This window comes from Anastrepha obliqua, chromosome 5, assembly GCF_027943255.1.
Source record: "Anastrepha obliqua isolate idAnaObli1 chromosome 5, idAnaObli1_1.0, whole genome shotgun sequence".
Taxonomy (NCBI): domain Eukaryota; kingdom Metazoa; phylum Arthropoda; class Insecta; order Diptera; family Tephritidae; genus Anastrepha; species Anastrepha obliqua.
The window spans coordinates 54,925,307-55,069,485 of NC_072896.1; the positions used below are offsets into that span (position 1 = coordinate 54,925,307).

General features: G+C 36.5%; 1 protein-coding gene across 2 annotated transcripts; it reads right to left on the reverse strand.

The window, feature by feature from the left end:
• Positions 1 to 3,982: 3,982 nt before the first annotated feature.
• LOC129248354 (uncharacterized) lies at positions 3,983 to 104,894 on the reverse strand. 2 transcript variants are annotated; one of them, XM_054887878.1, is made up of 3 exons: positions 104,550 to 104,894; positions 100,534 to 103,355; positions 3,983 to 4,827 (listed from the first exon to the last, which is right to left on the reverse strand). In XM_054887878.1, exons 2-3 carry the CDS (start codon positions 102,542 to 102,544, stop codon positions 4,076 to 4,078), a joined length of 2,763 nt encoding a protein of 920 aa, XP_054743853.1. In that variant the 5' UTR covers positions 102,545 to 103,355; positions 104,550 to 104,894; the 3' UTR covers positions 3,983 to 4,075. The 2 variants fall into 2 exon arrangements, with proteins under 2 accessions (XP_054743853.1, XP_054743855.1); XM_054887880.1 differs by lacking the exon at positions 104,550 to 104,894 and having other exon boundaries at positions 100,534 to 103,393.
• Between the last annotated feature and the right edge of the window lie 39,285 nt (positions 104,895 to 144,179).

The following is a 144,179-nucleotide window of genomic DNA, read 5'->3' on the forward strand; positions in this document are numbered from 1 at the left end:
ATTCTAACGAATCTTCTTTAATCACCAAAACCCGAAATAATATCTTACTAAATAAAAATTCCATAAGGTTGATGTGGGTTCCGGGTCATGCAGGAATACAAGGCAATGAGTGCGCTTATACCAGAGCCAAAGAAACCGCCCAGAAATCCCTTTACTACAGTGCACATTTTACTATCAACGATTTTGGGAAAAATATACTAAAATCTCTTCAGGAAACGTACAGTCGTCAATGGATTAATTACCAACCCATATACTCGTATGCTACACACATGTCTTCTCAGAACCTGAAGATATTTACACGCCTTCAAATCGGTCACACTATAGCCACCCGTGTTCACATCCTAAACGGCACAGTCACCATATTTAAAATTATTAAAATTAAAAAAAAAAATCATTTTTGTATGTAAAAGAAGCTAAATAAAAAGCCTAAAAATTTTAATATCGTTTTTCATTATTTTTTTTGTAAAAACAAATTCATGAAAATTCCCAAAGTTTTCAAGCCCTAGACCACCGGGACCCCTTAAAACGTCTTGAAAATCAAGTATTTTCTTATATCCTCGTTTATATTTTTAAATTTTAAATTTTTCCCCCCTTTTGCTTCACCTTTAATTGGAAACAAGTTTTATTGGAACTACAAGGCATTCAAAATTAAGTGAAATAAATCATCCTCGCATACGTAGAAGCGTACATTTTCTTATTAACTTACTGCTACTCATTTTTCTACTTCTCAATCATTTCAAATTTAGTGGAGAATATCGAAATGTTGAAAACTCGAAACTTTTACACAGCAATTCATGTGAAGAAGGTGTACGTGTGTATGTGTGTGCGTGTGTTGCTAAGCACTTAGTCCAGGGCATTTGTTATGCGGAATGCATGTGCCTACTTTCAGGCGCTGTAAGTCCCACAGCTAGTAATTACTGCAACTGCACTTTGGAAAATGCAATTACTTTGCGCTTCGGTAGGAGACTTGTATGTCAAGAAAAAAATGGAAAAAAAAATTATTTTAACTAAGAGGCAGAATTTGAGGAGCTCAACACGTGAAGCTCAAACTTAAACTTTCTTTCCAAATACATACACATGCATGCATATACATTTGTATGTATGTGTGTATGTACATACACGCATATGTGTGTATGTATTTCCATGCATGGCTGTCGCTTCTTGTAAAGTTTCCTTGCAATTTGCTCCTTGCAATGTTCTTCTTCTTCTTGCTAACGGCATAACACTTGCTACTCATTTTTCATATAAATTTCTGCAAAATAAATGAGTTTTAATTGCTCTATACACTTTTGAAAGTTTTATGGCGCAATTATGTGTTTTTGTTGCCACTTACAACTACATATGCGCCCCATTTCTGTCTATCTGTCTGTCCTTCCATGGCACATTTTGCTCATTAGGCACTCGTTTAGCCCGTTTTCAGCGTTCGCTTACGAGTAATGGCTACAATGACATGCATGTGTGTGTGTGTGTGTGTGCCTGTGTTTGAAAATCACCTAAATTTCACTTTATGCCAGTCACGATTTTGCAATAAATGCAGCCACCACATTTTTGACAGCAATTATCTGACTTTATGAACTGTTAGATGCGCATAGATGCACACACATACATAGACGCATACCGATGTTACTATAAACATATATAATTTCTTGTCCTGTTTTTTTTTTAAATAGGCGATTTCGCTAAGCTTTGTTACTCGTCATTGAAGTAATTTGCGCCGGAAATGCGGCAATTAGGTGTTGTGACATGAAGAAGATGAAGCAAATGAATTATATTTTTTATGAGATTTTAATATGAATAATATCTTTGAAATAACTTTTTAACGAATCGATAATTTTGCGAATTTACAAACCATAAATCAACAGTTTAAGGATATGACTTTCGGCTCGTAAAGTTATTATCTAAATTATTGATATTATTAATATTAATATTATAATATAGTTGATCTTATTTGGAGGCAGATTCCGTGTATAGAAGTCCTCGACGACTTCCTGGGGAAAGTCTCTGATTGCTATGCACAACTTCAGGGCTTCGCCCAAGCATCCTCCGGGTAGCTCCCGAGCATCCGTTTTGCGAGCGAGCTAATGTGAGAAGGCGAAGCATCTCAGGATAGCTGGTAGTGCGCTGAATTTGGGACCCAACACTTAAAAATTGTTTGTAGTGTGTAAGCGAGAGACTGCTCTTAGTCTAAAAATTCCGTAGGACGTAAAAAATGTGGTAAAAGCTGAAAAAGTTCATTGAAATTGTGGAATACTTTATATAAATTTCATAAAAATTATTGGGTATGGGAATAAGTTTCCGCCCTCGCAAAAGAGGTGTAGCTTTGGTGCCCTCTTTTCTTTGACGTCAAAAATGCTTACGTTCGTCCCAAAAAAACAGCATTTGCGGGAAGTCAATCGTCATTATTACCTTTTGAAGAAAAGTGCAGCTGAAACGTGTCTCATATTGATCAATATTTACAGTAATCACGCTCCATCAAATACAACTTGTAAAGAGTGAAATTTGAAAATACTCAACGACAACAATTATTGGATGAAGTCACATGCCGAACCCTTGATGATATGTCTAAAGAGTTGGATGTTGACAGGTCAACCGTCATTAAACGTTTGCACGCGATGGGAATGGTCTAGATAGCAAGTAACAAGTAACTGGACGCCACATCAATTGAAGGAGAGGGATATCGAGAGACGTTTGGTGACGTGTGAGATGCTTCTTGAACGGCAGACAAAAAGGTTTTCTGCATCGCATCGTCGCTGGCGATGAAAAATGGATCTATTATGACAGCCCTAAGTGTCGAAAATGTTGGAGCCTGCCACATGAACCAGGTCCATCAACAGCGAAAACAATTTGGATGCTTCAAAGGTTATGTTGTGCAGCTAGTGGGATCAGAAGTATGCCCACTATTATGAACTCCTTAAACCATCTGAAACCATCACTACCGAACGTTACCGACAGCAGCTAATGCGTTTGAATCGAGCTCTCAAAGAAAAGCGGCCGGAATGGGACGGTAGACATGACAAACTGATTTTGCTGCATGACAACGTCAGGCCACACGTTGCAAATCGGTTCAGAAATATTTAGAGGGACAGAATTGGGAAATCTTGCACAATCTTTGCACCTTCGCGTTACCAACTGTTCCGCTCAATACGGTCGCCCTTATTGGAGAGCGAATCAAATCAAAAGAACTCGAACTTCGTGTCAGAGGCATCCGTATGCTGCCTGAAAGATGGAGTAAAGTTGTAGCTTCCAATGACACATACCTCACAGTATATCATTTTTATTTGATTGAAGAAAGAACGGAACTTATTCCCATACCCAATACAAAAAATGAAATTTTTTTGCTTGAAACCCCCCGTTTTTCAACTTGTCATTTAAGAGAAAATGCGCTTAGCGAAATCATACCAATTTTTCTTATGTGTATTGCGTGCGTGAAAGAAAATTTTTCTAAGAAACAAGTTTTTAATGCTGCCAAGTTTAGCTTCTACATTTTTGTGCTAATTGCAATAATAACTTGAAATAAAAATGGATTTTAAGTACATATGTGCTAACACACATGCGGTATATATTGCGGTGTAAATTCATGACATACATACATATATATGTGGAAATAAAAAATTAAAAAATTTAACAAAAAAATTTACCAATGTTTGGAAAAAAAAATAAAATTTTTTAGTTGCGAAAACAAAAAAATGCAAAACTATAATTTGTGATTAGATTGTCACCAACAAAAGAAAATTATATATATTTCATTAAAATTAAGAATCACTAAAATATTTCAATTAATAAAATTAATTTTTTTTCTAAGCAAAAATTTTTTTTCTAGCACATTTGGAAGGCATGCGCATTTGTGCTTAGCTAAATTGCTTTTGTTTTGAAATACAAATCGAAAATAAAATACACAACTGAAAATTCAAAATACTACAAAAGTTAAACATTTAAGTTACTGTCAAAAAAAATAAGCAGTGTTTATGTACTGTTTGTTCGATTTAATGTTAAGTTTGACTTCTTTTTTTTTCTGTATTGACATATAGCTTTTCATTCATAAGCGAATAAGCCAAATGCTGTGTTCGTATCGAAGTTACTGTGTGTTGTTGCATCTGTTGTCTCTCAAATTTATTAATCGAATTAAAATTTGTTCATTGTTCAAATGTTTCTTCTTCTCAAATTTTGTTGTTAATTTTCTTTTTTTTTTTTGCAAAAAAACTTCCCAACTACTTACTGCTGGCATAAGCTGATCTGTACTTCTGACGCGAGTCACCTTATTTTTCGTTACGAGCCTCTTCACGAATCTCTCCACTTGGACGTTCCACTTCATGAAGGCCACATATGCTATGTAGATGCTGAAAAGTATGAGCGCTTCCCACCAAAAGATGAAATTATCGCGAAAAAAGTAAATGAGCACCAACAAACTGAGACTGTAGAAGGAGCAATCCCGAAAGAGTGGCCACCATGTCAGCGACAATATCGATTTGGAGAATAGCGCGCACATACCGATCACGAAGAGTATGTTGAAGACAGCTGAGCCGACAATTGTACCAATGCCCACATCATCGAACGAGATGAATACGCCAATGACACTGGTAAAGAGTTCGGGCGCACTACCGCCGGCTGCCATGAACGTAGCGCCGGCTACATCGTCCGTGATGTCCAATTTCTCGATGATCACATCCAGGGAAGGCACGAAGAATTCATCGCACACAATGGCGAGCGCTACAAACATATAAATTACGCCGATTATGTGAAAGATAACAGCACCATTTTCCAGCTGCTCTTTTGTGAAGAGATCCTTGGGGAAGAGCGGCGCTTTCGTCACATTCGGATGGATGGTTTCTGTAATAAAAGAAGGAAAAAAGATATAATTAATTAGACTTTCTATAAAAATTTTTGCCAAACTTATAAATATAATATATAAAATCGTGAGTAAAAGCTCAAGTTCTTATACTAAATTGATACAGAAGCCAAGGTTGTGAAATTTCTTCAAGTACAGAAAAAATTTAAGAATTAGCGCTCCTCTTTTTCATATCAAGTTGAGCCGCATATAAAGAATTGCATTGAGCTCGGAATAAAAATTTTACATTAGGCCGTAGCCGAATGGATTGGTGCGTGACTACCACCCGAGATTTCGAAACAAATAGTTTTAAGCATCAGTTTGTTGGGTCATTCTGTGCCACGAAAATGTCTTATGGACCACTTCAAATCTTATTTTTGTGCAACTCGATTTCTGGAACAACATCAAGACGCACACCAGGAATAAATAGAGCGGAAGAGGAGCTCGGCCAAACACCTAACAGAAGTGTACGCACCAATTATTTATTTATTTATTTTTTCTGTGAATCCCCAAGCAAAGAAATTTTTTTCCTTCTTAAAGTCGGCTGACCTGAGAGTCGAGTTTGCAAAATTTCATAGCATTTTTTTAGATGCAACTTTTTTTGTAAAAATTACTAGTTTCATTCTTCTTCCTCTGCTCATGTAGCGCTGCAACCGTGTGTCGGTTTGGGTCGAATCTAAAATAAAGCTCCGGCTGTTTTTGTTCTGCGCTCGCTGCTGCCAGTTTGAAATCTCGAGAGTTGACGGACCTTACAGCACTTGGTCTTTTTAATGGATATGTAGTCATCCTATTCTTCGTCTTTCTTTTTGTGGTACCGTGTCGTAGATTCGCCTTGCTGGAGCATCTTCGTGCAAACGGGTCCAAGCCATGTCCAAGCCAGCGTAGTCGCTATGTTTTCACATGCTAACTATGGCCATGGCCCTATTTAGCTCCCCCAGCTCGCTGTTCCACTGCAAACGATACTCGTCACCAAGGGGGAGGCGACCAAAGATCTTTTCGAGAATTTTTCTATCGAAGGCTTTTTCATCTGCTGTTGACATCGTCCATGCTTCTACGCCATATAGCAGAACAGGAATGATAAGCCTTTAGTAGAGTGTCAGTTTGGTGCTTCGAGAGAGAACTCAACTTCTCAATTGTCTACTGAGCTCAAATTAACACCTGTTGGCAAGAGTTATTCTCCGTTTGATCTCCAGGCTAACGTCATTTTTGTTGGACCAGCATCCTAAGGTAGCCACAGTCCTTCAAAACCTCGAAGTGTTGGTTGTCCACGAAGTAAAAGAATAGTTGATCAATAACCGATAGCTGGCCGAGTACTTGAACTTTGCTTAAAGATCCGATCAGGATTTTGTAGTTAATGATTTGAGTTTGCGCCGTGTTGCTGCAAAGATAATGCCAAAGCACTTGGATTTCAAGCAAAAAGGCGACCGCATTGACATATCGTCCAAAGATATGTCCAAAGACTCCGACTCCACATTCATCAAACGCATTGCTACCGGAGACGAGGCGTAGGTTTATGAGTATGACACGCAAGCCAGACATCAGGTGAGTGAGTGGATAGCTTCGAATGAGCCAAAATCAAAAAAATCACGCCATTTTCAGTCAAAAGAGCGATCAAAGCGATGCTCAAGGTTTTCATGGATTACAACTGTATTGTGGGCAATGAATTATTACCAGAAGGTCAGAGAGTTAACAAAAACTATTATTTGGGCGTTATGATACGTTTAAATGAAGCAATTCGCCAAAAAAAGAAAGGATTGTGGGAAAACAGCTCCTGGATTTTGCGCAATGATAACGCACCGTCGCACAATTCCATCATTATAAGTGAATTTGGCTCAAAGTTCAAGTGCAGAGTGGGCGGAGGTGTATATTCTGAACATCTGAGGATCTACAGCAAACAACCTGAAAGGTAGGCATGAAATGCGGCGCATCTCCTAACGAGATGGCTGAGTCATTTCATCTACTGATAACATGGGTTCCTGGCCATAGCGACATTGAGGGTAACTACAGAGCCGTTGAACTAGCGAAAATCGGTACCAAATTGTCTCATAAGTACATGATATAGGTATAGCCTTGCACACATGTAAACTACGTATCCTCGAAGAAAGTATAAGAGTAGCGACTGAAAGATGACGTAATCAAGCCACTGGCAAAATCGCGCGACAGCTGTGGCCGACTCTCAATGCTAAACGCACGGAACTTCTACTAAGAAGAGATAACCACAGTCTTAACACACTGATTTCAGTTATTACGGGGCACTGTCTAATCGGTAGGCATGCCCAGAGAATGGGTGTGCAAGCACATGACTTCTGCAGAAGTTGTCTAGACGACGAAGAGGAAGAGACGATCCCGCACCTTCTGTGTCACTGTGCTGATCTAGCTTGGATAGATAATCCTTTAATGAGATAATGAATTAAACAATGGGCCATGAGCTTGACCTAACCTAACCTACGTGAATTTTTGACTCGAAATGACTCGCTGTGATTTTTTTTTTTATTTATTTCTGCTTAATCGAGGCAAAAACCCACTTTGGCGAGCTCATTTTAACAGACGCAAGGAAGTAATGAAACATTTGAAGACGGCTCTGACTGCTTTGGCCGAAAATAGAGTTCCAGAAATGTTTCGAGAGCTGGATCAAATGCAGACATAAATGCTTTGCAGTTGATGGGGAGTACTTTGAAGGCGATAATATCACTTTTGAGAAATAAACTTTTATTTTGAATTTTCTGAATATATTCCGGGAACTTTTTGATCAAGATGGTACATAGAAGAAATTCTTTCTTTTAGTAAATTATAATTTTTTTTGTTAATCGTCGATTGAACTCTCTTTCAAGCAAAAACAGGAAAAGCTATCAATTTTAATTAATCGTATTTGTCGAATAATCTCATTTTATAAAAAACTTATATGGAGCTCAATGCCAGTTATTGATTATTGCAAGGAATATTTATCATACACAGAAATAATAAAAAAATACCTTGAAAGCATTTAAGTGAGAAAAAATATTATGAAAAAAAAATCGTTTACATACATCTTTCTGTAAATGGTAGGCATAAGTATGTACATTAGGGTGTAGTGATTTTTTTAACCACTTTTGGCAGACCTGCAGGAAGTTGGCTATCTATCTCCGAAGTAAACGTGCAAAAAACTTTTGGCCTTTTCGTAGTTAAGCGGTGCCCTTGTTATCATTAGTTTTTGAAAAAAAAACATGGAAATCAAATTTTTCATTTTCACTTTGTAAAATTATGTGCTCATACCTACAGTTGTATTCAATATAATATATGAGACCAAAGAGTACAGCCTGATTATCAACCTAGACGCCAGAAATGCATTTAACTCTGCAAACTGGGCGAAAATCTTAGACGCCCAAGAGCAGGTTGGGCTCTCCACGTGCCTGAGGAGAATATTGCGCAAGTTACTTTGATGGCCGAATTCTATGGTACAGTACATCAAAGGAACGAAAGAAGGTTGAAAGTGGCTTTTCCCAGGGCTCGGTTCTCGGGTCATTGCTGTGGCATATAATGTACGGCGGAATCCTGCGTGTCAGTATTCCAGAGGAAACTAATATCATTGGCTTCGCCTACGAAATTACGGTTGTGGTAACGGCTAAAACTTTAGACGACATCCGCCATAACGCGATCAATGCAGTCCGAAGCGTGCAATCTTTGCTGGCACAAAATAATCTAGAATTGGCGCAACAAAAAACCCAAGGCGTCCTCATAGAGGACTCTCTTAGAATCGGAGACTTTAACATATAGACCATTCCCGCAATCTAATACTTGGGAATAATGATAGATAAAAGGCTGTATTTTAAAGAACACCATGCTAACGAAAAAGCACCCTCCCACTACAACGGCGCTATCGAGGCTGATGTTAAACGTACGAGGACCAAAACAAAATCGCCGTCAGCTCTTAGCTAATGTCGTGAAAAGTCAAATTTTGTATGGAACACCATTTTGGGCGAACAAAACGCATATATACATCATAGCTTCGAGGTCTACGGTCTACCTACCGGTTGTGGGGACTACGCATATGTAAGGCATTTAAAATGGTGGCCGACGATGCACCCTTAGTAATATCTGACATGTACCCGCTAGACATATAAGCAAAGGAAGCTGTCCAAATAATGAGAACACGAGGTCTATAAGCTCGTCTACTCGTGTGCAGTTACGAGAAATCTGTTCGTAGAGTAGCAAACGAGATGGGATAACTCCATAAAACGGCGTTGGACGCACAAATGCATTCCCAACCTAAAACTTTGGCTAACGAGGCCACATGGAGAGTGAACTTTTACTTGACTCAGTTTTTGAGTGGGTATGGATGCTTCAAAGCATAAGTATGAACCACGACACAATTTCTATTGCAACTACTGCGATTAAACCGTTTTAGAGGCCGTTCACCACCTAATCTTCACATGCTCCCGCTTCCGTTCTGCAAAAGAAAAACTTCTTACAACTTTTGGAGAGCCTTCTTCGCCGGAAACATTCGTGCATCATATGTGGAGCTCGAAGGAAAAGTTTAGATTATTGGCCGAGATTATGAAAGAGATAAGGCATCTAGAAAGACTGCGACACAGTAGCGTTGGCAATCGCCTTCCCTGTCCTGAAGTATCACTTGACGGTAGTCCCGCGGCAAGAGGTGATGAAAATGAACCAGGTTTTAGGAGGCCACGTGAGGGTAACGTCTATGAAAAAAACAACAAAAACCGTGTATTCACTTTAAGTTGTTGTTAAAGCTGACTTTGATTTCAAAGCGTTTTGATGGTCTTCTGAGGTAATTTATGACGCTATTTAATGTTATTGAGATAACTGGAGACATCAAATGACTTTCAGTGAGGAAAATTTGGTATAAGGAAAGAAGTCTTCTGGAATGAGATTTAATGGAAATGATGCTGACTGATGAATATACAAGGTGGAGCCCAAAATAAACAAAACTAAGCTAAATAAGTAACGACAGGAGCTTTGTTCTGATAACTTCGAATTAAGTTATTCAAAATAGTCCCCTCTGACCACGATACATTGTTTTACGCGATCTATGTAAAAGCTTTTCGAAAGAGTGTTTCAGGTCATTAACTGGAATGTCCTTCAGGATGTCGGTACAAGCCTTTTGGATGGCCTCTACGGGCGCAAAACCTTTTGCTTTCATAGCCAAATCCAATTTTCTGAATAGGTAGAGGTCAGAGGGAGCTATATAAGGCGAATACGATGAGTGATTGATGGTTAAACTGCGATTTGTAGTCAAAAAATCAGTCACAAGAGTGGATCGATGAGATGGTGCATTATCATGCAATAAGCACCAGCATACTCCTACGCGGTATTCAGGGCGAATGCGATGCAACAAACGCTTCAAAACGTCAAGATAGAAAATTGAATTGACGGTTGGCCTGTTGGCACGAACTCCTTGTGGACAATTTCCTTGGCATTGTAAAAACAAATGAGCATCGACTTGATTTTTAACTTCTCCAGACGCGATTTTTTGGGTGGTGGCTTATTTGGGGCCTTCCATTCGGCACTTTGACGCTTAGTTTCAACATTTTATTGACACACCCGCCACAATAAATAAAACATCCGCATGCAAACGCTCCACCTTAATGTATACATACATATAAGTATATAAAAACACACTGCATATCAATTCGTGCCGATATTTCCACTTATAAATGAATGTCCATAATATGGCTTTCTGGCCAAATTTGTAAAAAACGAAATAAATAAAATTTTCAACACTAAATTAAAATTATTTATGCCGCCATATTTGCGTTGATGATAATGAACTTTTTTATTTCTTAAATATGGTAACTGAGGCCACCCACGCGCCGTCAAAAGCGCGCGCTTATGTAGCACAAAGTAGGTAAAATTATTTCGCCTTTTTATTATAATCACTTTCAGGTGGAAATAAAGCTCTGCCTATGTTTTTTACAGACTGAAAATTATAATTTTGGATTGTATATATTTTTAATGTAATTTGCACATAAAAATATTATATTCAAATCTTTCACGACGAATGCATATTTTCATATTGAATGAGAAATAACGAATTGTAGGCTAGGCTTCCAAGTATTTTCTCAATATTAAATTGGTTTTATTATCTACTTATACTAGCTAATACCCGGCATGCGTTGCTATGCCTCAATAAATAAAAAAAAAATATGTATGTATAAAAATTAAATTAAAATTAAAAAAAAAATAAAATAAAACAAATATATAAAAATATATAATAGAAAAAATATAATTATTAAAAATATTAAGCAAAAGTATTTTTATTAACTTTTTATTTCAATCCAGCGCTAAAGAACATTTTTGGCCTCCCCTTTGGGGCATAGATGAACAATTTTTATGGGGTAACAAGTCTATAGTAACCTGTGAATGTTTAGGTGGACAGAGGAAACATTTTTTATTATTTAAAGAATTTCGTGCTGCATTCCATTTGCTTTCGCATTCCGTGTTTAGCCGAGCTCATCCTCCTATTTGTGGCGTGCGCATTGATATTTTTCCACAAATGGAGGGACCCACATTTGTATACCACCCCCAAACGACAGATGGTTTTTTATTAAGAAATTTTTCATGGCAGAAATACACTCGGAGATTTACCATTGCCTGCCGAACGGCTACCGCTATTAGAAAAAACTGTTTCTATCATTTTTTGTTTCGTACCCAGATTTCGTACCTGTGCACTTCTAACCCATTCGCGTACTGCTGCCGCCTTAATTCCTGAATTAAATTATGCTAAATATCTTAACCATCGGTGACTGCAAGTCAAGGGTTTAATTTAGTGATACTAATTCGGGGGTCTATCGCCAAAATACCCTCACTTGACATAGCTCTCGATGTTTTAGCTGTTTTCGACAAATTTTCGTTTTCCTGCTATACTTAAATTCAAGAAATGCAACACTGGCTCGCATATTAAAATATTTTTGTTGTTTGATATCCGGAGTTTAAAAAACATAAATATAAAGTTAGCGTCACAAGAAAGGCTATACTACCTATTGACCAGTTTTGACTAAAAACATGTCGAACACTTATTATATGGAGGGAAACGCCTAATGCCGTCAGCAGAAAAAATGATCAAAAATCAACGCGATTTTTGAGTCACTTGAAACTTGTATTTTATTGTCTAAAGTTTAATGAACTATAAAACTGCATATTCAAAATTTTTGCGGAAGTTCTGATTAAAAGGTTTGGAATTCTGATTAAAAGTTTTGAAATATTAAAGAAAATCTGCCAAATTTTCATCAATTTTTGCGCAACGTTTGAAAGGAAAATTGTTATATGGTTATTGTTGTTGGGTAGGTAGGTATATTTCACCTAGAAGTTCCAGTCTGGCATTCTCCAAGTAGTGCTAAAGTATCATTCTGATACCATTATGACACCTCCAACAGGCAGATATTTACAACCAACCAGAGCTGTTCATGTACTGGGGAAGATTGATGGGATTTAAGATGGCGAACTGTCCGTGACTGTTGAAAAAAGAAGCACCAAGTGACATTAATTGTCTAGCTGCCCGAACATTTAAAGGGAAACCGCTCAACAGCCTCATTCTCTGAATTGTCCCCACAGCTTCTAAAATGGGCAGTAAATAGTAAACCTAGTTTTTCTGCACGTGTACCGATCGTCCAATGAGCGGTAAACACAGCTAAGAGTTTGGAAATTGAATGTCGAGAGGTCTAAAGGACATTCTTAGCCCTCCGTCTATTGTCCTGGGGCCAAAGACTTTTCGAAATACCACACGGCAATTTTAAGGAAACAGAATTGGCTGATAGATAGAAAGAGATAACCCGTGCTCCGACTCCCGATACCGTCTTGAAGCCGAAGCCGTCAGTGAAGTCAAAGGTACGGTATGAACTGTATTTATAAAAAAAATATTAGTTAAAAAAATTATTCTAACTAAAAAATAAATAGTCAAAACTTGTGTTGGTACACATTCTTTTGACGCGGACTGTAAGTTTGAAGTGTTTAGAATATCAGCAAAATTTGAGCTCTACATATATGGAAAAAAGTTTCCTTCCGGGCATACATACAAGTATATTATAATTTATTACTTTGCTTATTATGAAATATGACGATTTGGTAATTGCTCTCAATACATTGCTGCACTTTTTTTTACCAAATAAAACCAAATTTCTTAGTTGTTTTAGGGACCACCGATTAGTATTCATCAGTATGCTCCTTTTACTGAATATAAGGCGACTTCGATTCACCACTATACCTCATGAAACTGGTGTGAGTTACTATTTCAATGCTGCCAACACTTTTTTTCTGATATTTGCAAAGTTTCATAAGACCGTGTTCATACAGAGCAAATTTTGTTGCTTCAACTTTGGTAATTCTTTTTGGAGTTGCCTATCGCATTCGCATATCTTGGAATTATTAATTTTTAGTCAACAACAGTATTGAGAAAAACGAGGACACAGACTGGGTGGTCCGAGCACGATGCTACGAGTTGAAACAAAAAATGTTTCCTTGTATGAACGCAGTCTTACTAATACGCATTGAGTGATTCCAAGCAAATGTAAGTTTTGGTACCTCTTTTCCATGTTTATTTAATACAGTGGCTTCTTCTATTCACCACTTGCTAATACTTGGGGAATTGAAACCGCCTTTGGTTTTTTAACAGGTGGCAGCTCCAATCAAAAATTTATCAAAAAAAATTGTTTTTATATACTTTGTTTGTAACTCATATATTACTATTCTACTTAATTTATTTATTACATTGAATTCAAAACCCTTTAAAACAGGTGAAAATTATCTCCAAAAATGTTTTCTAAAATAAAGTTTCATTTGGCCCCCATATTTTAATGCAATAATTCTATATTATTAATAATTTAATCTATTGAATTTAGTTTTTAACTGCTAGCAACTCCACTTAAAAAAATTTTCATACATTTTTTGCTTGGCAATATTTTTATACTTTAGTTATTTATAGCTAATTATTTTCTATGAATTTAGTTTTTAAACTGTTTAAAGGGGCATATACCTGTAAAATTTCGAAAAAAAAAAAATTTTTTCCATAAAATGTTAATATAATCCTTTAAGAATGTGTCAAAAAAATTTTAGAACGTAAATTTAAGCATTTCTTATATTATAGATCGTCAACCGTGACGACTCTATTCTTTGCGTTCGAGCGCTGGGAGAGGAATTTTCATGTATTCAAACTTTAGATGCGTTTTTCTCAAAACTATATTTTTCGAATCGGCGTACACGATTACTCGAAAAGTTATTGACCGATCTCCCTGAAATTTTGCACACATCTTTCTTATGATATTACTTTCTATGTGAATTTACAAGTTTACGAAAATTTTTCGAAAAAATTATTCTTTCGAAGCAAAAATAGTGAGAAAATTCGGCCCAAAACCCATTTTTTTCAAGCATTTTATTTCGCGAATTTTTTTTTTTCTATTTTTTTTTTTAAATTCATATAGAAATTATGACATTAACAAACAAAAATTTCTGGTTTTTTGTATTCAGGTCACTGACGTCGATGCTACAATGCCCGCCGATTAAGAAGCCCCGCTGCGACGTTCCTGGAAGAATTGAATGTGCATGAATGTGCATCCACAATTTTAAATTATTAAAATAAAAAAAATTTATATTATTTTAATATATAAATAAACTGGATGCCAATTTTGAAAAAAATATATTGACTTCTTCATTTTAAATAATTTTAATGAATATCAGGGAAAATATGGCCATTTACAGGTATCTGTCCCCTTAAAGTATATTTCATTCATTTTATTATTTTTACTTCAACTTAATTTTTCTAACAGGTGGTAACTCTCTTATAAATTCCCTATTTTTTAGTCCAAGTCATAAGCTATCCGTCCAGTCGCTTTGTCGTGATTGAGTCGCAAATTATCAAACACCCAAACATTCAAACTCTCAAACCCACAAGCATATCAACTTACAAACTTACACATGTACTATACAATACCAATAGAATTATTAAGCAAAGTATGATTTTTTTTTCTTTGTTTGTTTTGAATTTTATTTGCTTGTTCAAATTTGTTTGCACATTTGCATTTGGCTTTTACTTTGCGGCCGCAGCACAACAAAGATCAGTCATCAAAATACATACCACAAATACATACATATACACACGTATACATGTAAATAACAACTATTGTACTTAAGTATTATGATTCTAAGAAACAACAAAAGAGTTCAAAATAAGAATGGAGTGCTGATAAGACCTCTGAAAATGATAAAAGATGTGCACAATTCCTGCAGTCTATGGCTCACTGCAATCACAAGAGGTGTTGTTGTAATATTATAAATATGCTTAAATGTACTTATATATGTATGTACTTGTGTAAGACTGTACATGCTCCGTAGGAAAAAAATGAGATAGCTAGTTGCAAATTTTATATTTTCTGAAAACAAGAGCCGTGCAAAATGCGCAAAACTCGCAAATTTTAAAGTGAACCTTTTGAAATTTTTCACTTAAAAAAGAGGTTGTCTGTAAAGTCGGTTTACTGACGATAGCTTAACGTGATAACGTCATAAGAAAATACTGATTGAATGGTTGCATTTTCAAAAGAAAATTTTAATTTTATTTGTTTGATAGATATTTTGTATGGATATAGAGAATGAGTTAACATTAACATAACATAATATACTTTAACACAACACAACACAACACAACACAACATAACATAACATAACATAACATAACATAACATAACATAACATAACATAACATAACATAACATAACATAACATAACATAACATAACATAACATAACATAACATAACATAACATAACATAACATAACATAACATAACATAACATAACATAACATAACATAACATAACATAACATAACATAACATAACATAACATAACATAACATAACATAACATAACATAACATAACATAACATAACATAACATAACATAACATAACATAACATAACATAACATAACATAACATAACATAACATAACATAACATAACATAACATAACATAACATAACATAACATAACATAACATAACATAACATAACATAACATAACATAACATAACATAACATAACATAACATAACATAACATAACATAACATAACATAACATAACATAACATAACATAACATAACATAACATAACATAACATAACATAACATAACATAACATAACATAACATAACATAACATAACATAACATAACATAACATAACATAACATAACATAACATAACATAACATAACATAACATAACATAACATAACATAACATAACATAACATAACATAACATAACATAACATAACATAACATAACATAACATAACATAACATAACATAACATAACATAACATAACATAACATAACATAACATAACATAACATAACATAACATAACATAACATAACATAACATAACATAACATAACATAACATAACATAACATAACATAACATAACATAACATAACATAACATAACATACCATAACATACCATAACATAACATTACATTACATTACATAACATAACAAATTACCCCGTATTAAAGCACTTATCAACAGCTTTCATTTGATATCCATATTGTACAAACACATTCTAGGGTCCACGTTTTGGTCTCTATCTCGAGACCCTAGTCACGGAGCAGATGGAAATACTCTGAACTAAAGCATTCACCAACAGCTTCCATTTGATACCCATATTGTACATACACATCCGAAGGTTACCCGGGTCAACGTTTTGACCTATATCTCGAGATCCTATCTACCAATAGGTATTCAAACTATACGGAAATCATCTTCAATACCTACTTAACAATGTGTGTAAGTTTGGTTTAATTCGGTTCAAAGACACGGCGGGTCCACGTTTTGGCATATATTTCGAGACCCTAGTCATCAATAGGTATGAAAATTACCCCGTATTAAAACACTTATCAACAGCTTTCATTTGATATCCATATTGTACAAACACATTCTAGGGTCCACGTTTTGGTCTCTATCTCGAGACCCTAGTCACGGAACGGATGGAAATACTCTGAACTAAAGCATTCACCAACAGCTTCCATTTGATACCCATATTGTACATACACATCCGAAGGTTACCCGGGTCAACGTTTTGACCTATATCTCGAGACCCTATCTACCAATAGGTATTCAAACTATACGGAAATCATCTTCAATATCTACTTAACAATGTGTGTAAGTTTGGTTTAATTCGGTTCAAAGACACGGCGGGTCCACGTTTTGGCATATATTTCGAGACCCTAGTCATCAATAGGTATGAAAATTACCCCGTATTAAAACACTTATCAACAGCTTTCATTTGATACCCATATTGTACATACACATCCGAAGGTTACCCGGGTCCACGTTTTGACCTATATCTCGAGCCCTATTTCCAAAATAAAATATAATCCTTGTTACTCGTGATGTAGCTTTCGAATGGTGAAAGAATTTTTAAAATCGGTCCAGTAGTTTTTGAGCCTATTCATTACAACCAAACAAACAAAGTTTTCCTCTTTATAATATTAGTATAGATATGGTAAATATTACCATACATTTTTTCCTTCAGATATAATAAAAAAATAATAATAATAACATTAAAACAACAGGTATTATTAACAAACTTGGTTTTATTTTAAATTCTTCAAGTGAATCAAATTAATAATAATCAATAAGAAGGCATATGCAAATACAAATACGTGAATTTACCATATATATGTACATATGCGCATATACATACATATATACGCTCACTTAAGTAGGGGAGAGCAAGATGTCGAACGTTGCCGTTCGTTTGCTTTGTTTGCTTTGTCGTTCCTTCCGCTCTTTCGCTTGCAGTTCATTCAATGCAAAGAGCAAGGTAACTACATATGAACAGTAATGAGCAAGGTAACACTAATATGAGCAAGGTAACTACATATGAACAGTAATGAGCAAGGTAACACTAATATGAGCAAGGTAACTACATATGAACAGTAATGAGCAAGGTAACGACACATTTTTTCGTGCGTGCAGCCTGTTAAATCGAATTATAAGACGTTATCACGTCAAAATCAAGAACGTTGATTTGGACTGCCCCCCCGTATAAAATTCTTGCCGTAAAAATGCTATTTTGTTTGAGAATACTCAATGTTTCCCCATTGAATTTGAGAAGTGCTTTATCTCTCAATCTAATCTCAGGTTGAAGTGATGATGGAAAGAATAATGAGTTGCTTTGCTCTCAGCGAATTTTACAATGAGTTACGTCGTTTTGGTACCAGTATGGCCAGATTAGCATTTTCGTTACTTGATTTAGTATTTTTTTTTTTTTTTTGATTATTTAGTCTCAGAGTTTTGTTCATTCTTCTTGACATTTTCTAGCCTGTTCTAATTAAATTTTTATGTTTATAATTATGTAAAATATATAATTTTTAAAAATTAGGTCAATAATTCACTCCACTTTATTTAGCTTTACTTTTTTTAACATCTGGTCTCATTGCCCCCTATTGCAGTTGTTGTTGGTGATCCTCTGATTTCAGCAGTCAAATCTCTCTCTCGCTTACTGCAATGTTGCCTAGCTTTGGTTATAAAAACGGAATAAACTGCCCATTTAAAGAAAATAAAATACCAAATTTTATTTGAATTACTTAAAGAACTTTTGATGCGGGACAAATTGTTTTTAAAATTTGCGTTTTTTTTTTTAAATAAAAGTGTTATGGTCAATTTAATTTATGAGTTCTTTGTTAAGAGAACGACATTTTTGCTATATTCGTTTTGGTACTCGTTTTGTAAAAATGTCGTTATGGTTTCTTCAGTATTATCTGGTATTTTTTTGCTTATTTTTACTATGAATTTTCCTCTTGATGTCCCATGTCCCACTAAGGATTTAGGACCGGAAGAACCGATTACACCTCTATGGATTTAATTCGTATTCAATAAATTCAAACGCTTTTTAAAATGTTTCTTTGTTTCTAGTTTCTAATGTTAGGAAGAGTTGAGAGAAGAAGATTTAATATTCTAATACAACCTTAAAAGTAACAAAAAATTTAAATTAATTTTCACTTTCAAAATATCAACTTTTATAAGAACCAACAAATTTTCATTAACATTAAAATCTTCTCAGAGTGACCTTTTTTAACATTCTTTTTTTAATTTTATATTGTAGTTTTTTTTTAACTTACAGTTTCGGGAGATTTAAATTACAAAAAAAATTTATTGCGAAGAGCAAATGGTTGGCAACACTGCTGTTTTTATCATTATTGTGACTGACCTCTTCATTACGAACTGTGCCTGCTCTCAAAATTTAACCTGCTCAAAAAATATAATCTTCTGGTGACCTCTCTGCAATTGAAGAAAGCATTAGAATTGAGTTCCACAAAATGCGCAAAAGCCGCACTCTTAAGATCTACTGCTGTTGGCAAAGACAGAAAAGACGAAGAGGGCGATCAACTCACGGCTCTCTTGGCATTTCTTAAATTAGAAGTCCCAGCTTTACAGCAAGCGGAACTTTCTGAAGGAGATAGTGAGAAGCAGAAAATAAAGAAATGGGAAAGAGTAAAGAGTAAAGGAACAATGATTGATCTATTGATTATACAAGTTTGCCACAGTGCAAGCGAGTCCAAGCCATGTATATTTTGTCAAAAACAAAATTGTTATTTAAAAGACTGTCGAGGAGAAATGACTGTCAGCGAACTAACGAACGAAGTAAACGAAATGCTATAAAGCGAAGGCGGGAAGCGGAACCACACAACCAGAAACAGCTAAAGGTGGACCTAGTGCAATAATTGTAGTCGAAGACGTATAACTGCCGTGTGAGTAAAAGAGGGGCAAACACGAAAAGCTAAAACTACCACCAGCGATTTTAATGCTTACTTAAAAAATACGAGCATCTTCCTAAAATGAATATTTTGCATACAGCTGCATATTGCTTTTACAGACTGCCACATGTAAGCGTGACTGGCAAATTTCAAAATTAGAGCTCCGTTATAAAAAAATGCAAATGCTGCTTAATTGGTGTATCCTTTTCGCAATACGCGTTGTGCCATTTGTTAGTTTTGTGAGAAATTTAGAAAGCGTACTTTGTTTTTAGGAAATGAGTTCCGCGCATGAAAAACGATTTGAAGCAGTTTTCCTATGTACTCACCCTATAGGTCCAAAACTGTCACGTGCAAGTCGAAGAAATTAATAAATAAATGGGTGCAACGGTATACCGAAATTAAAAACATCGGGCGAGGTACAGATAAATAGAAATACCTCTCCAAAGCAAGATCAGACGACCATTGATTTGTTTGTGACAAAGCCGAAGTTTTCCTTTGCGTGAAGCTGAGTTAGTTTTATGGAAAAGTGTGTTTAAGTATCCGAAGACACGAGTCGGGGATATTTACGTACAGAAGTCCTCAAATTCCGGAACAAACACCGCTGCTTTCATTATCACACTTGGAAAAAGGACTTGGTGTTCTGCTGATAATCAACAACTTCAACGAACTGTTAAACGTCCAGTTAAGGTTCATGTTTGGCGCTACTCCGTCGAAAAAGTCAGTTTATTTGTGTTTACCACCAATTTGAATGCAGATTTGGTGAAGAAAATTTACCGAAAAGCATCATTGGCATCAGATGCGAAGATATTTTTGGATCTTACAAGAAGACAACGTTCCCAAGTATAGAGAAGTGGAAGATGTATGAAATGGAAACAGCAAAATTTTATTAATATGTTGGATTGACCTTCACAGTTGTCTGATGGCAACGCTGTTGTAAATGTTTAGGCGAGAGTTCAGCAAAAACTCAAAGGAAAACAAATATGAGCGCTCAAACAGTTATAAAAGCAAGTTCGGCTGATTTGGACCAGAGTACTTCCACAACTTGCGCGGAAATTAACACGAAGTATGGCTCAAAGATGTGCAGCCATTAGAGCTAATGGTGGTGACCATGCATTTTATTGAATATATTGCGTATTACATGTATTATAAGCTATATTCGATAGGTTAAAAAGTTGCCTAGTCATGGGAGTCTATACTGGATCTCATCTACCGAATTTCGTAATACCTCAAAAATATTAAACATTTTTTACTCATACAGCGGAAGGTGATTGACCCTTTCAAACTAGTAAACTGACATTAAAAAGCTTATTTTTAAGGGATTATGCCCAAAAAAATGGACGTTTGTCAAATGGTTTTAAATATGTTTTAGAACTTTTATTCAAATGAGGCATATATCATACTGAAGGGTAACTCTCAAAGAATACATCTAGGTGTTTTTATTTTAAAAAATGCTACTATATATTGTTGAAATCGCCCCTCCCCCGAAACAGCGTTTTTTAGAAGAGGCTTGCGGTGATCACGGTAGCGTTTGAGCAGCTCAACTGAAATCAAAAAAATTAAATGATTATTGTAGAAAAATGTTTTTTAGTGAATCTGAACGGAGTATTTACCCAAAAAACATTTGTCTCGATATAAAAACCGCTTCGCCCCAAAAAAACGATTTTTGAGGGGTTGAAAAATTAAAAAAAATTAATTCCAGCGAACTACGCAAATATTTATAAAAAGTGAACCGTTCAGATTCACAAGGTTTTAACTTTGAATAATTAAAAACCAGTATATGCAAATCGGTCAAATAGTTTTTGATAAATAATGATCACCGCGACGGTAATTTTCAAAAAACAGGACTTCGAGATAATCGCGTCTTAAGTTTTGCGAGCACTTCATTTATGGATAAGGTCGCGCGCTTCCACGGTCTGTAACTTTCGTTCTAGTACTCCGATCTTTATGATTTTTTTAAGTTATATTTTTAAGATGATGTACTTTTGTTTCGATTTTTTAGTCCAACACAAGGTTATAACCCCTTAAAACATAAGAAACACAAGCCACTCATACTTACAAATTCACTACAGCAATTCAATGGATTCTCAATTCAGAACTTATGGATTTCCTTGTAGGGTATGTATAAGTAGGAGTAGGTCACACTTGTTTGATAATATTCATATAAAAAAGCAAAAAGCAAGCGGAAATCTGCCACCTTATCGGCAAACGTATGTGAATATGTAGATAAATGTGTGTGGTTCCAAGCAAGTATGCGCGTGCTTAAATAATGACTTATAATGTGAGGTTTTTTTTCAAATATTTTTTGTTTATATTACACTATACGGAAAATTATCATATATACTTATATACATACATACATACATATGCATATTTAAGATAATGCCAAACAAGAGCGCGGTACTAAACATAAATACATTTGCCCATAAATATATCAAAGCGTAGATGTGCATCAACTCACAAGCACATATACATATGCACAAATATACATACAAACATTTGAACATTATACAACATCTTCAGTAATCTTTAGTTATCATCCAACTCAATTCAAGTGACTCAATATATTCATTCAAATATTGGCTTGAGTGACTTCATTTGCGCGCTACATTGAAAGGGCGTGAACATTGTGATTCATTTGCAATTGAGGTGCAATTGTAGGTACTGCCTACACACTGACAAGCGTGTATGTATGTATAAGCTTTTCAACTTATTAGCTTCTACATAAATTCAATTTGTAAAGACACTCATTTGATTTTATTAGCGCAGCTACTAGGAAATGGCGTTACACTTCCGGAAAGCAAATCATCTATTCGTATTTGATGTTGTATTGAATGTTTAATGTAAAGAATTTAATTATTTGCTGGAAATTTTTCTATAATAAGCAATAGCTTATGCCCATCTTTTATACAGCACTTGGACTCACTAAAAAAAAAACTATTAAATTCCTATAGGAAAAGCGTATTGAGCCAATAAAGAGATGGCTTGATGACGTCGAAGTAGACTTGAAAGTGCCGAGCGTTCGGAATTGGAAAAATGTAGCAAGAGGGAGAGTGAATTGGAGAAGGATTGTTGATGAAGCTATGATTCCACCGCAGAATGTGAAGATAAGAAGAAGACGTGCAAAAATACGCCCAATTCACAGGAAAGACCATAAAACAAACATAACGTATAAAATCTTTACAAAGATTGCAAACAAAAGAGTTATATGTCACGAAGAAAGAGTTCTTTTGGAGTAGAAATATAAATTTCGACATAGAAAGTCAAAAATAGACCAACAGTTTTCTCTCAAATAGCCCATGGAGATATGTTTTGAGTACAAATAACAGGTGGCGCAAAATTAATCAATTATGGAAAGATTTATAATATTTGCAAATATCGTCCTACGGCAATCATATTTGACACTTGTGAGCTAGACAGCTGCAGTATACCAACAGACAAGCAATGGAGCACATTTTTTTTTTTAGTAAAAAGTTGAATGATTAATTTTGCGCCACCCTTTATTTAATGCTGTTAAGCTTGTGAAACACTCATTCGTGAACTTCGACATGATAAAAATATAAACCTCGGCTAACATATTCCGTTTTCGAGACTATTAAAAATTTAAGGGTATGTATTGTAAATAAAAAACTGCTATGCATCCATTGAAAACCCCGTTATATTATCTTATCTACCCATTAAAATATGTTTGCTTCCTTCTAATCTATTCATTACATTTACCTACATTTTGTTTAGAGTTTTCTAACAGGTAATACAAAGCAATATAAAAATATAAATCACAAATAAAAATAACTATTTTGTCTCAGATTAGGAAATGTTTTATCAGCACCAATAATATATACCAAACTGTATATGTACGAAGGTATGTTGACATATATAAGTAAAACAAAATAGTTTTAATTGCTAAAAATTACCTATAATTTTTAATAGCTTGGCACAAAATGTTATCTTATATGAGTAAGCAATAGAATTACGAATCTAAGAACATTTCTGCAAAACTTTCCCAATTAAAGGGTATCCAATAAGCACTCGAAAAAATACGGCTTCTAATTGAATGATGTTTTTTTGATACTGACCGTGGACCTTTCAAGCAGAACTAAACCAATTTTATATCTCATTTTATAACTACGAATGAGGCTTGAATCTACTACTATGTTTCTGAAATGAGACAAGAACGTGAAGTTGGCTGTCGATCGGCTTAAATGGTTATGGCCTAAGTTTTTTGTGATACCAAATTGATTTTGTTGATTGATTAACTTTAGGAAGGTAAAACTATTAACTTTAAGTATTTAGGCAACCTTTTGGATCAGCTGAAAGAGAATTGTGAGCAAAAGAAATAAAATCAGTTTCACCAAGACAAATGGCTAAATTGAATGCGGCGGAGGATATGCTTCACCCACCTGCCAGCCTGGAGGAAAAGCTGGCAGCCCCGGAATCAGGCTCAAATGTGGCAGGCTCATTCCTTACCCATCTTAAAACCTCTAGGATTAACGCAACCCAAAACAGGAAATTATGCAGGGAAAATATATATAAACTGAATAAATTAAAGTGCGATTTTTTGGGGGGGGTTTCAAGCTTACCCGATTTGGCTCCCAGCGACCTCAAACTCTTGGAAAAATTTCTTTATAGAAAGCTTTTATAGGGGCATGAAGACTATTGACAAATATAAAAAAAAATACATTGGTTACAGACTCTTTGTCGGTTGAGGTTCAAGAATGAACGGGGCTTGGTTTAAGCAGAATTGAATGCTATGCTCTTGGAAATCAAATGAACGATCATTTACGCACTAATACGTACTTGTAATTTATCTCTGTTTGACAAGAGACGCCACCAGAAATCGTATATCTTCCGAGCCATTAATGACATAGAACTAGAAATCACCAGGAACATTTAGGAAATTGGCTAACAGAAAGTGCCTTCGGTAAACGAGCGGTATCTCTGATATGAATAAATGCGTTTTTTAATAATAATAGAAAAATTTACTCCTTAAAAAACTGAGCGCTATGTTGATTTAATTAGCGGCCACCGTTATCGAATGGGTTGATGCGCGACTACCATTCTGAAGTGCACAGGTTCGCACAAACATCAATTGACATAAAAATTTGTTTTCCAAAAGTGGTCAAGTGTACTTATGCTATGAAAAATCTCTTCATAAAACAGCAATTTGTCGCTCAAAGGCAGCGGGAAACTCTCTCTAAAGATTTCTCTCAATTTGTAGAAAAAATTGTATCTCTTTTTTAAAAAGCGGTTTGTATTTGGGCCACCCTGTATATACTTATATATAGTTGAAACGAATAATCTAGCTAAGCGATGTTTGGATATTTTATCCACTTAATACAGCCGTAAGCCATTTAAAAGTATGACTGTTTTCGACTTAAGGAAATATTAAAAAAATCAAGTTCTTTTAGCAAAAAGCCAAATGCGTATTTAAATTTATTTGTTTGTTGCCACCAACAATACTACAGACCTGGTGAACTGTGTATGTAATAAAACGTGTAACCCCTTTTGTTAATTGCCTATTTTATTGGCTGTGGAGCAATTTTGGAATATTTAGCATATCTGTGCAAGCCTGTTTCAGATTTTGATGTTCTACAGTTTCCGAAATTTGTTTGCTTATATATAGTGTGCGAGTACATAGTGCACATGTGAAATATACAGGGTGTTTTTTGAACTTTGCAATAATATATTATATTTGAGGGCAAATACTGGGTTGTATGTAATAATTGTGGATTAGGGTAGGATTTATTTGATAACTGATAATAAAGTGTTTTCAAAAGTGACGCCCCTTTTGATGCCATTTTTGACATTTTTTCAAGTAGACAGATACACAATTTTACGTAATAGAGCAACACGTTAAAACTATTGAAACTCTTTATAAAAATTGCCGATCTTAACAAGCACATTTCGCAAAACTCGTGACTTTTTTTGGTGGAAATAATCGTCCGAATGAGTCTACAATTCAAAGGTTGGTGAAAAACTTCAGAGCTGGTGCTGTCGAGGGTACAAAAAAGAAAGGCAAACAAAAAACTGGACGTTCTGTTCAGAATATTACAAATATTGCTGCTGTAGCGCAAAGTGTTGCTGAACAACCATGATGAAGTCTTTAAATGGCGCATCTTTTGCAACATCCAGAAGATGGACTTGATATTTTGAGATATATAGAGCCTATGCAAGCGCTATACGAGGTCTATACGCATGAGAAGGATACCACTGAATATACAACGTTTTTTTTTTCGAAATTGCTAATAATATAAGAATAAAATTCAAAAAAAGTTCATAAAATTTTAACCTTGTGGTAAGAGAAGTTATTTGCGAAAAATCTAAAACAATTCTTAATATTTTTAGATTTGGTCGGCTGCAGGTGCGCAACCAGAATTTTTTTTCGGAGCGGGTGATTTTGTATTAAACCCATTGAAGGCAAGACAAGAAAAATTGTATTATATTTTAATGAGAACAAATTTAATTCAAGTCCCAATGGAACAAATAGAGACAATTATTCGGTAAAAGTTACGAAACTTTTTGAGTTGGATGAAAAGTTCTGTTGTATTTAAAAAAAAAAAATATTTTCATGTGGAACCCAAACACTTTTCTTTAACACAAACCCAAGAGCTTTAGTGTATAATGATTGCCAAGCTCTTTCTCGACTTGTTAAATGTGAACTTTTTTCCAACATCGATCGCAAAGCATCTTTATCTATCTTGAATGGTCGTCCACTCATACAAAATGCAGTGTCGGAAGTGTACTTTATCTACTGACATCTTTTTCACTTTAAATTTCACAAGTAAATGATGTTGTATATTATACAGTAGGTAAAAAACATTAAAAAAAATCCGGATGAGTCACTACCCAGAAGTTTTTTATTTATAAAAAAATTACCTGCCTGTTTAAAATGTGGCAGAACTTTCCCCGCAACCCAATATAATTTGGTTTCGACTCGTCGCTTATTTATAGCAATTTTTCTAAAATTCTTTCCACCTTGGGAGTTTGAGTCTCTATAGATACGAGCGTATAAATGTGGTGATCCATTCAACCGCTCCTAAGATGTCGTACTTCTTAAATGCACTCGCTCTCATTTGATGTAGGCTACATATCAGCATATTGCTTTTATGCCGGCTCTCAGCGAATTTGAAAGTATCAGCTGATTGACTGACGTAACCGGGGCCATGATAGCGGTTTGCTAACGAGAAAACTGAGATTGTTGGTGAGGTACAAAAAAATCAACGCGGTTTCTGCTGACTTTGCTTCATTGCCCTCTGAACAACGAGCGATTGGAAGTTTGAGTGAATACGTGTGAAATGAGCGGGTAGAATTCTGCTGCCGGGTAACTGGTGACTTCACGGTGATGAAGATTTTTAGAAGTGTACTACATAGCAGACCGTTATTCGGCTCTGAGCGAATTTGACAGATATGCCGACGCCATTCGTTTTGTGTTTTACTAAGCTAAAGCTAAATTTTGTGAAACACAAAACAAATGACGCAGAATCCAAAGTTCCCCTAAAAAATTTTGTTTTCACCATACCTAACGAGCAAACTTGTTATCTATCATCCTTGCGGGGACTTGGCAGCCGAAGTTATTCACTCAATTTCGTTTCTTACCATAGCTAAAGGCCAAACCTGGCAATGTATCATGATGAAACGATTTTTACAGGCATGCTTTTTAATATACCGTTATGCGGCACTGAAGAATTTTCACAGAATCAGCTGCTGGGCTGACGTCACTTGAGATTGTGTTGGTGATATTCGAAAAATATCTACCAATGACCCATCGTTGCCATCTGAATAACGATTGATTGGACGAGTGTGTGAATTCGCGTGAAATAATCGCACAGAATTCAACTGCCAAATGTCCCAAGTGACGTGGCAGCCGAAATTTTCCCCTCACATTGTTCGTTTTCAACATAGTTAAGAACAAACGTTTTAAATCTATCATCCTTGGTAATCTATGATTCATGTGCTGCAAGTGAATTCGTTTATTCAGTACGAATCGTTCAATACAAAAATTATGAAAGGACCCTCGCATTGCACAGAAATATGAAAAGTTGCATTTTACAATCGCGGTGTTTCAAAAGATCTACACAAAAAAGATATTTTACTAATCTATGGCATACAAATACTTAATTATACCGTTTTATATATGTTGTAGTTGTAGTTGTGACCACTATAAGTGATTGCATTCACCCAAATTTGCATTCATGTGTGATTGCTTCGCTTCCATTCAATGGCACTCCAAATATTTTTGAATAGCAATTTTTCAATTCTTTTGAAAAATGTCTTCTACATTCACAATCAAACATTCACATCTTTGAAATGAATTATGAGTGATCTAAATCTGTATTAAGTGAAGCATTTTATAGCTCTGAAAATTAGTGCATGTCATAAATTGCTATTTGTTGGCTGATTAGATGTGGCTTCATAGGCACACTTACACATGCACATACATATAAAGTAGCTTTAAGCCATCTTTTACTTTCAGAATCATAATCGTAAATGCAGTAAACGGCGCTTAATTGCATATTTTTGCACTTAACAAATAATTTGGCGGAATTATCTTGAATGCGGCATGAAATGTGATTGCAATTGAAACCATTCTGCTGTGCATTTGAATGTGTGAAGTATACGAGCTTAAAAGCTAAACAGCCGGCATTTGGTGATGTTGATATACCCTACAGTTTTTTAGCACTTCTCAAAAGCAGATGGTTTCCATGAGTAGCTTTTCGGTAGCAGAAATGCATTTGAAGGTTCGACCTAAAGAGATTAGAAAACAATGTTTGACGTCCTAAAAGCAGCGATAGTTAAGTTTACAAATACCAATTTGAATTTATTAATTATCAAGGAAATAAAAAACAAAGAAAAAAATAAATAAATAAATAAAAATAAAAACTCACTTGGATTCGGCACACACTGTAGGCATGAACTACAAGAATGATAGAAACAAAATTGCGCCCATCAGAGAGTGCGTGACGTCCCATAAGCTGAGTTGCGCAGTGTTGCTAACCATTTGCTCTTCGCAATAAATTTAGTACTTTTTTATACCCAAAATACGACAATTTTTAAGTTTCGTGTTTTTTTTCAATTTGAAGCTACTGAAACTATAAGTTAAAAAACTATATTATTAAACAAAACAATGTTAAAAAAGGTCACTCTGAGAAGATTTTAGGTCTAAAGAAAATTTGTTGGTTCTTATAAAATTTGAGATTTTGAAAGTGAAAATTTAATTCTTTGTTCCTTTTAAGGTTATGTTAGAATATTGAATCTTCTTCTCTTCTTAACATTGAAACCCTTTTTACATATTTTAAAAAGCGTTTGATTTTACTGAATGCGAAATAAAACTGTAGAGGTGTAATCGTTTCTTCCGGTTGTCAATTCTTAGTGGGACATAGGGCATCAAGAGGTGTATTCATAGTAAAAATAAACAACAAATTAGCAGAAAATACTCAAGAAACCATAACGACGTTTTTGCAAAAATAGTACCTTATCTTGTTACATAACCTCAAATATAGTAAAAAAAATAATTTTCTTAACGACAGAGTTTCTATTAACAAAAACCTCCTAAATTGAATTGTACATAACCACAACCCTCTTATTTAAAAAAACGCACATTTTAGAGACACTTTGTCAGGCACACAAAGTTTTTTAAGGAATTCAATAAAACTTTGGTATTTTATTTACTTTAACATAACTTTGAAGCTGACAATAGAAACGCGGTAACTTTAATTGGCAATCGGTGCGGCATAATGTTGAACAAAGCCTTTGTGCTGGAACTGTATATTTTGGGTCGATAGTAACAATGAATGAATTGAGAAAAAATACGTCTGCTTGAAATTATCGAGCTTCTTCCCAAACGAACTTAAAAAGAAAATTTGTTTCACTTTTATGCCCGATATGAAGCACACCTTTTTAAAGCATTTAGGCTTTAAATGCCCGAAAAATTTAATTGAAACATTTAGTGTGAATGAAAGTTTGGATAATTTTTTTACTTCTGTAAAGATTTTGTTTATAATAATATTACACTCAACGATTGTTCAGCCCAGCACCCAAATTGAACGACTTCTTTTCCTCCTTTCTTTTGACACGCAAATAAATATCATGCATTCCAATAATTTGTTGCCGCATTCAATGTTCACTCAAAAACGAACAACGCGAAACAAAAATTGTCATCAAGTTCACACGTGTGTGGCGAAATGAGTTTTAACCGATTGTTTTGATTAGTATCCTGTCTGTGGCCTGGTTTATTTGTATGTGACATTTGAGCTTCTTCTCCTTCGGGCAGAAGAAAATACCAATTTTTTATTGAATTACCTAAATAGCTTTGTATGCATAACAAATTTAGTGTTTGGGTTTTTTAAATAAATGTGTTATGGTTATATATAATAAACTGTATGGGACAGAGTTTTAAAAATCAATCCTTTTAAATTTCATGTTAAGAGAAGTCCCGAAAAACACTTTGTTGCTATATTTGAGGTTATGTAACAAAATAAGCTAATCCCTTTATAATATTGCCGTCATGGTTTCTTCAGTAGTTTTTCTATTTTTTTTTACATTTTTTTATTATAATTGCATCTCTATGACTTTAATTCGTATTCAGTAAATCCACACGTTTTTTTAAGTTTATAAAAAGGTTTTAAATGTTAAGAAAAGTTGAGAGAAGTGGATGCAATATTCTTGTATAACCTCAAAAAATGAGATTTGCACTGTCAAACATCAAATTTTATAAGAATTATTAAATTTTCAATATCACCAAAATTACCAGAGAGTTGCCTTTCTTAACCTTTTTTAATTATAAAACTTTCTGAATAAAAACTTTCAGATACTATATCATCGAAAATAAGTTATTGAGAGAGGATGGTATATCATAGTTATCTTGGAGGTGACAAGCGAGGCTGATATATTAAATATATGGTATATATATTTGTTTTGTATAAATGTTAATAAATGGAACATTCATTTAAATAAAGTTCTATATTAAATTAACACTAAGTAGCACCTCATTCACCCTCTTTATCACTCAACACCGCAGAGCATCTACAAAACTCAAATGACTCAGCGCGCAAATGTAGCGTTCAAGTTTAATGTAGAGTATGTCAAAAGTTGTTATTATTTTTAAACGCTTATACGATTACTTATTATTCAGAGCAACAGAGTATATGTAAGCACTCCGACTCTCTGACTGTACGAAAAAAATATGTTAATAAAGAAAACGAAATAAAGAAAGCAGCACAAGTCAAAGCCATGAATATCTTTTGATTGGCATTAAAAAAAGAAAAACACAAACAAAAAAGCAAAACATTAATCACTGGAGGAGTTGAGAGTTAAAGCAAATCAAAAAGCAATAAGATGAACAACACACAATACAGCAACAGCATCAGTAAAAAAAAAGAATTGTAAAAAATAACAAAAACACGCATTAAACCTATACAAATCAACTTCACTGTCACTCTCAATTGAGCGGGGCAATAAGAGCAATGCCGCTATTGCAGCCGACACTAAATGTGAATGGCGAATCACCGCCGTCTCTCTTGCTGTTGCGCAAAATTCAAATGTACAATAATTCGAAGTAGCGTAGGTGTTGCTGGTGATTGGTTTTTTGGGGTATCTAACATACATACTTACCATACATATACAGGGTTGGCCATATTAAACTGACCCATGTGATTATTAAAAAAATATGGAAAAAGAAACATTTTTTTGTGTTTCATTGTGAAAAACATTTAATTTAGTTCAAGGAGATTCGTTTACATCACTTTTTGAATATGATATCGCGCAAGTGGTCGCCCTTAGCTCGTATAGCGTAATGTGCCCGTTTTTCGGCGTTTTCCATAGTTTTGGCCAGCGTCTCGGCCGATATGGCGGCTATTTCCCGTCGGATATTGGCCTTAAGTACGCCTAGTGTCTTTGGCTTGTTGACGTAAACCTTAGATTTCAAATTACAGTAAAAAGTTATAGGGTTACTCAATGGGTCAGTTTAATATGGGCAACCCTGTATACATATGCAGGTATGAGTTGCTATTGATTTTATTTTTATTTCTTCATTATTACTTTTTTTTTAAGTGAAGGTGCTGTGCATTTGCAGCTGCTGCCGTCGCTAATGCACACGCGTTTATATTATATAGGTTTGTATGTATGTGTAGGTATATGAATTTGAAGAAGGTGCTGAAGTTGCCAGTGACAAGCATGTTAGTAAAGTTTCTGCATTTTGTATTTTTTTTGTATTTTTCTCACACTCTATTTGCCATATTCTTGAATCCGTTTGTTTTGTTAAGTTGTTTCGCTTCATTTGAGTTGCATTCGCCGTAGTACGAGTAGGTAGCTTGGTGTCATTGCTATTGTTGTTGCGTCTGTGCTCTCATATGTATACTCGTATGTATTACCGATTTCTGTTGTTGTTGATTGTGTTTTATTGTTTTTATGTGGTTTTTTTGTTGCTTATTTAGTTTGTCAAGTTCACTACCTTTGCTGACTGTGCGCTGAGTGTGCAAAAACGTGTATGAAATTTTATTAACAAGAATTTAATATGACTTCAAGTGGATCCGCAAACGTTGAACGTGCAAAAATTATGTTGCTGCGGGCAGGCTCACAGTAAGACAAAATGGAGGTGTGCTTAATTGATTATATACACTTATATTATATATAATTTTTTTTTTATCGAAAATGTGATTTTAGTGGTTTTGTTGTTTTTATTTAAAAGTTTATTCAGACTGGTATTGGGTATTCAACATATTGAATTTTTTCACATATTGCGAAGGCATGAAAAATTGGTGAAAATGTAAAAAATGCATACTGAAATAATTACAAGGGTAGGCTAATTATAGCGAAAATGGTAAAAAGATTTTCAGAGGTGTGCTCTTTACAGAATTTTACAGAAACAGTTGAACGGCTGACGTCACTTGGGATATGTTTACAAAAAAACTGAGATTGTGTTAGTGATATACGAAAAGACACTTCGATGCAGTCTGAACAACGACTGACTGAACGAGTGTGTGAATACATGGTAAATGATCGTGCAAAACTCAACTGCCGAATCTCCCAAGTGATATGGCAGCCTAAGTTCCTCTTACAATTTTCTTTTTCACCATAGTTAAAAAGCAAAGCCTGTAAATCTATCATCCTTATAACCAAAACAAGTTCTTGTAGAGGCTCTATGCTCCTCAAAGAAGTAATCAGGAGAAAAGAAAAAAGTAATTTTTAGTAGTCCTAAACACAGGCAGTTCTAACCTAAGAGTATGTCCTAACGTCAGGCTGTAAATGTTATGCACTTTTAACGCATTCAGAAAGTTCAAAATTTCTCGAATTGTTCGTGATATATGCACAATATATACATATGTAAACACATATATATAATATGTAAGTATATGCATATAGTATATGTAGTATGAATGCATGAGGTGGGGTTCAAAACCTAAGATGACTGAAATGCTTAAAAAAATTTGAACTTTTGGGCCAAAAATAACACTATAATCTTGTCTCAACCGCCGCAGTCACCGAAATAGATCACTTGCGACTGTTTTCGTTCTAAAAAGAGACAGTACCTACGAAAAGACTGAAATTTGCCACACTTTTGGAGGAACTCGGGGATTGGAAAAAGAAATAGATATAAAATAGATATTGATGAATAAAAAAAATATTTATCTATAAGAATGAAAGGTGATTAAAAATATTAGAAGTATCATGCCACGACCCCCATCTAGTGTATCCAGTATGGTATATAAACATGCGCAAGCTTCTTCCTAACAACTCGGTAAAATTAGTTACTAGTCGAACTAAAGAATTTCCTCTTTAAAAAATTTCGGCTACACCTAAAAATATATCTTAATACAATCAAGGTTGTGAACTTTTTTATCGATACGAATTCTCAAAAGAAATTACGTTGTTTTCCTTAAGGTATGTTACCTAATCTTATAACTGGAGAACGACCGGATTTCTGCAATTTTAGTCGAAGCCGAACCGAAACCGAACCAACCCTAAAGTAATAAACAAGCAATGATTAAAAAACACAGTACTTTTATAATTAAAAAGTATATAAGTTTCAATATAATACTTTTTTTTCAAAAATAAAAACAACAAAAACTTGTTTTTGAATCATAATTGGCCCTTGTGAACTAGACTCCTGCAGTATACAAACAGACAAGCAATGGAGCGCGTAAAGGTCAAAATAAAGATTTCCATTATTCAACATCATTTCCTCAACTTAGTAAAAAAAGTTATTCAAAAACAAAGTTGGATGATTAATTTTGCCCCACCTTGTAGTAATTATATAATAATAATAGTTGAATAATGTTTTATTGTAATGTAAAATCATGAGCTTGTCAGGATTTCCCCTTGCTAACACCCCTTGCTAACACCATCTACTTGTAATGAGTCCATATATGAGCTGACTTGGCCATTGCTCATTAGCTACAGTCGATGGAGGAGCAGATGACGAAGTTTCAAAGCAAAGTTTACAATATTTTTGAACAAAAATAGTTTAGAGAAATCTTCGGTTCTTTTTTTTATCGAAGCCGGGCCAAAATCGAACAGAAATTTGGTGGGCGAGCATAGCTGAAGCTGAAGTCGATGTCATTCGTCGTTCTCTAAATATAACGAATAGTTCATAAATTAATGATTTTAAATAGTTGAAAGTACATTAAATTTGAATATCTTCCCATTAAATATTTAACACCGCAAAAATAAAATAAATCTGTCATATTTAAGTAATATTAAATATAAATATGTATACTGTTGCTCGTATTTTAATAATGCTTTAGCCTTTTAACTTAAATATGAAATTCTATCAGCAAAACTATCACATTTCGAAATTACCCAGCATTTAGCCTTATCGACGAGTCGGTCGCCTAACTGGATGATTATTCACAAACACTTCAAGATAACTCGAGAATATTAAATCGTCGCAAAATATTGAAAGAAATAACAGTTTGAATGCAAACAAGGCTGACGACGATGACAACAACCAACCAAAACAAAAAAAAACACAAACAAAAGTTAACAACAACAACGGAATAGTAAACATACCAACGCGTTGACGACGACGCCCAATGTAGAACTTCAAAAACAAAAAAAAATAAACAGCAATAAAAAAAACCAGAAAGCAAACAAGAAAAAAATCACACCGAGAGCTCCCAAACGTACGCATAAGCCAGTGAGTCAGTTAGTCACAAAAGAAACGTCGGTGAGTTTGTTACGATTGGGAGCGCACGGCAGTTGAATTGGACTAGTAAACTTTTTACACACAAAATATAGACTGATTATTTTAAATAAATCTTATTTCAAACTAAAAAAGTATTAAAAAAAATAAATATCACAAAAAATGTCCGCCGAAGTAGCCACCTATCCAGCGACACCACCACCCACACCCGCGGATTTCAAACACGAAGAGCCAAAGATTTACATTAGCACCGCAAAGTTGGAGCTGAAATTGTCGTCGGTACAAAACGGCACAGATTACGTGTGGCATACACAGGTGGTGCAGCCATCAGTGGAAGCGGAGGAGGTAAATGAAACGCTGACGAAGGAGTCTGTTGCACCACAGCTGGTGGAGGCAATCAATCCAAATCTTTACACACCCGCAAAGCGGTACGGCGAAAAGCCTGGTAGTTTGGCTGCTACACTATACGATTTCATGGACGTGGAACGTTATCACAGTGAAAGGAATCAGTTGGCAAGCAAGGTGCAATTAAGTGGTGAAAGAGAGAGTACTAACATGTGAAAGAGCAACAAGGAGAGAGTTCTGTTCAAGACAAGACTTGCACGGGTAAATGTGCAAAGTGCATTAGGAAAGACATAAATGCAATACATGCATTTTAAGAGAAAGGAAATATAGAATATTTATATGATGTAGATGTGTGTAATTGCATTGTTCACACACAAAAAAAATGGAATAATATTAAAAAACATAATTGAAGTAATATTAACAACAAAAAAAATGTTTCTAAACATTTGACAAACTTGCAGAATTTTTAGTAATAAAAAAATTAAAAAGAAAATGGAACCAAATATTTTACTTTAAGGTGCAGTAAAAGTAAAAAAAATAAACAAAATATCGTAACCTCGCAACTTATCTTAAGTTTTTAACGATGAAATAAATGCAGGTTCGCTCTTTTTAGACAGTAAAATAATTTGTATTAAAGTTTATAACTACTGACGTAGCTGAATAAGTTTGTGCGTAAATACCATTCGGTAGCTCCTGTGTGAATAAATATTAAACTATGGGAATGGGTTTTCTAAAATTGATTTTGGAAAATGATGATCCAAGTTTCGGATATTACAGGCGCTCCGTTAAAGATGTATGAGGTATGAGGCCCGAAGTTGTCTTGGAGGAAAAAAAATACCAGTCTAACGGTTAGACGCGATAGAAGTGAAACCTTCCGTAAAACAAACTGGGAGAGAATGAGACGAAAGCAGCATTAGGGGCGGGATAATTATAGGTTCATTATAATATAATATTGCTATAAAGTTCATATTTTATTTTCTTCATTTTATTATTATTCATCCTCAATGTTTTCAATTTCAACAAATGATACGAGTGGCTTATGATAGCTAAAATATGATACAAATGCTTTGGTTTCGATGTTGTCAACATATCTTTGAAATACCGCGTCAATTGTTGTTTTTGATCGTGTTGTCGATTCAGTGCGATTGTTACACATTTTTAAATTGAATGTTGTATTGAGAGAGTCAATTGAAGGAACCGCTGTGTCCAATGCAAAATTTACGTTAAAATCGCCACTTAAAATCATTGGAACTTTATTGTAATCTTTTCTAAGTATCCGCGATACTTCTGGTGTATACTTTATTAAATTTTCGTGAGTGAATTCCGTGATGCTAATATATTTATTGATTTTTTTTTCTGTCGATATTCACGACACTTTTCTGCATTATTTTTCGGCATAATTGCGGTAAATATTTAAAAATGAAAATATTTACGAATATAAAAATACACACGCGGTTGCTATTATGAGCGTCCCCAGCAAAACCTACGTGACCGAAACTCTAACACATTTACATTTTTTTGAATGTTACAAACACATATGCACGCAGGTTTTGCTGGGGCGTGACCGAAACTCTAACACAATTACACATATGCACTCGTATTTGTTTGAAAATCGACTTTTTTTTTTTGGTTCTCCGTCACCTTTGGAAAATGTGTAAACAGTAAGCAAACTTTATTCAAATATTTTCCCTCATTTTTGCATCAGTAAAATTAAACAAACGCCGTAGCCGAATGGGTTGGTGCGTGACTACTATTCAGAATTCACAGGGAGAACGTCAGTTCGAATCTCGGTGAAAACACCAAAATTAAGGAAAACTATTCTTCTAATAGCGCTCACCCCTCAGCAGGCAATGGCAAAACACCGAGTGTATTTCTGCCATGAAAAAAAGCTCCTCATAAACATATCATAAAATAAAATAAAATAACTGTATAAAAAAAATTGTTTTCTTGTGATTCGAACCAAGGATTTTGGATCGGAAGCTCACATTGCTAGTCGCTCGGCTACCGCGCCATGCTGTCGGCGCTGGCCTAAAAGTTATTTAGTTCGTCGCTACGTTTATATCAACATATAATATAACGCTTCGTAGCCAAGAGTGTCGCTTTTTTCGTTTCACTTTTTCTCAAATCACTCCCAACGATTCTAAAGAAGTTTTCACTTCAAAAACAAGCACTCACCCACTAGCCACTCCTTGTCGATTGCTCGGGAGGTCAGTTGCTGACGATAGAGGTCTTAATTCACTGCATAGGTTAATGGCGGATGCTAATACCGATTCCCGTTTAATTCAACCTCAACACAGAGCAACACGTTTTTAACTATCATATTAATGGCGATCACTTGGGCCACCACACTTCGATTTTACTACTTTTTGGTAACCCGTTTTTCCTTGCTTCTTAGCGTCAGCTTCAAAACAGCGGACATTTTAAACGAATTTATAAGGTTCTTTTGTGTCAATATAACCACCGTTGGCGGTGCTGGGCTTTTTTTTGCCATATAAAAAAAATCGAGCACATATGTACAGTGTATGGAGAAAAAGACGTGATAGGTTAGGTTACGTTAGCCAGGTTGGCATTAAGCCACGCATAGACTTTTTGGTCCTAGCGATACCAGATAGACACCGACCGACCTCTATGAATACTGAAAGTAGACATCATGTAGGATGTCAACGCTTTTAGCGAGTCTAAGCAGAGCTGAGAGATCCGTTTTTGAGACGTTCTCCAGACCCTCAAACAGTGGGGCTCTTCAGGCATTTGAAGCGCGTTTTTAGTAATATCGGACAGACGTCCAGAAGGCGTTTTAAAGTTTCCTCAACACCCTCTCTGTATTTCCTGCATTTGTCCGTATTAGCAGATAGATTATAATGTGTCAGCATACCTATAATAGATAGTTCTGCGGTCCTTTCGCGAGAGCGTAAGTATGAATTGAGTCAGTTGTTTGCTGTTTTGAATGTGATCAAATTAGTCCACCTAGCCTCCACTAGTTGTTTCATGTAGGCGTCCATTTCGTTTTATATTGTATTTAGAGGGTTTAGTATGTCGTTCTCGTTCAAGTGGTAGTCTAACAGCACTTTTTGCTATCTCATCTACTATTTCGTTTCCCATACCTTTGTGACCAGTTACCCAATAGATATGCAGCCTATTGTTTGCGGCTAGTCTTTCTATGGCCTCCTTACTCCGTTGAACATTTTTGGACCTTATGCAATATGAGCTTATTGTTTTTATTGCTGCATGACTGTCCACGTATATATTAATTGTTGAATTCTCTCTTGTTCTTGTGTAGGCTAACTTCGCGGCTTTCCCCACAGCCCAAACTCCCGGTTGGAAAATATTGCTCTGGTCTGCTGGTCTTGATATGCTGCCTAACCCCTAGTTTTGATCAATAAATGAGCAGTAAAACGCTCCCAAGCCGTCTAAAGCTTTTGAGCTGTCTGTGTAGATGTGAAAAGTCCTATGGTCGAGCTACATGCCTTTGTGCCATCCCTCCTCTTCAATTGTAGCGCGAAACCTTCTCTCCCAATTAAAGTACGTAGTCATGTATTCTGTGCAACCTGAACTCCTTTTTCCTATTGAGTTGTGACCGAAGGTTCTGCAGGTGAATACTCCCGCAACCACTAGCCTCCTCGTGGATTTTGCTACCAGATTTTCTGCCATACGGTCAATAGGTGGCATGCTGAGACTCATTTCCAGCGCTGCTGTTGGATGGTTTTCATCGCTCCTGTTATGCACAGAGCAGCGAGTCACTGAATCCTTTCCAGTAGCATTGGGTATGTCAGTTTTCTTGTCGCAGTTCACCAAACTAAGGCCCCATACAGCAATTTTGGTCTAACTGCTGCCGTGTAGCACCAATGCATCAAAGAGGGTGATAGACCCCAAGTAACGTCCAGCATTCTTTTACATGTGTACAGCGCATTACTGGTCAAGCCTTTTCACCCTTTCCTCAATATTGTCCTTCCACAGCAATTTACTGTCCAGTATAATTCCGAGGTACCCCGCATGATCTTTAAGAAGTAGTTCGTTGTTCCCTCGCTTTGGGAGGCGTACACCCTTTTTGGGTGCTTGGCCGAGCTCCTCCTCCTATTTTTGGTGCGCGTCTTGATGTTATTCCACAAATGGAGGGACCTACAGTTTCATGCCGACTCCGAACGGCAGATATTTTTATGGGGAGCTTTTTCATGGCAGATCCCGCGGATCTTTCTCCACCCCTATCCATAAAAGAAGAAGTGGACCGGGGGCAACACCTGGGGACAGGGCCTGGTAACCTGTTCACGGATGACTCGAAGTAGGGTTGGAGGAGGAGTATTCTGCAAAGAGCTCGCCATCAAACTCAAATTCAGGTTACCGAATCACTGCAGTGTGTTGCAAGCAGAGCTGGCCGCAATCAAAGAAGCAGTGGCTACTTACTTGCGTAATAACTGTTCAGAAGGTAAATATTTACTCCGATAACCAAGCGGCAATTAGGATCCTCTGCTCTATTATAGTGCACTCGAAACTGGTCAGGAATGTCTGGTCTCACCTTCGATTGCAGCAGAATTCTTCGACATAAGGAGTACCTGGGGTAGCTGGTCATGGTGACATTGCTGGAAACTGCGAAGCCGACTAGCTGGCCAGACAAGGGACTTGTGACGTAGTGTAGCCGCGAAAGGAGATGATCGGGATCCCCTTGACAACCTGCGCTCTACTCCTGGAAGGATGGGCTTTGCACCAACTGAGGAGGACAAAATCTCAGCTCTCAAATTTTGTGGGCATCCTCACGGGGCACTATGCGCGGGGTATACATGCCGTGGGGCTCGGAGTTATTTCGAGTTCTTTTTGCATCAGCTGTATGGGTGATGAGGTGGAATCATCTCAACACCAGCTCCTTAGCTGCCCCACTCTCGCGGGACTAAGATTTAAGCAACTTCGTTCTCACTTCTTTTCTGCGCCTGCTGACATAGCAGGTCTTGATAACAAATATCTGATGAACTTCATTAGCACCACAAAACGGCTAACACAGTCACAAATTAGTCACCGTTCATACTCCACAAATACTCAATATACTTTCTACTCACATATGAACGAGACGGTATCAATAAAACGGTCCGCGGATGGCATATGCCAAAAATAATTTTTTTTTTTTTGGTAGGACTGTTATAAGCTTACATGGCAAATTTCAGCGTGATATGTCACATAGTTTGTTTTCTGTGCTACTGTAAACAAGTCAAGCTCGAGTGTGTTCTTCCGCGGACCGTTTTATTGATACCGTCTCGTTCATATTTGAGCAGAAGGTAAGACAATTGTGGTCGTAGAGAGTCGCATATATCCTACAGAGTTTGAAATACAAACTTTTCCTTATATTTCTGTGATGTTCTACGGTTTATGTCACCTATGAACGGCAGACGGTTTCTATAATAAATCAGTTCAAAGTTACTCTTATTATATTTTTATTAATATAATTTCTTTAAAAAAAATTATGAAATCAAAATCCTTGACCTTTCGTCATCCACTCAATGACAATGCGAGAAATATTTGCCTAACTAACATTCTAAGTGTGAACTTTCGATTTTATTCCGGAAAGCCGCATCACTTGCAAGTGAATCATTAGCATCTTCGGGTACACTTGGGCATACATACACATATACATACATATGCACGAGGAGCGGCTGATAAGCTCGCGCTCTAAAGTAGTTAGCGTTGAATCATCAGTTCGTTACTGCCAACACTGGCTGACTGAGTCATTGTTAGTATAAATAACACAAATTTTTTATTTGGTTTATTAACAGCTATTCTTAGGAAAAAGCAAAAACACTATGCCAACAGAAACTGAAAACTGGAAACTCTCGCAATTGGCAGTACCGCGCTGTGATAAAACTTTCTGAAACAATTTTTTGAAAAATGAAATTTGCGGATTTTGAATCTTCAAGACAAAAAAGTGATTTCGGCCATTTTAACCAGGAGAAGAGAACTGTGAAGTTGGCTCCCGCCCGGTTAACCCAGTGACAGTAGTGAACAAAGAAAATGTGGAAAAAGCCGACAAATTCTTACTAACCAGTCAAAGAATTAAAGCGAAATAGATAGCGGAATAGCTACCAATTAGCAAAGACTAAATTTAAAAAAAATGTAAATGGGCATTTACATAAACATGAGAAAATTTAGTGCATGTTGAGTATCGCGAATGTATTCGGCGGCCGTGTAAGTGGTGGCAGAATTATTTGGATGAGATTTATGATCACACTGTGACCGTTGATAACACCTGGATTTGTCAGTATGATACGCAGTCCAAACAAAAATCGGTGCAATGTGAGAAAGGCCCCCAAAGTAGAAAAGGCGGCTACCATAGATTAGGTAGATTTTCCTAGTTTGTTACTTAAATAAAGTGACTAAAATGAATAGCTAGTACTATGCTAGTTTAAGGAGTCCAAGAGGCACATACGTGACACGGTAAGTTGGCACTCGATCTACAAGATAGCAAGGCGATTCACTTAACGCAGTTGCCTTTGTTTTTTTTTTTTGTTTTCTTTGAAAATTTATAAAGAAGTTATTTCGCGAAGATTTTCTGATGCCAGTGAGATGAAGGCGGCCATGAAGAATTTATTTCGTCAGTAATTTTTTGAGACCAAAACTCTCTAGGGTGGTGCTCTTTCATCCTTGCTTTTCAACTTCTACATATCGAAGCTTCCCCAGCCAACAGAGAGAGTCTCCCTGGCCTCCTACACCTGACGAGTGTACGATAATGGCGTCGGGCAATGATATCAATGACCTGTGCACCAAAGTAAACGATTACCTCACCAGTCTTTCTCGCTTTTCCACAGCGAGGACCACTAACTCCCCGGCGACCTTCTTTACCACCCAGACAAAGGAGGTCAAACTACAGCTCAACGTTGAAGTTGACGACACATCAATACCGACTGTAAATAACCCCAACATTTTGAGAGTTACCTTTGATAGTTTGCTCTCCTTCTCTGCGCACACAACCGCAATTGCTACTAAAGTCCAAAACAGCAACAAGGTCCTAAAATCGCTAGCCTGCAGTGCTTGGGGCAAAGACAAGGAAATGTTGCTGGCGACATTTAAAGCAATTGGCCGGCCAGTTCTAAATTACGCTGCACCTGCCTAGTCGACTGGAACTAGTGGTCCGCAGTATACAAAGCTTCAGACATGCCAAAACACTGCTATTCGGACAGCGACGGGATGCCTCCAGATGTACCCTCTGCAACATCTACATAATGAGTCATAGATGCTCCCTATGAAGGAGCACAAAAAACTGCTCAGCAAATAGTTTTTACTAGAGGGCTATCGCAGATTTCACTCATATAGACACCTGCTTTAAGGGGGGAGCCTGGTTTATGACGTCTAAAATTTGCATCTCTTTGCGATTTTTTTTTTTTTAAGGAAAAAATTAATTTAGCACTGCAAAGTTTTTTCTATCTTTTAATGAACATTTAAAAAGTATAAAAAATTTTTGTACTGGTTAAAATAAGTTGAAAAAAATGTTTAACATAGAAATTAGTAGAGCGCTGCAACGCTGGAGTTTCCAACTGGCGTACAAGATACAGCTCGTAATTATTATCTAAAGCAAAAAATTCAAATGGATTTCTAATTATCATGATTTTTTATTCTAGATGAACTAAGAAGAGAAATTCCAAAATTTCAACTTTGTGGGGGTTTTAAAGAAAAAAATGCCTTTCTATAAAAAAAAATTCACTTCAACTTGGTATAAAAACCTTGAAAATTTTTTTTTTATCTATTTTGTTAGTTAGTTAGAAGAGAATTTAATACTGAATGGAACAAGCTATGATTCATTTCAAAAGGTTCATTAGTTTTTTTTCATTCATGTACGCCAATTCAAAGAAATCATAAAAATGAAAAGTCGAGAAAAGAAGATAAAGTTTGTAGTATAGCTGTCCGGTCACAGCGTAACTACCTAAAGCTCGCCTACCTTTGGCTTTGTATCTACGGAAATATTGAGAATTAGGCTCTGTAACTTTGTGTGAATATTCTGAAATATATTAGGAATCGCTTAAAACGAAAAAAAAGAAATTGATTTTTTTGACCTTATAAACCAGGCTCCCCCCTCAACCAGAGCCGCCTCCTAGGCATGTCAGGAGGCACCTCTTCAATTACTTCGACGAGATCCAGGACAAAACGAATTGACAACTACTGGACCGGACAGTGTTTAGGCAGACAATAAACCACATTCATCGGGAGACCTTTACCACCTTCTTAAGTTCCCGACCTCCGAATACCGTAGGAGTCCAACCACCACCCTTAGCAGATGAAGAGCTCAAGCTACCCTGACAGACCCGCGTAACCTTGGCCTAATTAGGATCTGGATACTGTAGCAGGTTAAGCTCCTGCCTATAAAGAATTACCCCGACATACTAAAATATGTCCAGCATGTAAAGCCACCCCGCATGGCACTAACCACCTTAACACAAGCGCCATCAAACCCACTCATCTAACACCTCTCTCCTTCTGGACTCAACCTGTCGAAACAGCAAGTTTCCTGGGCCTACCATTAGATGAGCTAGATGAAAACGACCGGTGACTACATTGTCCTAACAGGTATAAGTAAGCTGCTACAACAACAACCAATTTGAAGCGAAGTCTAAAGAACATTTTTCCAATAGTATAAAGGCATTATCTTCGCGATGTGAAAGTACATTTTATTAAAGCAAATACGAGATATTGCGATTTTAGATTTTAGTGGAAGCGCGCACGCACGGTTCGCGCTGCGTTATGTGTTCCTGTATGAAGTGACTCGAGCAGACTGCTGCAGGTCTGTGCGCGTTTTTCTACTCCCGCGCTGCGTAACCGCGAACTTCACGGTGCGCGCTTCCACTAAAATCGCAATATCTCGAGAACTATTATAGACACCATAAATTTTTTTTTTCAAAATAAAGGTTAAATCATAAGGAATCGTTACGTGTATAACAGAAAATCTAAAAAACTGGCCAAATCAACTAAAAATTGATTCAAAAAATTTTTTGACTTTTTTTTTGGTCAAAATTTCGAAATTTTTTTTTTAACATAATACTAATTTAAACTACTTATTTGTTTCTATATTGTCTGTAAATTGCATTGAAATCCATCCAACGGTTCAAGAAATATTGATTTTTGAAAAAAACACGGTCCCGATTTTCAACATGGCGTAGATGACTCAATTTTGAAAATTTTTCAAAATCCTTTTAGGCTCGAATTTATCTTACCTAGAACTAATATTTCCCAAAGTTTCAAAGAAATCGAAAGACCACTTGCAAATCTTATATTTTCTGACGGAGTCTTACCCACTAAAGAAATTTAAAACCATATTTTGCATTCATTAAGAACCTTAGGCCGCGAACTTATCGGCCTTCCCTCGTACGTGCTCATGTTTACATAAGCTCAGAGTCAAGAAGCAAATAGGGGATAGAAATGAAATTATCGCATCTACTTTCACATTCTTGTTGTAATGAGCAATTAACAAGCGAACTTGTTTGATTTGTAAACTAAGAAAAACACGCGATTGTTTTTGCAACTGTGATTACTTCATTTCGTATTTGGAAATCTCTACTTGAATTATTCATACACTTTTAATTGCTTCAGCACTAAACTGCGAGTCAAATAACTGCAGAGGAAGGAGCTGATGACTTTCAACTTATACTTCTGTACTCTAAGAAAATGTGAGGAATTTGAGTTATGTTTCTTAGGGGTAAAGGAAAACGAAGATATGAGTAATACGGAGCAACTCTCGTCATAAAAGAAAATGTTGTTGTTGTTGTTGTAGCAGCATAAAGATTCCCCATATTTACGTACGGGGAATGCTGCTGGAGTGACAGCCTTTGGCCGGATATAAATCCGGGTCGTTTCGGTTACATAGAACCGACTGTCGTGAACGGTCAGCTTGCTTGCATTTTGACACCTGGCTCATTCTTATAATAGTTATAATAACACGGTCCAACACTGGTTTTTCAACACGAATTAAGTGCTTTCTTTCTCGTACTAACCGGCCTCAGTTGGGCGCACAGAGTGAACCCAAGACTTTCTCCATCTAATCTTCCCAACATTTCATTTCTCTTTCTCTGCTACCACCATCAGATGCCACATCAAATGTCTATTTTCAGAGCTGAAGTATTTGTATGCATTCGCGCTTATTTTTGGCAAGATGCTAATTAGAAGAACTAAAAGTATCATTTCAAATGTTCATTGACGCTGATTTTCCAGCTAAATATTGGTAAAATATGCAAGTTCAAAACAGCATTCAACAAATTTGCATACTTATATAGCAAGCGCATTTCATTTACTTACGAAACTCAATTCTTCGTGGCAGGAATCTGCGTATATTTTTTGATTACTGTGTGATTTTATGGTCGAAACTTTGAAGGCATTCCATGAATTCTAAATGCTGTGCTACATACAAGCAACTTTATGTGCAATTTCACGCTCATAAAAAACTGGAGAAAGTAAATTGCGTTCTTTTTTAGAAACCCAAATGAAATATTCCACCTAACAAAGTGCAATATTTTCGCTACACAAATACAGAAAATTGGCATTAAATCAGAGACTATTGCGAATATGCAGCGCAAGGAAATGCAAATAGATAAAAGAACGAAATGAAATTAGAAAGAAGAAAAATGTATGGGGACTTACGAGATGTTTTTTTTTTTTTTTTAATTGTCCAATTTGTTTTTTTCAATTCGACCGTTTCTTTAAAGCAGGTAAACTTAATCATGGGTCATACTTCTTCTTCTTGATTGGCGTGATAATCGCTTAAGTGATTTTGGTTACGTTTAACAAAGCGCGTCAGTCGTTTTTTTTTCGTACTAATCGCCGTTAGTTGGATGCACTAGGTGAAGTCAAGTCCTTCTCCACTGCTGCGAGTTAAGAATGGCTTGATGCTTCAAACAAACTTGTTTAAGAGTTTTGAGAAGTTTTGCAGATAAATCGTTCCGAAAGAGTACCAAAAAAAGAAAATTTCAAACATTCTTCCATACCTGTGCAAGGAATTTGCAAAGAAGGAGGAGGAGGCGATCAAGAAAATGTGTGCTGTTGATGGACCGAATACAGTTTCGAACGCCATAGCAAGACGAATGTGCCAATGGTTCCGTGCTGGTTCTATGGATGTTGAAGATGAGGTATGCGTTGCTTGACCGATCGTCGAAAACGTTTATAAAATCATGGAAATAGTAACTTATGACTGCATAGAAACTAAAGAAAGAATTGATCTAAATCTGCTAGTGCTAACAACAATCGGAAGATTCAGAATTTTTGCAAATGTGGTCATACGTCAGTGAATTTGACACTTGTGAACTAGACAGCTGCTGTATACAAACATACAAGCGTTCCAAGGTCAAAATAAAGATGTCCATACTCAAAATATTTTTTTATTTAGCAAATAAATTATTCAAAAACAAAATTGGATGATTAATTTAATCAAACAGTTCTCGGAACAACCGCCAGGTGACGCTCTAAGTCAATTCATTTCAGTTCTGTTTGTTTCTTGTTTTAGGTTGCCACATCGAGGATTAACATTTTTATTAATATTATATTGCCATTGCTTGACATTTGTAAAAGTTACGCCGCCTTGAGTAAATCTACCTCTGCAAGTGTTTTTGATTTTTCACAGTTTTAAAAATGGGTTTGATTTTGCAACAACGAGTTTCCATTAAATATTGCGTTAAGAATGGATAACTTTTTCGGTAATGATACTCTAAAGAAAACAGCCGACAGCGGTTTACGAGTTGCTTGAACACTTCAGAAGAGATGGTGAGTCCATCGAGGAGGACGAACTGCATGTGTAGTGGCAGACCGTTGATATCGAAATCTGATGGAAACATCAGTAAAGTAAAAGAAAAATTTATCAATAACTGCAAATTAACCATCAGAGAGCTGGAAGAGGACTTGAACATTGTTAATGGATCCTGTGTAGTTAATGGTTTGCGCCGTTTTGCTGGAAATTTGATCTCAAAGGATCCGAAATTCTAGGAAAAACGTTAATATCGTCAAAGACATGATTTCCAAAGCTGAATCCGACCCAACATTCATTAAAGGCATCATTACTGGGGACCAGACGTGCTGGAGACGAGACGTGGATTTATGAGTACGACAATCAATCCAGACATCAGGCCTGTAAGTGGAGCTCCGACTGAAGCAAGCCCAAAAAACCACGCCATTTACAGTCAAAAAAGAAGTCACGGTTTTTACGAATTACAACAGTGTGATGTCTTCATTTCTAACACGGGTTCTCTTTGAGTCCCCCTCGTAAAGTGTATTTAACAACTTGCAGGACCCACCTTCCCTTATTCGCCCCACCAATCTGATCTAGATTTCTAGAATACATAAATAAAACATTTTGAAGCTATTTGCATGACGTACTTTGGTGTTTGGCTGAAAACAGAAGAACTGCCACCGAAGGCCACATAACTAGCATACCACCGAATATTGCCAAAAGTTCACACAAATACAATCAAATAAATTAATAATTGAAACTTACAAAATTACGTAAAACTTTTGCTACTTTCACCAAAATTTATTACGACATTCAAAAAAAAAAAACACAGAAATTTTATTAGCCTACTTTTAAGCGTGCAAAAGTGCACCATTCTTGCGGTATAACAAATGTCAGAAATGTTGTTTGCGCACAAAAATGTAGCCGGAAATTTACTACAAGCAGCGAGAGCCGCGAGAGCAGGAAGAAATAGTGGAAGGATAAGCGGAATAAGCAAAACATGGGCGGCTGTCCGGAAGTTTCACCAACACTTGCGCGTCTGAGCACCGAAAAGCTGATTAGGGCGACGCATGTAACGGAAATACATTTCGCCTACATTTGTATGTATGCAAATAGGAGGCTCCGATTGTGTTTTAATTCCATAGTATTTTGGCAATTATGGGTCTAAAATACGTTTAAATGTTGCCGCTGAAAGAGCGAGGAAGGAGGGGTTTGAACTTATTTTCCACGACATCTTTGCAGCTGCTTGTTGTAGGCTGGTTTTATAAAACTACATACTTTCGCGCTTGTAGCCACATTTTGCAGGCAACTACGTATAATTAGCTACCTCTCCGCTCAAAAGTTAACAATACGTGGATTTGATTTATGCAGCTCACTTCATTTCAACCCCTTCAATTGAAATTTGCGAATATTATGCGTGTGCGAATTTTTCGCACGCATAGCCTATATTTAGGCGCGCATGCAAATTAAAAACTTGAATAAAGTATAAATACCGTTCAAATGGGGGAGAATCTTTGGTTGAATTGATTTGGAATGACATCATTAAAGTTAATTATATATTTGATTGACGTTATTACTTCCAAAAATAATTAGTACAAGTAATATAAAATTTGCATTAATGAGTAACCAGCTGAGAATAGTTGGTCGGCTTATTTCAGGAATAGAGGCCGTGTGTATCCGAGTGTAATCTTGCTACTGGATTGAAGTTCAATTGACTGTGATGTATTTTGCTTGACTGAATTCAGCGTATGAGAGTAATGAAAAAAGATAGTAAACAGCCCTCTTGAAACTGAATCTTAACTCAAAAAAGGAAGAGTTATTAGAAGTTATATTCGCCAGATGTGCAAATCACACCGATTTAGAAATCGCTAATTTTATAAAAGGCGCCGGCCCATTCGTCCTTAAAGTTCGCCATGCATTGGAAGCATCAGAAGGCAACGCAGAATCTGTTGCCAAACGCAAGCAACACTAGGAACGATTTGACTCTTCCCGGTCTGCAGAATGTATTCAACAAGAGCAAGCAATCACTGACGGAGACCCTTCAAAATCAATGACTGCCCTCGCGAGGGAGCTTAATGTTTCTGAATGTCTAATCCGTGGAATTATTAATGAAGATCTCCGATATAAATCCTACTTTAAGCGCAGAAGGCAGTTTATGTCGGAGACAGCACGAGAACAACGAGTTATCCGATCAAAACATCTTTGAAACAAAATTAAACAGCGTGAAGCGCTCGAAATGTTATAGCTTTTCCATAACGAAAACAACTTTAACCAAGACCAAAAGACAAATAACAGATTTCTAAGTTTCAATCTTACGAAGGTTCGTGTTGTCAGGCACACGAAGAGTCCAGCCACTGTTATGATTTTAGGTGTTGTGCGCAATAAAGGATTAGTCATGCCACCACACTTCTTTACTCAAGGAATTCACAAGTGAATGCTGCTGCATATAGAGGATCTAGAGATAGTGGTGAAGCACTGAGGTGATAGTGTGCGCGATGATAGCCATCGTTCAGCAAGACTCTGCCCCTTCACATGAAGCGATGGCGATACAAGAATGGAAATTTGCTGAATGCTGAAAAATTCCTTGGTCACATAACACCGAACTTATAGCCGCCTAAAGATAAAGTGGATTATGCGCGTCGATTAATGACTATGGATGAAACTTGGGTCTGTCAACATGATCTTAAATCAAAACAAGAGGCTGGGTTCTTCGACTCTGAAACGAGTTCGTGTCCAGAAATGGACCACGAAGCTGTTAGAATCAATTCTTTGGGATGCAAAAAAAATTTTCTTGTACATTACTGCAAACTGGTAAAAAAATAAATTCTGAATATTATTGAACTCTTTCGGACCAGCTGAAGGAAAAACATTCGTGAAAAAATTCTCAGTTTGCAAAAGAAAAATATTATTTTTCATCAAGAAAATTCACCGTGTCACAAGATAATTTTGGCAATGGCTAAAGTACAACGAATTATTGGTGCATCCAAATTGGGCCTTTTGCAACTTCCACTTGTTTCCAGACCTGAAAAAATGCATACATGGAAGGAGTTTTTCATCAAATGATGAGGTCATAACAGCTGTGGAAGCGTATTTTGCAACCATTTCAGTTTCTCTCTTCAGGGATGGAATTCATAAATTGGAATTTCGTTGGAACAGGTGTTTTGATGCTTAGGCAGACTATACTGAATAATAATAGGTATTTCAACCATAAAACTGTGTTTTTCTTATCGATCCGCAAAACTTACTAAATTCGTATTTTGTTGAGTATCTATTATTTCTTGAAACTGCTTCACATCTGCGAGGTAAACTTTCCAGTACTCTTTCCCATACTCCGTTAAAATTTTTTAATATAATTGCCCAACTTGAACCTAAATATCGCTCCACACATTTTCAATGGATTTTTTTCTTTGGGAAGCCAATTTTTAACCAATTTTGTTTAAATAATCACTCGTAAAACTTATTCTTTAAATTTACGCATTTGTTACGATGGGCATTTGCAAAAGGCAAACGCGCCTTGATATTTTTTTCACAGTAGCGTTTTTTTTCCGCTTGCACGCCCATACAATTTATTTTCCTTGAAACGTCTTAGCAAAAGTCTATATTCCTCATTTATTTCCAGCGTTATCGCTCGAGGGGACTTTGGCAGTGTATACCATTTTACGTGAACAACTCATTATTTATGAAATTTTTCTTTGTTTTGTACCTTTTTGGTAAAAGTCCGAAAAAAAGTGCTTCTCTTCAAGTGAGCAGCCAGGTCTTCTTTCCATTTTCGTGCCCAATAACAATTTTGGTTGGTTGGTTGGTTAAAGTGGTGATTCTGCCAGAATCCAACTAGCGCTTCCGCACCATTTTATTGCCACATCCTCGTTACCAACTTGTTTAATGGTTATTTATAGCATGACTATATCCAGTCTGTGCGGTTTAAAACCCTTATTAGGTTCTTGACGTCTAAGCCAGACGGTTTTTCGAGATTCTCGAACAGCGGTTGGCCCAGTGTTAACATTCTGTCCTTCCATAGGGTAGGGCATTCACAGAAGAAATGGAAGATTGTTTCCTTTTTCTCCGTTCGTTTACAACTGTGACAGTAAGTATTGCCAGTTCATCTGCTTTTTCATTACCTTCAACGTGCCGATGTCCCGGCACCCAGATTAAGGTAACTTCATGGTTTTCACTCAAGGTGATGAGGCTATTCCTACTTTGTTCCACCACTCCAGAGGTTGTAGTAGGTGAACCCAGTGCCTGGATTGCAGCTTGGCTATCCGAAAGAATATCGATATTGCCGTTAAAAGAGAAATCTGCGATTAGTAGCCAACAGGCTTCCCCAATTGCCGGTACTTCCGCCTGAAAGACACTGCTGGTGTTAGGAAGACGCACAGTTTTCTCAATTTTAAATCTATAAGAATATATATAAGCTCCAACACCACAGCCCGCTTTACTGCCATCTGTATGGACTGTAGTGTCGAAGTTGTTTAGAGGGAATCCCTTATTCCATTCTTCCTTAGATGGAAAGAGAGGGGAAAATTCCTATTGAAAGTTACCATCGGGACGATGTAGTCAGTCCTCACCGAGATTAACTTAGCTTGTCGCAATAATAGACTAGGGTGACCATAAGTATTTTCTTTCCAGCGACCCGCTTCATTTAACCTAAATGCACTCATGGTTGCCATCTTCCCGATATGTAGATCTACCGGAATAACGTATGTCAGTGCATTGAGAGTCTCTGTAGGACATGATCCGATTGCACCGACCGTTATTGCACAGGCTGACCTTTGTATATTGTCGAGTAATTTGATAGTGTACTCTCTCCCTAGAGCTTTCCACCAAACTACCGAATACCATACGTCTTCCAAGTATACGATTGCAGGCATATAAAGCAATTTCTGCTTTCCTTACCCGGTCTTCGACGTTTAATTTCCAGCTAAGTTTGGTGTCCAAAAACGATTTTAAAATAAACAAGTACATATGCAATTATAACAATATTACTACTATTTCGTTGTCCAACGTAATAATATGCATTCCGAGTGAATCGTGGCAAAAACAAATATGTATTAAACAAGTATGCTGGACTTATTGCCCAATATTAGAGAGAAGGGATTTATAGCACAGTATTGGCACAAAAATATGTACGAATATCACTTAATCTTGTAAGATATAACAATTTGCTTAGAAGACACAATAAGTGGGCTATTTCTCTGTCCATAGATATACATATACTTACAGCCTTTGCTGGTTGCTTGGTCGAAGTCCACCTCCTACTTCTAGTTTTTCCACAAATAGAGGAGACCTGCAGTTTTATGTCGTCAGCTAACAGCAGACAGTTTCTTAAGAAAAGCTTTTCAGGGCAAGTTGCCCATGGAAAACAATTTTTTTTATAATTTTAACTTTTTTGAATGCAATCCTTCATGAGAAGGAAAATTCTACGCAAAAGTAAATATAAAGAGTTTAAAATTCATATTTTGTATTTTGAGTAAAAATAAAATCTTCCACATAAATCGAAATAGCTGAATATTATCTGAATTGGCAAGGTAAAAAAATTGCTACAAGCTTTCTGGATGCTCGTATTAAAATGCTTTTTATTTGACTCTAAATTTCAACAGCTGTTGCACCCTTTTAGTATAAGAAACATAAAAAAAGGAAATTATTGGCTTATTTTATGCCAAAGGAAATTTTAACCGCAGAAGTTGCTGAAGTATACTCGTACATGAACTGTAGGGGAATATGTGTGAGTGCAATCAAGTAGATTTTAATTTTTATTAACCACAAGCGCAAGATGCTGCTGTTTCTAAAGTTCACTTGCCTTACATTTGCTGTAATATTTTCGTGCTTTGTCGAACAACATCAAGACTCATAACACAAATAGGAGGTGCTCGACCAAATATCTAATAAAGGCTGTAAGTGCCAGTTATATATACATATATATATGTATGCAATAACAAGACAGCCTATATCCACAACAACAATAACAAACAGCCTATATCCACTGAAAGCACTGTTTCTTAAAAAGATGAGAAGGATAATAAGCTTTAGTGCTCAAGCTTTATGCGCTTAAGCCTGTGATTTTTCAATTGCATTGGTGCTGTAGTTTTTGCCGACCTTATACGGCGGCCGCCGTAGCCGAATGGGTTGGTGCGTGACTACCATTCGGAATTCATAGAGAGAACGTAGGTTCGAATCTCGGTGAAAAACCAAAATTAAGAAAAATATTTTTGTAATAGCGGTCGCCCCTCGGCAGACAATGGCAAACCTCCGAATGTATTTCTGCTATGAAAAAGCTCCTCATAAAAATATCTGCCGTTCGGAGTCGGCTTGAAACTGTAGGTCCCTCCATTTGTGGAACAACATCAAGACGCACACCACAACTAGGGGGAGGAGCTCGGCCAAACACCCGAAAAGGGTGTACGCGCCAATTATATATATATATATACATATATATATAGGGTGCGCCATCTTTTATGTCGGTATGTAAATGCTGAATAACTTTGTCATTTACCAACCGATCGACTTCAACATTTATGTTTTCGATACGTCAATTCAGTACAGTTTCAACCATGGATCGCTTTACATCGAAACAACGCGCTATACAGCGAAACCAGTCGTTCTATTGTTCTAACTCAACGCGCATTTTGAGCACGGGACAGTAGAAGATCGTCAACATGCCGTTCATCAACGACCAAGACGTTGTAATGAACTTGTTGAAGCAGTGAGGGGGAGCGTTGCCCAGGAGCCAACTGTGTCGTATCGTCATCGCGCTCAGCATTTCGACGTCAGTGAAACCACAATGCGCCGCATTTTAAAAGATGATTTCAATTTGTTTCCGTATAAAGAGCAATTGACACAAAGAATATTGCCGACAGACCATTCACGTCGCTTGGAATACGGCCGAGCAGTCGCTCAAATGGTTGACACTGAACCTAATTTTTGGAAGCAAATTTTAATGACTGCCGAGGCACATTTTAACCTCTCTGGCAGTGTGAATAAACAAAATTTCCGCATTTGTGGAATCCACATGAGATCCATAAAACGCCATTTCTTGACCGGAAAGTAACTGTTCGGGCCGGCATTTGTGCCAAAACTATCATTGGGCCATATTTTTACCGAGAAAGCGAAAAAGATCGATGGAAACCGATATCGATGGATGTTGGCTCATTATGTCTGCCCGCAAATGCGTGAGAAAGGTTTGAACGGTTACTGTTTTCAACAAGACGGTGCGCCAAGCCACACTGCGAATGCAACAATTGAATTTCAGCAACGAAAATTCCCGGGACGTCTAGTGTCAAAAAGAGGCGACATCGACTGGCCAACCAGATCACCTGGCTTAATCCCCGGAATTATTTTTGTGGGGTTATCTGAAAAGTAAGGTTTACGCCAACAAGCCGCAGACTATTGACCAGCTTAAAGCAGACATACGACGCTATAAAATCAGAAATGCTTGACAAGGTGATGACAAACGCAGAAAAAAAAGCGCAGTTTGTGATTGTTAATAAAGGTGGCCACTTGATTGATATTTTATTCAAAAAATAGTTTTAATAAATTATAAATAACCAAACCATATAAAAATACCTCACTTATACAAATCAGTTGTTTTTTTTCAAAGTTGTTCAATGTTTTCATACTAACATAAAAGATGGTGCACCCTGTATACAGGGCTTGATTGAAAAATAATGAGCCTTCCCGTGCGGAGCGTCTGCCAAGCGATCAACCGAATCGGCTGGTGGGGGAAAATGATCGTTGGACCTTTCCCTTCCACTAGAAACCTGTCCCAGTTCGCTGACAACAGCGGTGTTGTCAACATCGCTCCGCGCGTGAAAGCTGTTTTAAAAGTGTGTTAGGATTTTGTAGTGGCGAAGATGCAGCGATCATTGAAGCAACGGTACTCGATCAAATTTTGCGTAAAGCTAAACAAAACTAGTACCGAAACCATTGGGCTACTCAAGGAGGCTTACGGGGACCAATCTCTGCCCAGTGCCCAGGTAAAACGGCACACGAGCCAGTGTCGAAATGCAAGGTCAATCATCTTTTCCGACTCTCGAGGCATCGCCCACAAGGAGTTTGTACCTCCAGGAAGCACTGTAAACGCGGCATTTTACAAAGAAGTGCTCCTTCGGCTGAAAAACCGCGTCGCCCGGGTTCGGCCCGACCTCGTCAACAATTGGACCCTTCATCACGACAATGCGCCGACGCACACCGCCTTCCTCTGCACCTCTGCATTGGCTAAGATGGGGGTTCCGGTGCTTCCCCACCCTCGCTACAGCCCAGACCTGTCCCCTCCGGACTTCTTCTTGTTCCCGCGCCTGAAAAGAAAGCTGAAGGGGAGGCCTTTCGACTCCATCGAGGCGATCCAAAAAACTGTGACAGCCGAATTGAACGCGATTCCGGCGGATGAGTTTAAAAAATGTGTCCTGCAGTGGAAGGACCGCTACCAGCGGTGTTTTGACGCTCAAGGGTCCTATTTTGAAGAATATATTAAGTTGTATAAGCCATAGTGCGAGTCAATTTGAAGGGAACTATTTGTTTCCAGATTCCACACCAAATTGCAATAAAAAGTTACGTTCAAGTTCAGCTCCAAAAACAATTTCGAGCACCACTAGTTTTAAGACAAGCTCTACATAAAATTTGTTATATAATATTTGAAAGAACTATGTGAAAGCGATGTTGAAACAAAAATAGAATTAACTACCACATAGAATATGAATCAGCGCACATAAACACCAATTAATATATAGTTTAACGCTTCCTGAATGGGAATGACGGAGTGACACAAATATCGCTAATTAATCCAAAGTCATATTATGCGATTACATCGTCCAGAATTTTATTAGATTATTATTCTTTATACATAGTTTTAAACGTATTTCTGTGGAAGTCGATTGCAAAAATTCAAAGTTATGGTAGAAAATGTACTGTGACATTTATGACGTCAAACGCATACTTTTTTTTGAAATGCCGTAAATTGTAAAATTTTTTGAAATTCAAAAATCCGACTCAACAGACTATAACAACAACTTTATTTTACGAGTTGTTTCTTACTTTTTACAGATCCATCAATGCTTCAAAGAGAAATGATGCAGACCGTGGAGCAATTTTTTTTTCGTTGTTCTTTGGGTCACGTGATTTTTTATATACTAATTTTTGTAAAGAAACATTAAAAAAAATGTTTGATAAAGTTTAAGTACTAATAAACAGTGTATAAAATTTTTTTACTTTTATTTCTATCCTTATCCTTTCAAAAAACAGTGTTTCTTTTAGCGCCTTTTTGGCGCTGCTGGACGTATGTAACCCCTTAAGAGAAGTATCTTTCACTTATCGTATTGAAATGTTCCTAAATGTTCTTTAGGAGTACGAAGAGTGTACGAAATCAATAGCTCTCGAACTTATGTCAAACGGAATATTCTTTTATTTCTTCTTTAGCAGATCTGACTTATGCTGTGACTGGCTCCCTAACAAAACATAAAAGCCCGGCGAAGTATAAAGAGAAATAGCAAAGTAGATTGCATTCTTACGTGTTTTTTTTCTTAATTTAATCCACTTTCACCTACATGCACGTGCTAAAAGTTCTTTAATACACTGAGCCAAATCCAGCTCTTACAACTTTTGAGCAAAAAAAGTTAAAAAAAAGTAAAAAAAAAACTAGTACTTTCACTTTCTTTTTTAATTTTGAATGCTTTCCCAAGAGGTTTGCGATATCTGGGCCACATACATACATACTTTTATACTATGTACACACATATAAGGACGTACTAGGCCTGACCTCGCCGTACTTGTGCATGTATGCACACACACTCATGCACAGATCAGCGCACATATTCATGTAATCAGCAGCGGCCACACAAGTTCGTGCGCGTATTTGCCTCGGCTCAAATCGGCATTTAACGGGATAACGAAATTAAAATTGTAATTTGCTGCAGTTGGAGTTGATTGTATTTCTCGTATATTTTTCGCTACCACATTTCAGAAATTCACTTTTTTCACTTAACGTTGTTATTTTGTTCGTGTTGCATGTCTAGCAAATTGCAATTGCACATTTGTTTTATTTTCCTTAGCCATTGCAAATGTGCTGCACGTAGCATATACATATTTGCACGTTTAAGCCGTGCTACATATTTTTTAACATTTTTAAAATATTTTTTCATACCTGCTCTTTGTTTTTTTTCACTTTCATTTTGTTGCTTTCCTTTGTTAAGTAATCGCATGGGCGTTGGCCACGCCCAGCTGCACAATAAATATTTTTCAGCATGCAGCAAACATGTTTCGGCCATTTAAATTGTAAAACACCCACATAGCGCCACGCAACACATACTTGTGCTTGTATTATTGCGCCTGCTGGTAGGCTATAGTAGAATACCCACACCCATGTCCTCGTAAACTAGGTTTGTGTTGGAATTGATGCATTGCTTTAATCGCTTAAAATATTTCTGGCTTTGTAAAGCAGGGAAATTCTGCGAATGTAATATTCATATACACATATATAAATACGTATGTGTGTGTGTGTGTGAAAATTTCGAATTGTTAGTCTTGCTGCTAGTCCTGTAATGGTCGCCGTGGCTATTGTCGAAATATCGCCAACATAGAACTTTGGTTTTGTTGTGGCTTACACGACACACAAAATTTTCTGTTATGCACACACCCGCACACACACACAAGCGCACACATACACCGCTCGCATTAAACTGCTTATGGCTAAACTAATCGATTTGTAAACATATATATTTCGCGTTCAGTGGCCAGCAGCTAGAGCGTGTGTGACATAGCATGCATTTAGGCGCATTATGTTTAGCTCAAATATTTTTGTTATTGCATTACACTTTTGTTGTAAATTTGGTTTTGCTCTAATTTAGTTATTGTCATTTTCTTTATGTTATACTGCCTGCGTGACGCTTTCACACACACACACATATCTCCGTTTCATGCTTGCGCCGTTGCGTTATTTAACGAATTTTACGCCATGCTGGGCGCATTTCTCGTATTGCAAATATATTTCACTTGGCGCTTTTCATTCTCAGGCATTTAATCGGCTTTAATGATTATAGCGAAACGGCGATTTAACTTCACGCTGATCAGGAGCAAATTTACGATTAAAAATTCAACATTGCAAATTTACATATACCTACATTTATGCATTTACATATATTAGTATGTAAGCATCTGCGTGTGTGTGTGCATTATTTTATTTATCTACCCGCAGTGGGTAATTAAACATTTTAATTATTCAGTTCATAAAAGTTAATAAGTTTTTAGGCGCTTATGCTCGTTTTGCTGGCACTATTTTTAGGATAAACTGATCGAAAATTACAATTTTAGTAATAGATATCAAAGAAAAATTTAGGCAATTATTTTACTCTACCAGCTTACTTCTAATAATAATAATAGTTTTCATTTCCCAAAATATATTCATCCCTTCTAAATCCATACTCCAATTCCATTTTGCTAATTAGGCTTTATTATATAAATAATAAATAAATAAATATCCAATATAAAGAAGGCAATGCTTAGCCGCATTAGAAAACTGGTGAAGTACTAAATTCCAATCCAGCTTAAAAAATATTCCAACTGATGAGAGCTCAATAAAATTTTAATCAATGCATCGAAAAAGGCTTCTTATGTCACAAATTCAAACATACTGATGTGTTGAAAAAAAAGAAGATTTTATACGAAACGAAGCAAATGCTATTGGGTAGTCGAAAAAGTCTTTTCGTATTTTGTCAATAGATGTCGTTGGAGTCATCTATCTCCAGTGCTACCAATCACATTGGGTCATATCATATGGTGTTAGAAAGGTGACATTTTAAGCTTCATTTAACCCAAAAACAATTAAATTCGGAGAAATTGAAAAAAAGTTATAGCTGTTCAAAAATGAGTGAAAATAATGAAGAAATTCGCTATATTTTGAAATTTTTGTATAAAAAAGGGAAAAATGCCACGCAAGCCACCAATGAAATTTGTGAAGTTTACGGAGACGATACTGTATCAGTTCGTTTAGCACAACAATGGTTCGCTCGCTTCCGTTCTGGAAATTTCGATGTGAAAGATGCACCTCGCTCCGGTCGAGCTATCGTTGAAAAAGTCGATGAAATTATGAAAAAGATTGACCAGGACCGTCACATAAGCTGCCATGATATCGCCAAGGCACTAAACATTCATCATCAAACGGTTTTGAACCATTTAAAAAAGCTTGGTTACAAAAAGAAGCTCGATGTTTGAGTACCACATGAATTGTCTGTGCAAAATTTAATGGACCGAATTAACATATGCGATTCTTTGCTGAAATGAACTGAAATCGAACCATTTCTGAAGCGAATGGTAACAGGAGACGAAAAGTAGATCAAATACGACAATAATGTGCGAAAAAGATCAAGGTGCAAGGGTAGTGAAGCTCAACAAATGGTCGCAAAGCAAGCATTGACGCCTCGAAAGGTTATGCTGTGTGTTTGGTGGGATTGGAAAGGAATCATCCACTATGAGCTGCTCCAGCCTGCTCGAACGATTGATTCTACACTTTACTGTCAACAACTGATGAGATTGAAGCAAGCAATCGAAAAAAAACGGCCAGAACTGATCAGCAGAAAGGGCGTCGTCTTCCATCAGGACAACGGTAGGCCAGACACATCTTTGCAAAAACTGGGAGAGATTTGATGCATCCACCATATAGCCCTGACCTTGCACCATCGGACTACCATTCGTTTCGGTCAATGCACAACTCCCTTCATGGAGTAAAGTTGGCTTCAAGAGAAGCCTGTGAAAATTACTTGTCGCAGTTTTTCGCCGAGAAACCACAAAAGTTTTACACTGATGGAATAATGTCTCTAGAAGAAAAATGGAAAAAGGTGGTTGACCAAAATGGTACATATTTGGTCTAATAAAGTTTATTATAAATATAAAAAAAATGAGTTGAAGTTTGATTAGAAATACGAAAAGACTTTTTCGACTACCCAATATTTAGCTAAATGAATGTTTTCTATTCAGACCTGCACTAATACTTAACTCTTTGAACAAGTTCTTATATAGAAATTGCATCTTGAATTTCGAAAACAATATAATTTCGGATTCGAAGGCCTTTTAGCAATTCATCAAATCAAAAAAGTCTTGCTCAATGGTGCCAAACAATGTTTTTTATAATGGTAAATATGCAAATTGTGCCATAGAATCTGCCAATTTATTTGCCGACTTTTTTTGCTCTAATTTTGAACCCGACTTAGACTTCGATTCTAGTTTGCCCTCTAATAGTTTTTCACCTCTTAATTTTGGGACATTGTGCATATATGTTACTGATGTCGTCAAGGGTATTATGAAGCTCAAGCCTACAACGAAAATTGACTCGGATGGCCTTTCGGGCATTTTGCTGAAGAACTGCTTGTGTCTCGCTGAGCCTCTTACAATTATATTTATATATATAATATATATATTCGTTGTCCTCTGGTATCTTTGTTGACGACTGGAAATTTACTTCCGTTACGCCTATATTTAAGATGGAAATAAAAACGATGTTAGCAATTAAAGACCGATTTCGAAGCTTTCGTCTGTCTCAAAACTTTTTGAGATAACAGTGAATGATAAGTTTTGTTTTGCTGTCAAATGCCTAATATCTACCAACCACCATGGTTTCGTTGCAAGTCGCTCCACTGTCACTAATTTGTCTATTTTCAATGATTACTGCATTTCAGCCTTCCAGAACAGATCTCAAGTTGATACAATTTATACAGACTTTTCTAAAGCGTTTGACAAAGTATCGCACCGAATACTCTTGTCGAAGCTTGCATCATTGGGTATACACTCCACGTTTTTGTGGTGGATCAAATCATATTTGTCCAACAGGCACTGCGTTGTAGCCGTTGATAATACGACATCCCGTGCATTTATTGCGTCCTCTGGTGTCCCACAGGGAAGTATTCTGGGACCCCTTCTCTTTATACTCTTTATTAACGATATTGGTTCTTGCTTTTCTTTTGCTGAACACTTGTTGTATGCTGATGATCTTAAAATATTTGCGGTGATTAACAGTGTTAGTGACTCTGAAAAGTTGCATACCGACTTGCACAATGTCCGGAACTGGTGTTATTTAAACCGTTTGTCACTAAATATAAGCAAATGCTTTCACGTAAAATATACTAAAGCAAACAATACTTTGCATACTTCGTATAGTATTGCTGGCTTCCCTTTGCAATCCGTTGAGGATATTAAAGACTTAGGCGTTATTTTCGACACTATGGTAAGCTGAATTTCACCAGCCATGTTAACCACGTCATAAGACGATAACATGCGATGCTAATATAGCATTCGTACGGCGAAATTGTTCTGCATTTACCAACCCACACACACTCTCAAACATTAGATCAAGATTAGAGTATGCCGCTGTTATTTAGAGACCGTACCAAATAGGTCTGTCTAATCGGATTGAGAGAATTCAGAAAGTCTTTCTCCGTTTTGCGCTCCGATCTTTAAACTTTTCTAAACCTGTACCATCGTACCGCTCTCGATGTTTATTGATTGACTTAAAACCACCTGATGGCAGACGATCTATTCTATCGTGCTCATTTATTATTCGTATCATTTCTGGATCTATTGATTGTCCTTCCCTTTTAAGTAAAATTCAATTTAATATACCCAATATGAGGCTCCGACAGTACGAAATCTTTAAAATTGGCTTCTCGAGAACCAACTATGGCTTGAATGCTCCGATTCCTAGGGCATGTGCAGATTTAAATATGTTTTTCAATTCTTCTGGTGCTGATTTTACATGGCCGTATGGCATCTTAGTCAATCATCTTAAATCGTTATTTTCTTATCCATTCAAAGACAATAAAATAAAATAAATAAATAAATAAATACTATTGTAAGTTTGCGCTTAGTTACCCCGAGATCCTATGTTTCACTCGGGACAAAATGATGACACAATGATGATCATAGTTAGTGGTCACATTTTTCATTGCTATTTAATTTGTGACACTATGCATATTTATAAAATTCTACTTCATAAAATATGTTTATGCTACCTAAATACATACTACTTAGGTTGTTCAATAAGTTTTGCGGCTCGATAAGAAAAACACAGTTTTATGGTTCAAATACCCATTATTATTCAATATAGTCTCCTTAAGCATCAAAACTCTTGTTCCAACGAAATTCCAATTTATGAATTCCATCCCTGAAGTAAAAAGCTGGAAGGGCAACAAAACACGCTTCTATACGCTGTTATGACCTCATCATATGATGAAGAACGCTTTCCATGCATGCAGTTTTTCAGATCTGGAGACAGATAGAAGTTGCAAGAGGCCCAATTTGGATGCACCAATAATTCGTTGGACTTTAGCCATTGCCAAAATTCTCTTGTGACACGGTGCATTGTCCTGATAAAAAATAATTGTTTTCTTTTGCAAACTGAGTCTTTTTTCACGAATTTCTTCTCTAAGCTAGTCTAAAAGCCACAAAAATATTCAGAATTTATTTTTTTACCCGTTTTTAAGTGATCCACAAAAAAATTCATTTCGTGTCCCAAAACACTGATGCTAACAGCTTCGTGGCCGATTTCTTGACACGAACTTTCTTCGGGGCCGAGGAATCAGATAACACCACTTTTTCGCCTATTTTTTTTTATTCAGGATCATGGTGATAGACCCAAGTCTCATCCGTAGTGATGAATTGAGTCACAAAACCCACTTTATTCTCTCGAAAATGCTCTAATTCCTGCTGAGAAAGTCGCATTCGGATGTGTTATTAACCCATTGTTAGTGAATGCGGCGCTAATTGCTGTCTACACAAAAAAACAAATTTAGGCTAGTAGCAAAACCCTCTTTTATCGAACCGCAAAATTTATTGAACAACCTAGTATACATACATATACTATAAGCATGAAATTTGTTTTGACTATTTGAGTATTTATTTCTTAGTTTCAATTAATTTTTTATAACTATAACAAAACCAATTTAGGCCAAAGTTTAAAACTTTGTACAAAATTTATAAATATTCAGCAAATTTTCATAAAAATTTCAAGTTTTATATTCATAATCCAACCTAACCTACTCAGAATCTTTAACTAAAAGCCTGGTGTACATTTTTATATTGTAGCTTATTGAGTTTTTATGTAAGTAAGTGTAAGTTCTTAAAGATCACGTTAATTTTTGGGATTTTTTTTTTGCGGGCGATGTTGGGTGTTTTCTTGCATATAAATAAATACCAATTGTGACTGAAGTAGTGAAGTAAGTAGTCATAGCTCACAGACAGCGACTAAAAACCCATGTCAACGATTCAGCAACCAGCTTACTTGGGCTGAATTCTGCTCTACCTTATATGTAGAGAGCAGAGTCAGTCTGAGCATACAGTCTGTGTCAGAAGAAAAGAACCGTTTTTTTTCTTGTAACTTTAAGATATATTTCGTTCTTCTTTTTGCTGTGTAATAGTCCCACTCAAGGACTACGAGGCTGGTGGTAACTCAGGTTAGTGTCGTTCGAAACTTTCCCGTAAACGCGACCAAATAGAAATGAGATAGAAGTACGCAAAGCGTTTTGAGGCTGTATTTTTATGCACGCATTCGAAAGGGCCGAAATTATCTGCCGCAGCTGCAAAAGTAATTAAAAAATCAAAAAAGTTTGCTGTGATGTGGAATCAGCGGTGTAAGGTGCACAAAATGTTGTTGACTTTTCCGAGCGCGGCTTGAAACGAATAACGACAAAAAAGCAGGATAAAGTTATCGTCCAACTTTTTAAGCCAGACCCTTCTTTGTGACTACGCAAAACACGATCAGTTCTTGCTAAAAAGGGAATATATGTATGAGTATCAACACCATCGAACGACGACTGAAGGAAGCGAACATATCCTACCGTTCCAAATCATCAAAACTACTGCTCTCAGAAAAGCACATTAAGAAACAACAGAACAATAAAATGGCGTCTCAGTATTCGACTGGCCTTCCCAGTCCCCAGACGCCGATCCCATTGAAAATGTGTGGGGAACTATGAAAACGCATCTTTCCGGAAGGCCAGTCCATGATTTAGAGCAACTCGTGCGTCAAATTCGCAAAATCTAGTCCTGTTTGTCGACGAGCTATGCAAAAAAGCATCAAGAAGTTGCCTGGCAACGATGAAGACTACACGGCTTATTGAGTAAATGCGACTCGTAGTTTTGTACATACTTTTATGTAAAAAAAATGTAAATATATACCTTTTATACTTCGTGAATAATCGCTGTTCCTGTTTTCTGACACAGACTGTGTATTATATTATATTATAAATTGCTCCTTATGTTAACTACAATACTAATTTTGCATTTTTTAAACAATACATTGATTTAAATTTATAATGGATGATTTTTTTAAAGTGATCAATAGAAATGCATAATTTTAATGGCTTCAAAAGGACTCACACCACATTCAAAGTCTTTGTATTTATAAAAAATTAACTTCGGGATCTCAGTTAGAGCAAACCAATTCCTTTTTATAAAATTTTATTAAATTCTTCAACAATAAAAATATGTAAAATAAAATAAAAAGGCTTTCAACATTTACCGTTCAACTAGAATTATTTATACGCTTATCATTAATGTGCCTTAACATTTTTGATTATGATCAAGTTTTTATGCAACTAGTCATGATGTATTGGAGGGATGTATGGTAATAAAGCAATCATACCATTTTTCATAAGTCGATATTTGCATATTACGGGGAAGGCCACGTGAGAGCAATAAATTTAGTGATTTGAGATCTTGATTCTCACTAGATAAAGTTTTATAGAACTTCGTATATGGTTTCCTTTTTAAAACCCCTATCCAACCTATTCCCAACCTGTTTCCTTCTTCACCATTGATATTTTTTCGCTTTCTTAGAATTGCATTTCCTAAGGGTTTTGTACAAACAAAATCAGTTTGTTTAATTTCATGCAAACTAAACTTTTTATGTCTTGAAACGTATGTCTTTACGAACACACGATAAATCTTTTTTTTTGTAGTACTCTCGACAGTTCCAAAATCAGCATCAGGTGGTAGATAAGAGTGCCCAGAATATAAAACTGTATGTAATGGTTCTATGTCGTTCATGGGGAACTGAGCTACTTTCAGCCGCATTGAAGCCAATTTCCAATTTTTATTTTGTTCGGTGTACATTTCGCTGTAGGAAACAAGGAACTATTTCTTGGGCACCCTGGATGACTTGACTCTATAAAAAATCAGAAAAAAATCGAAATTCCGGGAAACTATGAAAACTTGTATGACATTTACAAATTTGCCAAATATATAAAAATCACTAAAAAAAAAATTTCTAGTTAATTTAATTATATGATGTGTAGTCAAACTTAAACTACAATAAAAATATTGTGTTTTTTTATTCTTCTATGTCCATCCTTTTTTTCTTTTAATGTTAGTTCAACTATCCGATTTTCTTCTGTTTTCAATTAAAGGTTAGGTTAGGTTTTGGTTAGGTTTGGCAGCCGCATCGAAATGGCAGATTGAACCATCCTGAGCTTTGGACAAAGCGTAAAAAGTTGTTGGTACCTAAAGTGTATAGATTATTTATATTCATTAGAAGTAGGATCCTAAATATCGATTCCTGCTTCTGGCTAGAGCTGGGTGTGTGCAAAAAAGGTATTGAATTATACCCAACTCCTCCTGCGTGGTTTCCTATGAGACAATGTCCCCTGAGGGCCGCTACTAAGATCCTAATTTGAAGTCTTCTCAATTTTATAATATTCTTGTACAGGCGTAGATTTAGCCTTAGTCATATTTGATTAGTAATTTCACAGGTATTGGCACTAATCCATCTTTGATTTGCAGAATTGATTAGTGCATCCATTACAAGAAGCGTATAAGTTGCGGGAGGTGCCCCATAAAATTACTTATTTTTGGCATGTAGGTACCTTTTCTTGCAAGTTGGTCAGTCCTACAGTTCCCTGGTATAGTATATCTTTGTGGCCTGGAACACTCCTTCACGTTATTTGGAATCCATCCAGGGCGCGTAAGGCAGCTTAGCTGCTTGATAAAGTAGGGTAGGTCAATGAATAAAATTCATCAATATACTTTATACCAACGGCCGCCGTAGCCGAATGAGCTGGAGCGTGACTACCATTCCGAATTCACATAGAAAACGTAGGTTCGAATCTCGGTGAATCACCAAATTAAGAAAAACAGTTTTCTAATAGCGGTCGCCCCCCGGCAGGCAATGGCCAACCTCCGAGTGTATTTCTGCCATGAAAAAGCTCCTCATTAAAATATCTGCCGTTCAAAGTCGGCTTGAAACTGTAGGTCCTTCTATTTGTGGAACAACATCAAGACGCACACCACAAATAGGAGGAGGAGCTCGGCCAAACACACAAAAAGGGGGTACGCGCCAATTATATATATATATATATACTTTAAACCAAGTTTTGACACTTAAAAAGGTCCTTTGATAAAATTTGGAATTCTTGATTTTTAGCTTCTTACTGTGCTTCATATTATTAATAAAAGAATTTGTATGATAACTATTCTGAAAGTTACTTGAAAAGCTGCTAAACCTCTTTAACTATTCAAAATAGTATAATATACTAAAATAAGTAAGTAAGTTTTCGGCCTTATGTATTTACATCTCAAACTCCTCAAATATTGGGTATGCATTTGCGAAAGCTTCAACTGCTCTTCATAAATTTTGTGAACTAGATTTTGCATTAATTAAAATCAAGCTTATCTCGACGGGCAACAAAACGCCAAACTGGTATTAAGGAAAAGCACTATTCAGCCATTAAAAAGAAATAAAAACTTAAAACAATACTAACGAAACCTCACCTAATATCACACTGACCCAGTGAAAGTGTTCAAAATCCCACAACAATAATGCCAACAACAACAACTATATTAACAACTAACCACTGCCACTAAAAATAGTATACACACATAAATACATACATACACATTCAGCTCTACTAAAGCTAACCACAACAATTTTTCATTGCAAAAGACCTCGACCCCGCGAACAAAGCAGAGACAAAACCAAATAGTAAGACAAAAAAAAACGAAGAAAAAAGAATAGCTAAGAACCACCATAGCCATAGTAACAACAATTGCAATTTTGTTTAGTATGTAGATAGTACAGCACTCTTATGAGCCGAAGAAGAAAACCAAAACAACTAACAAAAACAACTAACAAAACACATTAGTATCAAAATTAAGGCAAAAACAAAAACGAAACAAAGAAAAAATCGCAAGCGGATGGAGGTGGCTTAAAGTTTTAATAGTAACTGGTAGTTCGGGTAATTTCTGTAGCACAATGCGACTGAGAATCGCTCAAGTAATGGAAATAGTAATGGTTATTTCAAGAATGAGTAGAAAAGCAATCGAAAATATGTGAGTGGGCATACATTTTACCGTTACACGTTTCAACTAAATCCATACACAAATGGCGTTCCAAATATACAAGCCGTCTACCCCATTTACGCATGTATGCACCCACAAACAAGGCAAACACCCACACGTTCACACACACACACACACATACGCACACTTGCATACCCACCTGCATAAAGGCCACACTACACTGAACACAAAGAAAACTCACACGCGAAGGATAATACGGTGGTGTGAAAGCCTAAGAAAACCACACGAAGACGGCGAGCTCCCGAAGTACGAACACAAGTAATACTTATGTATAAAAGAATGCGCCTGGATCGTACGCAAAGAGGAGTTTTAGAGGTTCAAATCCATCTCAGTGCAGTAAAACAGTTATTTTTTACACTTCACAGGTTTTTTCAGTAGAAAAGTTTTCTAGTGGAAAAAAGTCCGTAGTTGGAAGTCCACAAAAAATGAGTTAGATAATTTTATTAGAAATACCATTTACTCAAGCCCTTGTATATAAAATGATATTTTAGATAACTATGATGTGCTTCTGCCAAGATAAGTTTTGCATCTGCTCAGTGAAGGCTTAGAAAGGCATCATTTTCAAAGCAATTACAGCTCGGGGTGAGCTCGTGCTTCCTACGCAGCGCTCCATACGACGGGGTTCATTGCCTCGCTTCTCCTACCATTTTATTGTATTTTTGTCTGCCCATCTTCTTGGCGGACTTCCACGCTTTTTATTGCCCATAATAAGAGAGTTTAAGGTATTTTTCGTACTCCTGCTGTCGTCCATTCTGAGTAGGCGTCCAAACCATCGCAGCTGCTAAGCTTTAGCGCAACCTTCAATGTTTTTTACCGGTTATCAGTTGTTCGTTTCACATCATTGGATCTTATTCTGAAAGATCCATCAGCTTCCCTTACTGGTCCAAATATTCTTCCTAAGATTTTACGCTCAAAGCGGAGAAGGTAGTTCTTTATGTTAGCTGTCAAAATTAATGCTTCGCAATCATATGATGCTACTGGTCTTATTAGGGTTCTATAGGTTTAAGCAAATACACCGATTTGGAAGGTCGCAAAATACTTTTTTCTCTGATCGGAGGTGCTAGAGGAAACTTTTAAAACTGGCAAAGTTTCAATTCTTGATTACTTGGTATGTCCTATCCTATCCGGGCGAAACTTGGCATTTTGTTTTTTTTTTTTTTCTCGGGACAACTAGCAAGTACAGCACTCAGACAACATTAAATCCATTTTACTGCACTCGGGTTCCCTTTTTATTTCTCTTTAAATCTACCCGACCTCCGAAGAAATCTAAGTAGATCTTGTGGTGCCAAGGAGCCAAGCCACATCAGTGCCAAAGACCTCAAACCTGATTCGAACGAAGGCAGGGCAGACGCACAGAAAGTGGTCCGCCGTCTCATCCTCCTCTACACATTGCTGGGCCGAATTCACTGTCTGAAATGCCTACCTTTTCCCTGAGCTTCGCCCATAGAAAGTGGCCCGTCATCAATCCAACCAAGCTGCCTACAGTCCCTTCTGTTTAATGACAGGCGGATGTGCAACAGTCGGTCGAACAGGTAACATCAGTTTCAGTATGGCATGCATTGCCGTTACTTCGAGACACTTTTGCAGCAGTTGTCTGGAGAAGGGGGTGGTATCATCTCAACACCTTTCCTTCAGCTTTAGACATCTCGGCTTTCACTCCTTTGATACGCCTGCGGAAATAGCAGATTCACGAAGTGGTTAATAATAGCCGTGGCTTTAAAGGTCCGAAAAAAATACTAAGAATTTTTTTCCCAAATAATCGTAGTTCACACGATAACCACAGATATTCTACGACATTTACATTTTATTTCGTCAAAATCGGTTCATTTTTTGAGGGCTTACATCTTTATGAACGAATCTCGTATGACCAAATTTTTATTTTTTAACAATGGATAAAAAAAAAAATATTGAAAACAAAAATAAAAAATCTTTTCTCGTTTCCGTTTTACACGCTTTTAAAGATACACCCGGTTTTCAAAATACACCCATCTCCAATGAGGCGAGGGCCTTAAAGTCATATTAGCGCAATTCCATGAGTCCAAAAAAATGAACTGCTGCGGAATTGCAAACAAAAGATGCTGACCCAAAGCAGGCTTGCTTTATTGGCTTTACTTATACTTTGCTTTGCTTTACTGTGGCCAAATGGTAGCTTTGAACGCTGTCAAACGCTGTCAAAATAAATGGCAAAGCGACGCGTGAAATTGTAATGTCAATAACGAGCTCCTACAAGCAAATGCTGCCAAATACTATAGAGTATTTCGCTATTTGAAACTATAAAGCGCTTCAAGCGCGTTGCTATTTGGTCTGCTTTCAGACATTACAGCACATTTGCACTATTTAACAATTGTCGAAGCAAACCAAAGGGGGATTGGGTCAGCTCCAAAATACATCGTAAAAGGCAAATTACAACTGAAAAGTTGCTTAGCTCCTAAAGAAACATCGTATTTTTATAAAATATTTATTGCTATCTTGAAATTAGCTGAAATTCTTCACAATCCCCTCCGAGGCACATTTCTTTCCACGGCTCTTATATACACATCTACATATGTACACATATACATAAGTATATTTTTTGCGGCAGCGAACAGCGCACATTGCGGGTGTATAGGTGAGTTGCGGTTTTCAAAGGTGGCTTAAGGAGCAGGCGCTGTGTATGTATGCGTCAACTTTTAACCACTCATCAACACAACAGCAATGTGCAAGTAGATATGTGTGGGTGTACGGTAGGTAAAGCACATAAAAACGCTAACAAAGCAGCACGCAAAGGCATGCAGAAAGCAGCGCAAATGTTAATGTAGGACTCGCGATTACATAAAATCGATAAATCAAAAAGAGTGAAAGCGTGCCAGAGACCCAACTAAAGAAACAAAACCACAGTAACGCGAGAAAGTAAAATGAAATAATATAAAGAAATAAAAATAAAAAATTAGACTTAATAAAAAATGTAGAGGCAAAGGATGGCAAATTTGTAATAGCCAAAGCACCCATAAAACATAAATAAATGTCCTTGCGCATACGAGATTTTAGTTAGAGGTCTTCCTTGGCATACCATGGCGTACATATTGCGTGAAAAAGTGTAGAATATATTCATACCAGGAAGGAAAGAAAACTATCGGCCAATAACTTGTGATTATTCAGCGTCGGTATTGGTCTAACATGGCTTTGACGTTCAGTTGTTCAGTCTTCCTTCGTTCAGGTAATGAATAGGGTTGAGTGGATTTAGTGGGAAAAAGTTGGAAGTTTTTTGCAGTGAATAAGCGATAAAATATGGAAAAAGAGTCGTTCACTTTTGGGCAGAAGAAATAGACTCCGAGTCGATGCCTGTTCTAAGAATAAGTGATGGAAGCAGCTTTGCTGCATGGAATTGCTCCAGTGATGATAGGGGGTGAGGCTCAACTACTACTACTACTACTATATTGGCGCGTACACCGTTTTTGGGTGTTTGGCCGAGCTCCTCCTCCTATTTTTGGTGTGCGTCTTGATGTTGTTCCACAAATGGAAGGACCTACAGTTTCAAGCCGTCTCCGAACGTCAGATATTTTATGAGGAGCTTTTTCGTGGCAGAAATACAGTCGGAGGTTTGCCATTGCCTGCCGAGGGGTGACCGCTATTAGAAAAATGTTTTTCTTTTTGGTGTTTCAACGAGATTCGAGCCTACGTTCTCTCTGTGAATTCCAAATGGTAGTCACGCACCAACCCATTCGGCTACGGCGGCTCAACTAAATAAGTAAAAAATTGCTATTGTATAATCATTGGTGCTCTACTGTGGCTCGCTTAATTGAGAAGGTTTTTCATAAAAACTTGGGAATAGTCCAATCAGATTAGCTTCGGCGATTCACAAAATTAGCAATTTGCTTCATAACTATTAGAGTTTATTCAATCGTATTAATGTATCGACCAAGGTATTTATGCAAATTCGATTCTATGTGGAACGCGAAACTCTCAATTCCAGGCAGGTGTAAAAACAAATGTTTTAGCTCATTCTGCACTGAAGCACTGGTGCAATATTTGCCGTTCTTCGAACTATGCCAATATGAATATCTATTAAACACTAAGGAGATATAAGGGAAAACCAAGCTAAAAGCAAAGAGATCTTGAAAGATGTTATGTGGGAGGAGAGGGGAAAGATTACTATGGAAGTAATTCCCAAATTGATAAACTCTCTGCCCACTAGACTTGAGAAAATTTTAAAACATCGTACGCACCAAAAAGCTACTAAAAACATACACAATTTTTGAATTTTGAATATTTAAAATTTTGTATAAATGAGCGTAAACTTTCGAGTTTGTTAGTTTCTCGTTTCGAATAAAATCTATTATTTATCTATTAAACGGTGTAATCTGTGTGCATTTTATTCAATTATGCATTTTACTTAATAAGTTAAAAGTCGCTATCTAATATAGTAAAAAAATATTTCAGCATTTTTAGAACTTTTTTCGTGCTACGTTTTCCACAACCCAACAGCCCATGAATTTTAAACTCCATTCACCATAAGCAAAATATGACTACGCATACATAGATAATCCCTTTTATACATACTATGTAAATACACAAAATATACAAAAATAGCAGCAAGAAAAAGTATTTTTATCTGCAGATAACCAGATTAAAAAAATTGTGCATACAAAGGAGTATCAACTCAGCCAACGAAGCCGCAATAGGTAAACTAAATTCTTACTTTTTGTGTTTACTTTTATATTTTTCTAATTTCTGTTATTGTAATTGTGCTTGCATATGATACGCTGCCGAATAAAACTACGTGCACAAACAAACCAAATAGTTAACCAACCAGGCAGCCAAGCCACCAAACATAAAACCACATGAACCCACAAGTAGCTACGTAAATAATAACAGCCAAAGTGTAAAGGTGAAATCAAAATACAGTTATATTTACTTAGTTGTTATATTTGTGTTTAGTATTTTCCTTCCCAACAGCCCTTTGTGCAAATTTATGATTTCTGTGCGCATATGCAGCTTATTTACTCGCGCATTTGTTGGCGGTTTTTATGATGCTGCTGTCTGGAGTGTACGTGTGCATGTGCGTATGTACGCTCAAAAGTATGCCATAAAATGCTTTGCCATGCTAACTTTTCGCTCACTGGCATTATGTTATGTAAAGCGCCTTGACGCAAAATGCTTGAGGCAATTATTGAGATTGCTTATGGCGTTTAGTAAATCCGACTTGTGACGAGCAGAAAGAAGTATGCTTTGAGAAATGGTTATGCCGAATATCTGACTGCCGGACTTGTCAGGTATTTCCTTTGCTGTTATTTAATTTTATATGTTTCCAAATTCAAATTTCATTATATGGTTTATTCTTTACGGGCGTAACTGTCAAAAACAGCCATGTAGCTTCGCTCAATTACATTACACGTCTTTTTCGAGTTTCTGCAAACTTTGTTGTTGTTCACTGGCTTTCTTTTGGTATTCACTTTCTGAATGTTTACTTTCTCCTTTTCTGATTATGTTTTTTAAAGCTAATGGTGCGCATCATTTTGCGAAAAGGAGCGAGTCAATGAAGCGAGTAGGCGGTTAGGAAAAAATACTTTAGCATTAATAAACGAGAAAAAAATTGCTGTATTAACCCGAAATAGTCCGCTATTACCATATGGTAATGCAAAATATGCCGTCACGAATAAATTCAATATATAAATTCGTGAATAAATTCAAAACTATATAATAAAACTGTAAAAAAAAATTGCTTAATGCAAGATATTTGTGTCTTGTTGAAAGGCTAAAGTTTTTGTTATTCTGAGTTAAATTAATTAAACTATCGAATGTAAACTTTAGGTGGGAAACAATTCTTAAAAATGTATGGTTTAATTACTCCATATATGGGATAATATTAAAAAATATTAAATAAATAATATAAAAAACATTAAATTATATATTACAATAAATAAATTTAAAGAAAACTAAATAAAATAACCTAACAAAGCTTAACAAAATTTAATTAAATAACATTAAATAAGATAAAATATATTAAACCAAACTTAAGTAAAATAAAAAAATAAAAATAAATTTAAAGAAAAACAACTGAAAAAAAAATGTCAGAAAATGTATTTAATCAAAATAAAATAAATTTAATCTAAAAAAACATTAATTAGGTTACATAAAATGTAAAACAAATATTTGTAATACTACTGTGCGCAAAAAGTATGGTGAATTTATTTGTCAAACTTCGCGGGATTAAAATTTCGCTCTAGTTATTTTTTTCATGAGTTGGCAGCACTGTTAAAAACATCTGGGCCAACTTTCATGTGAATGGCATTATCAGTAATATATTTACGCTTGTGTTTACCAAACGACCAAGAGTGCATTTTTCGATTTTTACAATGTCTGATTTGATTGAGCAGAGAAGTGCCATTAAATTTTGTTTGCGGAATGAAATTTCGGCTGCGGAAACTTTTAGCATGTTGCCGAAGGCATTTGGTGATTCGGCCATGTCGCAGAAAAATGTTTATAAGTGGTACAAAGACTTCAAAGAGGGTCGAGAACGTGTTGATGACTTGGAGCGCTCCGGACGACCATCGACGTCAACAGATGACCAACACGTCAATAAAGTGAAGGAGTTAGTGCTCAAAAATCGTCGGTTGACTGTTAAAGACCTTACTGATATGATCGGAATATCAGAAGGATCTGTGAAAACCATTTTGAAACCATTTGGGCCTACGAAAAGTCAAATCTCGTTTGGTACCGAAAACTCTCAATTTCTTGGAAAAAAGTCATCGCGTTGATGTGTGTGAAACAATGCTTTCAGACTATCAGGACAAGCTCAAATGCATCATTACGGGAGATGAGACTTGGATTTATGCTTGCGACCCTGAAAAAACCGACCAATCAAGCGAATATCGTGCTAAAGGCGAGGCCAAACCGAAAAGAGCACGTCAAAGTCGTTCAAAAATAAAGGTCATGATGACAGTTTTTTTCGATTTTCGTGGTGTGGTGAACTATGAATTCCTTCCACCTGGCCAAACTGTTAATAAGGAATACTATTTGAGCGTTATGCGTCGTTTACGTGAAGCAATTCGTCTAAAAAGACCAGAATTAAGGGCCAACAACTCTTGGTTTTTGCATCACGATAATGCACCGTCTCACACTGCACTCGTTCTTCGTGACCATTTCGCCAAAAATTCCACGCATATCGTTCCGCAACCACCGTATTCGCCTGATTTGGCTCCGTGTGACTTCTGGCTATTCCCAAAACTCAAGAGACCACTCCGAGGAACGCGTTTCGAGTCGATTCAGGAGATAAAAGCTGAATCGAAGAAGGTGCTTTCGGGGATTGGAAAAATCGTTGGCATAAGTGTATTTCATCGAGAGGGGATTATTTTGAAGGGGATGAAATAGATTTACAAGAATAAATAAAGATTTTTCATTTTACAACCAAATTCACCTTACTTTTTGCCCACAGTAGTAAGCCAAACTGAGGTAAAATGAAACAAAATAAAAAATAGGGGGAAAAATATTACACTTAATAAAATTTAGTAAAATAAACAAATTAAAAAAAAAAACCCCAAATTAAATATTCTACAATATAACAATATAAGAATAAAAATTTAAATGCAACCAAAATCAAATAAAATAAAGAAAAATTAAATTAAATAAAAACTTAATTAAACAAGGCAAAATAAAAAAAATATAATAAGCCAAAGCCAAGTAAAATAAAGAAAGGACAAAATATTACTAAATTGCAAAAAAAAAATATAGTAAAGAAACGTTAATTACCTAAAGTAAAAAAGATAATTGAAATAATCTAAAGTACGAAATTATGTAAAGTACGTCATCAGAGAGCCCAATGCTCAGGAAGACATATGTCGTAGATGTGGCGGCCACGGCGAAAGTCTAAACCAGTTCTAGCTGGGTGTACGCTATTAACAAACTCTTTCCACCTTAAACGGCACAACGATGTTGCAAAAATTATACACCTACGACTTACTCAAATTTACGATTTTCACCGTGAGAAGACACCCTATTACAGATATGTTCCAGAACCAGTGCATGAAGATATGACAGAACAATCCTTACGAATACCACAAGAACTGTCATATTCATAATAGACCTGTCATATTTGTAGTAAATAATAATGACAACACTGAGTTTGTCATATATGTACATTGGTGTCCCATTGAACAAAAATATTCATAAAACGTACACAGAGAAAATTAGCAAATACTCCGATTTGCGGATTGACAACAAGCGGCAGTGGAAACTCAGAAAGGTCTTTATATTGCCACTGATCATACGGACTCATTCACGTAAATCTGACGGAAAACCTCAAGAAGCTCAAATTGGAGAAGCACCTTATCTATGAACTTCAGAAAGTGGCTCTGCAGAATTCTTGCCACATCATAAGAAATTTTCTTCAGTAAACTAATATAGTATATATTTATTGTGACAATATTCACACCTGTACTTGTATATTGCATTTTAATTTAGAGTACGATAGCTAAAAACTTATTAAAACAGCGTAAACATCTGACTTGCAGCTAAGCTGCCGCTAAGAAAACAACATAAACTTAAATAAAAAGAAATCAAATGTAATTAAATAAAAAAATGTAATAAATAAAATCAAGGTAAAATAAATAAAAAGTGGAATAAAAATAAAACTAAAGTGAAAAATATAATAAAAAAATATATATTAATTTCAATAAAGCCAATTCAAATAGCTTAAAATACAAAAAACATTAAAATTAAAATAAATTAAACAAAACAACAAAACTGAAAATTAATTCAAACTTCAAAAATTTAATTGAATAAGATTAGATACAAATGTATATGGTAAAAGTAAAATACAAAAAAAATAAATAATATATAGGATAAAAAAAATATTAAACTAAGAAATATAATAAAAAAAAATTTAAAGCAAACCAAATAAACTAAATTAAAAAGAAAATGAAAACTTAAAAAATTTAATTTAAAATAATGTAATAAAATAAAATAAATAAATTTAAATAAATAAAAAATATTAAAAAAATTAAAAAAGCAAAAAGAAATAAATTAAACCATAATTAAACAGTAAAATAAAATAAACATAATTAACCAAACCAAAGCAAAATATAAACAAAAATAAAAGGCAGGAAAAAAATAAATTTAATCTAAAAAAAATATAACAAAATCAAATAAATAAATTACCAAATGAAATATTCTAAAGTAAAAGACATAAAAAGATTACATTCAACCAAAATAAAATATATTAAATGTTCTAAAAGTTTAACTCAATGACAGAAAATAAAATAAAATAAACAAAACCAAAGTAAAATCGAAATAAATAAATAAAAAATAGGATATAAAAAATATTAAACCAAAAAATATAATACAAAAATAAATAAATTTAAAGAAAATCATATAAAATAATCTAAAATAAGAAACAAATAAAAAAATAAAACCAATCTAGTTTACCATAATTTTTAAAATCAAACAAAATAAAATATAAAAAAATTTAAAAAAACGTAACACAAACGTTAAATTAAATAAATTAAATAAAAAAAATTAACCGCAAAAGAAATTACACCAAAACAAATTAAAATAAACAGAAATTATTATTAAAAAATAAGTTATGAAATAGCTTAAAATAAAACAAAATATAATAAACCAAACCAAAACAAAAAAATATACTAAAGTCAAAAATATAATAAAATACAGTGAATGAACTAAATGAAATAACATAATAAAACTAAATAAAAATTAAAAAATCAAACTTAAACAAAATACGATAAAAAAATAAAAAATTAAAAAAAGTTTAGTAAAAAAATTAATTAAATTAAAAATTAATAAAATAATTAAGAAAATACAAAAAAATTTAATTTAATGAAACCACAAAATAAATTAAACGAAAACAACACAAAATCAATTAAAGCTAAATAAAATTTAACAAAATAAAATAAATAAAGCAAATTCAATAAAGAGATTCAAAGTAGAATAAAATCAAATACAGCCGCACAAAATAAAGACAATTTAAATTAAATAAAAAAAAGCACAAAAAATAATATTCACTAAAATAAAATTAAAATTAAATTATTTGTATTAGATAATTTAAATTAAATAAAAGAGGTTGTCTGTAAAGTCGGTTTAGTGACGATAGTTTAACGTGACAACGTCATAAGAATATATTGATGGAATGGTTGCAATTTTCAAAACAAAATTTTAATTTTATTTGTTTGATAGATATTTTGTATGGATATAGAGGAGGAGGTAAATGGAATTGCAATGGAATAGGTCAAGTTACATCTACACAAACGTGGAAAATGACGAAACATTTATCAAATTCATGAAAGATATCTTCAATTTCGATTGTGCATTAGACGTTAATAAGTCAACAACACTAAGAGGCAACATCATCGATTTGCCCTTTTCAAGACACTTTACACTCGAAACACTCCCTTTCATTTCCTACTTTTTCTATCATCGTCCTATTCTCAACAGAGAAATGGTTCATTACCATGCACACAGGAAGAAGGCATATGCAAGTACAAATATGTGAATTTATATACATATGCGCATATACATACATACATTTATATGCCTACTCAAGTAGGAGAGAGCCAGATGCCGAACGCGGGGGCCGATTGTGCTCTTTGTCGTTCGTTCCGCGCTCTCGCTTGCAGTTCAAGCACATTAGCTTACATTTGCTTGCGTACGGAATAGATTCGTATATTTGATATGTCCATATGACTTGTATGCATCTTTACATATAGATTTGTTCTTTTTGAAAATTGCGCGAAATTGTATATGTATATGCATGTTTATATACATATATTAGTATACAATATATCTTATAAGGTATATGGTAAATATTACCATACATTTTTTCCTTCATATATAATAAAAAAATTAACAAACTTGGTTTCATTTTAAATTCTTCAAGTAAATCAAATTAATAATAATCAATAAGAAGGCATATGCAAATACAAATACGTGAATTTATATATGTACATATGCGGATATACATACATATATACGCTCACTTAAGTAGGAGAGAGAAAGACGTCGAAGGTTGCCGTTCGTTTGGTTTGTTCGTTCCGCGCTTTCGCTTGCAGTTCATTCAAGGTAACGGCAATGAGCAAGGTAACGACAAATGAGCAAGGTAACGACAAATGAGCAAGGTAACACTAATGAGCAAGGTAACGACACATTTTTTCCTGCGTGCAGCCAGCTAAATCGAATTATAAGACGTTATCACGCCAAAAAAATTTGAAAAATGATACTCACTAAAATAAAATTCATAAGAAAATTTAAAAAAAATTTACAAAAAAAATGAATTAAATTATATAAGCCTTATTAGATGAGCCTTAAAATATAAGTATAATACAATTGATAAGCTGTTATAAGATAATACTCGTATAAGAATACATTCAAATACTTTGTTTTAATTTTTGTCTTAAGGGGTCCCGATGGTCTGGAATTCGAAAATTTAGGGTATTTTCAGGAATTTGGTTTTACAATAAAAAAAAACCGAAAAACGATATTTAAAGTTTATACGCCTTTTACTTAACTTCTTCTACGTACAAAAGTGAAAAAAAATGTTTTTTTTTCATTTTAATAATTTTAGAAATGACGCTGAAGTTGATCTTCCTGAAAACTTCGACCTAGACGGTGTTGTCCATTTTGGTTCTTCTATTTATCTGAAACACAAAAACCAAAAAAATTATTCATCAGTGTGACTGTAGCTATGTTTCGTACTAGAATACAAAAAAAAATAACAAAATGACGAGGTTTTGAATTTCACACTCTAAAAATCGAATTTTTTAAGTTTTTTAATAAAAAAAAATACAAAATAATTGAAATAATAATATGATTGTAGTAACAGGCGGAAAAAAGTCGTTTCAAGATAAATAAGTTTAAAGTTTCAGGTACAGGAGCGCGCATACTGTTCTCTACCTAGTTGATAGGCTGTAGAAGCCATAGTATTGGGTGTTCCGTATGAAAATTTCACAGTATATTCTTAAAATACAATACTTTCGAAATATCGAAAAAACACAAAATCGATTTTTTTTTAATTTCTAGACCACCGAGACCCCTTAAACGATGTTCCTCGACGCTGTTTTCTCACAATTCTTACCTATTTTTACCGACGCAAGTTAAACTTAGGCACTTAAGACCCTTTTTTAATAATCCCGTAATACAAATTATCGTCTTAGTACCAGGTGTATCTATCGTTCCTGGTGTCTATCCTTGTGCCAAAATTTCAACTCTCATTCCAGCGCCTTCGACACTTTTGAAATATCGAGCGCGCATTTTGACGTCAAGAAAGCACAACCCTTTTCTTTCAATAAATAATGGCCGATGGTATATTTATAAATTATTTTAGTTTAAATGAAAAAGAATGGAAAAACTTCTCCGGATGAAAAAGCGGTACCTGGACGCAGGCGCTTAGGTATAGAACTTTGTAATGAGGAAGATGGAACGCCACTCTGAAGTACTGGGAAAGCGCTCCCAAGGTGAGCGATGGTTCCAAACAAGGGGAAGTTTTTTAGTCTCCGGACATACCATTGCTGAGACAGCAGCTTAATGATGCATTTAGTATTTTAAACACCCTCATCCGCAAAAAAAATCTCTGATCGCTTCTAGAAGTCAATAAACTATTAACAAAAAATAGGTGTAACTTTTTAAATATTTCATTGCATGGAGATTTTCCCAAAGATGGGTTATTAAAGTCGTTGGAAATTCCATTTTAAATCACTTATTTCTATTATTAATTTTATAAACTATCAGAATTGTAATGTTAGTATTAAATAAGATTGACTTGAAATAAATACAATAAACTTTTTATTCTACTGATGAATTTTTCTTTAGCTGAACAGATTTAGATCTTGACAGAAATGAACCTCTCGTCCGCGTACTGCGTCTATCGAGCCGATTTTGTGGGAGTAGGGTGACCGTTGCCTTTATTATTATTAGGTAATATTAAATTAAACTAAATAAAAAACTGAATTTAATAATATTAAATTTAATTAAAAAAATTATGATTTTAAATAAAATAAAAAATAACAGCAACCAGACGGGGAATACCAAAATCAAAATGTAGAAATTATGTTTAGCAGAGTGTAAAACCGCATTAGTGGCTCACTCTTTGTTTCATCAAACCAAATTAATACATTTTCGTTGTTTTCCCCTAAAATAGTCAACAAAAAGCAGGGAAAATACAGCAAACCCATTGAAAGGAGTAAAAAGGGCAACATCAACCAACATTCGCAAACACAAGCGATCCGCAAAAAGCACCAATGGCAAAGGCATAGAGTAAGGCACCCATACAGGCGCATTATGAAATGAGAGAATGAATGAGCTTGCGCAGGCAAATTTACACAGCCTATTTTTAGGCTACACTTTAATTACACTGCCATGTGCGCCAGTGGGTATGAATGTGAGTGCATGCGTGTGTGTGTGGGCGGAAGAGAATTGAAGCAAAAAAGAGGAAAATAAGAAAACAAGTCGTATCGAAAGGACACAAAATGAGCACAAACAATACGAGAATAGATAATAGGAAAAATAGGCAAGCAGCGCTAATGAGGCTAGATGGCGCAGAGTGGATGTGAGTGAGAGGAAGGAAAAAGGGACAACATTGTGGGAAGTTGCACTGCCGCTGATTGCTAGACCATATTCTGGTTAGATAAAAAACCAAAATAGAAATAAAAAAAAAAAACAACAATTAAGGGAATTATTAAGCGTGCAACTAATTGCCAAACACAGTGCAAATGAGCCCGTATGCAGGCGAATATACAGTACAGTATAAATGTACGTATGTATGCGTGCATATACAAGACTCGATGTCACAAATAACAATAAGCAATGAAGCGACAGGCAATGGTGGACAACAACAGCAGCAAGCAAGCGAGCGAGTAAGTAGCAGCCTAACAATGAGGGCAAACATGCCCGCTAGGCAGACTATGACCTGGTTGTCTGTTTGTCTGTTTGCCTGTTTGCAATTTATACCATGCTTCCAACGGCGTGGCTGTTACTACTATCTGTATATATCTTTATTTCCGTGCACTATAGTAAATATACTTAGTGCAGATGTGTGTGCGTATTTGTATACTTTGCCAACATTCCACTTCAGTTACTCTGCTGTCCATTGGCCAGCCTCTGCATACAGTTCGCTTCACTATTTGCTTTGTTTGCCTTTTTCCAGGGGCAGGCCAGTTAAACTTTTTTGCCGTAGAAGAATCATGTTCTTGCCTTTTTTCTCCTTTTACTACTTCTATTAATTTTGCGTTCCCACTGTAGGTTTCTAGACCGCCCAGGCACACCTCATTACGCGGTCGGTCATGTTGTCTGGCCATAAAACCGCGAAGGATACATAAATGACTTCCACTCTTTTGATAGAACAATAAAGCTAAGATAATTTTTTTCTTGAGCTTCACGTTCATATCTTAGTTTGCTTTCGCATGCAATATTTGACATAATTTTTTCTTAAGTGACGATTTATGTTGTGACGTTATTTCAAAAACATAACTTTTCCAACTTCATTTGACTGCTGGGGAGGCAGCGCCTCATTACATTCATTATTTATGAACCAGCCTCATAATTAAAGCAAGCAATTAAGAGAAATTCTGAAGAAAATTTTAAAAGATAAAGTGGAGTTAGATTTGCACTAATAGTTTTAGCGCGTAATAATGGTTGAGTTCGCAGATGGAAATCCTATCAGTTTTTGTCACCGCGCCGACATTTTAGCGACATTGTAGGATACTGTGAGGCGTCTTCGAGTGAATCGGAGAGATCTCCTGAAGTCAACAAAACCTCAACTCCCGAATTTCGTGGGTGCCCTTACCGAGCATTGGCCCCGAGGTATACTGTTTTAATACTGGTCATTACTTTGAGGTCTTTTTATGTCAGTTCTATGGAGGATGAGGTGGAATCATCTCAGCACCTACGATTTAAGTATCTTGGCTCTCATCTCTTGATACTAATGAACATGAACTACACATGAACTTTGAAAAGCTAATGCATCCCCAGAGGGTGACAGTGTGGTGTGGTTTTTCGAACGGTTGTATAATTGGCTCATTTTTCTTAGAAAATGTGGCTGGTCTTAAAGGTGCATATCGAGCAAGGCTTTCGTAAGATAGAGCCAGAAACTGTCACTAAGGTCTTTGGAAACTCAACTCTGTTGAATAAAAAGAAATTAAAAATTAAATAAAAAGTGCAGATCGCTTTCCGCTAGATGTCCTCAGAGACCCATACCTCACAACGTATAGAGAGTCAAACGAGTACTATATGAATATTTAAAGCAGATGTTATATCGGGTGCTGTATGAACTTCAGGAACAGATTTTTATTTATTTTTCTTTTTTCAAAGTAAATTTCCTCAATTTGGAAGCGCTGATCTGACTTTAAATGACCCATGATGGCTTGCCGAACCTTACTGAACAGAAATGTTGACACAGTTCGCCATACTCAGCTGTAGAACGATAGTTATCGATATCGATAGTTTTTTTTCTTTTTTTTTTGTTTTTGTTGCAGGTACAGCACTCAGACACAATTAAGTCCATTGTACTGCACTCGAGCTCCCTTTTTAATTTGCTTTAAATCTACTCGACTCCTGAAGAAATCTGAGTAGATCTTGTGGGGCCAAGAGCCGAGGTGGTCGCTTCTTAACACAAAGTCCTAAAGCCTGATTCGAGCGAAGGCAGGGCAGACGCACAGAAAGTGGTCCGCCGTCTCATCCTCTTCTCCATATGCTGGGCAGAGTGCACTGTCTGAAATGCCCACCTTTTCCATGTACTTTGCCCATAGAAAGTGGCCTGCCATCAGTCCAACCAGCTACCTACATTCACCTCTGCTCAGTGCAGGAGGAACTGCGACAGTCGGTCGGGCAAGACAGGTAACATCAGTTTTGTTGATTTGCAGCCTCTCTCGGCCTGCCATGCTCACTTGTAGGTTAGAGTAACCCGTTTGCCAACCGTGGCTTTGATGGTGGCAGAAGGGAGTGGCAGACCAAGGGATCCCCACGTGTCCCGGTACCCATGTTAGCATCAGGCTATTATGTCTACCGACATAGTTCAGCCTGGATTTACAGGACTCGACTACCCTTGAAGTGACTGAAGGGCTGTCTAAGGCCATGAGCGCAGTTTGTCTGGCGCTACAGACACATACAGATTTGCCTCTCCATCTGTTCTCCACAACAAAATTCATCGCTTCTTGAACAGCATACACCTCCGCCTGAAGCACAGATGCATGCATTCCAAGAGCGAGTGTAGTTTCGTTCCGCTTGATTCCACGTAGACACCAGAGCTTGAACCATGCTCGGTCCTGGAACCAACCGTGAAAATGCGAGAACAGTGTTTGTCGGTCTCACAGTTGAGCCTCTGGCAGCACCACACTGTATCTCTTGTCAAGCACAACTCTGTATGGCATGGAATCAAGGGGTATGGCGAGGCTAGTTGGATCGAAGTTCATGCCTACTTTGTTGTCCAATGCCGGACAGCGACCGTACCAATTCACATTGTGTTTCAGATTGCAGATGGCCTTCAGGGCCTCTCCTTGGATGAAAACATCAAGTGGCGGTAGATTAACCAGAGCATCTAATGCCGGACCTGAAGTAGTCGGAAAAGCTCCGGCGTAATTGATGGCTACAGTTCGTTTTAGAACCGATAAGGTTCTCCTGACTCCCACCAGATCTGTAGCATTCGGCAGCTGGCGTTCCTGAGGGGTACGCTCTCTTCGCTGTAGACCACGCATCGAGTGGTCCCCACGGGAGGCAAGTTATTGACCACGGTCCTGATCCACTCGAAGTTGGCCAGAGACACGTACGTCACCTTTATGCTGCCGTTCTTTGCCTAACCCTTCGCGTTGGCTTCAGGACCGGAGGCAATAACCTAATGCATCCTTGCCACGCTCTTCGATTTCCCGGCTTCTTTGGGAGGTCGTGCCGCCCCCGCAGTATCGATAGTACTCATACAACAACAACAACAACCTATAGTTTTTTCACGAGCTATGTGGAATGGAATTGAATTGCGAATCTTTATACATACGACCATTATTAGTCGTTTTATTAATAAAGGGTATTTCAAATGACGAGCCTAGATGCTTTTTCAAAATAAAAAATGTAAAAATTTAGATTCTTACAAGATTCACTATTTTTATTTGAAATGTAGCTCGTAAGAATTGCACATTTGAGAGCGTCTAGTTTTTTGTTTGCCAGTCAATTTATCTTTTTCTATTCTCGACGGAACCAGTTTCTTAAATATTTTTCATCAACCCCTGAATTGTCGATTCATTCGGGCTATTAGTTCATGAAAAAAATTCACGAATTTTGCGATATGTAGTTCCTAAAGAACGTCGAATTTCATAATAAGTTATGTCTCCTTAACAAATGTCAAAGATGGCATAAAAAATTGTATCGTCTTTATTCGCTTTTGACATCTAGGCGGCACTTTTTTGCATATAAGAAGAAGAACACTCTTAACCCTCTAACCGTTTAGACCGTCTGTAGGCGGTCAATAATTTTTTGCTAACAACTACGCCTTAAATATTATTTTAGAATAAAAAACCGTTACTCCGCACTGTTGTGAGTATGCTTTTTATGAAGTGAAGCTAACAATCTCAGTTTTCTCTCTATTTTGAGCGCACACGCTAGTGGAGTGCTGCAGGTCAGTGTGATAAGTGAAATAAATTATTTTGAAAACTGGTGAAGTTACGATTCGAAAGAAATTGCAATTTTTACTTATGCTGATGCTTTAAAATTTTATGGTAAGCTTAAAATAATATATATTTTGATAATCTATCATGTTCCTTTGAGTAAGCCGAAGGTTATATGTATTATTCTAGCATTTTCTGATGACCGTCTGTAGACGGTCATAACGGTTAATGCGAAATTTTACATATTCATACCAAATATGACTTTCATTTATATATCGGCTATTTTGTAACGTATTTTTTCAAGTAATGGACAAAAAGAGAAAATGTAAGTTGTCTAGGATGTCGGATGAGTAGATAGAAGCATATATGATGTCAGTTGATGAGCAACTCAACGATGATGGCTTCGATAGTGACGATGATATTTCTGACCCTAACTTTCAACCTGATGATTTCATTGAGGAGAGTATCGATAGGGCAATATTGGACTGCTTAGATGAAATGGAGGAAGCTAACACAAGCTCTGCATTTTTGAATGCTTTGGATTTGTCTTTGAATGTCAGCTCTGTTGAACAAGGTATATCTGAAAATTCTGTACTTTCCTTTACATTGAATTTCGATTTAATTTTTAAGAGAAACTAGCCCCTACCACCTCGGCAGCAACACCTTTTAAACCATCAAAGCGACCACGATCTCCACTTCCAGTGATTGAAATCGAGGGACCTTTGTCAATTCCATCTAACGGAAGATTTAGCTGCAAAAATGTGGGGGAAATCGATATCAGATCGAAAGAATTTCAAAAAATTTGTTGGAAGAAAAAGTCATTACAACTTCACGTTAACGACATAGCATTTCGAGGCAACACATCTTTGCCAGCATTCATTAATAATTTAGAAACGCCATTCCAATTTTTCAAATACTTTTTTTCAGAAATTGTCGACCTAATTGTTATGGAAACAAATCGTTCTGCACATCAGGAAAATGTCGATACTTCGTTTTCAGCTACAGAAGCAGATATTCACAAATTTGTAGGAATTTTGTTGTATATGTCACTGTACCGATATCCAAACATGGAAAGGTACTGAAGCAAAAACGCATTTGAGCCAGTACGAAAAGCAATGTCTTGGAGGCAGTTTGAAAATATAAAGCGTTACTTATCATTTGCTGACAAAGAGCAACGCGCGGAAAGAGGAACTGCTGGTTATGATCCGTTGTATCGTGTCAGACGTATTGCGGAACTGTTTAATGAATGGTTTGACTCTGTGCCAAAAACAGCACGCCTTTGTGTTGACGAACAAATGTGTGCAACTAAAACTAAGCATCATCTACGTCAATATATGCCGAATAAGCCGCACAAGTGGGGTATAAAATTGTTTGTTTTATGCGATACTTCTGAATATGCGTATAGGTTTGAAGTATTTATCGGAGCGGGCGATAACACTGTTTTGCCAGGAAAAGCGGACCTCGGTCCCACAGCAAACGTAGTAGTTCGCCTAAGCCAATCGATTCCTGAATTTCAAAATCACATTTTGTATTTTGACAATTTTTATACCTCACTGCCTCTTTTAGTTTATCTGCGTGCAAAAGGAATTTTTTCTTTGGGAACTATTCGCTCTAATCGAATTCCAAACTCAAAGTTGCCAAGTGAGAAAGACGAAGAATATTCAGTTTCGAGCAGGGGATATTCCGTTGAGTATGTTGGAGCAGTTCGACTTGCATCGACATAGGTAAAGGTGATGCCGTTTTTGAAGACCAACCCCACAGCAGTCTCAACGAAACTACCACGTTACGATCGTAAAAAAAAAATCGTATATCGAAGTAGACTGCCGACAAATAATAAAAGAGGACAATACCCACATGGGAGGGGTGGATTTGATGGATGGACTGATGGGACGATACCACATCCGACTTAAGACACGCAACCCAATGAACCGAATATTTTACCATTTCCTCGATATGGCCGTAACAAATGCATATATACTCTACCATCGCGTCAATCCAAGCGATAAAATTAATCTTCCAGACTTCCGCGAGAAAATCGCTTGTGGCCTTTGTTCTTTTTCGCTTCCAAAGAAAGTAGGGAGACCATCAACAACCTCCTGTCAGCCAACTACAAACCAAGGAAAAAGGTGTGTCAGACCTATAGATGACATCAGATTTGATAACACTGGACACATTCCCGCTATGTTTGATAAATCAGGAAAAAGGAGATGCAAATATTGCAAACAGTCCGATACTCAAATATATTGCTCGAAATGTGAGATAAACTTGTGTTTGACGCCTAACAAAAATTGCTTCAAGGAATTCCACTCGAAATAAAGTTCATTAATAATCTTTTAATATGATTTGTATTTTAAACCATTGCAATGTAGTATATTTTAACTTTAATTGAATTATTAAAATACATTGCTTACCAGATTTCATATTTGATTTGTTTTGTCTCAAACCGTTTTGACCGTCTACAGACGGTCAAACTTCTTTCCTCTCTAATTTCCTCATTTCGGGAATTTTATTGATCTGCAGTATTACAACATTATTCAGACTGCTAAATTCACCGGAAAATGAAATTCGTATGCATTTTAAATCGTTATTTAAAAAAAACGGTTAGAGGGTTAAATAAATGACGCTTACATCGTTTGTTGAATGTTTGGCCGATGGTTTCTTATGAGGAGGAATGGCAGAAATATACTCGCAGGTTTCGGCATTTTCTGCCGAGGGGCAGTCACTCTTTGAAAAAACCTTTTACACCATTTTGTTGTTTCATGCGGGTCTCGGAACCTGGCATTACTGGACGAGAATAATGCTTCAAGCCATTCATTCGGCAAACCCTCCTAATACTCATATATCTCAAAATATGTAAATAAATAAATGGCATATTTTTGTATTCCTCACACATTTTCTGTAATATGCAAAAGGTTTATTGAAATTTTTGTGGATTTCTGCGCAATTCCTTTAGCTGAGCAACTTTTCAAAAGCAATAAACCATATTCTGCGACAAAAAATTCTGCAATATCTTACTTAGAATATACTGTAGCATAAGTTTCCGTTATTAACTCCACTTTACACCAATTTATTCAGTAAGCTAGCGTGAGTTATAACTCTGAAATGCATATCTACACTTACTCGCACACAGATACGTTAATTGGAGTATGCACGTTGATGCGCTGAAAAATATGCTACCAAATTATTTATATGCTCCTCTGCTTCCTTTAATATTAAAAGCACTGTCTTAAATTTTTCAGTTTAGCTTCGTTAACTTTTTTTCTTTCATATTTTTTGTTGAAAACTTTTTCCCAAGAGCATATTTTTGCAGTTGTTGCGGGCACCTCTTTTCCCTGTTACGCTGCAACTCTGCACTCACTTCGCTCTTCCAATATGCATTGGGACACACAACTGATGGCCTCATGGGTTTCGGCAGGCGCTTACCAACCAGTTTGCTTCCTGTCGCGCGCCAGTATTTCCTTTCATAGCCGTTGGGGTCGTTTTGTCGTCGTTGGCTGCCATCATTGATGACATCATGAAATGCTCGTTCGTGAGTGACGCCAATGGTATGATGGTTAGTGGAGTGGTGGTGTTGGCTGACTTGCAAGTTTCATCCTTTAGCTTTCTGTTTTTTTTTTTTGTCTTCTTCCTGCAGTTGCACTCGAAGTTGGCAGCTTACTGTCGGTCTGCCTGCCTGCGTGGCTGCCTTCCTGAATGTTCATCGCGGCGCACCAAAGTTGGTCCTTGATGTCCTTGTGAGCGCTGGTTCGCCATCGCTTTTAGTACGAAGAATTGCGGATTCATGCCAAATCGTGCAGTAAACGTGTTTAAAAATGTGCCAACTGCATTGGCAGTTGAATTATATGTAATGTATACTGGGTAGTGGTGATGGCAGGCAGCGATGCAGCTGCTTCAGTTTCAGTGTAGGTAGTTTGTGACAAAAGCTCAGTGGAGCATGGCAGCTAAGTTGACAGTTCTTGAGCTCTATAGTTGTGCCATAAGCTTTATTTGGTTGTTGGCATTTTCTATTAAGGCATGTTATTGAGTATATAAATATGATTGCGTCTACTACCATTGCGCTGGCCACAAGCATTGATTGTATGCTCGTATTGTTGGCCCGTTTGCGTATCTTAAGCAATCATCTGCACTTTGTGGCTTCTGAAGCACGTTTATTTCTATCTGTGGCAGTTAACAGCTTAGCTTTTGTTATTTTTCTCATTTCCTACATTCCATAATAGTAACTTTCCTATTTGAAATCTGTCCAACTTCAAAATTTATATGATTAGAAGTATTCCAAATTTGTTTGTTCAGATTTTTGATTAGTTTCGAGGTTCTTATTTTTTATATTTTATTAAATCCCTCTTATCGTTACTCGCACAGACGTTCATAGCCAAGTTTACTTCATGGAAAAAACGACTTTTTTCCTTTATGTCCGCGATAAAATCAACATCATTTGGTTTAGGATAAAATTTGTTGTCTAGCCTTTGGTACTTTGGTTGGTAAACAGAATGCAGGTAACACTGCTACTCGTCTTGCCGCAACTAATCATTGGCTGATTTAGGTGATGAGCACTCGTCTGGGTCCAACTAATCCTGCTTACTATTGTTGGAATGAACCATATTTTAATAGGTTGTTTAGTACAAGAATTCCAACTAGACGTGGGTGGATTGAAAATAAACGTGGCCGGAAGAACTGCTTACGGTTATTTACTGATGGTTCAAAGCTTGACGATAAAGTTGGCTTTTGGCTTTGGCGTCTACTGTAATAGGGCAAAAGTCAGCGTTTCGGCTCGCCTTACTAATCACTACAGCGTATTTCAGGCTGCAATTCCAACCAAAATTGAGGTAGCTGCCCGGTTAGGCAAATATTTTCTACCTTTAGAGAATCCTACATTTATTCTGATAACCAAACAGCAGTTGGATTGTCCCTAACTCCATCATTGGTCGCAAATGACGGGCATCTCTTAACGAGATAGCGGAATATTTCTGCGTCCATTTGATATGGGTGCCAGTGCATTGTGTCATACCAGAGATTTATAAGGCAGAGAAAATAGCGACAGAGGGCACTACCACTCGACTCCGCTTGGTATGGAGATTGTAGACCTACAAACTACGTGGTGAAAGTAGGATTGCCACTTCAGCCAACACGAGATGCGTTGACAGTGTGACTTCTAACGCAACAAAAAGAATTTGCCCAAAATTGCTTTGATCACAGGCCAGTGACTTCTAGGTCGACATGCTGAAAGATTGAACGTACCTCATTTCGACTATTGTAGAAGCGGGAAGAATGAGGAGGCGAAAGAGTCTGACAGACATGTTCTATGTCACTGTTCTGCCACTTATTTTATCGTTCTTGAATGAATTTTTCTTATCGATGACTTTTTCTTATCGATCTTGAATGATACCGAGGACCTTAGGGATATAAGTTTCAGTCAGATTAATGGGTTTGCAGTTAAAATGAAAAGGTTGAACGAGAAGTAGCAGATAAACTGCTACTCTGGTATCCTAATAGATCGGCGACGGTCTAAGTGACTCACACTTCTACGTTCGGATCCTGGGGGAAGAATTCGTCCTTTTCAACGAATAATATGTATATACTAAAACGGAATCGTGGGTATCACCATTTTGCTATTGCACCCCCCACTGAATTCGATTTATATACAGCACACATTTTTTGGCTGCTTGCTTAATTTTCATTCCTTGGCCCTAATATTTTGGCACATGTTTTCGTTTTTATCTCCATCTGGAAATGCTCTAACACACAAGAGGCATCACCAAATACAAATTTTTCAAATAATTTTGCTTGAAGTATCGGACATTTTTTGGCTGCATGAGATCTATCGATATCGATAACTATGGTTTGACAGCTAAGAATGACAAACTTTGCTGACTTTTTTGTTCAGTTAGGCTTGGTAAATTATCATGAATCGCTTAACGCCAGAACAATGCAAACAAATTGTGGAAATTTATTTAGAAAATTTTAATCTCCTTGCAAAGTTTATAGAACACAGGCGGGATCATCGGACGTTATTTCTTTCGAAATGAGGAAGGAGCTGCCGTTGCGGTAGATGACGAGCGCTGTCGACTGAATTTTTATTTCCGAAAATTAACCAGCTAAACAGCGACGACGCTTGGTTCCAACAAGATGGCGCTACTTGCCTTTTAGCGCACTTAGCATTATCCAAGCCACCATTGACGCCAGATTTTGTTTGCTAGGAATTTGAAAGCTGCCTGGCAGCCAGCAGACAAGAATAATCAACCACTACAGCTTCTTATCGGCCAAAAAAATCTCAAAAAATTTCAACGAAAAACTTCGCATCAAAACACCATCGGAATATTATTAGAATTGAGCGATTCAATGTTAAGTGAACGAAGTATTTTGACATTGCCGTAAATTTTTTCGAAAAGTGATTGATTTAATTTGATGATTTGTAGACTTGAGTTTAATAAAAAGTTAACTGAGAAAATTTTGAACACAAATTTAATAAATGTGAGATTTTTTCAATTTAAGAATAGAGCTTTGTTATATACCTAGGTTTTTCTTACTAATGTTATAATTTTTTTTCTTATTTTTTGCTATAAAATATACTTAAAAAATTTTTTAATTTCGGGAACAAGCACTTTTTCAGAATTTTTTTTATTTTTTTGTTAAAATTTTTTTATTAACATTTTTGGGAAAAATGTTTTGTTTTTTTCATTTGTGAAAAACCATATTTTCTAGGAAAAATTTTTGTTAATGGATTTTTTTTTAATTTCTCCCCTTTATCATTTCTGAAAATTTGCGAAATTTTTTCTGTTTGCAAGTTTTATTCCATTTTGTTCTTAAAATTTTTGTTTTTGGAGAATTTTTTAATTCTTTTTATTAAAAATTTCTTGGAACACGATTTTGTTTTTTCATTCGTGAAAAACACTATTTTCTGGGAAAATTTTTTGTTTTTGTCATTTTTGAACAACACTATTTTCTTGGGAAAATTTTTTGTTTATTGATTTCTTTTGTTAAAAACTTTTTACTTTTGTCAAATGAGAAAATTCTGGAAATTTTTTTGTTGTTAAAATTGTTTTGTTTTTGTCATTTGCGAAACTTCCGATTTTTTTTTGTTTAGGAAGTTTTATTCCATTTCTTTGTTAAAAATTTTTTATTATATTAAAAATTTTTAGTTGTGGAAAATTTTTTATTTTTTTTTTTTTATTAAAAATTTCTTAGAAAATTTGTTTATTAAAAATTTCTTGGAAAAAAAGTTATTTGTCATTTGTGAAAAATACAATTTTCTGGGAAAATTTTTTGTTTATGGACTTTGTTTTTTGTTGAAAATTTTTTATTATTGTCAATTGAGAAAACTCCGCAAATTTTTTTCATATTTTTTTTTTGGAATTTTTTTCCATTTTATTGGTAAACATTTTTGGGAAAATTTTTTTTATTAACATTTTTGGGAAAAAAGTATTTTTTTTGTTTTTGTCACTAGCTTTAGTCAAGCAGTTAAAAATTGAACTGAACCATATAATTCATAACCGCGGTGGAATATGCCGGTTATCATATTCAAAAAATAAATGTCAAGTTGACCAGGTTTGACTATTTTTCTGGGTTTTGTTTTTTGTGATGGTTTTTCTACCAAAAATCATATAATTTTAACTTTAAAAATTATACACGAAAATTAGAAGAATTCGACAAATTTTCATCAAAGTCTCATATTTTATTTTATAGTAAATTTTAGTAAAATAAAGCGCAGGTTTGAAATTGCTGAAAAATTCCATCGATTTTTTATAATTTTTCTCCATATGACAAATAAACGACATTTTTTTTGCATGAAGAGAATAACGAACACCGTCGGGGAAAAATATGAACTAAATTCAATACGAATATTGAACCATTTCAAACTTGCACTTAATTATACTAAAATTTAATGGGTTTTAAAACTGAGCAACCCATTTTAATTCTAATTAAAAACTTGAATTAAAAACTGATTAAAACTGACTAAAAATTTGTATGATCAGTTTTTGAATTTTTATAAACTTTTTACAAAACGCCAGAGAAACTATATTTTTTATAAAAAAAAATTTAAATTGACAAAATATGGATGTGGTATAGCTTTTTCACAGACTTTATTGTATATAAAATACAAAAGCCACACAAATACACAGTACATAAAACATTATATGAATAAAAAACAAAATAAATAAAAACTAAAGCTTGCATAAAGTTTAAATGAAGGGAAATTACAAATAGAATAGAATTGCTTCCTCCCTACGAACTGTGAGGAAAGCGCACCTCCCCAACACTGCACTTCTCGGCTATTTCATTATTTTGTAATTTTCACCTGCACTCTCGAAACATTTTTCATTGGCAGCTGATTAAGCGGAGGTGAAGCGGATACACGTGCTACAGCAATTGACGAGCTATTTCATGCCCGAACGACTCTGACACAGCCAATACAATGTTTGTCTTTTCACAGCGCTTTGAAAAATTACAATACTTTGCATACTTTTGAGCGCAAATGCACTTTCACAAATATCGCAGTGAAAACAAATGAATGGCATAACATATATTTGCATTCGCGTGTGACTATGCACATTTGTTCGTTCAATATGCAATTTAAAATTTTGTTATTATTGTAGCTGTCAAATGAATTGCAATTTTTTTTTTTTTTGTGTTGGACTTTTATTTTCTTATTTCACTACTGTTTCGCTCGCTGTTGCATTTTAATCAACTTTGACATTCAAAGTAAATATGGCGCCAAATAGCGCACACATGCACAGTTATTTCATAGCGAAAAAAACACATACACAACTGAAAAGAGGAAATTCAAGGCAATGCGCTTTCTTTTTCAGCTTTGACCTTTGGCTACCGCAGTCTACGTCAGCGCCAGTGCCATTGGCAGTCAGTTGCGCGTGGGAAGTAGTGCTAATTTTTTGGGAATCAGAATTGAAAAGTTCAACTGTCATTTTGAAATATGCAAATTTATTAAATTTAAACATTTATGTGTAGAATTTATTATATAAACCTCTAAATAAACGAGTTTCAGCACACGCATGCCAAATTCGCGGTAATTTTTCGAAATTTTATGTTTTCTTTTCCGAAACTATATTATTATATTTAAACTTCTTTATTTTGTGCTTTTATTTCTCTGCTATCTGACATTTTTACGATTCGCACAAACTTTGCCACTTCGAAAGCCATAAATTCTTTGACACTCTCACGCTTTCTCTTTATGATTTATTTCACCTCGTACTAATGCGGATACGCCAGCATATATACAGATAGTTGAATGCAAACTTCAAGTTTATTCGTTAATTTGAGTCGTGTTTGACTTACTTTTTTCTTGTTTGCAAATGTACTACCCTGCGTGGTTTGCCATGGCGTATGCGTACTTTTCAACCAGCCCACACTACCTCCTGCTCGACCCAAAAGCTTATTTTCACACTTTTGCAATGATAAAATTAATGCTTCGTGCTACGTTTTTATTGAGCTTTCATAAATTAAACTTTATTATGCTGATCTATGTTATATTTTATTATGATTTCTACGACTTGTGGCAGTGCGAACTGAGGTATTTGTACTGCAGGAATGCATTTATGTGCGGTTTTATCTCGAGCATCTGCTTGTTTCGCAACGGAAATACGAAGTTAAAGAAAATTTTTGTTTTGGTTTTTTTTATTTTGAAATCCCTCCCTAATCCCTTGCCGTGCTTTTACGAGTCTGACTCGTGATGAAAATTTTGGTCCAATCATGAATATGACGAGCCGAGGTCGTGTACAGATAGTCGGATGAAACATAAGCATCACGAGCCTGGGTCCTGATTGAATGTTAGTTTCTATCTGTACGCCACCAAAGTTAGTCACGAGTCTCATAAATGGTGTTACAAAGTAGTTCATATTATTCTGATCTGTTTACCACGCGTTGGCGCGTAACACGTGGGCCCGAGTTTCTTCGATGTAAATGGCACCGCAACGGGTTAATGTCAGTTAATGTTATGAAATATTTCTGAGAACTTTTTAGAAGTAAAAAAATTCGGCAAAAGCACAATTAAAACTTTTCAAACCACCGTTTCATATTTTTTAAGTAGTTAATTCAAATGCCTCAGGTAAAGGCAAACCTCCGAGTGTAGTTCTGCCAAGCAAAAGCGTCTCATAAATTAAAATTAAAATGATAACTTTCAACAGAGTTGTGCACAAAAAGGTACTATTTTTAGTATAATTCACGCCAAAGTTACTTCACAAAATAAAAGCTAGTGATCTTTTGAGCTCTGGCAAATTTTATCTCCTCTTGAGAAAGAATGGAAAATTTGAAAAAGTTTGGTCTCTTTTAAGATGCAGAAGAGCACTGATCAACTTACTTCGACTTTTGGCTTCGACTCAAGCACCACACTTAGCTACTGTGAAACGCTGATACAATGCATTCCAACGGGCCAGTCGTTCTTTGCAGGATGAATTAAAAACAAAAACTATCAAGAAACCGTTGTTGTGCCAGAAACAATCGATGCTATGAGACAATTGATAATACAAGATTGTCGTATGACAAATCACAACATAAATCCTTGGGCATTAGTGGGACCAGCATATGTATCTAGCTTACGGCCCTAATTTGGCACCAATTAATTTCTTTTTACTCCCGATCATCAAAAATAAAATGCGCAGTCAACGTTTTTCAACGCCTTAAGAAACTGTTGAAGCCTTCAAGCAGCTCGTTTTGGAGGTATCCACATCTGAGTGGCAAAATTACTTTGAAAATTTGTTCAAGCGAATGCAGAAGTATATTGAAAATTAATAAAGCCATTTTCATTATTATTTGACGGTATTTTCATTATTGGACTAGTTTTTCAGGTTTTGTTGTTACATATCACTATCAAAGCCTCCATTTTTCCGACCACTTTTTCGGGTTGTGTTGTAGCTTTAACGTGAGGGAAAGTGTGCGCTTGTTGTTGGTAGTTTATTGACGATGTCAAGTAATATATTAACGGGTACAAATACAATAATTTGTAAAATTTGAAAAACAAATGCTCACGGAAAAGTCAAAATAATCAAAAGTATTTCTCGAATTACTGGAAAAAAAACTGACGCTTGAAAGTTCGCGAGTAATGCGCAATGGACAGAAGTGCGAGCTGTTCGGGACCATTTGCGAACAAAATCGAGAGCTCTGATATGTAAACATAAATATTTATTAAAGAAAATCGTCTTTTCATTAATATAAAGAAATGGTTACCGTACACTTTTCTTAATCCATTTTTCCCAAAAGTCATTTTTCCCAAAAGTCATTTTTCCCAAAAGTCATTTTTCCCAAAACTTTTGTTCCCAATAAAATAACTCCCAAACCAATTTTCCCAAAACCATTTTTCCCAATTCAATTAAAATCCTATTTTTCCCAAACTTGTTTTTTTTTGCGTAGAATTTCTTTTCGCGTGGGCGGCCTTCGGCCGTGCTTCAAAAAAATAACCCTCATCAGTCCAACTCCGGCTACGCAATCCACCGTATTTTTGCGTAGAACTCCTTTTCGCCTTGGCGGCCTTCGGCCGCGCTTCAAAAAAATAACCCTCATCAGTCCGACTCCGGCTACACAATCCACCGTATTTTTGCGTAGAACTCCTCTAAAGAATTTATTTTATTGGGAACAAAAGTTTTGGGAAAAATGACTTTTGGGAAAAAAGTTTTGGGAAAAACAGTTTGGATGAAAAAATTTGGGAACATTTGCCTTTGGGAAAAGTAAGCATTGGGAAAAAAGTTTTGGGAAAAATGGATTGGGAAAACTGGTCGGCAACGTAAAGAAATACGAGACATGTAAAAAACAAATTTTGTGGTCCAAGGTATTTAAATAGATTTAAAAAAGTCAGAAATTTTAGTTTGGCTAGTTCTTCCTTTAATTTCTACTTCATGAAGATGTATTTGAAGGTCAGTAAGCAAAACTTTTGACTGTTGTGAGTGGCAAATTGTTAACAATGGAAGTCAGCAAAGAGAAAATTCGGTACATTTAAAGTTTTTCTTTGATAAAGGCGAAAATGCAAGCCAAGCCGCTGAAATGGTGAATGGTGTTTATGGTGCAGATACTGTAACACCCAATTACGTGCAATTTTGGTTCGGTCGTTCAGGTATTTTTTATGTTAAAGAAAATATCGATAAAATCACAGAAATAATCAAAGTTGAACGGCATTTTAGTAGTCTTAGCATCGCCCAAGAGCTAAAGATCGATCATAAAACAGTTTTGAATCATTTGCGCAAAGCTGGATTAAAAAAATTAGAATTGGCTGGATTGGGTGCAACACCAATTAACACCAAAAACAAGATGGATCGAATTTCGATCTACGAATTTCTTAGCTAAACGGAATGAAATCACCCCATTAAATCGACCCATTGCCTAAACGGTATTAATGACCAGGAAGATTATATTGGGTATTTAGTGGGACTTGAAAGGAATCATTTTTTATGAGTTGCTTTCATACGGCAAAACATTAAATTCAGATCTGTACGGTCAACAACTGGATCGTTTGAAGCTAGCGATTGACCAAAAGCGACCCGAATTGGCCAGCCGGAGAGGTTTTGCACATCATTAGTACTCTGCAAGGTCACACGCCTCATGTAGGTCTCGCCAAAAACTCCGGCAGCTTGGTTGGGAAGTTTTAATGCATCCACCATATAGTCAGGACCTGGCACCAAGTGATTACCACCTTTTTTTCTTATAGCAAAACTTCTTGACTGATAAAAAATTCGTACCAAGAGAAGATTGTGAAAATCGATTGCTACAGTTTTTCTCCAATAACGACTCAGACTTTTATGAGAGAGGCATTATGAAGCTACCCTTGAAATGACAAATAATTATACAACAAAAAAGTGAATATTTGACTCAAATCGGACAATTCGAAGAATTCAAATAAAAAGTTGTGAATTGTACGCAAAAAATAATGAATTTCTTTTTCCACAAACTGATATTTTGATAAAAGAAGTGCAGGGAATTGGCCAATAAATTACAAAATGTTTACCATCTATTCAAATTAAGTTTATTGCCTTCAAAGTACGCCCCTTTCAAATTAATACAGTTAGACTCCAGACAACAAAGACTCCAGTCATGAAAACTTTTTTCAAACGAATTTTCCGTAATCGATTTGAGCTCTCGCAGTGAATTCCATTTCACGAGATCTACAAACTGAATATGGGAGCATCGAACTGGGAATTTGGATTTTGGAAAGAGTCCGGCGGAACATTATCAGGTGAATAGGGTGATTGTTAGATGATATTCGTTCAATTCTGGCCAAAAATTCGTTCATATCATAGTACTGTGTGTTATCGTGGTATAAAAATGAAAATGCTTATACATAAATTTGTTATTTTTTCAATGAACGTGCACGCTCAAACATTGCATAATAACCAAATCTTTAGATTTGGTGAAGTGGCTGTCCTTCGACGCACCTAGTTCAGTTAGAGGTCCCTTGTGTACCACCGGAACTATCCTATCCTTACTCTACTTGGTTCCTTTTTAAACCATTTTGTGGCCTTTAAAAAGGCTACACGAACTAGTCCGCAATGAGGTCCAGAAAAGTGAGACCGAGCAGTCTCAACCCGCAGAGCCATGCACCCGCATAGAAGGTGTTCGACTGTCTCCTCCTCTTTTATATCCTGATAGCTGCTGCAATAGTCATCGGATGGTGCCCTAATCCTCTCACATGTCTTCCTATAAGTACAGATACCACGATTTTTCATGCGGAGCTCATCGCCATAATGGAAAAAGAGGGTTCCAATCCATGTCCAAAAGAGGGTTCGAGAAAGTAAAAATTAAAATACTTTCGAACTGCGAATCGGTTCTCAAAGCCTTGAATAGCTCCACATTCAAGTCAAAAGTCCTAATAGAGTGCAACAATGCACTCAACAAACAGGCCACTCATAATCCGATCTCACTGATTTGGAACTCAAGGAACACTGGAATGGCACAAGCGGTTTTAATCACTCCAAAGAGTTTTTGAGCTTCAATGCCAACAGAGCAAAATCTGCGCTAACCTTAGATACAAAGGGCCTCAGATTACTCTGTGGAGCACTTACAGGTCACTTTGCCTGTAATAAACATTTTAACACAATAGGATTATCTATTATGCAGGTTCTGCTGTGATGATGAGGAGTCTATGGAACACTTAATCACCAACTGTGAGGAGACAAAGAATCCTGGGCTCGTACCTACTAGAGGAGGAAGACCTACAATTGCTCCCTCCTAAGGAGCTGGTTCGATTCCTCGGTATGCTAAATAATTATAATTAAGTAATTAGGGACGCACAATATATCAATCTGGTCGCAGTGCATAAAGCTTAACCCGTACAACCATTATTATTACCATTACCATGCCTTCCTATTAGACAGTGTCCATATAGGATCCCTACTACGATTCTTTATTTGAGTAGATTCTTAGTGCGACCCATGTTCCATTCGGGCCACGTTTGTCTACTGGTAGCGCAGGTGTTTAACTGTTTCCAGTTGAAACTTGCAACAGTAGTGGTGTGTCTTTCATGGGTATGTCGACCATGTCCTGATTAATTTGGAGCAAGGAGCCCAAGCTCATCTGCCTCACTGTTACCTTAAATGTTACTATGTTTTGGCACGCTCCGTAGATTAAGAGAAAAATACTGTGGAAGTATTTTTAATAATTTGTAACACTCTTTTACTGTCTAGTGTGAGTATTTACAGAGCTGCCCGATTATCGGAGTAAGTGAAGATGATTGCACTTTTATTTAGCACTAGAAGAATTTCTGCGATTGCCAAGATTTCGGCTCGGAAAACGCTGCAATGATCAGGTAAACGAAAGAATATACTGGTGCCTCTAGTTTCGGAGTATACACCACCTCCCACATGGTCATTGATTTTTGAGGCATCAGTAAATATACCGACCCCGTTTTCATTATTTATTACACCATTTTCCCTGTTCTCCCTGGATAGCCTGTCTAAGTATGTATTCGCCACAAAAGTTACAAGAAACATCTCAAGTACGAGTATACTTGAGTGTCCCTGGCTCTTTGTCTTGAGCAGCGATGATTCCTTTAATCTTAGCGCCACTTTGGCAGCTAGTTGTCTACAATATAGAATAATTGGCAATAAATGCAGCATAACATTTAAAGCCGAAGTTGGCGTTGTTTTGAGCGCTCCAATAATACTGACGCTAGCCGCTCTTTGAATCCTATCAAACCTCTTGATTGACGTTTTCTTGTCAAGGGTTGGCCACCAGACCAGAACTCCGTATATCATAATTGGTCTAACCATAGCTGTATATCTAGTGAACTATTTTGGAGGCTAAGCCGCATTTTAAGCCTACACTTTATTTGCATGCCTAGAGCACCGTAGCAGCCTTGCTTACTCTGTTCGGAACATTCAATTTCCATGAAAGTTTCATGTGAAGGTTTAAACCTAGGTAGCTTGCGTTGTCACTGACCGGCAGAACAGTTTCGTTGAGTGTCAGAAGCTGAAGGTCGGGAATTTTATAGTTCAACAAACCAACTCTTTATGCTCACTGACTTGTTTGCATTTGGGCAATCACTTTAAACGGCCTTTTTAAATAACCTATTCCCGGTACTTTTTTGACAGAACGTAAATTTACTTGCAGCAAAAAAACAAATGAGAGAGGCTTTGATCACGCCAACAAAAATGATGAATGAAAGAATGTTCTCTCCAGTGGAACCGCGCACGAGTTTCGCAATATTTCTCAATTTTTCTACACTAAACATAATTTAAACCACACACCACACAGTTTTAGGCACATAAGATATAAGGATTGGAGGGAGCAAATATCAGACTTGTTTCACATGCTCGTCACTGTAAAGTGAGGGACTCATACTTTATTATAACATAATTTTTTTGCTTTTATACGAAAGTAGCAAATGTTTATTGAAAACTTTATCACTACGGGCCTAACTACTCTACTCCATTTATTACACAAATTTATTCCGATCAATGCATTGGTAAACTCACCGTTGCTATCCAATTCGTACGGTTTATTGTGCTCTTCCTCGATTTCCACAACATTCAAATTCTGCTCCTCCTGATCGAAGAGTTGCTCATCCGATTGCTCGGCGGGGAATACGAACTCCGTCTCTTCATTCGATGTTTGCGATGAAACGACCTGATAAGTTGGAGGTGTCAAATCTGCACCCGGACCGCCGGCGGCTACGGGAATACCCAGACCTGGATAACCGGGCACACCAACACCACCATTAGGTCCAGCGGCAGGCTGATGAGCTTGATGTCCTTGCTGATGATGTTCATGTTGCTGGTGGTGCTGCTGCTGCTGTTGCTGTTGCTCCAACAGCAATTGCTGTTGCTGTAGCTGTTTCTGCTGCTGCAGTTGTGTAGCGGATTTCGGCTTGGCTGCGTACACCAAATTATTGCCGCATGGAAGTAAAATGGATGTGCATAAGATGAAGGCATAGAAGAGGAGCTGCATTTGACTACAACGCCACGAGATGGCCGAAAAGGTTTGGCGATTATAAGTGGTAGTGTCTGCTTGCTGGGGAGCGGCTGAGCAATTTGACGCGTCACGCACCAGCGCAGCATTAGGCGTAGTTGTTTCGGAAATACTGCTATGCTTAGTGGCCACCTCCGCAGCTGAGTTGGGAATTGAGGCAGCATTTTGTGGGCACAATTTACCATTACGTTTCACTTTGAATGCACGCTTAGGCTTCACGTCCCCTAACGGCGCCAGCTCGGAGGCGGAATCGGTTGTAGGCATAGCCATTTCAATTACGCCAACCTCCACTGTCAGCTGCCCCGCTTTAGTAACGCTGCTGGCTTGAGTAGATTTGGTGATTAATTTTAAGTTATTTTTAATGGAGCTGTTGCTATTATTTTTATTGGTGGTGATTGTGGTTGTGGTGTTGGTTTTAGTGTTGTTGTTAGGTTTTACTAATTGTATTTTATTCACTTCATTTTTATTAAATTCATTCACTAAACTTGCCACTCTATTTACATTGACGACTATCAGCGACAACAACAACGATAACACATACAGCAATGGATCACTTTTGCCATAGCCAGCATTAGCGCGACTGCACGCAACTCTTTCCAGGTATGTTGCTAGCCACAGCAACGTGCGGCACACGGCGCCAGTTATGCCGCTGTCAGACACAACGTTATGAACGCGTTCACTCGCATCAAAACGCGTTGACCTTAGCCGTCCGCGACGACGCCGACTATTAAAATCTATCGTCTTTTCGGTGTTTTGCTGGTCGTGCTTGAGCGACGGCAATGTTGCTGCCGCTCCCACAATCATATCTGTGTTAATAATACTTTGAGTTGTTGTTGTTGTAGTTTTTAATGCTGCTGCTTTCATCTTAGTAGTTGGAATTTTTTCCAGCTTCTCAGCACTAATGGCCGTAACAACGCTTTGCTTTGGCTGCAACATTTCATTGGCCTTTAAACGTGGCAGCGCAGCTTGTTGCGGCAGCATGTTGCCAAGCACATTTAGGTCACCGCTATTTGTATACGCATTCCCAACAAGGATCGTTGTTGATCGCGCATCGCTTACTTGAGTTTGGGTAGATAAAACTGCTGGCAACGCGACATGCGTATTGGTATGTTCTGCTAGTGATGTTACGTCAACAATGTTGCTAGCGCCATTTGTCGTGTTGCGTGGCGCAGCATTCAGCATGCATTTATCTGTTATCCCAACATTAGCATTTTTACGTTTGGTCGGCAAGTTTTCGGTTGTAGTTGTTCTTGTTTTGCATGGGCGTTGTTGTGCGGCAACATGTTGACAAGCTGTGCGTTCAAAGACTGCCAAAGTTGAGTTTAAAGCTTTGTTCAGCCGCTGGTTTTCAGCGTCTACGCTACAACGCTCAACGCCTACTACTTTAGCTGCATCTTTTGCAACATCATCGCCATGCAGCTTTGTGCTTTGAGTTGCTTTGTTTTGTCGCTTTTTTTGCTCGGCCAATGTTTCCAAACATTTTTGTTCCTGCAACATTGGTTTAGCTGCTAATGGCATGCACAACTTTGTATAGCTTTAAGGGCGAAATGTTGCTTATGATTTTTGGAATATTTCTAAATATTTAATTACTATTTTTTTTTTGTTTTCGTGATATTTTGCAGTAATTTTACTAATACTTGGTATATTCAATTTGTATACTATGTTGCTGATAAACCGTTGTAATCGTTGTTCATTGAATTGTGTGCCTTAATTGCTATATTTTTTTAAGTAATAATTTTAATTTTTTTTCATATAGTAAGTTTTACTACTGAATTTTTATAAAGCTGTATTTTTTCGTGCTAGCAGTTTGGTGTTGCCGTAGTTTATGTTATTTTAATTGTTTCACGAATTTTTCATGCACCTTTGTATGTGTGTATGTAACAGCAATTTTCGTAGTTGAGCAGCAGGAAAGTAAGCTGTGATTTTTTAAAATAAACTTTTGTTTTCTCAATAAAGTTGCATCGGAAAATTTTGGTATGTAGCAGAATTTTTTTTTTATAATTTTTGTTGCAACTTCTTAATTTGTTGAATTTTTTAGTTTTATTTAATTTTTTTTTTTTTGTGCAAGTAATATTTTGCTTAAAACCTACGTTCTCTCGTTTTATAGGCCAACATCAGCTATATATTTATGTTAATTTTTGTTTCTTTGATACTTTATCAAAGTAATTATATTTTTTTGCGTGTCTTTTGAAAATTACATATTTTCACGTTGAATGTACGGTGACTAATATTTCTCTTTTAGCTCACAATTTTTTGCAGAATTTTCACACTTTATTATGCTTGCAAGTATCATTTGCTTGTTTCTGTATTATAAATTTTTCTATTTTTGCTGAAATTTTTTATTATTATAAATTTGCATTTTATATTTCCATTACAAATTCAATTAATTCGATTTTTAATACTTTTCATATATTGCAAATAAATTTAATTTCCTTGCAACCAAATCTAAATTTCCAGAGCGTTTTACGCGTATTGTTCCTACAATTTTTTAGTCACTAAGTACTTAAAATATTATTTAATTTGCACTTAACACTGAAATTTGTTATGTTTTTCTTTTTTAATTCTTGCTAAATATTTGTATAACTGAAAATCCTTAACAATTAGTTAATACTTAGTGGTTACTTTTATTTTAAATTAAAATTTAACTTCATTTTATCACTTTCATTTCTGTATTATCAACTTAGCCCTACTTGCATTTAATTATTATATGAAATTTATCAACTGATGTAGGTCTCTAATGCCGTATAAATGTAGTTTGCTTATGCACGCAGCAGTGTTTTTTAACCGCTTCAAATTATTTAAATTATATTAAATATTACTTCTATATAATTTCTTTTCTAATACATTAATAACAAAATTTGCTAGGCAACTTGGTCGGCCGTTGTTAGTGTGCACTTTATAATTCACTGTATCTCTTGCAGAACTATTTTTTTATATTATTTTATTAACACTATTTTTATTTTGGTAGTTTTTCAAAAGATGGCTGCTTTGTTATTCGCTAGAGAGAGGATTAGATATATGCATACCAATTTTTTGTTGTGTTGCATACTTTTGTGCGCATTTACTTGTAAATCAATTCACGCTCTACACATCACTAACATTTTTCAATTTTTTTCAAACTTTTTTCAAAAATATGTAACCAACATAATTTGTGACATCACTTAAATTCTGTTGCATATTTTTAGTTGTTAAATAAAAGAATTCTTGCTTATGCCTGCCAAATCACCGTTTACATGGCTTGTCTAGGCGTTCATGTAATATCATTGTTTTTAGTGTTATTTTACATGCCATACTCAAGCACACACTTAACTTGTCACAACCACTACACGCACAAATTCCATATATGTTTTCTCACTTTTTCCCCAAATTTGTAGCAAAAGTCAGTGTAGCGTGGCTAAGAATAATTTTTTTAAAAGCCAAAAACATACACACACACCCAGGCATGTAACTGTGGTGTTGTGTTCTGCAGCCCAGCTAAAAAGTATGCTATATATTTTCTTTAATTTTTTTCTCCTAGTTTTACCTTTTCTCGTTGTGTGGCGTTTGCACGCATAGACGGCTTACGGCGTTTACTTGCCGCCCGCCGTGTTCTTCGTGGTGCTGCACTGTCAGGCATGCACACATACACACACTTGCAGCGCCTCAAAACTCACTTTACTTTAGCCACATTTTTTGCAGAAATTTGTTTGACTTTTATGCTACAAATTCTATAGCTTTTAGCTTAAACCGTAGTATACTTTTAAGCGTTATGCAAAATGTCACAATAATACCAGCCTATTTATTTGTGTTATTTTTAGTTGCGTTTTTGTTGCATCACTTTGCAAATTGTTTGCAATTTTCTACACAATAATCCATATTTTCTTTTAAGTATATTTTTCACTTATTTCACTTGCAACATTTTTTTCACCAGCACGCTGCTGTGCGCGGCTTTCCTATTTAAGCGTTCCTCACTGTTCGCGTTCTCATATTGTAGTGCTGCGTCGTTCAACGCTCAGTCCTGCCTTTGGTGGCTTGGTTGGCTGGCTGGCTGCATGTAATATTCGATTATAGCTTAGATGCGGCGCATGCAGGTGTATGCTCTCTCATGCTCCGCAGAGCGGCTGATTAGGGGGGAGGCTTGGCATCGCACGTTTTTGATTACTGTCAGCCGAAGCTTTTTATGGGAACTTTGCATTGGAAGGCATCGCAGGGCAGCTTTGCTCTCGGCTAGTTGAGTGATTATGGCGGTTTGCTCGTTGCATTTCTCTCAACTCAGATTACTCCACTCAAATTATGTTTGTAGGTCATCTGAGTGCATTGGTTGTTGCTCTTGCCAATAAAATGTGTCGTTATGTTTGAAAAGTTTTTACGCTCGGTCATCTGAAATAAGAAAAGAAAAATTTGTGATTATTAACCAATGAAATTCGTGGTTTTGATAACTGGAAAATATATTATACTACAAAAACTACAAAATCTAAAATCTAAAACTAAAAAATTTTAAAAATAATTGCCTCAAGAAATTTAAAACAACTGGTAATCAGTAAAATACGAGGATTTTTAAAAGTAATTTAAGTTCTTAAATAATCTGCTTTCTAGCACTGAGCGGAATATCAAAGTTAATCCGAAGACCTTTAGTCTCGACTGACGAGGCGTCCCCTGACCTTTCATTCGAGATATCTTTGTTTCTATTCTCATCTTATGAAATTGTTAAGGGGTTGCTTCCTCTCAAACCTTCGTCACATACAGATAATGACGGTTTTTTAACTATCTTGCTCAAAAATCTTCCGGCGTTGGTAATTCCTTTTGAGATTATCTTTAACAATTCTTTATCCACATATACCCTATAATCAGAAAGTACCGGGCATGTTTAAATAAAACAAAACAGAGTTAAACTGCAAGCAAATTTATTTTATCTCCTTCAAAATATGACCCGTCTGCAGGAACACACATGTGCCATCGTTTAACACAGTCCTCCATGCACCCCTGGTAGGCCATCAGCTCCTTCATCGCATTCTCTTTGATCTCCTCTATCGATTCAAATTTCCTTCCACGAAGTGGCAACTTCAACTTGGGAAACAAAACGAAGTCGCACGGGACCATATCAGTTGAATACGAATAAAGGAGCACCCTTAATCGTCTAGCTGCCAAACCCGGACATTTACAGAGAAAAGTTCCTACAGCTTCTGCAATGGAGATTAAATAGTAAATCCAGGTATTCTAGGACGGGAATGCCGAACAGGAGGTTTCTGAGACCAATTCAGTTGACCTCTTTCAGGCAATTTCATTGAGGGACATGTTCCTATGTTCTGGAACCCAGATCAGAGATGTACTGGATGAAGCGATTTAGTGAAAGAGAGAAAAGGAATCCAGGCTGAAGATCTGTCTCGTACCACACCCGAGAGGCACATTAAGGAACCTCAAGCGCCTAGTCCGTCATTTGCAAAGTGTTCAACAGTCTCTTTCTCCACATGATCCCCACAGTTTTTGCAATGAGGGGTGTATAGAAGACCGAGCTTCTCTGCATGAGTTCCGATTATCCAGTGACCGATGAGCACCGCTATAAGTTAGGAAATTGAATGGTTGGGGCTCCCCAGCACTTTATGGATCCTGCTTCTGACGTACCGAGGCCAAAGATGGCACATCTGTCTTGCGCTTTTTTAAGACAAGAGTTATGCACCGATGTCTGAGATGGCGACAACTGAAACAGGTTCGGAAATTTCCTTTCCCTCCATGTTCCTATGCTCTACAACCCAGATAAGAGAAATGTTTCCTGCACATTCGAAACGTTTGATCTCCTTTTACCGGGAGTTGATCAGAATAGAGCTGCAACATGGCGACAAAAGGGCCTCGATTTCAGCTAGACTTTCGAAAAAAATGTTAATATCTATATCCCTTAATCATTTTGCGTACTAGCAGGATCGAAAAGATTTCTGCCTGAAAGACACTCGTCGTAATCGGCAATTTTTAAAATATAGATAAATAGGCTGATTAAGAGAAAACCCCTGATCCGAATCCCGCTTCCATCTCGCAGCCGTCAGTCAAAACAGAAGTACCAGTTTCGGTGCAAATTTTCTCCTCGTGCCAATTCTGCCTACTTGGAAAGATTTGCGGATTTAGAGTTCTGTTCGAAGTTCTGAGAAATACGTTCCTAACTACCTAAAAATGGTGGCATGCCCCTTGGAAGATTGCCTCCAGATGTATATTTTTTAGAATATTTTAACCCATTCTTCTTCTTACTTCTGCAGCTACAACCGAGTTTCGGTTTTGGTCGAATCCAAAATAACGCCTACTGTTTAACGCCTACTGTTTCCGTCTTGAGCTCGCTGGTGCCAGTTAGAAATCTCTGAAAATGCAGATTTGGTCTTCCTCCTCCTCGTCTTCCTTTTAGAGATACCGTGTCGTAGATTCCCTTGCTGGAGCGTCCTCATTCATAAGTTACAAGCTTAATTATGTCCATGTCCCTATAAAGCTCATACAGCTCACAGTTCCACCGGGGACGATACTCCTCACCAAGAGGGAGGCGACCAAAGATCTTTTGGAGAATTTTTCTATCGAAGACTCCCGAAGCTTTCTCATCTGCTGTTAGCATCGTGCATGCTTTTGCGTCATATAGCAGGACGGGAATGACGAGTGTTTTGTTGACTGTCAGTTTGGTCCTTCGAGAGAGGGGATCTCCTAATTGTCTGCTGAGCCCACAGTAACACCTGTTGGTAGTATTTATTCTCCGTTTGATCTACAGGCTGACGTAATTTTTGTTTTTGATGCCCAAGATAGACAAAGTCTTACCCTTTAGCCCATTAAATAATTGCTTAATAATTAGCGCGTACACTTCTGTTAGGTGTTTGGCCGAGCTCCTCCTCTTAATTTGCGGTGTGAGTATTGATATTTTTCCACAAATGGAGGGGCGTACAGTTTTAAGGCGAACCCGAAAATCAAATGATTTTTTTGAAGAGCTTTTTCATGGTAGAAATACACTCGGAGACTTGCCATTACTTGCCGAGGGGCAACCGCTATTAGAAAAAACGTTTTCATTTTGCTGTTTCATGCAAGGAGATTCGAGCCTACGCACTCCCAAATGGTAGTCACGCACCAACCCATTCCGCTTAGGCGGCCACAAACCCATTAGCTGCCTTAAAATAGGGGCATTTCATCAAAATTGAAAACCAATTCATTTACAAAGCTCCTAGAGGATTAAAATGTTCTAGAAAATAATGCTTTGGAGAACTTCACTCAGGATCGTTCCAGGTAGAATCTGCATAAAAATAACGTAAGCGTCTACAGAAACAACACAAAAGTAGCAAATAGTTACCCCAGATTCCCTCAACACACAACACTACGAATGCAGAAAGTTACAGGAAGTGAGCTAGGAACGAGTAAATTTTCACAGTTTTAAGCTATTTAAATATAGTTAAAATTTACTCAGAACAACAACTTTACTCGAGTACGTCATTAACACTACGCAATTGTTTATTATTATTACAATATTTTTATCCTTTTTTTAGAATTTTTTATGTATTATTGATTTATTTATTTTTTTCCATTTTTCAAACCGATTAATTTCTCTTACTTCAGTATTTAAATTATCATTACCATTATTTCTAAGCTATTTATTTTCCCCATAAATTCACGCATACATTTTTTAATATGCTACCCCCACAAATATCGATATCTCCACTCTCCATGTTATCATTAAACTTTTTACAGTCCCATTTGAGTAACTTTTATTTCACCTCTTATTTCGCCAAGTTCCGCTTAACGCTCACACTTTTACTTAAATTTCCTGTCTGTGAAAACCTTCCTGGCCATGTCAGACACTTTCCGCCCACCACAAATGTGCATATATATCATACACATGTACATATACATATACATAGGTATTTGTGTGTATGTTTGAATGTGCAAGTTCGCACTGAGTATCCTCAGGATATGCGTGCGTTTTCTACAATCCGGAGCAAGCTCACTACTGTTTTTGAAAATTACCATTTACTGTTGTTTTTGTTAATATTGCATTATTGTTTTTTTATGGCTGCATAGAATTTTTCAAACTGTGCCATTTAAATTTGTTCGCTCTCACCCACAAAAACAATTATTTAGAATGGCTGCTCCTTCACCTTCAATCGTTATGCGCCGTTTTCTCTTCTCTTCACTACGCATGTCGGTATTTGTTTTTATTGCTACCCATAGTTGTTGTTAACTTATATTAATTTGTTGTTGCTTTTCAGTGGTTAGCTGAGATTGCGTAACATTGATGGGTGTAGAATTTGTGTAGTTTACTTGTTGTTTTGCTAGAAGCGCTCAATCTAGCAGTTAGTTTGTTTCTCTCTCATTTTTCTCTCAAAAATGGTACACGTGTTATCTCCTTAAAATATCGGTGTGTGTTTGTATATGATTGTAATTGCATATTTATTTACCAACGCAATATAAAGGCATAACAACATCAGCTGTTGTAGTTGTTTATATATGTAAATGGGTATTCCATTTGGTTTTAAATTCGATGTGACAACATTTTGATAGAACGTTATGGAGGGGATAAAATACTTTGCTTAGGAAATAAGAAAAACATTTAAGCCAAAAAAAGGTGTCATATAAATAATGCGCTAATTATATGATTTTGAAAACTCAAAATTTGACCTCTAAAAGCAAGACAATGGTATTTTATTATCAACTAAGCCATAACTGACATCAATAGACACTTAACGATTTTCCTTAGCGTTTGATCTAAAGCTTGCAGTTGACTATGTTTTATATGGGATTGTTTTGAGCTCACATATTAATGCATATATTGTGTTTTTATTTATATAATATAAATACAAAACCACGCACACACTTTTTTCTTCAACTCGTAGGCTGACCTGCAAGCTTCTGCTTGAACGGCGTCAAGATTTGCTTGTCGAAAAAGTATTTCTCCATTCAGCAGTCCATATAGAAAGGGTTAGAGATGCCAATACCGGAACCCCGGTAAATTTTAGGTTGCGTAAATCGCATGGTTAATACCAGCTAATTTCGGAACCCCAAAAATTTTGAAACATTGGATTACAATAAAAGATTTTCGATTTCACAGAACTTGTTTTAATTCACTTCTAAGTATACAATACAGAGTAAATTGATTTGTATTAAAATTTGTACCATTAAACTGTAATATAAATCAACTCATTCAGTCGAACTGAGTAAGATTTTGTTGTTTAAAAATTTTGACAAATCAAGCTAAGAAAAGCATTTATTAAAGTAAAAGTCGTGAGTTTTGGCAAAATTAAGGTTTAAGTTTAAAGTTTCTCTCTATAAACTGTTTTCTGTGAAAGTATCCCAAAAGTAAAATCTACGAAACAAACCTATCCACCATTTCAGCACTAAAAGAAAACAACGTTCGCGAGGTTAATGGCATCCCGACATCATTTCCCTAACGAATGGCATGGAGTACGGAGACCAAATTCTAAGAGTGTATTCAAGTAAGGGTCGGTCAATATTAGAAGAAAATATTTTCTTAAATGACTTAACTTGTCTTCTTTGTAGCATTTATTGAAATAAACTTTCAACTCAGTTGACGTAGCCATTAAGCCAGAAATGGGCCTAATCGCTGAGCACCATAAGTTGGCCTGAGCGGTCGATAAACACTTTGCACAGAGCGTCGATTTTCGTGATACCATCGCCGGAGTCTTTTAAAGATGAAAAGTCAATGAATACTGGAAAAAATTATGCATTTAATTTGACAGTAGTCACGCGTGATTTGTCAACAAAACCCTATTGGAAAAAGTGTCTCCAATGTTATCACCATTTATTAGAAAAAGTTCAGGAAGAAGAGTCAACGCTTTTTTGGCGGCTCCAATAGTAGGTAGGTCCATTGTGATACCACTGGAACTTTTCCTTTTCAAACCATCCGGTAGATTTAATAAACGGACAAAGCTTCGTTAGTTTTAAATGCGCTACGTCCGCTACAGGAGCTAAGATTTCACCCTCATAGGAGGTTGAATTAGTTTTAAAGGTTTTTTTCGAAGATTTGGGGCTTTATTGTGAAAAAACGTTACAAAATATTTTATTCGAAGTATTGGCTATCGCTAGCTACAACTTTCGCCCATCTTTCGGGCAATTTCCGGATGCCGTTTCTCCAAAATTCTGGCCGCTGCTTGGCTATCCATGACTCAACCCATATTTTGGTAGCCTCGTACGAGGAGAACCGCTGGTCCGCCAAATCGAGACTCATATGCCGGAACAAATGATAATCGGAGGGAGCTATGTCTGGACTATACGGTGGATGGGGTAACACTTCCCAGCCAAGCGTTCCAAGGTATTTTTTAACAGGTTGAGCAACATGCGGCCGAGCGTTGTCATGTTGCAAAATAACCTTGTCGTGCCTTTTTACCGTTTCCGGCCGTTTTTCTTTCAATGCCCGGCTTAAACGCATCAATTGCAGTCGGTAACGATCCCCCGTGATTGTTTCGCCCGGTTGGAGCAGCTCAAAATATACGACGCCGACCTGATCCCACCAAATGCAGAGCATGATTTTCTTGCCGTGAATATTCTGCTTGGCCGTCGACGTTGATGCGTGGCCGGGCAAACCCCATGATTTTTTGCGTTTTGGGTTATCGTAGTGGATCCATTTTTCGTCGCCAGTCACCACCCGATGCAAAAAACCCTTCCGATTTTGTCGCTCGATCAGCAATTCGCACGTAAAAAATCGCCGTTCGACGTCGCGCAGCTTCAACTCGTACGGAACCCAATATCCTTGCTTTTGGATCATTCCCATCGCTTTTAGACGCTTGCAAACGGTTGATTTATCAACGCCCAATGATTCAGTAAGCTCTTCTTGGGTTTGGCACGAGTCCTTGTTTACCAATTCCCCCAATTCCGCGGCCTCGAACTTTTTGGGCTGGCCAAGACGCTCCTTGTCTTCGGTGTGAAAATCACCACTTTTGAATCGTCGAAACCAGTACTCACATGTTGAAATCGACGGAGTATGATCTGGGTAGGCCTCCTGCAGCAATTCACGGGCTTGGGCTGTATTTTTTTTTTTCAAATTGAAGCAGAAAAGCAAAGCTTCCCGCAAATTGCGTTTCGACGGCACGAAAGTTGACATACTGGGAGCACGAAAACACTGCGTTGTTTATACTTCAGCGAAATGACAGATACTGATAAACAAAGCCTAGGAATGAGGCTTTGTCATGAATATATATTCAGTATTGCCAACGCGATAAAGTGATAAATAGCGCCATCTGTGTGTCAGCTTTAAAACTAATTCAACCTCCATAAAAGGTGTCTGACTGTTTCCCCTTCTTCTGTATTAAGACAGCTTCTACATAAAACGCAGTATGGGAGCCCTAACCTTCTAACGTGGCTGCCTATTAAACAATGACCAGTTAATACACCTACCATTTTTCTTATAGCTTCTCTGTAAAATCTTAGTAAGCTTTTTGATCGACCGCTGTCCTATTTCGCATGTTGAGAGGTTTTGCCAACTTGTATTTACCTTATAGATGGTTCCCCTATCTATCAGTAGTTTACAAGTGGCTATAGGCATAGGTATCGACGTCTTATTCACTTGCACATCAAGCGATGTACCAGTTCGAGCAAGTTCATCTGCCTTACAGTTCCTTTGTACTATTGAGATGCGTCATTTAGAAGTTTAAAACATTCTATGACTGCTTTTGTCGAATGTGTTTTAGATTCTAGCTCTTTTATTGCTGCTTGACTGTCCGAGTATATGAAGAATTCATTTGTGGATAATAATCTCGTTTTAACTTATTATAATGGTCAGGTAGGCGAAATGATTGACTAACTCCGAGTTTATCGGAGTAAACTCCTCCATCTACTCTGTTGTCTAGTTTTGAGCCATCTGCATAGATGTTTATATCATTTTCTCTAACAATAAGCCCGTTATCCCATTCCTCTTTGGAAGGAAATACTGTGACGAAGGCTCGAATAGTTACAGCCTACAAACAAAATTTAGCACGTTTTGACAAGTTTCGAGACTTTGTTTATTTATTTTTTAAATTACATTGTTTTTGTATAAACATATTGTTCAAACTTTAAAACAAACCATATTAATCCAAGTTTCAAATTTTGTGCAAAATTTATAAAATTTCGACAAATTTTAATCAAATTACCAAAATTTTAAGAAATTAGAAATATAAAAAAATTGTGTGCGCAGTTTTATGTCCCATTTCATTTTAGTATAATAAATCGCAAGCTTGAAGTGGCTAAAAATTCTCGTTGATTTGTGATAATTTTTTCGCTGACGATGTTGTGTATTTGCTGCATATAAAAAAAAGTTCCCTGGATTTGTTGTATGTTGTAGTAGCTTCAATTTTTTACTTTATTTTACTAAAATTTAGTTGGCTTAAAATGGCGCACATGTTTTTTTTTTTTTAAATGCGAAAATTGGCCAAACTTGTGTATAAAATTTGATATGCCAGGTATTTACTAATACAATATAAAGTCAAGGGATATTTGGAATAGAAAGTAGCTGAGGCTACGAGTCCGGCACTCGAAGTGTAACCAACTAAAAGGTCATACATTTAGTTAGGAAAATTACTTTTATTCAATTCGAAGTAAAAAATGTGTGAAAATAGTACAAAATTAAGAATCAATTTCGATATGGGAACATTTTGCCTTCACTATGGCCTTAAGACAGTCCAGAAATGAATCGCAAGCAGTCCGAATATGACTTACAGGTTTTTTTAGCGTCTCGAGACTGGTGAATCTTTTAGTTCGGACCTTGCTCTCCAAAATAGCCCAAAGAGATCAATCCATCTGATTCGCGTTTGCTGAACTTGAGAGCCATTGTGTGAACGTTATGAAGTTCAGAACGTTGTTTTTTAGCCATTCTTGGTTCACTCGCGCTTTGTGAGATGGTGCCGAGTTCTGTTGAAACGTCCATGGTTCGCCACCGAAATGTTTCTCTGCCCACGGCTTCAAAGGCACATCCAGAATACTTTCCCGATAATATTTCGCATTTACCTTGACTCCAGGTTCGATGAAATCGATTGGAGAAGCCCATTTGTGGTACAAAGTACCAAACAATTACCTATGGCGGGTGCTGCCTTCTGGTGGCCAATTGATGACTCAAATTCTCGTATGAACGGTCGGTCAAATAAATCCTATTTCATCAATTGCTCAATTTGAAAATGTTGCTCTTCAGAAAACACAATGTTCGGAAATTGACCGCTTTATGCCAAGCGAAGCAACTTCTTTGCTCTCTCAAATCTGACTTGTAGGTACTTTAGTGTGAGTTTATGCTCCTTTTGGATCTTATAAGGCTTTAACTATTTTCAGTTCTTTCGGCATTTAATTGCCACTTCGTCGGGGATTTCGCTCAAATCACTTATTCAATTTTTGAACCATTTCACGTGACGTTGCAGTCTTTTGAAGACCACCTCCATGACATTTCGCGTTGCTACCAGTATCATTGTAACGATAAATAGTGCGATAAACAAAAACTTTATTTACTTTAAGATGCTCGAGCTCACGGACAATCGCTGGTTGTGATTTTCCTGAAGTTGGTTACACTTCGAGTGCCGGACCCTGCATTAGATAAATCAAAAGTCTTTTCACCAAAATGCACCAAACGAAAATTTTTATAAATTGGGCAGACGCATTTGACGTGTTGGATTTTTTCAGAGACACCCGAGCTACAAACTGTACAGGCGGTAGAAAGTACATTTTTAAAAGGTCTCCAACTTGAGTTAAACAGACTTCATCTTGCACGAAAAATTAAGCTAATAACGTGGGCAGAAAAATCATCACTGAAATATTTAATATCTCTAAGTGCTAAGTAGTGTGATTTAGATTTAGCAGCAGAGTCGAGAAGATTCCAAAAAATATATGTTCGACTTGAAGACGGTACCTACCGCATTCGGTACAACGACGAGTTAGACACTTTCATCAGGGGTACAAATGTAATCAGGTACATCTAAGCGCAAAGGATTCGATGGCACGGTCACATTTTACGAATGAGCAACGATAGAACTCTAAAAGGGGCCTTAGAAACAAATCCACAAGACAGCAGAAGAAGAGGACGGCCGAGAAGATGATGGAGAGATGACATTAAAGGGGACTTTGAAGATCTGGACATATCTGATATCAAATTAAAAGTTGATGACCGAGTGACGTGGTGGTGAATTGTAACGGGAGCAAATGGTACATTCTGAGATGTGAAGCTATGATAATGATAATGAGATATCCTTCCAAGTATCGCCAAGGCGTACAGTCTCCTCAGCGCGGAAGCCTGTGACTTAGTTCATATGTGCTCGGAATGTAAGTGGATATTACGAAAGCAAATGTGTTTTGATGTGATCATATAAATCGGAGTATTTCACGGCAAATAAAAACTAAATTTTTTAATAAAGAAACGTAGAAGTATCTCAACTTCAGCAAGATTCAGATTTTGTGTTTCGTATAAGAGTGTTTGTACGTAAGCAGCACGCCCAGATATTTATAATCATTAACAATATCGATATACCAAATTCAGATGCACAGAGACTGCGTTACACTCACTAGTGTTAGTTATAGAGAAAGCTCTACAGTACAATGAATACGCTTTAGGAGTATTTCTAGACATTAGTGGTGCATTAAACAATGTGTCGAGGGAAGCCATTCTAAGGGGCTTAGATCCAATAAATACATAACCCGCTCTTTATTCATCGATAAAGAACCTTGTAGGTTGTAGTAGCACGAAGCTAAACACACTACACATATACGTGCGGAATAGAACGAAGCTAAACTCACTAAAGTACCATGTGACGGTACGCCACAAGGTGGCGTTCTATCGCCATTTCTCTGATGACTCCCAGCTAATGAGGTATTAACGACCAAACTAATAGCATATGCAGATGACATAGCCCTAGTAGTAGCAGGCAAATACCTAGATACCGTGAACGACATAATGAATAATACACTCGCAACAGCCCCCCAAGCTAAACGGCGTAGAGCTAACTCTTAAAGGCCACGCAAAGTACCTTGGAGTAATTTTGGATAGCAAACTATCATGGAAGCACAATATATATTTTAATATATTAAAGAGGAAGAAAAAGGCCAGTAACGCACTATATGCATGTAAAAGAATGCTGGGAACTACACGAGGTCTATGTCCTTCAATAATGTATTGGTGCTGCTCAGCTGTAGCAAAGCCAATATTACTCTATGGTGCTCTAGTATGGTGGACTGCATTGAGAAAAACGGCACACTGAACACCTATGGAAAGTATTCAACGTCATTGATTTGCTGCAAGACTTAACGCAACGGGTGAATTTACCTGTAAAATATTCGGACATCGCTCAATAGGTATGAGTTATCGGACCAATACGGACTATATGACTCCGAAATGCAATTGAGTGAAGAGATTCTGAACAACAATAGAAGAAGAAGGGAGGAAAAGAGGTATTAAACCTAGCCACAATACGCTTAATATATTTACCGATGGCTCAAAAATGATGGACGGAATAGGTGCAGGGATTCATTGCACAAAGCTGCACATCAGGCGGCCAATTAAGCTCTCTGACCATTGCAGAATTTTTCAAGCAGAAGTCTTTGTGGTAGGAAAGGCCGCAGAAATAGCACTAGCAAGGGCATCGAGCACCTTCAAGATAAATATATACGTTGACAATCAAGCGGCAATTAAGGCAATAACTCATATGAAATTTCAGCTAAAAACGTTCTTACGACCAGAAAAGCCAGAGAGACTAGCCGCAGACAGACGGTTGCGTATCTATTGGGTACCCGGACATAAGGACATTGCAGGAAACGAAATTGTAGATGAGATTGGCAAAAGCGCTGTTTACATCCAATTCGAACAAGAAAACAAAATACTGAAACCTTTAAATACGATAGACAATGACTTCGCTGCGGACATGAAAACACGGATAGACAGGAGGTGGAATAGTCTAGCCACTTGCAAAACCGCGAAAATCATGTGCGGACAGAATGCAGATAAATTCGCCAGATTCGTACTAGCCCTGTCTAGAAAGGAAAGCAGAACTAGCGGCACACGCATTCAAGATGGGAATTACAAACAATGATAGCTGCAGATTTTGCAATGAACTAGAAAAGAGGGAGACTATTAAACAACTTCTACGTTCTTGCCTAATGCATGGCAACCCGAACGCAATGTTTAGGAGCTTTACAAGATGATAAATTAGAATGGCTCTCGGGGATAGAGCTCCAGAGTTTACTAAGATTCGGAAAAGACGCAGGCTTATTATAAGAAGCCTACTACGGGGAAACGTAAAGGTCTAGCTCCATCTGGTAACGCTAAGGATCAATAGGTCTATGTGATGGCTTTCAGCTAGCCAGATCAACCTAACCTAACAGTTGACTGCGAACCCGAGACCAACCGAATAGGAGCCACGCACAATCCCACTCGCTACAGCGGTCGCCCTCTACTATATTTGGAATAGTTTATATAATTTAGCATAAATTGTGAACACTTTGTCATTCCTACACTTTGCGTATGCCTATTCGCTCATTGTTTGGAATTCTTGTTCTTATTCCATGTTCGCATCCATGTGAAAGCCTGAGAAAAAGTACAAGTGGAGGTACACATAATTCTAACAGCGATTATGACAAGACTCGTACTTTTTTGCATATCCATGTAATGGAATGCATGCCATTAAAACTAATGTGTTTGAGTGTGTGTGTGTGGGTGTGTGCATTTACGTGAGCAAAGTTTGACAGTATATGACAAATTGTGTAGACCTAAGTGGGCAAAAGTCACACTTTGATGCAAAGATACAATCACATATAAAAACCTATGCAGCGTAGATGCATACATGAATTCATAAAGACAGGCTAGCATAGATCTGCTGACAGCAGCAATCACGTTGACAATTACTTGACAACTGTGCTGTACCTACTTGCAATGCGACGAAATATTGTTGTTATTGTTGCTGCTGCTGCTGTTGTTGTTGTTGTTGTCATAGCAACATCGTCGGTGATTTCTCAAGTGTTATTTGAGGGTTTGGCTGCAAAATGGCGCATGAAAAATGCATGAAGTGAGCCTTTAGCCTCTACAAACGACCATACAAATTTGCCATTACACAAATACATACATGAAAGTATATGCACATGCATACAAAGGTATATGTATATAAGTAGATGAGTGTGATGCGATACATTGATTATGCACACAAGCATTCACTGACAGAAAAATGTGTGAATAGTCACTTATTGGAATCTAATCCAGTAAAGGGACGAAGAAAGAAAAAAAAACTGAAATGGAAAATTTAAAATATTTGTTTTATAAACTATGCATTGTTGTGATACTACTTTTTCTCTCTTTAAAAAGTTGCTATTGAAGCACTAATGCAGGTGGAAGCTGTTCGAAATATGTATAAAAAGGCACAATACTTTTGGAAATAAGTATTATTGTAATTTAGTTTATAAAAAATTACATTGTACAAAAAATTACAATTTTTTTATTCGAGCATACAATTTTCCATATAATTCTGACAGTACACTATACTCCATTTTTGTAGAGCAGTAATATTTTTCATTTCATAATTCTACAGACTTCACTCTTAGGCAGCTTTGATAATGCATTGGCCTTTTAAATCCCCTCATCCGCAAAAAAACCTCGTATAAGCGGTTGTACAGCGAGTTATGGGTGTAATCCCTAAGAATGATCCCCATAAAACTCTACAACACTGAAAATGTTTATATATATATTTTTTATCAGATACCAACTGTAACACTGTTTAAGGATTTCTGTGACCAAAGTTTGGAAACAAATTTTTTGACTTGCTGCTATTCTGTAATTAACATGCTTGATCTCCGCACTTTTCAACACTTGCAATATCCAGTTTGGCCTACTTTTTATATAACTTTTTCTATCGATCATCATGAATGGTCACTTTTAAGTAATCAATTCTTTTGGTTCGTATATCATCGACATAAGTCCCTACGTTTTCAATTAATTAGTGAAAGCTCAGAGAACAAGCCAATGCAAGGTATCACCTCTTGCATATCGCAAATCATTACCATGCTCGAATTGGCCTCCTCTATTATGAACTCTATTATGGATTTATTAAATTTTCAAAAGTTTTTTTCTAATAATATTTCCAACCAATCGATATCCGAATATTCGGAATACTAAGAATGCTACATATACGGTTTTATATATTTAAGTGATGCATAGGTGAACTACTAAAAGCAATGAAATAATTTGACATTAGTAGGGCTTCAGGTCTAGTAAATCAATCACCAACCAGATATGGGTCAAATATGGATTTAAAGCCGCTTACGAAAGTACGGAGCCTCGATGCCCTAGAGGCTAGAAGCCCCTAAAAAGTAAGCAAAATATAAATCTTCTCTTCTTAATTGGCGCGATAACCGCTTACACGATTTTGGCCGAGTTTAACAAAGCGCGCCAGTCGTTTCTTTCTCGTGCTAACCGGCGCTAATTGGACACACCAAGCACACCAAGTGAAGCCAAGTCCTTCTCCACCTGATCTTTCCAACGCAGAAGAGGCCCTCCTCTTCCTCTGCTACCACCAGCTGGTACCGCATCGAATACTTTCAAAGCCGGAGCGTTTGTATCCATTCGGACAACATGACCCAACCAACGTAGCCGCTGAATCTTTATTCGCTGCGCTATGTCTATGTCGTCGTAAAGCTCATACAGCTCATCGTTCCATCGTCTGCGATATTCGCCATTGCCAACGTGCCAAGGTCCAAAAATCTTACGCAGAATCTTTCTCTCGAACATCGCTTCATCGGATGTTGTCATCGTCCAAGCTTCTGCGCCATACGTTAGGACGGGCATGATGAGAGTCTTGTAGAGTATTAATTTTGTTTGTCGGGAGAGGACTTTACTGCTCAATTGCCTACTTAGTCCAAAGTAGCACTTGCTGGCAAGAGAGATTCTACGTTGGATTTCAAGGCTGTCATTGTTATTGGTGTTAATGCTGGTTCCTAAATAAACGAAGTCTTTTACAACCTCAAAATTATAACTGTCAACAGTGACGTGGGTGCCGATACGCGAGTGCGCCGACTGTTTGTTTGAAGACAGGAAGTACTTCGTTTTGTCTTCGTTCACCACCAGACCCATTCGCTTTGCCTCTTTATCCAGTTTGGAGAAGGCAGAACTAACAGCGCGGTTGTTAAGGCCGATGATGTCAATATCATCGGCATACGCCAGCAATTGTACGCTCTTATAAAAAATTGTGCCTGAGCGATTAAGTTCTGCGGCTCGTACGATTCTCTCCAACATCAGGTTAAAGAAGTCAGACGACAGCGAATCACCTTGTCTGAAACCTTGTTTGGTATCAAACAATTCTGACGGCGCTGCTTGTGTTGAGCAACGTCATCTTGCATAGCCGTATCAGTTTTGTGGGGATACCAAATTCAGACATCGCGGCATATAGATAACTCCTCTTCGTACTGTCGAATGCAGCTTTGAAATCGACGAAAAGATGGTGTGTGTTGATTCTCTTTTCGTGGGTCTTTTCCAAGATTTGGCGTATTGTAAATATTTGGTCGATGGTAGACTTTCCAGGTCTAAAGCCACACTGATAAGGTCCAATCAGTTGGTTGACGGTGGGCTTCAGCCTTTCACACAATACGCTTGCTAGAACCTTATAGGCGACATTTAGAAGACTAATCCCGCGGTAATTGGCACAGATTGCAGGATCGCCCTTCTTATGGATTGGGCAGAGCACACTTAAATTCCAATCGTCAGGCATGCCTTCATCGGACCATATTTTGCATAGAAGCTGAAGCATGCACCTTACCAGCTCCTCACCGCCATGTTTGAATAGCTCAGCCGGCAGTCCGTCCCCTTAAATTGTTTGATAGATACTTAACGAGATATTGAACCCTGCGGCCATCTACCGACAAAGTAATAGATTTCTTCATTTCATTCAATATAAATTTATAAATATTGAGGCATCTTAGCTTCCCATTCTTGTATTTGTACGTGAGTATCTTTATGCTAGTGTAATCAAAAAAACTTTAGTTGTAATCACAAAACGTTATGCTTTTTATCTAAAAGTTTTTGTTTTTGCTTTAAGATATGTTAGATTTTTCAAAAAATTATTTTTAAACTTTATTAGCATGAAAGATGTTTTGTGCCTTCAAAAATTTGGGGCATATGCTTTTGGTGAAAATTTAGCAACATTCACGCATCCACAGTCTGCCAAAAAAGTACCAGAAATTGTTCAATAAAACGCAAAATACTTGCTTAACCATCAAAATGTATATTGTCGCCTTCAAAATAGGCTCCATTCAAAGCAATACAATAACGCCAAATGCCAATGATTAGTCCAGTCATCAAAGCACCTTTTAAACGCGTTTGAAGAGCTCTTCTTCAGCTCCTTCACCGAATTCTCCTTAATGGCCTCTATCGGCTTAAAGCGGCGTCCGCGGAGTGGCAATTTAATTTCTGGGAAAAGGAAAAGAAAAGGCTAAATCCGGTGAATACGGTGGTTGTTCGATGATATTTGTCGAGTTTTTGGTCAAAAAAGTGTTCACAATATGAGCCTTCTGAGAGGATGCGTTATCGAAGCGCAAGATCCGTGAGTTCTTTTCTTTCCACAATTGGGCCGTTTCTTACGCCCATTCCCTCTCAAATTTCGGATAGCTTCCAGAAAATATTCCGTGTTCTTTAATTACCGTACAACTATTTGGAACGAACTCCGTGTGCACAAAACCATGACAATCAAAGAAAACGACTTTTGACCGAATTTGACGGGGTTTTTTGGGTTTCGGGTCATGTGGATAGTGCCATTCAGCCGCCTGTTGACTGGTGTGCATGTCGAACTCATATACCCACGTTTCATTACCTGTTATGTTGCGATGGATAAATATTGGGTCCGAATTCACTTACTCAACTATGTCTTCAGCAACTTTCTGCCTATGAACTTTTTGAAAGAAATTCAACTCTCTTGGAACGAGTCGCGCAGCCACGCGTCCCATGCCCAATTGATAGTGGAAAATGTTGCGAATTGCTTCGTGAGACACGCCTTGGTCTATGTTTTCATCTGTTGAAGACGTTGATGGGCGACAATATAGGGGCAAATCTTCCACGACTTCTCGGCCCTCTGCAAAAGTCTTATATCACTCGTAGACCCGTGTTTTTGATAAAGCTCACTCGCCCTAAGCTTTGTGCAACATTTTCAATGATTCGTTCGAACACACAAAATTTAAGACAAATTCTTTGTTCGATATTTTTACCCATAGTGAAAATAGCAGAACACACCTGCGGTTGACTGATATAATTAAATGCCAAAACCAAATTAATTTTCAGATCACACTCAAACTCTGCGACGCTATAGAAGACAGTTGTACTAAAATTCCAGTTCCCTAAGAACTTCGGGCCGTAGCTGTCTCTCAGTCGTTTCTGAATGGGAAACGTACTTAAAAAGTTAAGCTATATATAGTCTGCCTGATTTACAAACTGTACACCATAAATGAAAGATCAACTCATTTCTGAAGGTTTTAACTGTTCACAGTCTCTTAGTCTTAGAAGCGAGTGCGTCAATATTTATTGCTGGCGTAGCTTAATAGGAATCAGTTTTCTGATAAGAAGACCTTTGACATGACTCTATCTGCTATTCTTGGACCAGCTGCTTATTGCATGCAAAAATATTTTTTATTTAATTATCAAGCTTATTTTCTAGAACTCATAATGGCCAGCTAGCAAAATCATTGTATTAAGATGAAGTGAGCAGAGCAGAAAGACGGCGGTGATTTGAGAATAGGCGATGCACTTACGATAACCTCAATTTTATTGTAAAAATAATGAAGTATTTATACATAATTTTTGGCTAACCAGAAATATTGGGTTGGAAAATAAGTTTATAGCGTTTTTATATTTTCTTTTATTTTACAACGATTTGTTTGCTGTTTGGCGGAGGATGCATTCATTCGATAGAGCTACTTCTGCTCTATAAATCTATGTTGTATTTTTTGAGTTATTTCATTTTTATGAGTTTTGAGGCTTAGAAATGGAATACCCAGGAGGCAAATATCAACATTTTCGACATCTACTCTTCTTTGCTTTTCATCAGGGTCAAAAAGTTGCCGAAGCAGCCCGGGACATTTGCAACGAGTATGGAGAAGTTGTTTTAGAAAAGCCTACACAACAGAAATGGTTTGCAAAGTTCAAAATTGGCGAATTTCACGTCAGCGACAGGTCCCGCAGCGGAAGGTCTTCTGAATTCGATAAGTAACGTCTCAAATCACTTTTGAAGGAGAACGGTCGCCAAACCAATAGTGAATTAAAATGGAAAAAATGACTGCGATCATAAAACGATTTTCAATCACTTTCATTCAATGGGATTCACCGAAAAATTGAGCCTGGGTGTCTCACGAGCTTAACGACGAAAACAAAGAAAGTCGCCTTTAAATTCATTCTCAGCATCTCCCTCGTCACCGAGCAATACGCGATCATAAACAGCGCTTTTTTTACCAAATCGTAACGAGATATGAGAAATGGTGCCTATACATCAATATAAAGCAAAGAAAGGAGTGGCTGGTTCTAGAAGATACGCCAAAGTCGAGAGTCAACGGATCTTTGTATTTGGTGTGACTGGGAGGGCATGGTGCACTGGGAAATGCTCAAAAAATTGCCCCGGTGAACATGGAGCTCTACATTGCCCAGCTACACCACCTGAATGAGGCTATTCGACTGAAAATACCTGACCGACATGGTCCAACCAAACTCCTTCACGACAATGCCAGGCCCAATATTGCAAAAGTCGTCAAAGTCGCACTCCAAGAGATCGAATGGGAGGTACTTCCGCATCTGCCGCATTCTCCGCACCTTGCACCGACTGATTACCATCTTTCCCGCTCCCTGTCAAACAATATGAAGGGCGTTACCTGCGATAACAAAGACGTCCTTAAAAACTGGCTCAACAAATTCTCGTACTTTTTGACGGAACGGCGAACGGCGAATAAATAAATGATTAACTTATTGATATAATTATTGTTGTTTTGTTAAAAAAAAAGTCTTCGGTAAAAACGCTATGAACTTATTCCCGAATCTAATAATTTCAAAAACATTAACTTGAGGAGGAAAAAAAGAAGTGCCTTTTGCTATTACTATTTTTAGTACTATTGCTGTCTCTGTAACTCTTTCTCTTTTTCACGCTTGCCTACCCACAATCACCACTGTATGGTTACAACTCTGTTGTCTATTTCTTCGGCTCTCCTTCCTTTATTCGCTTTGTTTCAGCATTCACAGTTGTTAGCCGAAATTGAGGTAGGCAAACGTAAAATGAAGTCAAATATATTTGCTAATTATTTAGTTGAACTAGAACACCAATAAAAATCATTTCTTATGTGGGTTTTCATCTCTATGACACTTTGCTAAAATATGTCATTTTATTCGATAATCTCGTTTACTTCTTACAATTACTTTTCACCTGACAACTGTTCTTTCTTATCAGTCAATCGAACTAGTCGAGCCGTTTTTTTTCGTGCATTTTTTCCTTTTATATATTTTGCTTTATTCCATTTTCACACATTTCAACCCACTTTGAACGCCATTAAGTACCAAGAATACAAAAAGAGCACAACCAACCATCTCATCTCCACCAACAAACGTTCCGACAGTTTTCGACCCTTCACCGCCCAATATACCAACTGCCCTACGAACACTTTTACACTTTTGGTGCTGACCATTAACTCCACCTGGGCATTTTCCAACACGCGCAACGCATACACATGCTTTCATAAATATGTATGTATGTATACATTTCTGCTGGTATTAGCTTGGGAACAGAGAAGGCGACGATATCGGCACGACGGCATCGGTTTTGCCACTCATACGCCCAAGTGACCGCTGCGAGGCAGTAAAACACACCCGCGCACTTGAGGTTGGGTGCAGCATGAGCATGAAACAAATTACGTGAAGTTGCTGTAGTTGTATTTATAACACACAGAAATATGTATACGCACGTGTAAATACACACATTACAGCAAATTTTCATTTCGATGTATTTGTGCGCCCCGTTAATATCCTTTTCACACACCCAAAAATCTGTTTTTGGTGACTCGCCGCTGCTCGCTTGCACACTTTGTTTTTGCTCATACTTTTATTGTTATTGCTTTTCTTGTGTGTTTGTATTTTTGCCGCTGCAGCGTTTGTTTTTGTTTTGCCTACTTTATTACTTGATTATATAAAATTTTGTGGATATATTAACTCCAACGACTTTAACCATTGAATAATGGAAATTTTTCAACTATTCACGACTGACATCTTGCATACCACTTCAAAAGCAAAAATTCTTACAAATAATTCGCTTACATTTTCAATATCTGTAAATATTTGCAAAGTACGCATTAGTTGAAAAAAGTTTTTTTCCCTCACTTCACTGCGAACGTTCCGTTAAGCAGCCACTAACTGGCATCAGAAAAGCACCAGTTTTCGAAAACAAAAAACAAAAACGAAACAGTTCTGCTTAGGTAGACTCAGCAGAATGCATAGTAATTTTTTGCACTTTTTCAAGTATTTACACTTTTAGCCCATCGTCGACCGTATTTTAGTCCGCGTTACTTGCTGCTGTTGCGGCCCGCAACTTGATTCTCCGCAACGCACGAGACTATTATTCGGCATCGACGGCGAAACCCAGCGCGACAGTAGTGTTCAAATGTGCTTCTTTTTCTTGCAGAAGCGCATGCAAAAACAGAAAAAAAGGCAAGAAGCAGCTTCAAAAGAGAATTGATAGCTCTGCAACACAACAAACCGAAGGCGCCGAAAGGTGAAGGGGCAAGCAAGGAAGTCGGCAAAATAGTCGGCCAGTCGGTTAGTCGGTTGACGCTTCGTGTCCCCACACATGATAGGTCGGCAGCTTTTACAACTACGTAAAAGTTTTAAAAAGCTCGCAAGCAGGCATGTATGTGTGTATGCATGTGAGTGTGCGTGCTGTGAAAGGGAAAGGAAAATAGAAAGGAGTTATCAGTTAAAGCTAAAAGGAATAAAGGGTGATGTGAGTGTTGAGTGATTTTGTTCTTGTTACAGGCACAGCTAAAAATTGGTAAGGTAAACCGTGGAAAACGATAAAAACGGTAAAAAATATTTTTTTTTAAATAAAATATACTTTCAAAAATTTTTTTCTTTTGGGGAAAAATTTAATTTATATTTATTTGTTTTTTGAGTGGTTTTGTTAAAGGTAGCGCTAAAAATTTGTAAAATAAATCATGAAAAATTGTAAAAAAAAAATATTACATATTTTTTAATTTTTTTTAATTTTTTAGTGTAAAATATATTGTACTGCTTGAACCGAAGCGGTAAGAGACGGTAAATATTGGTCTTTAGTGTTTTAGGATAAAGGCAACTTTAAACAAAAATTGGTAAAATAAATCGTGAAAAATGGTAAACAAAAATGTTTGTTTAATTTTTAGAACAAAATATAGATTTTTAAAACGCTTTTTTTGGAAAAAGATTGGTTAAATTAATCCTAAAAAAAATCAGTTTTTACCTTTTTGGATCAAAATATACATTTTTAAAACATTTTTGTTTTGTTGGTTAAGTGAATCCTGAAAAAAATCTGGTTTTACTTTTTTAGAAGAAAATATACATTTTTAAAACATTTTTAAAACCAATCATGTAAATATTTTCTTTATTTTTTTGGGGTAAAGTAAACTTTTAAAAAATTTTTTTGTTTTTTGTTTGGTTGATTTCGTTAAAGGTTTATTTGGTAAGATAAACAGTGAAAAATGGTAAAAGACAGTAAACAATTTGTTTTAATTTTTTAGCACAAAATATACTTCTTAAAACAATTTTTTTTCATTTAAGTAATGTTTTTTACAGGTATAGTTAAAAAATGGAAGAAAAAAAGATGAAAAACGGTAAAACAAAAATGCTACTTTTTACGAATAAAATAAACTTTTCAAAACATTTTTTTTTTGGAAAGAAACTCTTGTTTTTTGTTTTGTGTGGGTGATTTTGTTAAAAGTCAGTGAAAACCGGTAAAAACCAATTTTTATTTTTTAAAATACAAAATACTTTTCTAACATTTGTTTATTTCGAGATAAATGATACTATTTTATCATTATTACTACAATATTTTTTTCTTTTGCATGTTTGAATAATTATGTTAGGGGTAAAACTAAAAATTGATCAAATAAATGGTTAAAAACGATATTTATTTATTTTTTGGAATAAAATACACTATTAAAAATACTTTTGGTTTTTGGAGAACTATTACTACTTTTTTCAATTTTTTAGGATAAATATTTTGTTCTTGTTCTTGGAAAAAATTTAATTTTTTTAGTGATTTTGTTAAAGGTAAAGCAGAAAATTTGTGAGAGAAACTCTGGAAAATGGTAAAAAAAATTATTTTAATTTTTTAGGATAAAAGTTACTTTCAAAACAGTTTAATGTTTTGGGGCAAAATTTCATTTAGTGCTTTTTGTTTTTAAGTGGTTTTGTTAAAGGTAGAGCTAAAAATTGGAATAATAAAAGGTGAAAAACGAGAAAACAAAAATTTTACTTTTTAAGGATAAAATAAACTTGTCAAAACATTTTTTTGGAAAGGAATTGTTTTTTTTTTTTGTTTGTTTGTTTGAGTAATTGTGGTAAAGTAGATCTACAGTGGTAAGATAAACAGAGGAAAACAGGAAAACAGTTTTTTTTTAATTTTTTAGGATGATTTTAAAACTATTTTTTTTTAATTAATTTTTTTTTGTTTGGTTGAGTAGTTTTGTTAATGATAGAGCTAAAAACGGATCAAATAATCGGTAAAATAAAAATAGAATTTTTTCAGGACAAAATAAACTTTGAAAACATGTTTTGTTTTTTTGAAAAAAAGTTAGCTTTTTTTTTTTGTTTGTTTGGGTGGCTTTGTTAAAGGTAGAGCTTAAAATTTGTGAAATAAACAGCGAACAAAGGTAAACATTTTAATTTTTTTTTTTCGTTTTTTCGGATAAAATATACTTTTTAAAACATTTTTTTGTTTTTGGTTTTAAAGAAACTTTGAAAAGCGGAAATTTTCTTTTCAAAATATATTTTGTTTTGGGGAATATATTTATTTTGGTGAATTGGTAAAATTTATTAATATTATTCGAAAAAAAAAATTTAAAGTATATTTTTTACTCTAAAAAACTATAAGAAAAATTTAAAAAATGTGAAAAAGAAACGAAGATATTTCACTTAAAAAAAATTTTCCAAAATTTTCAACTTTGAATAAATTAAATAATAATAATTATAAATTATTAAATAATTTTGAGATAATTTTAATTTTTGTTTCAAATTCTTTACAATTTACCTCTTTTTCTACTCAAGTCTAAAAACAAAGCAATTTTCATGAAAACTTACAAAGAAGTCCAGAATACTTCGATTACTTGACATAGAATCGCTCATACAAATAATTATCGGATGCATAAAAGTTTGTTGAGCTCTTCTATTTTATAATTTAAATACTGGGTTTTATTTGATGTTTGGACATTTGACATCTACAATTGACTCCGGGTGGATGTTATTAAGATAAAACGTAAATCAAGAATCGCCATTTTTTTCATTCCATTTTTGTAACATAAATTTGATTTGTACTATTTACCTCTTTTCCAACATAAAAACTTACAGAATAAGTTTTAAATTTATGAGTTCGAATGCTTTGAGTGTCTTCTGCAAATTGAGTGCAAATTGTAGCTTTTGCTCACTTTATCCTGCCTATGGAATCCAAATTTGCTCTAACTGGCTTCAACATAATTTCATTTTTCTCCACTCGATTCCCTAAATTTGGCTTTCCATTATAGCAAACTGCTACCAACAATCATCACTTACTTGTACGCAAGTGCAGAACGCGCTCTCCAACAACAAGTCGGTGCCTGCCATGCATGCAAGTGAATATAAAGTTGTGAAGAGCAGAGTATTAGCAGCTGCAGCCTTCCTTACATTTAGCGAAAGACAGTTTATTGAACAGTTTTAAGGATTTCGGAGTGTATGCATACTAAATCATTTGTTTACATGCATGTTCGTGCATGCATGTGCATGTGCATTTTTCTTTATTTGTTTTTTTTTTGTGTTTTCGCCTAACTTCACAAACATATTTTCCTTGCTTGAGAGTTTCCGGCTACAAAATACTTGAAACGCTCACACACACACCAATAAGCTGTGTGCATAGTAGAGCTAAAGCACAAAAATTAAAAAATAAAAACTATAAAAAAGCTAGCGGGGAAAGAAAGAGTTAAGAACTAAACGGGTGCCATGAGTAAAAACCACAAAATCAAAAAATGTGGTAAGAAAGTGAGTGAGTAGTGTAACTACTTTCGCATGTGTGTTTGTGTATGTATGTTAGTGAAAGAGCGCATAAATTTAGCACGTGTACACTTATCTGCCGATTTATACTGGAGATAGATAGAAACCCCTGTAAATCGAGATTGCAGATTCTTATATAGAAAACCACGTAATTCAAAACCAAACTGAAATGTGATAAGCTTAGTGATTTATTTCAAAATAAAAAAGCGCAACTTAATATAATAAGAAATAACGGTACGTTCAAATGACAAAAATATTAAAGCATATTTATTATTGTTAACTCATTTCACATGTGCAACCAAGAACTATTAATTAACGTGTGCGAAGACAGATGTGCCTTATCAGTAATCCAGATAGGCTATACAAAAAACAAGTTATGCGTATTTACTGACACTTCGCTTGATTGTATTGGTTGATATTTGCTCAAAAGCTGCCATTTTCATTAATCCATGTGAAAAACATTTTCAAAGTTTATTTACTTACTTATATGGCCTGTTGCCGGATTATGGCCGACTGCAATAAAGGTACCCCTAACTCTTTATTGCAGTCGGAGGTCCAAAAAAATGATGATTTCCAATTTTTTTTTTTCTAGTCAGTTGCTTTATTTTACAAAACTGGACTTGACTTTAGCAGCATTTAAAATAAAAAAAAATTAATAATTGTAAAAGTTATCGCTGTTTGTGTGGATCCTGTTTCTCAAGAAGTCCCTTGCGGTGATCATCACAAATCCTTGGAGATTCATCAACCAATCGGGCAAGAGAAATTAGTTTTATTAATAGATAATCTTGTACCTGATTGAAGCTTTTTTTATTTTTTTTCTTTTCAAAATTAACAATATGACGACCTCAGAAAATATTTTTCAGATTTTTGAGAAAAAAACCTATATTCAATTAATTGTTTAAAAAAATCGAAATTTTTGAAAAAAAAATCCTTCGATCATCCATGTTTGTGTTTTTCAAAAGCAGTATAACTTTTATTGAAATCTACCAAGCGGTTTTTAAGTTACAGTGATCACCAGTTCAAAAACATGGTTTTGAGAAAAATGCATTTAAAGTTTTCCTATCGAATTATGTAGAGTTATACCAATTATTTAATTACTTACACCGTGTCATCTATTCCAGGGCCATATAATAGTTCTTCAGCCGTCATAGCAGCTTCCAAAATATCGAGTTGCTGTTACCAACGTAGCATTCTACCTTCTCGAGTGTTATCGTTAGCGCGCTTATCTGCCACTTTCATATGTCGGTTGCTTGCAGCGGCTGCTAGCTACTTGCACTCAAACGCTCCGGAGCGCCCGAGCGCCCTTTGTTAATTGTTGAATAACTCAAGAAGTATATGTCGGATTCACTTCAAGTTTTCACACAATATTTTTAAGATATTATACTTTGAGAAAATGCAAAAAAAATCCCATTTTGGAAAATTCTGACTACCCCTAACCCCATAAGTTTCACCAGGCGTCTCTGCTTTGCGCACGCATTGTCCAAATTGTTACACCAAGCGATGATAGGGTTCCCTCGACTTTGACCTTTCCTCGGAGGCATGGCCCTCCCCTACATCGTTGTCTTCTAACTTGCCATCCGAACACCTTCTTTGCTGGATCTTCTGCCCTCATATGCTCGACGTGGCCCACCCAGCGCAAGCGCTGAATATTGATGCGCTTCACTATGTTCACATCGTTCTAGAGCTCATACAGCTTGTGGTCCATTCAGCGGCAATAGTTGTCGCCATGACGGCGGTGCCAAGATATATAAATTCCTTGACAATTTCAAAGGTATAGTTACCGTGTACAAGGTGAAGTCCACAATAAACAAGACTGACGTCATTCAAATGTTTTTGATGGCGCCGACTTTTCAATGAGTTAGTGCGTTGGTGTATGAGTTAGTGCGTTGAGGTGTGTACTCCGAGCATCTGGGGATCTCCTTCAGTTTTCGTCTCCCCGACTACTGTAGTGTCTTTCAGGCCGAACTGATGGCAATAACGAAAGCCGCGACACTGGTACAGTGTGATGCGATATCCGGAAATGACATCTACATTTTCACTGACAGCCAGGCGGCGATAAAATCCCTCGCAAAACAGTCGACAACCTCCAAGGTAGCCATGAAATGCCGCACATCTCTTAACGAGATGACTGAGTTATTTCGCCTAAGGATAATATGGGTTCCTGGCCATCGCGACATTGAGGGTAACTGCAGAGCCGATGAACTAGCGAGACTCGGCACCAAGTTGACTGATGAGTGCATAGACAATGACATAGGCATTCCCTTACAAACATGTAAGCTACTTATCCTTGAAGAAATTGTAAGGAAAGCAAACGCAAGATGGCGCAATGAAGCCACCTGCAAAATCGCCCATCAACTGTGGCCGACTCTTAGTGCTAAACGCATAGAATCTTTGCTAAGCCAAAATAAACACAATCTTAGCACACTGATTTCAGTCATAACGGGACATTGTCTAATAGGTAGGCACGCCCAAAGAATGGGTGTGCAAGCACACGACTTCTGTAGAAGTTGTCTTGATGAGGAAGAGGAGGAGACAATCCTGCACCTTCTGTGCCATTGTCCTGCTCTATCCAAACGGAGATTTGCTATTCTAGGCAAACAATTTTTTAACGAATTGGAAGATCTCAGTTCCACAGAAATAGGAGATCTTCTAAAATTTTTGAAAAGCGCACAATGGTTTTAGGAGAAATAGGGAAAGCTCCCCCACGCGGCATCACAATGGGCTATGACCCTGAGTGTGTCCCACAAGACAACCGATTCAACCTAACCTAACCTAACCTAGTGCGTTGGAAGTCACATCCCTATCTGACTTCCAGTGAAAGCTTGGTGACATTCGGTTCAGTGGAAGTGTTTACCGAAACATTTTAATTGATGAAAAAAGTTTATGGCGATGATTGTCTATCTCGTGCCAGAGTTCATGGGTGGTTGTGAGGACATAAATGACAATGAACATGCGGGCCGACCAAAATCAGTAATCACCGAAAACTCCATCGAAATCGTTCGTAAATTTATCAAAAATGAACTGAAATCATCGTTGAAATTCATGGAATCGGAGTTGAATATCTCCAAAACATCGATTTATCGCATTTTAACTGATCATTTGGGCTAACGAAAGGTCTGTGCACGTTTCATTCCGCACAAATTAACTGAGCACCAAAAATTGCTCAGAATTCAAAACTTGAAAGACCTCATTAAAGAGGCAAAAAAAGACGAGAACTTCCTTTACAACATTTTAACTGTGTTGTACCTTGACAAAGCTGGACGTGTTGATCAATGTCATTTTGCATAGTCGAATCAGTTTTGCGGGCATACCGAACTCAAACATATTGATGTATAGGCGCCCCCTTATCGGGCTATCGAAAACAACCTTAAAATCGACAAAGAGATGATGAGTTATGTCGTTATCTTTTTCATGGTTTTTTTTGCAAGATTTGACGTAATGTGAAGATCTGGTGAAGGGTGGACTTTCCAGGTCAAAAAACCACACTGATAAGGTCCAATCACATAATACGCTCGACACAACCTTATATAAGATGGCGATAAGACTGATCGCCCGGTAGTTAGCTCATATAGTAGGATCGTCTTTCTTCAACAGAGGACAAAGGACACAGAGATTCCAATCATTGTGCATGCTTTCTTCCGACTATATTTTACTCATAAGCTGATGCACCCGATCAGCTCATTGCCGCCGGCCTTGAAAACTTCTGCTAGGAGCTCATCTACACCGGCTGCCTTGTTTTTTTCAATAGCGACACTGACCTCATCTTAGCTAGGTGGTCGTCTTCAATTTACAATGTTTACTAACAAAATATTTTCAATTCACTTAAAATAAAATATCTTGAGAAACGAAATTCGCCAACCTTTTTTTTTTTTTGTTTGGGGAAATAATGTTAGATGCGCTGATGCAGTGTTTATATGAATTTTTAAAATAAACAGTGGGAAATGGGGTGTGGGGCATCATTGCCACCCACAACACACATCACATTTTAAATCAACAGAATTTTCTGCTTTGGCGTAAAGCGTAAACAACTACGTCCGAAGCAATTCATTTACGAAATTTGATAAAATCAGAAGAATAATTTTTAAGATTATTAAATGTTTAGAAAGCATATTTCCGGAATCGAGTAGAAGCAAAATTAGCAATGTGCTAAATTTAAGTGAATGCTAATAGAAAATAGTATTCACATTTCCTTTGGTATGCAAATAAAAAAAAATGGTTTTTAAGTGTGTAAAATATTTAAGTAAAAATTTAGAAAAAAAGCAACACAAGAAGAAAAACTTGATACCAATAAACTGCCAAATCAAATAGCAGCGGCAGTTTGTGAGTTTTAATAAAAAATTTAACTAATAAATACACTTGCTTCCGAAAATCAGATAGAACCATTTCTAATGTTTTCAAAATGGAAAAAAATGTGTCCCGAAGATTTAACTAAATGTAGTTGCCAAGTGGAAAATTTCGATCTCTCTGTAAATCCTCAGATGATTTCGCATTCTCGATGTAATATAAAATACTTAGAGCTCAAATGCGCTTAATAGCGGGCGCCGTTTATGCTATCCAATAGCATAGAGTTAGCTGTCCGATAGATCAAATAGTGAAACCTGAAAGGATCTAAATGTTTACAAATTTGATTTCAAAATAGCAAGTGGGTGCGTTTTTTTAAAATACCCTTTACCTTATTGCTTATATAGAACCCATTGTAATTACATGAAACTCTGTAAACTACCTCAAACCTTTTTCACTTATCGTCCCCTTAGTATTAAACTAGCCTATAAATTTTTTGATGTTTTGAGAAAATGAATTTCAAACTTTTTGTCGAAAGTAGCTCTCACTCAAATCTCGTTATGTCTGTAAATATTTATTATTTTTTGACTGACGTTTTGACCCACTTTGTGGAACTAGAATTTGACAAAATTTTGACCACATATAAAATCGACGATGGAGAATCCAAAAATTCAATAAAATAATAATAGCCTATGAGCACATAGGCTATTGTTATACTAAGGGGACGTTATGTACTCGTACCTTTTCCTTAATGGTATTGTAAATTTTTTGTAGAATTTTTTTGTACTTGAAAGCTTTATTAAAATTTTCTTTGCCGTATTTGTTCACCTTCTTGATACTCTGATGTCTAGGTCGCTGACGCATATATTTTCGCATTATCTTTTTGAGTAGATATTGTAACTTATTGGAGCTTCCTGAACTGGTGGGCTATGCACTCGTGCTTGCAACTGCCACAACATCACCACGAGTCACACAGATAGCTCAAAGCACGAGGATAGGGTGATCGGACGTGCGTATTCTGTGTATTTGGAGATTTCCTGCAGCTTTCAGCTTCTTGACTACTGCATTTTTTTTCAGGCTGAATTCGTGGCAATAATAAAAGCCGTGACACTAGTAAAATGTGATGCGATACCTGGGGATGACCTCTACATTTTCACTGATAGCCAGGTGGCTATAGAGTCCTTCAAAAAGCAGTCGACAACTTCTAAGGTTGCCATGAAATGCCGCACTTCTCTTAACGAGATGGCTGAATCATTTCGCTTAAGGATACTATGAGTTCCTGCCCATTGCGACATCGAAACGAACTGCAGGGTCGACAAACTAGCGAGATTGATTGATGAAAATCAAACAATGATATAGGTAGATATATAAAATATTTATTCTTGAGAAACCCCTAGGAACGGCGAATGGAAGATAGCGTAACTAACCACCCAACAATTGTGCCCGACGCTCTCTAGATGCACAGCATCTCTGCTAAGCCAAAATAAGCGTAGCCTTGGCACACGGATTTCCGTTATAATGGATCAGACAGAGGATGACGTCTGCAGAAGCTATCTAAATAAGGAAAAGTAAGAGGTGTTTTTGCTCCTTACGTGCCACCTCTTCTGCTCCATCCAAAGGGAGATTTATCATTTTAGGTAGACAATTTGTGAACGAGTTTGAAGATCTCAGCTCGTTGGCAATCTAGGACATTCTAAAGTTTCTGAACGGGTAACATTTAGTTTAGAAGAGAAGAACAAGTTCGCGACGCGCGATCACAGTAAGTTATGAGCTTGAGTGTGTCCCATGGACATGGACAGCCGCCACAACCTCACCTAAACTATAACTTATTGGCAGGACGCTTCTCGTGAAATTGTTAGCTTTGTTCATAATATTCCTTTACGCATGCTTGGAATTAAAGCTTATCAATCTTCCCGATGATGTATGCGTTATGAAGTAGTCAGTTGATAATTTGGCGTTTCTTCTTAAAACTAGGGCTTACCTGGCCACCCTAGTTTTAAGAATTTCCACAATTTTCCATTTTTCTCAATTTTTTATGTGAATTTTTTTGTCTTCTTAAAGTTTTTAAAGTGATCAGTGTAGAGTATCTCATCAGTAGCTTCAGCAGGTCAAGACTCATGGTAGCCAACAAATCAGCGACATAATTAACGAACGCGCGTGGCTCATAAGTCGATCCTTGTTGAAATTTAGTCAATAGTACACATATGTCCGCTACAACCAGCGATGCCGGCGATTGCATTAGCAACACCGAGCGTTGAAGCCGCACTTCATTTTTGTATTTAAAACACCGGGTTTTCTTAATACAAAGCATAAACATAGTCAAGAAGAAATCTTTTGTCAAAACTTTGATTTTATTTGGCGATATTCGAAAACGACATCATAGGGAATTTTTTTAGTAATAGGACTATGAATAAGTTCGCGCGGTTTTTTTTCGAAATTTGAAACTTTAGTGACGTAAAATGGTTACAAATTTAATATTCAAAGTATTGTCCATCGCTTACTACTACTTTTTCCCATCTTTCTGGCAATTCACGGATTCCCTTTGTGAAAAATTCGGTCGGTTTTGCCGCAATCCACGAATCGATCCATTTTTTGACTTCATCGTAATTACGGAAGTGCTGGTCAGCCAGGCCATGTTGCATCGATCGGAAGAGATAGTAATCGGATGGCGCAAGGTCTGGACTATACGGCGGGTGGGGTAGGACATCCCATTTGAGCGTTTCTAAGTATGTTTTGACCACTTGTGCAACATGTGGCCGAGCATTGTCATGTTGCAAAATAACTTTGTCGTGTCTATCGGCGTATTGCGGCCGTTTTTCTCGCAGTGCTCGGCTCAAACGCATCAATTGTCGTCGGTAGACATCCCCCGTAATCGTTTCATTCGGTTTCAGTAGCTCATAATACACAACACCCAGCTGGTCCCACCAGATACACAGCATAACCTTCAGGCCATGAATATTCTGCGCCGACGTCGATGTTGAAGCATGGCCAGGGTATCCATACGTTGCCCGACGTTTTGGATTGTCGTAATGGACCCACTTTTCATCGCCAGTCACAATTCGATGCAAAAAACCCTTTCTTTTGTGCCGTTGAAGCAGTTGTTCGCATGCCATAAAACGGCGTTCAACGTCTCTTGGCTTCAATTCATACGGCACCCAATGGCCTACCTTTCGGATCATTCCCATGGCTTTTAAACGTTTGGAAATGGTTGATTGATCAACTCCCAAAGTTTTTGCAACCTCTTCTTGCGTTTGAGCCGGATCTTGATCGAGCAATTCCTCCAATTCGGTATCCATGAACTTTGGCGGCGCACCCTCGCGTTCTTCGTCTTCCAAGCCAAAATCACCACTTTTAAAGCGTGCAAACCACTTCTGGCACGTTCGCTCAGCTAGAGCATGCTCACCATAAACTTCCACCAAGATACGATGACTTTCGGCTGCTTTTTTCTTCATATTAAAAAATTCCCCGCAAAAACACATTATTTGGTACGAAATTCGACATTTTCAAGTGTGGTAAAAATATTGTTGTTTACGCTTCAAATAAAAAACTTATACTGACGTTTGTGCCTTACGACAGTAGCTCTCCAATGAATGTTTGGAAATGTGGATCGATGGAATAATAATCAAGTTACGCCATCTGTTGTAAAACCGCACGAACTTATTCATAGTCCAATAGATTCCTGGATTTAACGAACGATTTTACATACGAACCGGATGGTCTGATTATTGAATTATTTGCCAGGATTTTTTTTAATTTCAATATTTTCTAATGGTGCGATTCATTCTATGGTCTATTATTTGTCTATATGTAATAGAACAGGAGATATATTTTTAAACAATGAGTCTGCCAGCTAAAAACTATAAAATCCTCAAAATTTTGTTCTCCTCTAATTTCTAGAATATAAAAAACAAAAAACAAAAACAGCAATCAACAGTGCTCCTGAAAAAAGAGTAAATAAATTTAGATACCTTGGTTGCCTGCTCAACGAAAACTGGGATGCTTCAACAGATAAAAGATGTCACATTATAATGGCAAGGTCCTCATTTCTTACGCGTAATAAAGTGCTAAAATGTTGCGATTTAAATCTGCAACTAAAAATACGTTTCATAAAATGATATGTGTGGTCAGTTCTGCCACGTGGCATGGACCATAAAATTGTCAGACATAAATAGACTGGAGGCGTGTGAAAAGTAGCTTCTCCTGAGATTACCTAAAAACCCTTGTATCGTACACGTCTCTAATGAAGAAGTGCTGCGAAGAATTCACGGTAACAGACAACTACTCAGTAGAAAGTTGTCCCCAAACATAGAAAAACATCGTATCTGGGTCATGTACTGCGATATCCGAAATAAGAGGTGCTACATTGCAGGGCAAGATCTCACGAGTAAGTGGCATCGGGCGTAGCAGTTTTCTTGGTTGAGGAGAAGAAGGCAGTGGACCGGTATACAACGTGTAAGTCACCTCTTGGAAGCAGCTAAAAACCGCGAATTATTTTCAAATACAATTCAAAATTTGTATTGAAAAAAATACAAAAACAAAAAACGTTCAGAATATATTTTTTGTGAGTTGTAAAGGGTGGTTAAGTTTTAAGGGCCGGTATTGATTTTGAATAAAATACATTTTTTTAGGAAACCATTATCATTTCTCTTTATTATGACAATATTGGTGTAATTCAATTTTGCATAAAATAATACAAAATATCGGCCAAATAGCCGCCGCAGCCACGGCGGCACACCTCCATCCGATGGTCCAAATTTTCGATGACGCTGAGGCATAATTGAGGTTCTATGCCGTTAATGTGCAGAATTATCTCATCCTTTAGCTCTTGAATTGTTGCTGGCTTATCGACGTATACCTTTTCTTTCAAATAATTCCAAAGAAAGAAGTCCAACGGTGTCAAATCACATGATCTTGGCGGCCAATTGACATCGCCGCGACGTGAGATTATTCGGCCATCAAATTTTTCGCGCAAAAGAGCCATTGTTTCGTTAGCTGTGTGACCAGTGTTACCGTCTTGTTGAAACCACATATCGTCCATAAAAGGTGCATTATCATCTCACAATAGCGAACACTATTCACAGTAACTGCCTGACCGGCCTCATTTTGGAAAAAATTCGGCCCAATAATGCCGCCGGCCCATAAACCGCACCAAACAGTCACTCTTTGTGGGTGCATTGGTTTTTCGGCAATCACTCTTGGATTATCATTCGCCCAAATGCGGCATTTCTACTTATTGACGAATCCACTGAGGTGAAAATGTGCCTCATCACTCAAGATGATTTTATTCGAACGCCCGTTTTGATTTGAGCGCCCGTTTTCATAATAAGCCTGAATAACTTTAACACGTTGCTCGATTGTGTGTCGTTCCATAGTTCAAATTGAGTTAGTCTGAGATTAAAAAATGTCAAATGAAATCCAGAAAGAAACTAGACGTTTAGGTGTGGTTTACATTCGACATCGGCCCTTAAAATTTAACCACCCTTAATAATTGCTTACCTTCGAATACGAATAGTAAATAAAGAAGAAAAAAACATTATATATGTAGAACGTTATATGTTGAACTTATAAAAGATATTTCCACCAAATAAAAAAAAATAAAAACATTTCTCTCAAATTTGTCCGGGTTGTAACAAAATGTCCCATATACGTGTATGTGCACATTTAGCAAATCCCCAAGTGTGTGTGAGAATTCATGTCAATTTTACGTCATTCGAAGATACGTCAACGTGCAACATTATAATTAATTTTAATTTATTTATACCACTAAAAGAAACACATCGCTGAACACATAAAACCTGCAAAAGGAACAATAAGAGCAAAAACAGTGACGAAAGAATAAAAATAAAATAAATTGATAAGATACGAGAGCAAAATGTTCATGTAAAGTCATTTACCCATACAATAGAAAGTGACCACAAAAGCTAATATGCCTACAGCTGAGATAATACTTTGCATACAAAGATTTGTAAGTTTCCCTGCAGGGAAAGCCACTAGCAGTGGATCGAAGATTCACTAGTTCGTTTGGTAACTCAATTTCCAAAAAAAATATTAAGCAAAATCCTTTATATTCGTATATGAGTGCTTTCATCAGAAGGTGCAACGCCGACTAAATATTGAAAATTATTGGGTATGGGAATAAGTTTCCACCCTCGTAAAAGAGTTTTCGCTGCTGAACTATTTTGTGCCCGGCGACTACTGGTAATTTGATGGTATATTTGTGAGGTCTCGATCGCAGTAGTTGACACTCGTTTGAAGCGTAAAGATCCGTTTTTATCTGGCGTCAAAAATGTCTACGTTCATCTCGAATAAGCAGCATTTATGGGAAGGCATGCGTCATTATTACCTTTTAAAGAAAAGTGCAGCTGAAATGTGTCGTATATTGATCAATATTTACGGTAATCACGCTCCATCAAATACAACTTGTATAGAGTGGTGTCGACGCTTCCAAAGTGGCAATTTCGACGTGAGTGATCATTTTTTATTTTATTGTTTAAATTATTCGTAACTTTTGCTAAGAAAGAACGAAAACTTATTCCTACACCCAATTATTAATTATTACCCAAAAATTACTTTGATTTGTAAAATTTCCATAACCGATTTCGAGATGTTCATGATACAATTTATATTATTTTTTTTTCTTTTTTTTTGTATTAAATACTACACAATACTTTATTAGTTTCGCTTGAAGTGTTTGTCCTGTAGGACGCACTCAGGCTCATAGCCCATTGGGCTGCCGCGTGGGGATCTTGCCCATATCTATCCTAAAGCCAGTTTGTGCTTTGGAAAATGTTTTGGAAAATCCCTGGATTGTGCAGAACTCAGATCTTCGCCTTCAATTCATTAACCAGTTAACTGTGATTGACGAGTATACTCGTCATGGAGAAGTGGCAAAATTTTGTGTATTGACGAGTATACTCGTCATGAGTATAAATTAGTGACCATTGGCTATTTAAATTACAATTTTTGAGAAAAACTACACATATTCTCAAATTTCAAGATGTTTAGAATATTTTGAGGCTATGCCGGAATAAAACAAACAAATAGAAAATATAAACAATTTGAGATGATGTCATGCTTCCCTGTATGCGCTGGTTGAAAAAGTTCACCAGTTCGCATAATGAATTTATTTATGTGCGATGATAACGTTTTTTAGACGTTAACCTAAAAGGGGCACAGGCAAAAGTCAAAAAGTGGATTTCTAAACTAGAAAGCTAACTCGTGTGTGTCAGTGCATATCTTACCAAGTATCGGCGGTTCCTATCAAATAAGTACAGTGCAACGTAAGAATTTCAAGTGCGTAAATATTATAAAGTTGTCCAGAAGTTCTGTAAATTACTATTTTTTTATTTTTAGTTCATTTGTCCCCAATTTTATAAAATTAACCCATCTTTTTCATCCAATATCTTACCAGCGCAACTTACTCTGTGATTGACGACTATACTCGTCATAGCTCAATTCTGGCGACACAAAACTGTGCGCACTTTTAAATGGGAGCGCCACAGTTAACTGGTTAAAAAAGAATCTACCTAAAATAGTAAACCTCCGTCCGGATTTTTTTGTATATTTGTTAACAGGACAATGACACAGCAGGCAAGAGAAGTGTCTTTCTCATATAGACAGCTGCTGCAGAAGTTATGTATTTGCACATCCATCCTCTGAGCAGTGGGCCGTTATAACTGCAATCAGTATGCTAAGACTGCTTGCTTTGGCTTAGCAGAGATTCTGTGCGTTTAGCATTGAGAGTCGGCCACAATTGTTGGACGATTCTGCAGGTGGGTTCATTACGCCGTCTTTCTTTCATTGTACTTACGATTTCCACAAAAAATAAGGAAAAAATAGCTTACATATTTGTAAGTGTATGCCTATGTCATTGCCTGTGTACTCATAAGTAAATTTGGTGCCAAGTCTTGCTAGTTCATCAGCTCTGCAGGCACCCTCAATATCGCAATGGCCAGGAACCCGTGTTACCTTAAGGTGAACATTGTAACGGCAAGTGTAGGTGGGGGAGTACATTGTCTACTAGTCGCGGAAGCTCCAGCCAGCATTTCTACGGGAATGCCATCCAGGGTTTTACCGTTCAGCCTATTTCCCGCACTAAGCGTGATATATTGCTTAATGTGGCAAATCACTCACATTGAAATATAACCTCAGATTGATTGATATCGGCGTTCGAATTTTTGACCCCGAATACCGCTTCTGTTTTTGTCCTTGGTTTTTTATAATTATCTGAAGCACCAATTAGAAGAGTAATTAGAGCTCTATAAATCAAGCCTATTGTAAAAAATAAAACCAAAAACGTTTTATATGACAGTTTTTTTAGTTTCATTGCGTCCGATATGTTATGGCCACTCTCTATATGGGATTAGAAGGGACCAACTTAGTCCTGGAGGCCTATTATGACACCATTAGTTTAGACTCAAGTCCCCTCTCTAAAACCCAATGAGGTAGAGTGATTTTGTCTCTCGGATAAACAATAAAATACTGTGGCTGGCTATCGATTCCAAGTCTGGCAGACTTTCCCAAAAGTAAGAGTCTAAGAGCGATGTCTCGTATTGGCTACAAAATATGGCAATGGAATAGTGCAGAGGGGTGGGCAATACTTCTACTTCCTACACTACTCATCGTTTCAGCAGCTGCGGCAGAAGTCATTAGAGTTCCTAGTAGTCAGTGCCCGGTAATGATATCAACCACCGTACTAATGGAAGGAAGGTTTAGAGTGTTATTAGTTATGGTTATTTATCTCATAAGTGCGCTCTCAATTTACTGTTGGCTTGCACGATGTAGACCGACACTTCTGTTAGGTGTTTGGCCTACCTCTTCCTTTTATTTGTATTTTGCGTTTTATGTAAGTATTTCCTCTAATGGAGACACATGATTTTTTATGAAGAGCTTTTTCATGGCAAAAATATAATCGGAGGTCTGGCATTGCTTAGCCTGCTCAGCCCAGCCTTTAGAAACAACTTTTTCTATAATTTGGATTTTTCATGCTCTGTTACGGATATAAATCAGTTTTAATTGATTAAAATTAAACGGGTATTTCTCGAGTCTGTCATCATTTCCGTCCTAAATAAAAGTGTATCATTGCATAATTGAGTGAAGTACCCATAATTACATATTTATAAATACCCTATAGTAAAAAAGTACCGGGAAGGTGATGTTGACTGTTTTCTTCGCTTGCCAAGGCGTTGTGCACCATGAGTACCTTCCATCGGACCAGACAGTCAATAAAGAATATTATTTATTCGTTTTGATGCGTTTGAGAGATGCTGTACGTCGCGAAATGTGGGCAACCAATTCTTGGATTTTGCATCATGATAACGCGCCATAGTACCGAGCCCAAATTGTGCTGGATTATTTGACCAAACACGAAGTAAATACCATCGTACAAGCACCGTATTCACCTGATATGGCCCCGTGCGACTTCTTTTTGTTTCCCATGTTGAAGTTACCACTTTCAGTCAATAGAGGAGATCAAAGAGAATGCGACGAAGGAGCTGAAGGCCTACCAGTGGTGCATGGAGGACTGGATTAAACGTTGGCACATGTGTGTTGCGTCATGTTTTGAAGGAGATAAAATAAATTTGCCTGAAATTTAACTCTGTTTTGTTTTATTTGAACATTACCAGAACTCTCTGATCATAGGGTATGTAAATATTTATTTGACTATATTTATTTTTCATGCAGCAGATAAATAATCAATTTTAATATTCTTCAAATTCTATTATATTTTTTCAGTTTACATTCAACATTACACTCTTTATAGAGAGTTTTGTTTTTTTGTCAATTACAAGTAGACGCCACTAAGTTTGTTGTCTTTGAAATTTTCTGAAAAATATTTTCTTGAAGCATTTTGGTCCTCAAATATCCGATTTAAAAAGACTGTTTGGAATTTCCTTAAAAAATTACTCAAAGAGCCATTCGTCAAACCCCACAGAAAGTTTCTGGCAAATATTTGTATATCATTATTATATTTATTTTAGTCTTCAAATGTACCATTTGAAAAGTATTTTAGAACTTTTCTTACAAAACAGGTCAAATTAAACCGCAAAAACAAAAAAATATTTGAACCTTAACCTCCTAGCTTCCATAAAATGATCATAGTGGAATTTCACTATAAAAAAGTTTCAGTAATAATTCAATCAGTAATCTCAATTTTTACTTTGTTTGTATGACCAAAACTTGGAAAATCGAAATTAATTGTAATTTATAGCTGGTCCATTTTGTGCGTACATGTGTGTGTTTTGCAAAGTTCTAGAGAAATTGTGGTATGATAAAATACAGATTTCATTCAATGTTGAATTTTACGAGGTGTAATAGAGAAGGGCGATAAGTAACTCCAATCAACATAAAAAACCAATCCATTTAAGATTCTTCTGCCACGAAGACTATGTGAAAGCGATTCTATGTCAAGTGATCTAAGCATTTTGGACATTGTTGTCAATTTTTCTGAAAATTAGATCAATATATGATCTATTGTGAGTATATCGAAAGTAAGCTGAAAAAATTCGGAAAATAAATTAATAATTCTAAGATTTATTCAAAGTTGGAAATTTTAGTATAGAGGTTTTAAAGTGAAATATCTTCGGTTTTTCTCAACATTTTTATAAATTTTTTGTTAATGTTTTAGAATAAAATATAGATACTTTGAAATAAAGTCCATTGTAGTGGGGCCAAAGAGTTTTCGAAATATTTGGTATATTCAGT

Bases quoted from the DNA above. Each gene is read 5' to 3' on its own strand.
- LOC129248354 (XM_054887878.1), bottom strand. From the start codon at position 102,544: ATGCCATTAGCAGCTAAACCAATGTTGCAGGAACAAAAATGTTTGGAA. The intron at 4,828-100,533 runs GTGAGTTTACCA...CTTTTATTACAG, and splicing joins GTACGAATTGGATAGCAACG to AAACCATCCATCCGAATGTG.